We start from the raw sequence: 139,539 nt of genomic DNA on the forward strand, positions 1-139,539 counted from the left end.
AACCTGCAGGTCTCCGAGGATTTGTTCCACACAGAGCAAGATGTCACTGGAAAGCGCAAGAGTATTATCTCTTCTGTTTCCTGATGTTCTGGTTCTTTTCAGTACATCCAGGTGTGTGCAAAGATTTTTTGATCCCCTTTTATTTGCACACAATGATCTGCACCAGATCGATCACCTGATTGACTTGCTGGGCCTCCAGCAACCCCCGCTGGTCCAATCTTCTCCCGAAGTGACCAATAAAATTTTTTACTGTCCTCTTGATGGTCGTACGGCAAAGAAAATAGCATCTTTACGAGGAAAAAATGAGCCATCAAAGAGTAATTTATGGTTTCATTTCATCCCGCTATTTATGTAATTTATTTGGAAACATAAAAAGACATTGGAAGATCAACATGTGAGAACCAAAAATGGCCTTATTTCATTATATCAGGGGTGACTTTGCAGCTTAATGTGATGTACAGTCACACAAAGGCTGTGATTTAGGTAACAGAACACAAATTAGGGCCTGTTTTACTGTGGTCGTCCATCTGTTAAGATCAGACATAAGTTAGAGTGACGTTCAAAGCAGCCGTGACAGAAGGGTTTGGCCGTGATCCCGTCACTGTCGTGACCCCGAAGGTCAACAAGATGCACATATCAAATGGTTCCGTCTTTACAACTCTAACACGATTATGGAGGCCTCCCCCACAACTGTTGGTTAAAACAAACTCACATGTGCTCATTCTATCATTGTGAGGACTTTCATGGCTATAATCACATGACCGTCCATGCTAAGGCTGAGCCAACACCACCCTTATCCCTTCTATCCTCAACCAGACCCCAGCTTCCCAGCAAAATGTTCACTAGTAAACACACGCTCACTGCCCTCTGAACCTCAGCCGCTGACCCACCTACACCAGTGCAGCACAGACTGGTGCATGACAAACACCCGATTCTGGCGCTTAAATACCCAAGAGGGCGGGGCATGAGAAATGGGGCACAGGTGGGGGAGAATGAGGAACAGGTGACAGACATTCAAGCAATCAGGTGGACGGAAGGGACACAAACAAAGACAGGAACATACAATTATCTGGATTTTTAGTCAATGGAATCTGGTTTCTTCCATGTAATAACACCTGAAAAATTGCCCAACAGTAAATAACAGAAAAACAATGCAAAAAAGTGTGACGAGGCGTTCACAGACTTGCGAATCAAAGGAAACATACAGCAACAGGCTTACTTTTCACCTTATAAAACCTGGCCTTTCTAATCCAGCAGGAGTCGTCTCAGTTGTTTACGATCCAATATAAAACCATTTTGTTGTTTTTGCTTTTTACAGCCGTCTTCCCGGGCTAATAGCGCGGCAGGTCAGAGTGCAGGTTTTTATTGTGGCATCCCAGTGTTGGCGTGCCATAACCCTGTCAAATGTGCCGCACAGCAGCTCGTCACGGATATATTAGCCTGTCAGATATGACTGAACCGACGTCGTGTGTTTTAATCAAATCGATCTCGAGGAAATTTAAGTGGCGCTGCTCTCGGTTAGCCTGTGTCTCAACCTGCCGCCTTTTTACGCCTTGCACCGTGCGGCGGTTGCCGGGGCAACCGTGGAATATGACAACCACGATAAGAGAGGAGCAGGGAGCAGGGATCTGTCACTGCAATGGCCTCTTCCTGTCGCACAGGCGAATCAACACTGTGTTGACTGTTGATGCGTCAACGGTCAACAGCTTCTTTCCCACCAAAAACAGCAGGTCGTCGTGAGCTCGTCTAACTTCTAAAGTCCAGTTTTAGCTGGAGATATCAGCCATGGCCAACAAGCCATCTCGAAGGTGGATTACACAATAATCTCCCCTAATCTTCTGAGGCAATACCAAAGCCTCTAATTCCAAAGCAAACAACGACAAACGCCACAATGCAACACTGTCTTCTGTGCTGTTTTAGCAATCGGCTCTTCAGAGCGATGGATGGAGCGATCCAGTGGGCCTGTGGGGGTCCTCTTTGGTCAAAAAGGTCAAAAACTTTCATCTCAGGAGAGAGAGGCTTGTTTAACGGATCCAGGATGAAACAGAATACAGCGATTTCAAACGTTTGAATCGAATAATTGATTCATTCAATTTAAATGTAGACTAAGATGCAGCTAGATAAATAGATTAAATCCGAATATGTTCCCACCACCCTGCTGAGGGTGGGTCATTCAGTTTTTTTGCCCGATCTGAGAGGGCACGGTTGGGAATTTACCATCATTTCGACTCTCTTGGGGCTTCCAACAGTGTATTCAGGTGCTGCCCTGGCATCCAGGTGCTGCCCTGGCATCCAGGAGCGCTCAAAGCTTTTAAAGCCTGTTGCAATTAGACAGCAAAGTGTTCTCATACAAATCCAAGCTTTGATCTGGGATCTGTATCTTGCTATAATGGAATAAGCCTATTAGACGCATTTAACAGGGACATTTCAGATTCGGTCCTTTTATTTTCCCAGCTTTTCCTCTTTAAATCAGTACTTTTCTCCAAATAATTTCAGGATTTTGAAATCTAAGAGTTCCAGTTTTACCAGGGCATCTTGTCTGAGCGTTAATTAAAAGAAGAGCAATAAATTCGAATTTTGAATGTTTCATCACATTATAAAGCAGAAAATGCAGAGTTGTGAAGAGGTGGGAGAAGTAACAGCTGATCAGAATAGACGGGCTTGTCCTGGCCTCTGGCAGCATGAGCGATAGCAAATCCTGTTCATCTGTGGCCTTTCCATCTGCCCCTGTCATGCTCCCCTACTTCCAATGCATGAGAATCATCCTGATGCAGACGGAAGAATAAAAACAGTGAGGAGTTCACAGGGTCATGCTTCAGTAGATCAGAACTTCAGGAGTGTGTTGACCCCCCACATGTTTATTTATCCTCTGTAATATAAAAAAAAAAAAAACTCAGTGTTGCAGGAAACAATTTAATTCTACTATTGTGAGTATCTGAAGCCTTTCACAGGGCTCAAGTGTGAAGAAGTTCACGAATCGAATTTTCATTAAAAATATGAAGAAATTAGCACCAGACCTTGAACTTTAGTTAGTATACTATTATTACACAAAACTAATTATAATTATATATTGTAGCAATATGACATAGCAACATGCTAGCATCTATGGAGGGGGACATGTTCCCAAAGTCATGACTGATTAATAAATCCCCCCCACCATAGTTCCATTGATGAACTGCTACCTAAACTTTTTGTTTATTTCATCCTCAAACTAATTAGAAATCACAATTTTTCTTCATTAAATCATCATTGCCATCTGTAATATTCTTCTATTTACCAACAGCCAATCACAGGAGAGTTTATGTGTTCTGCAAACATGGTTTTTGGGCGTCTAAGCCCCGTCCTTATTAGTCCCACACAGATAGGAAGGGCAGGAAATGTGGCTCTTCTCTAATAAATAATGGTTTCTCCAATTAGCCCCCTCACAGCAGCTAATATGGATTTATGGTTGCAGTCACCAGGATCTGTGTCCTTTCACAGGTCATAAACTGGGAGTCACTTGGGGTCAGATGGAGGCTGAGGTCACCTCAAAACATCCCTTTAACCCCTGAAGTTTGACATCATCTTTGAGATTAATTCAATTGAGATTATAGAAACATTTTCTGATTATTATCACCTTAAAAATCATTTAAAAGTGAGTGCATCTCTCTCACACACACACAGTAAATACATGCTAGCATTAAATGCTAATTCTATTTAACAACTCAGTATTATGTTAAGGCTCTATTACAAGTATATTATTATGTTTTATTTGCTTTTATTATTATATGCAGCTACTTTACAGCTTTGTAGCTGCGGCAGTTCAAATGATCATATCATGCTTAGCTTAGCATCCTAATGAAAACCATCTCAAGCTATAAGTGAACAAAATTATCTTTAATTCATTAATAAGAAAAGGAAGGAAAGAGAGAAAGAAATCTTGTGTTGTTAATATTTGATTGCAGCTGCTGGCAGGTAGCTTTTTGGGAATTTTTTGGGGGATGTAAATTTCAGACTATTATTAAAGACTGCCACTTTTAGCATAAAATATTCCCATAATACAAAGGTAGAAATTAAAATTTGAAGGGCAGCACTTGAAAACTCAGAGATTAGGTTTGATTCCTGCACAAAAAACGTCTTTTTTATAACAACCAAACGTAGTAAATTATGTAGCCTGCTTCAAAAATCCCGCTCCTAAATGAATAAAGGGTAAAATAAAGGTGTTTTTTTCCCCCCATTCTAATTTATTCTTTTGAATATGTTTGCAGTTCTTTCCTCGGGATAATCATAAACGCTACGGCTTTTGCACTCTGAAGTTCACATTCTGCATAAAATTCGGTCATTAAGCACTTAATTACATATAAATGCACATCTCCCCTCGATGCATTTCGACTCTGTAAGTTTTATGTTAATGCGCCCGCGCTGCATTCAGGAGCAGGAGCGGCCCTGATGGCGTTCCTGCAGAGAAAGGATGGAGGGAGCGCAGATGTTCCGATCAACGGGTGCTTATCAGACAGCAGAACAGCTGGAGCCGGAGCGCAGGTGATCTATGCTGCAGGCCCGGCGTTGTTAGCGGGCGGCAGAGATGAAGGTAACCTTGCTCGACGGTCCAGCCGCGGAGGCCGATGGAGTTTGGTGTTGTTCTGCCATCTTAGCACGACGGGACCTGTTGACCCGTCTGTTCAGCCGCTGATTAGCCTTTCAGCGGCGGAGAGAAATATGTTTCTCATTACGAGCCGGGGAGATTGATTGCGACCGTCTTGCTCCGGTGCGGCGCGTCTGATTGGCCCGCGGTGGAGATAATTGCCGAGTCTTGTTGTCTGAGGAACTGTATCTCATACAGTCACGCTTGTCAGCCTGACGCCGGAGCCACGGAGTTTCATTAGTCTGAGGGTCTTTAGGTCACACCTTCACTTCCCACCGTGGATGCAGATTCCTCTCAGGTTGACTTCCTGTTTATACATTAGCCAGATTAGCTCTCTGCTCAATTCTTATCATGGCAGGACTGTTTTGCAGATATTTCCATGAGCATCTTCATGGTGGTAGACAGGAAGTAGATGTTTAGGCTGTCAAGGTGACTCAGTTGTCAGAGGATAATCAGAAATTGGAGCAATTCAGAAAAAAGAGCACTCTAGTCCACTTTAAATGGACCACTTTGTTTCCTCATTTGTTTCCTGAGCTTCATCTGGGCAAGGAGAGGAAGTGGCCAAAGACAGGAAGTGAACCAAAGACAGGAAGTAGACCAAAGAGAGGAAGTGACCGAAGACAGGAAGTAGACCACAGACAGGAAGTGAACAAAAGAGAGGAAATGAACCAAAGACAGGAAATGAACCAAAGACAGGAAATGAACCAAAGAGAAGAAGTAGACCAAAGAGAGGAAGTGAACCAAAGACAGGAAGTGAGCCAAAGACAGGAAGTGAACCAAAGACAGGAAGTGAACAAAAGAAAGGAAGTGACCCAAAGGCAGGAAGTAAACCAAAGACTGACCTTTGAGCTGCGAGTGTTCCTGATGGAACCGTAGCAGAAACCTTCAGGTTTGACTGGAGAATGTTTTAATACACCGAATGTCCTCATTTACATCAGGTCTTTCTTGATGACATCACTTCATGCGTAAATAAAATGAAAAAACTGACTTTATTTCCTGACACTTATATGGAAAAGCAACACAGTAACCTGATGCTCCATCTCCTTTCCTCTCACTCAAACCCAGATGCCAGCTGATTGAGAAAGGTGTGGAAAGCCCCCAGACGTCCCTCAGCAGCCAACCGTCTTCCAGCGCCAGCCGTGTCAGGCTGGCGGTGACGGGCTGTGTGTGCGCACAGCTTGGCAGGTTTCTCTATTGTCTGCAAACAGAAATGTACAAACGGTGTGTGGCAGCATGTTGGGCCTGAAAAGGAAGCTAATCGAGTCTGGAGTGAGTCAGATGGTGGGTAAGAGGCAGAAACCTGAGACTAGACTGCAACTTTGTTGTTTTATGACTGATTTTCCTGATGAATCTGACTCTGGTTCTGAAGGATTTTATGTCTCTTACTGACGTGGTTTAAAAAAAATTAAAGCTACTGTAATGCATCACTGTCTGACCTTATTAGGCCAAATCACCTGACCTTTGACCTTTCATCTCATCCCGACGCTCACGGGGTCAGGACCTTTGTCCAGATCCTTCACCTCTCAAACCTGCGTGATGAACCCAGGACGCCCAGTCGGTCCCCACCTGTTAGCGTCACACGGTCCAGCCCAGGTCCTCGCCCCGACGTCGTCGCTAACAGGTCCGAGACGCAGCGCAGGCGGAGATGAATCACGACGACGGGCGGAGCCACGTGAGCTCATGCTGTTCCTGATGTGCATGGGGGGCAGAAACTGATGGATGTGTCCTGGTTGACTGATGGATTCCACTCCAGCGTTCCCAGTTAACGACGTTTGATGAGAACCGACCGTCAAAATGGTCACAAAGGGACGCCAAAGTTGCACCCGGGTGGTCGTTTTAGGCTCCATTATCCTGGAAGACCCGGACTCCTAATGGGACGCGTTTTTAGATTCTGGGAAGGGGGGCAAACTGAAGCATCTGGGAAAGCGTCCCCTGTTTATTTCAAGGTTTCCTCCTCCAAACACGGGATCTTAGTGCCATCACTATGGTGACATCAGCTGGGAGCTGGGGGGAATTTACCTAATGTCCAGGAACAATGGAAGGAGAGCTGGTGTCATCCATCAATGACTAATCCAGTGCTGTGGAATCATCTCTACTGGGACTTGGTAGGACGGTCCTTTATTAAGTGCAAGTTGATGTCATGCTACGCGTCTTTCTTGCATCTCCTCAGTCGATGCTATAAACAACCCAGGCTACACGAACCCTTCCCCCAGACTCATGGTGGACAGCAGCAGGGTCTGTTTAGGTGTAAATGCCTTTTAAGAGGCTTGATATGCACGTATGACCATGCTGGGATGGATAAAGGAGCAGAACACATGGAATATTTAAAGAAATAAGTCACCGAGAATGTTTTTAAGGTTGATATTTGGGTGTCTTGTTGAATCTTTTGGAATGCAGGTGAAGCTTTTCAGGAATAAAGCAAATGTAGGTTAACGGATTCCACCGAGGAGGTTCCAAAACTGCCAAGTTTGCCTTTTGGCAAAAGCCCGGAACCATATCCATTAGTGTTTTTCTCTTACTTCGCATAATCCGATGCCTGTCTCCCCTTAAGCACAGGCAGGTCATTAAAAATGCATTTGTCTCAAGTAAGGTGATAACGCATTAACTTTCCACAACACAAAGCTCCCAGAACACTTATTCACATTTATGGGCTGTGTGCGGTCAAGGAGGAGAAGGAAGAATAAAATGCTATTAAAAGACAACACGGCTTTAGTGCTAATTTGTTTCTCTGTTTGGAAAGCCGATGACAACAGCAGCAGCCTCAGTGGAAATGTCGGCTATTTTAGTGCTAATTTGCATAGATAATGCTAGCATGCTAGACTCTGTTATCGAAACAGGCACGATAAATATCCCAATATTAAAGTTTTCCTGCTATGGCAGGATAATAATAACATGAGCTGACAATTATGGACTGTCATCAATAAAAGACGTGCATTGCTGTGATGATGGATGATGCTAATAGTCCAGAGTCGTCCAGGGTTTCTTGCTTAGGTTAAATCAGAAATATTACAGCCATCAAGCTCGGCACATACAAACACTCGGTGGTCTATACATACCCACCGGTAACCCCCCACCCCCCAAAGGCAACAGCAGCAACTTAGCATCATCACGCTAGCTCATTTGCCTTTGTGCTTGTGGCCCGATGAGCAGTAAATCGGCCCATTTGCCGCCTTCTTTGACCTGCTTATGCGATTTCCCCAACGCATCCCGGCGTGCCTCGCGTGCCTGTTTGCTCAATGAGATATCAATTTCTGTCCATTTATGGCCTGGAGTTTTATTTTCACCCAAACGCACGCTGCCATTGTCTGAATTTACAGTCAGATCTTTCCTGCTACCCCCCCCCCCCCCCCCCCCCTCTTTCCAGGGATGTAAACATTTACAAGGGCTGGCGTCTTTACCGCCTGGTTTTCTGCAGAAATAAAATTATATGACATTTCTCCTGGTGCTGGTGAAAACATCTGCAGCGTGCAGATGCATGTCACACAGGCAGGGTGGGGGGTGGGGGGGGAAGTGGGGGCAGGTGTCACCTTACAAAAATGAGCTATTGCGCCAAAAAAAGGGTCACGCTGGTTGCGGTCGAAGCTGAGCCCGTTTGGGGCGTCGCGGTGGCAATTGTTGCTACCAGTCGCTGAAAAGCAGCCGCGCGACCTTGCGAGCAAATGAAGAGTGTTCTTTATAAAAGGGCCCCCGTAGAGAACCCCCCCCCCCCCGCCCCAGATTGAGGGGGTGTTTGAGGTAACGTGAGCTCTGCCGCGCTTTCCTGTCATCTCCTCCCTGCTGCAGGGAACGTGGGATAAAATGCCATCTTTATCTTGAGGGGGGAGAAGAGATGGGTCCAATTTTGCCAGGCGGTGTTTTCAGACTCGACCCCCCCCCCCCACAGGTTTCACTTCCTGACATCCATCCTTTGCAGCGCGACTTCCAGTGTGACAGAGGCTGCACTAATGGCTACACAGCCCTTCTCTCCTGTCTGGAGCTGATCTCTAATAGCCTGCAAATCTACAGAAGGAGCAAAAAAAGCTCTTTTCCCCCACTGTTAAATCTTCATTTAGGAATATTCTTTGAAGATCCACCAAAACTGATAACTGAGATGGCTTTACTTGGAATGCATCATCAAAGATTGTCTGTTTCACTGAGATGTCTGTAATGTCACCGAAAAATGTTTCATTTAAGGACACAGGTTCAACTGTTAGACCAAAAGTCATCACCAAAAACATGCAAATCCACATGGAAGTGGTATAAAAGTTTCAGCCACCTTGTATTGAGGAGACTGTGGCTGCATTAGCATGTTGCCGAAGAAAAACATTGAATTTAAACCCCAGAATGATGTGATTGTAGGTTGACATCAGCATAATTGGCACCACTTGGTCAGATCTAAAATATAAAAGAGCTTTTCCCTTTTTAGATGTTGAAAACAGTTTCTTAGTAATTGGATGCACAGATGATCTCATTTAAACCACAGTAATTCAGTCAGATAGTGATTTAATTCACCCTCCAGAAAAAAATTTAACTTAGGTTTTCCGATAAATTAGGTTGGCTTTGTCTTGTGTGGACAAAGTAGTCAAACTGTTTGAACAAACAGGACAAATAGACACAGGACAACACAAGCGGTTAATATCGACAGAGAGGGACAAGACGATTGGACTCAGGTGAGGAAGGACGGGCCCACTGGACTCAGGTGAGGAGGACGAGACCACTGGACTCAGGTGAGGAAGGACGAGACGATTGGACTCAGGTGAGGAAGGACGAGACGATTGGACTCAGGTGAGGAAGGAAGAGACGATTGGACTCAGGTGAGGAAGGAAGAGACGATTGGACTCAGGTGAGGAAGGAAGAGACGATTGGACCCAGGTGAGGAAGGAAGAGACAATTGGACTCAGGTGAGGAGAACGAGACAATTGGACTCAGGTGAGGAGAACGAGACAATTGGACTCAGGTGAGGAAGGACGAGACACGGGTGGAAGAAATCAGCACAATCAGGAAAAATGGAAAAAAAGAGACCCAATAGGAAAACAATCAATAAAAAACTACAAAGATGGAAACAAAAGAAATATCAATAAATGCCCCTCAGTATATAAATGAACTATTTGCACGAATGACACTAGTTCTGCATTAATGATGTTCGCTAATGATGAACAGATTAGCAGTTCATGCTAACATTTAGCATCATCTCAAAACTCCTCTGCACCTTCTGCGCTGCCAATTTCAGGAGCAACAGAGCAAGTATGAAACAACAAGGTGCCTGGGAATCTGCAATTGGACTTGGGTTTTTTTTCCCCTGGCATCAGCGATCCCAGAAGAAAGAGGATTTGGTGTTGCTGCCAACGCAGACTGAGGAGTCTTGGTTGCAGCGTGAGCACAAATCTGGCAGGACCAGGATGAGCTGCACATAAACGGAACCTGTCTGCTGTTAATTCTGCATTTAGAGAGCAGAAAGAGCGGGACTATCCAAAGCTAGCTGCGTAGCATCAGCCTTTACCTCACTTTTAATGTAGGAAACATGTGGTTAAAGGGGCGGGACTGATCTGAGGAACGAAAGAGGGTTTGGATGAAGACACGAAGCGTCTGAGAGTTGGGGAACGGCGGCTTTGAGCACCGAGAGCTCCTCCTCTATTATTAAACCTATTTATGTGCTTCCACCATCTCTGGATGAACCTGTCAGCCGGGAGAGCATCTCCTGATCAAATGGGGAGCAGTAAAGGGAATATCTAATGGGTAAATAATCAGCTCCGTTCCAGAGCATCTCGGGACGCCACGCGGGCGGCGCCCTGACACCTGGGAAGGGATGATTGTCGGAGACAGCAGGAGCTAATTGGACAACAAAAAAGCTATAAAAGAACACCTGAGCTGCTAATTATTGTAATTATTATTGATGCAAAGAAGCTTTTTAATAGCGAGGTGAAGCTGAGGATAACTTGAATCAATGCTCAGGGCAAATTAATGTTTTGATCTATAATTCAAGCTAAAACTGCTGAAATATTACATGATTAGGCACGATTCTCCGCGTCTGTCTTGTAATTTGTGAATATTGATGCAATAAATTCCGCGTCCTCGCCCTTTACTATAAGAGTCCTCTCATTGTTGTGTGCATATCTCAAACTTTGACAGCTCTGCGCACATTAAGTCAAGTATTGCGTGAATAAATTGCGTTGAAGTGCCTTGCTCAGTGGCACTTCACTCAGAAGAGGGGGGGATCTTAACTGCGCTGTGTTGACTCAAATAAATCTTTGTGTGTCTTATTTAACTTTACTGCTACGTTAAAGTAAGAATGGAGTTAATTTGCTGCATTGGCTGCTGCGGTGCTGCGTTCACTGTCACCACAGTCTGTAAATAAAGACAAAAGAAAACACAAAGATCTTCAACAGCTTTCTGCACCGCTGTGGGAGACTCACCTTTGCGCGTCTGCTGTGATTGTTTGTAAATGATGGAAACATTGATTCCGGCCTCCTGCGGGATTTTCTGGCTCCAGGTAATTTGTTTCAGGTGGAAGGGAGCGAAATAGGAGAAACACTGGTAATAAAAGGTGGAAATTGGAGAGATAACAGCCCCATGTGCAATCAAAGCGCCGCCAAAGGCACAGGAATGTTTTTTTCTTCTTTTGCTATTAAACAAAAAGAACCCCATATATTTCTATATACAGTATATTTCACTCTTACAAAAGAAAAATTCACCGTAGTGTCGAACTAACATTTCTCTTGAGGCAAGAGATGCAAATGGAAGAATGTGTGCTTTAAATTTTGAAGCAGTTTGTTGTTTATTTTTGTTCTATGCTGCAATATATTTTTTAATTGGAAAGCTGATATTTACATCAGAAGGATGATTTTACAGTTGATTGTGATCACGTGTGAATGTGGCGCCCTCTGCTGACACAATGCAATTATTACACCAGGTGTTTGCTTTGCTCGGAAACAATTTGAATATTTTAGCACTGAAATACACGTACAATGTTGTTGTGTTTAACATTAAACTATAATTTTTAACGTTTTAAAATGTCTAATGAAACAAAATCATCAACTTTTATCACATTAACCGAAGAATTAAAGGAGCAGCATGGTGACTAAAGATTGCGTGTGATACATGGCTATGAACATCTAAACATACCATTGTCCAGAGTTTGAGTCTGACATGAGAGTTGAGCACGTTCTGAACTCATCACCACCTAAAAAGTGGAGCTCACAACGGTGCGGCGGTACGGCAGATGCATGACGTGAGCCTCAAACCCGTGATTATCTGTGACTACGAGCGTTTGAATCTTTAAGCGCGTCCCGATACTCCCCCAGAGTCCATCATGCACGTGTCGCTTTCAGCGCGCTTAGATCTGCAATCCCACAATGCACAGCGCCAGCAGCACCAGGGCCAGGAGGCTGAGGCTCGGCTCCATCGTAGCTGCTTTACCTGAGAAATAAATCAGGATAATGTTGAGACTAATGAGCCAGAGGAATTAAAAAAAAAAAAATGAACCCATGATTCTAATCTCACCCTGAATCCTGATCTTCCTAACTGGGCCGTCTCCGCCTTCGTAACGGCCGCGAACCATCAGCTCAAAATCTCCCACCTGAGGCATGGGGAAGTCCATGAAGTGCCAGCCGGTGATGTAAACCTTCCCGTAGATGTAGCCCGTTTTCCTGAACATGACCTGGACAACGAACGCACCGTTAAGTGTGACATTACGCACAAAAAAACAACCCATCAAAATCATTCCGCACTTACCTTGTAGTACAGTGGGAATGAGATATTCCCAAACCAGTCGTACTGGATGTGATCCCACCACACGTACAACCATTTTCCGGTCCAGGAGATATAGCGCCACATCCTGGGAGGTTCTGGTGGTGCTGGAAACAAACGCAAGCATGATATTATTCAAAGATCGCTGATTTAAACATGAGCAGCGTTCAGATTTCCCCTTACGTGCTCGCTTTGTGAACATCTCACAATGCTCTCCGGGTGGTCCCAGGCCCGCGCCGTTAAAAGCGCGGACCTCGATGAGGTAATGAGCGTCTGGCAGCATGTTCTCCAACCGAGTCTGGTTGACTGTGGCGGGGACAAATATGCGGTTTGCTCCCGGCTCTGGATCATCATACTTCCTCCAGTACTTAACCTGTGGGATCCAGGAGGTGAGATCTCAAAGGTACGAGATGCTGGAATGTGGTTAAAATGGTTCTAAATGCGGTACCTGGTACCCTTCGATGTACTGCTGGAGGCTCGTCCCAGTGTCCACCACTGGCAGCCACCAGACCAGAGCTTCTGTGGAGGACACCGGTCTGGCGTACACATCTGTTGGAGGCTCGGTTGGTACTGAACGGTCAAAATTGGGTGAAAGTTAGCCTAGCTGCTCCAGGAAGGTCCATCAACTTAAATCTTTCTCACCATCTCTTGGGTAGTAGATGACTTGGGTGAGGCTGTAGGGTCCGTCGCCCTTGACGTTAAATGACTTAATCTTCACCTGAAACTCTCGGACCTGGAAGTCTTCCTCAGTGGGGATGAAGTAAGAGTCCCTGTGGACGTAGCGCCTCGTCTCGGGGTCCGAAATGGTCTCAAACCACCAATCGTAAGCGTTGTGGGGTTTGAACGCCACGATGTAGCCGAACGACTTGCCATAGAAATGCCATGGCTCAACAGGCTAAGAGGGGAAGGAGAGAGAGGAAGAAATCAGTGTCTTTTTAATGCTAGCAAGTGTTTTTGGGTGCGCATGCTTACTGTCCACGTGATGACGATTTCGCCGTTTCTGCCTCCGTAACCAGCTACATTGGTGGGCGAAACCATGGGAGCTGAGAGGAACCGGAGGTCAGTAGGTCACTTTCCAGTCTCATTCCTCTTTGGGAACTGTGGGAATGTTCTTTCCTTACCAGCGTCCCAGGTTTTGATCTTGAGGGACGGGATGCTGGCCTCTCCGGAGCCGTGCTCATTGGTGGCTATGATTCTGAACTGGTACTCCAGCCAGGGGTATATATCTGTCACTTCTGCCCTCTCCACGTTGCCGTCGAGAAAAGCTGGAGCTGAATTGGGACAAAGCCAATGAATCTGTGGTTAAATCGCTGGTATTTACTGTCATGTTGGGACCAGCTAAACTGTGGGGAGATGTCGCCCCCTGCTGGTACAGAGCAGTCCTTACAGGTGCTGGCATTCCTCCAGTCATCCTCGTTCAGAGCCCAGTAGTGCCTGGTCTGGATGGTGTAGTAGAGGATGGGGCTATTGTGATCCGCCCCTTTGGTCCACCGCAGCTTCACCCATGTGTTCCCGATCTCCTCCACACGGATCACACCGGGAGGCCCGGGCATTCCTAAAGGAAGGAGATAATAGATCCGCTAGATTTGGCATAACCCGACGCTTCCTGGTGGTAAACCTACACATGAAAGCAGCAAAAAAAGCTCCTCATGAATCCAGAGGCTTCCAGAAGAAGAACGTGATCTGCATTTTCCCTAAAGGAACCCTTTCAAGAGATTTTACTCAGTCATCTAGATTTGTTTTCTATCAACTACAATTCTAGATGATTTTCGATGTCAGTACAGACCTACAACTTTTAGATCCGCGTATGCCACGTCGCTGTCCACCACCGTTTGAGCCGTGCATGTGTAGCGCCCTTCGTGCCAGATTTGGGCGTTCTTTATTCTCAGATCGCCACTGCCATCATCGCGCTAGGAGACAAGAGGCGAGTTTAGACCGAGTTAGGACCAGATTTTTAAAAATGGGAGAAGAGTGAAGAACCATCCCACCCAAAGACGCTCATAGTGCTGCCACTCTGTGTCAAAGTCGATGACCCGGAAGTCTATAGCCCAGATGAAGGTGATGTCCAGCATTGGGTCGAATGACGCCGCACACCTCAGAACCACCTCTTCGCCGACCTTCACCTGGGAGTCTTCGGGGGCTACAGTAATGCTGGTAGCCTCTGATAAAAAGAGATTTTAGCATTATGCTGATGACACTAATAGCAAAAATCTATATTTCAGGCGGCTCACGGGCCCTCGGACCTGTGATGGTGAGGTAGCCAGAACTGTTGGCCTTCCCTCTGCTGTTCTCAGCGAAGCACGTGTAGACGCCCTCATCGTTCTTGGTGGCGTCGCGGATTTCCAGGCTCCCATCAAACAGGATGGAGATGCTAAATGGAAGTAGCATCGGTTTAGCCGTGCTGACAGTAGCTACTGTTTAAGGAGGTGACTGTTGGACTGACCGGGAATTGTTGAAGAGCAATTCTTTGCCCTTCATCCACCTGAACTGTGGTCGAGGGGCAGCTCGGGGTTTGCACTCGATCACTACGCGACCATCTCTAGCTCCGAGGAGCTGCTTCTTCACAGGGTTGAACTCGAACGTCGGAGCGCACGCTAAAAAGACAAATAGTTGTTGCCATCAATTTCAAAAGAACACCACGGAATTCTGTTCAGCTAGGTGTTCCTACCTATGACTCGCAGCTCGGCGTTGGCATATTTGATGCCCCAGGAGTTTTCAGCGATACACTGGTACATTCCGGAGTCGGTAAAAGTCAGACTGGAAAACTTCAGCTCCCCTTTCCCATACTGGGAAACACAAACAACCAATGTAAGTTCCAGTTACTGCAGGATTTGGTCCTTAAATTGTGTGAAATTGTTACCATATATCCATCTTTGTACCACCGGATGAATGGGAAGGGCTTCCCCATCGCCACACAGCGCATGCTGTGAGCCGAACCGATGTCAATCTGAGTGTTGTTGATGGTTTCCGCCCACTCTGGGGCAGCTGCCGCAACAAAAGTTAGCGTGCTAACTGTCAGAAAGAGTCGAAAGTAGAAATGTACATGACAGAAGCGCTCTGGACTCACACTCCACGTAGACCCAAGCCTTGTGCCAGTCCTTTCCCTTTGTGTTGATGGCCTCGCACTCGTACCCGCCCACGTCGTCGTACTGCACGTTGTACAGATGGAGCATGGCGCCCGATTCGCTGATCTCGTGGTTTGGCGGGAGGTCTGTGGCGTCCACCTTCCTCCAAACAATGTGAGGTATGGGGCTGAACCGGGGAAAAACCCACAGATTAATCAAAATGAAAGGTAGCTTCATTTAGGATTCTTGGCAAATGGCTTCTTACTTCCCGAGCGCGAAGCATTCGAGGGTGATATTAGACGCCAGCATGGCGGTGGTGTCTTGAAACTTTACCCTTATGTCTGCCGGGTACTTTCTCTCACCTGAGGCCAGAAATGTTCCACTTAAGCTCCAGAAAAACCTTTTTTTCATTCACCTGCATGTTGTTTTTTATGTTAACCTTCTTCAGGTACTAGGGGGATGAGCGAGATGAACTTAGAGAAGACGCTCCTCCCGATCATGGGGCTGGAAACGAAGCAGGAGTAGTTTCCGGCGTCCTGAGCTTCCACTTTGGAGATGTAAAGGTTCCCCGTCTTCTGGGAGACGAAGCGCCTGCGATCGGTGTTCAGGAAGACGGGGAACTCATTGAAGATCCAGCGGTAGGTGACCTCCTCTGCAGAGCCAAAGACGAGCATGAACAGGATGGTCTCGTCGCTAAAGGGCCCGTGGAGCGTTTGTTTTACACACCTGGCCATGCATTAGGAGGAGCACACAGCAGGACCGCCCCCTGTCCCTCTTTGACATGCACCGGGTCTCTTTCCTCCTGAGGAAACTCCTCCAAATCTACATCCAGCGGAGACAGATGCAAAACATAAGCAGGTGTGGATGGCGATGAGATGATGGAGCCGTGTTCGGGCGCTCACAGCCGAACTTGAACTGGGCTTCCTTGCTGATGACGGTGCCGTAGATGTTCCTGGCCACGCAGATGTATACCCCAGCGTGTTTCTTCTTGGGGTTGTTGATCACCAGATTCCCCCCCACAAGGCTGTAGTGTTCATCAGGCTGCTCCATCAGCTTGATCTCCCAGTTCCCCCGGCGCCACCTGTCAATGAAAGGAATGGAACAGAGAGGTTCAGCTTTAATTTAGTCCTTTTTGGAACCACCATTTGCAAATTGAAGATATAATTGTTGCATGTGCAGTTGAAACGTGGCAGCACCTGTGGGTATCTAACTGGAGCTGCTGGTATGTTATTGGAGCTGCTGGTATCTTACTGGAGCTACTGGTATCTAACTGGAGCTGCTGGTATCTAACTGGAGCTGCTGGTATCTAATTGGAGCTGCTGGTATCTAACTGGAGCTGCTGGTATCTAACTGGAGCTGCTGGTATCTAATTGGAGCTACTGGTATCTAACTGGAGCTGCTGGTATCTAACTGGAGCTGCTGGTATCTAATTGGAGCTGCTGGTATCTAACTGGAGCTGCTGGTATCTAACTGGAGCTGCTGGTATCTAATTGGAGCTGCTGGTATCTAACTGGAGCTGCTGGTATCTAACTGGAGCTGCTGGTATCTAATTGGAGCTACTGGTATCTAACTGGAGCTGCTGGTATCTAACTGGAGCTGCTGGTATCTAACTGGAGCTGCTGGTATCTAACTGGAGCTGCTGGTATCTAATTGGAGCTGCTGGTATCTAACTGGAGCTGCTGGTATCTAACTGGAACTACTGGTATCTAACTGGAACTACTGGTATCTTATTGGAGCTGCTGGCATCTAATTGGAGCTGCTGGCAGCTAATTGGAGCTGCTGGTATCTAATTGGAGCTGCTGGCATCTAATTGGAGCTGCTGGTATCTAATTGGAGCTGCTGGTATCTTACTGGAGCTGCTGGTATCTTACTGGAGCTGCTGGTATCTTACTGGAGCTGCTGGTACCTGTATGAAGCAGGCGGGTTCGCTCTTGCTCTGCAGTTCATGGAGATTCTCCCATCAGGTGAGTCCTCGGTGTAGACCACATCCACCGGCTCCTCCTCAAATATGGGTCCATATCCAGTTGCATCATCTGGTGGTTTGGGATTTGAATCACTTCTGTTCCATCACAGTACATCTGAAACATCACCTTGACTGACAGAACAGGAACTCACCTCCATAAATCCTGGGCTCTCCGAACAGGATGGCATCTGCAAGGCAACGACGAGGTTTATGTGGTTGAAACATTTGGAACATCTGGAATCGATATCTTGGAGCCTCTTACCTGTAAGAGACGAGCAGGTGGAGAGACCCAGGAGCAGTAACGCAGCGGCGGCCATGACAGGAGAGCGTCAGTCAGATGGAGGAGGTGAAGGACGATGGGCAGGACATAAACCAGAGCAAGCTGAAGGAAACAGATATGAGGAATCACTCTTAATTTGATTTCATGGCAGCAGAAACATCAGGATGCTCCTCAGGTGCAACATCCAGAGGATGACTCTGCAGGAAACAGCCGGGGTGGAACGGACTGGAGTCATATCTATGATTTAGGAGGAGAGTGAGTCAGCAGAGCTCTGACAGCAGCCGTGCAAGTACGCTGAGGGGAGAGGCTCATGGTTCCCATTATTATGGGGGGGAGGGAGGGCGGGATGGACGGACGGACGGACTTAGGAGTGTCCAGTATTTCTCCTGGAAAGGTCAAAATAAAAGCTAAAGCATTGCAATAAACACAAGTTCTTTTATTATCAACCTTCACTCAACCAGGGAAACCAGCATTGGGTCGAATGACGCCGCACACCTCAGAACCACCTCTTCACCGACCTTCACCTCGGAGTATTACACAATGTTTACCACAATGTTTAAAAAAAACCCTGAAATGAGCCGAAGAGAAACCGGAATGGGAAGGGGGGGTTGGGGGAGGGTTGATCTGCTGCACGTCATCTCGTGGAATAAAAGATGAGCACTGAGACTTGACTGCACAATTTCCATTTTCTGGGGATTTTTTCCTCCAGTACATGATCTAAACTTTTGCATTCGACAGTCTGCTGAAGATAATAACCTCCCCGGCGAGGTCAAAGGTCAAGATGGGCAACGGGGTCAGAAACAGGGGGCATTTCAAACACAGCAAATTCTTAAAGGGTCAGCGTCTGTCAGAGATCGGGCTTCTGATGTCCCGCTGTGATTTGCTGACTCATGCGTGGAAGGGGAACTATGGAGGGGAAGAGCCTCAGCCAGCCACCTCCCATGATGCCTCAGGAGGGAGGTTCGTCACACAGAAGTAGCAGAAGAGTGCAGCGGTGCTGCGGGGGGGCTCGGCTCCTCCACACCCACAGACTGCAGCACCAGGGCCCAAGACTGATGACTCGGCACAAACAAATCATCTTCACTTCTGCATCTCCGGCTGTTTTTAGAGACGAACAGCGCTCCACCATTTTTAATCAATTTATCTGCTTTCATGGGTTTTTCCAGCCTGCGATAATCCCGCCACAGATCCTCTTTGGGACGAGCAACGAAATTTAGGTCAGCAGCCGTATTAAGCTGAGGCGGCGTTTGTCCGAGCGATTGTCGTGTTTCCTGCTCGATGCCTATAAAAGACGAATTTTTAAAAAAAGATTTGTTTATCATCCTGATTCTGCACTGCACAGGGTTCAGCATGTTTAAAGAAGCCATCACAGCCTATTAAATAATTGGGGGCTGGGGGCGGGGATCAATAGGGTAAAGACCTCGGGATGAGAAGAACAGTTCTGACATTTATACACAAACTTAGATGCAATTCAGGACGGGATCCATAATCCATCTACTCTGGGTGGGAGATGGAGGCGCCTTCACAAATAGCTGCCCTGGTGCCTCCTGCGCCCTTGAAGCCCGCAGCATCCGGCACTTTTCACCTTGCGTCCCCTCCCTGCATCCGCAGCACCGCGCCGTCCCATCCCATCATGGACTCCAAACGAACTCGAGTGCTGCACCCAAACTATTCTTTTGTCCGGCGCGCCTGGTCGCAGCCGCCCTCGATCCCAACCAGAACCTTCACTCATCTCGCTGCAGCCCGGCGGCGACCGAGCGGCACCAGGACTCGGCTGCTCTGCATTGCGGTACTCCCGGTCCGTTTCTGCAGCGCAGCGCCGCAGTGCCGGTTCGTCCTCCCTCAGCCCAAACCCAGAGGAGCCACGCAAACTCAATTGCGGTGCCGCTGTGCTTACCTTTGAAGCAGAAACGGGGGGGATGTATCAGTCAGGTCTCCGCATGGCACACCTGGACCCGAACCGCGTCATGCCTCCGGCCCACCAGCCGAAACGTCCCGTCGGAATGAACTTTTCTATTGGCGGAGAGGCGGCTGGCAGCCTGGATGCGCCTCTGATTGGTCCATGAGAGGAGGATGACGGATGACAGGGCTGCGAGTGGGAAATACTGGCTATAATAATAAAACCTATCTGGGGGGGTTGCAGGGTTGTTTTCTCTGTATAAACCACTGAATGAGATTTTTTTAAATTACTTTGCTGTTTTCACGCAGTATAAACGTGATAAAAGAATACTCGCCATATACTCGACCACATGCTGTGCATCAGAAATGACTTCACGTGCATCCGTGATTAATGAAAGATTCGAGGAAAAGGAACATACATTTATTTACTTTTGTGTATTTATCTTTATAAATACGTATGATTTGGTGCAGATGTGTTACAAAAGAGGGGGGGGGGGTGCTCCAGGACAAACTGCAGCTACTTTACCAACATCAAGCGGATAAACAAACACGAAAGATGTTTGTTTTTGTAGTTTTTATAAAGTAAAAACCTCAGTAAGATTTGCAGCATGGTCTTTATTGGTCCGATCGTGTGTTCTCATCAATTAAAGGGTAATAAATTACTGCGCATGCGTGCTCTACATTACTTATTACCAAGTCTGGCCACTAGGTGGTGGTGTTGTTCCCTTTACTAGTCGATCAAATAAAACCAAAGAAATTCTGAAACCAACATTTATTTCTGTTTTCATTAAATTTAAAATACAAAATATTTTCCATTATTATTATTATGTTGTAGAGTAAACCATTTCGACAGCCTTTCATGCTTCTCATGTAGCTTCAACATTAATCAGAAAGTCATATTTTATCATATCATAAACTGTATTACCTACTGTAAGTTCACCAGTCACTAGAACACGTTTCCAGGGTATTCACACTCAAATGTGCCAGTCTGCATATTAGTTCCACCCTGTTTAAATTACAGTGTTCTTTCGATTATGGATGACACTTTGTGGGAAAAAAATCTGTTATGAAGTAGATGTGATTGAAACGATACATGCTGATTGAATTAAACAGGTATGGGTGTCACGAGAGCTCAGTCACAAGTTAAATAATCTCCTTTAATACCTGGTGGGATCAAACACTTGAGCTAACAAATCCACCTGACAAAGTCCAAAGAAATAATTATGTAAAATAAAAGTTCATTTCACAGCAAAAAACGATAAATAATCCCAACTCGAGCGACGCTAATTCACGCTGCAGCGGGGCTGAGTCGACTCCACTGGCCTCTACGCTCCATTTATCCGAGTCCTTATTTACAAAATGCAACAAAAATATCTACACGTGGAAAGCTGACGCACGGCGAAACCTAAAAACTTGATGCAAGTTAAGATGTGGAAATGTTCTTGAAAAGAAAAAAAAAAGCAGTTCGGTTTGAGTCTACTTCTGCACAGGTGTGAGGATTCTAGACGTTCGTCGAAGGGGGAACAAAGCAAAAGCTATATAACGCACGCGCGTCGACACGGTAGCATGCATGTGCTACATACTTTAACGCGCTCATGCACCCCAACATTCAAGCCTCCTTCACTTCCAGGAGTGCAAAACTGACGACGTACATGAGTGTAAATGCCTAAACCACGGTCACCGGTGTGCTTTACCATGTGCAGTGAGGCGAGCAAAACGTATATCTTTAATTCACGTAGAGACTCCACATTCAGTATTCCGTCCAAACCCTTTCAAGTCTCACTCAGTTCGCGGCCTCTCCTGCCACGGTTTGACTTTCTCCTCCGTGGATGAAGAATGAAATTTGCGTCTTCTTTTCATATTTTAGCATCCGTCTCGTCTCCTCGGTCACGCTGCTGATAATCACCGAGCGTCTGATTGTCTGTAAGACCACATCATCCCGGCGCTCTTGAGGGTGCTGACGTAAAGGAGCTCAGATTGGACGCCACGCCACCATCCGTGGCCTCATCGTTCGCGATCCGAGAAGGATGTGGCAGCATTTACAGTTGCTTTACGTGAACACGCCTGGAGGACGGCGGCTGCTCTTCCCGCGAGCCGCTAGCATCCTCTGCAACTACAGGTCACGATCAACTCGTAGCAAGACCTGCGAGGTGATTACTTGCTGTCTTGACAATCAAATTTTCAAAAAATTAGGGCTGTTTCTTGTGAATGTGACGTTTTCCTGCACAATTCCGACAATCGGCGTGATGAAGATGGATGCTACGCGATGGATCCAAGTTCCCGTTTGCTAAAAAAGGCACTAGAAACCATGCAGCAAGTCTCTCACATGTCGACCCCAAATATGCTAACCCTCAGCAGCCTTTCCTGCCAGCATAACCTGCAACAAACAGAGGAAGTGGCTCTGACAATACTCGGAATAAATGCTCGGACAGTGGCGCACGATTCAAACTGGAAGCACTCGACAACGACGCTGGATCGGTCACGTCACCGCGTGTAACCGCTGTTAGGGGCAACGCAACGCGTGGAGAAAAGAAAGCAAGCGTGGCTGTTGTGAACGCAGTGTGGGAATTCAGGCTGGCTGGTACAGGTGATGTCGTGGTCCCAGACCTCCCAGTATAGCTTACCTTTAGTCTAATACATATATACAAACAGCATCCTTCAACGAAGCACGTCCTACCTAGCTTCTACTTTGAGTTGCATCCGCGGAGACGCTGCCGTCACGGTTTCCTATGTGCCGCCCATCTGACCTCTGTAAGGACCAGGATGACCAAATGCGTCCGCTTCGGTTCAGTCCATGCAGGTGCTCGTGAGTGCGGTTCGATGCATATTTACCTGCCTGTGAGCATGTGGTGGAATGGTAAAATATATATTTACGTTTAGTTTGTGGACAGAAATCCAATGGCACTAACACGCCTGGCCACGCCTGGGCTCAGGACGCCTCTCTGGTACATTCCTCCCGCTCAGCTACGTCTCTTCCTCCCTCCGCGTACGAGGGGTCGCGTCCCTCGTTTCGCGCCGCAACGCTCGTGAAGGAGGGTGGGGGGTTGGGGGGTAGGGGGGGGGCCGGTCAAGGCCACACTGACGTGGCGGTCAGAGGTCACAGTGTGACAGGGGCTGGTGAGTGTGGAGATGAGGGCGTTATCGGCGATGTCCGACGGGTCGCCGTGGTAAAGGTAAGGTGGCCGCTGTGACCGTCGCCTTGGCAACTGCCAAGACAGAGGCCAGGCCCCTGTCGTCACATTTGCCAAGGTGACGAGGCTCGACCGCAGCGAGGGTTACGGCCAGGCACCCGCGCCTGCGTTAGACGAATGAGTTCATGGCGTTGACGGGCGACGGCGCCTCCGAGCTTTCGTTGCCTTCGTGCGTGTCCCTCTCTTTCTTGCCGCTGTACTGGCCGATGAAGGAGCCGTCTTCGTTGAACTGTCCGTCCCCGCCCTCCCCGTAGTCCACCAGGCTGTCGTCGCTCTCGTCGCGGCGGACCGTCCCGTTTGACGGCGTCCGACTCCCCTTGAGCGGCTTGTGGTCCTCCATGTCACTATAGATGATAGAGAAAACACGGAGTTATTGGGGAAACGATTCTGGTGAAGTCGGTTAGCCACAGTGGTCATAAACCTTGAGAACAGGCTAATCATTAGCATATTATCAGCTTTGTGCCTTTTCCACTGCACAAATGCCACATGATTGGCGAGAGAACTCCCTAAAAGTGAGGCTAAGAGATCTCTACTACCCTCTAGTGGTAGGCTGCAGTCAAGGAATAAGCCCCACCTCCAATAGTGATGCCTCAGATGCCCCTTTTATGATCAGTAATAGTTATCATTGATTGTCAATGTCGATGGTTTCTTTGTGCGCCTCTATCCTGGGGTTCATTAGCCTCACTTTTACCGCGGTTGGTCGGCGGTTAAGCATCAACTGTCTTTAATTATGTCATTAAAACAGATTTCTGTGGTCTGCAAATGCAGATCAGGGCAGAATTCTTTTGTTTTTACACGCCGCAGCTCTTGTACAGTGGAACAGCTCAGCCACAGCTACAGCATGAAGGTGTTAGCGGTGCGTTTAGCCTGCTCAGGTTTGGGGTTGTGACCACCGTTTGGGGGAAGCTCTGTATATGCATGCTGTACAATTCACTTCCACATTTCCATACTTCATTTAAATTAGCCTTTATGGCAGAGGTGTCCATGCGATGGTCAAAAATGCACCTTTTAATCCTCAAGATAAAAGCTGTTACGTCCTCAGCAAGAGAAAAAACATCCTGTGCTAACAAGAACTTCCGCTTTCATACACCGCATCTCAAAGTTCAAGCTGAATGCATTATTTGAAAAAAATTACATATTGTGCACTACTGGCACTATCCTATAATAATAATAATATCATTTTGGAGTGTGCACGCATGGCAGAATCACTTCATTTCCATTGTGCATGCTTTTCATCAGAAAACTACATCTCATCTTACCTCTCCATAGACCTAATCCCACCAAATAACAATAATATGATAAATTAAAGAGAAAAAAAATGGAAGGACACATCAAAAGTAAGTCACAAACCACAACAACTGCCTTTAAAAAGTTCAGTGTTTCTAAAACCATCATTAGATGAGCAACTTTGCTATACTTTTGAGGACCGTTAACATAGAGATGACCTAGTTAGAGATTAGGCTACTGGTTATGATGGGGTTTTTTTGGTCTAAAGCTGGTTGATTAGACTCATGTGTTGATTAAAATGGTCGGGTTGGGACTAAACATAAGAAGACGCAGAGCTTTGCCTTGCCTCTGTGGAGCGTTTGGTAATGAAGTCTGACTCTGGAGGCTGCTGGAAGGTTCTATGTGCAAACAGTCATGTCAGAAAAGACCGAATCAGCTCCTTTAGATGTGTGGCGTGCCTACTCGAAATATCTCTCACCTGTACTCTCCAAATGTCCCATCGTCCTCCTTCATGGGCTGGATCTCGGGGTCCTGGTGAGCATCTTCTTTTTCTTTCACTGCGGAAGTCACAGAAGTTAGACTCCACCCACCCACGAGATGCTGTGGCGGTAACCTGTGCCTCACCTGGATATTTGCCACCTTTGTTCCTCTTGATGAAGCACACTATCAGGAGGACTAAGATGAGGAGAGCGATGGCGCACATCAGGCCGATAAACCACCCCTGAGTGGCGATGTCCACCTGACGGCTGGGCACAGCTGGAGACGGAGCAGACGGGGCAAAGTGTGAGCAAGGTGCTGAAAAACTAGGTGGAATGTGTTCGACCTCGCATGCAGCAACTCGGAGAAGGATGGCGGAAGGACTGAAATGTTAAAAATGGATTAAAAATGGACGACAACAGCAACAGAGATGGATCTCCCGGAAGTGCTCATTTTAATCAGCATGCGTTAATGCTAACAAGCTAACTGCTACATGTTCTGTGGTGTCAAAAAATAGGTGGGGACGGAGAAATTAAAGACCAGACAAAAAAAGGGGGGGCGAGAATGACCATCTATGCTGAGGCATGCCACCTCACCTGGCACTGCCACCAGAACTTCATCTGTGCTGTGGACAGTCGGGTCATTCGGGTCTCTAGCGACCACACGGACTTTATAGGAAGTCCCCGGCTTTAACCCTTTAATCATGTGCCAGTGTGAACCATTAACCAACTCCTTTTTCCAGTCCTCTTTACCTAGAGTTGGTGTAAGAGGTGGAGAAGAAAGATCTGGATTTTAATGATGGATTCAGGTGCGCTACGGGCAAATGTTCAGGTCATGTGAAGGCAGCGCTTACTGTTTTCTACAATATATTCCACATATACATTCTTATGGTGTCCAAAGTAATCCCAGCTGATCACTGCGCCCTCCTCGGACACAGACGTGTTAACTGTGCCAAAAGCGGGGCCTACAGGTGGCGCTGTTCATGCACAAGGAAGAGAAAGACAGAGAAAAGATGTGACGTCACACTCTGAAATACATACTGAGACAAACTCTCTGTGCCCAGCTTATGAATCCTTTATTTTAGGATTGGTTTGGATATGATTTTGATATTTAACATGAGCATAGAAGTAAGTAGGAATCAGTAAATCAAGGCTGTTAAATAAATCAATGCATCTAATCAGCCAGGAGGGGCACTGTTTTAAAAAAAATGTGCTGATTATCAGGGTGGTAGAGAAGGGACAGTGCAAGTACCCTTGTGAGACAGGGGAGGCGGAGATTGAGTGATGGGAGAGGTTGGAAGTAGGGGCTCTGTGGGGCCTGAAAGAAGACGAAGACGTGTGAGACAACAGAAAAGACAGATAAAAAAAAACAGCAGGTCTGGCTTCCCAGAGGAAGCTCCATCCGACATTAAGGCCCCGCTTACAAGAGAACGACCTGCAGGAAACGGTGTCGTTTTCCTGGTCTTGAGAGTATCACATACAGAGGAAAGCGTTTCCAAAACGTCTGCTGAACCCACAAACGTGGAAAGAAAACGCTGTAGTTTCCACAGCGGGCCACAAGGGGGCAGTGTGTTTTGCGTGATGCTAAAAACAGTGAATTTGCCGTTTTACCAAATTCCCGTTCTCCTGTAAACAAGGCCCAAAACTCTCAGCCCAGTCAGAGTCTAAGTAGCTTAAGGCAAATAATTGCCCTAAGGCAGATATGAAAACATTCCCAAGCATCATGCACTCGGTGATAAATGAAAGCGGGGGTTATTTGAAGCCTGATGGTTACGCTGCTGCTACCGTTCCTACAGAGCAGAAGCCTGTCCACGGGTAGTGATTCAGACATGCTAACTTGGCGACATGCAGGGGTCTTTAAACTAAAAGTACTGTGTTAACTTGGTTTTTACACTTTTTTTAAAAATTATTTCTAATGGGTATCATGCAGAAACCCGCGATTTCATGTGTTACCTTTGCCCGTCACTACGGGGGGCTGAGTTTGAACTTTATGAGGGGGGGGGAAGAGAGAGACAGGAGGCGTGAGCCGTTGCTAATATCTAAACTGGTCACTCCTTTATTGTTGGACTGGAATGTAAATGACATAAATAAGTGGCTTACTTGTTTCCATGACTGTGAAGGCCTCCTCCGTGGTGAAAGGGCCCGAGCCCTTGATTGTCTTGGCGCTTAAGTAAAACTTGTAGAGCGTGCTGGAGTTCAGATTGTGCAAGGTGAAGGTGGTCTCGTTGGCCAGGAAGGTCCTGATCTTGGGAGGCTCCAGCTCGTGGGTGCTGTTCACTGAAGAGAAAGAGCAGTGGTGGGAAAACTCTTCAGCGCAGAAGCATTGTCTGATACTGCAACAGATAGCAGGTTAGATAGCTAACCAGCCCACCTGGTTGGTATTTCAGTGTGTATCCAAGAAGGCGCCCGTTGCGCTGTAAAGGTGGGCCCAATTCCAGAGTGAGGGAGTCCAAACTGCGGTTTATGGTGTTCAGAAAAGGAGGCCCTGGAACTGGGAAGCAGCATCACAAATCCAGTCAAGAGAGCGCCACATTTTGGAGGTAATTGGTGGGTTCTTTGTTTGCTACTGTAGATGCTGAATTGCAATCGTTTTTGCTAATCTCTTCGAACCAAACCGCGGCGGCTCTTGTTAGTACCCACCTCCTTCAGGAGTCTCAAATCTGCTGCTTTGACTTGGAGGGCCTTCTCCTTTATTATTAAAGACCCTGATGGAGAGGTTGTAGACGCTGTAGGGCTGGAGGCCCGGGAGCCGTCCCTCGCTGCGGTTCCCACTGAACGTCAGGACCTGCTCCTGCGGCTCCTCCTCCGGTTCGGTTTCGTGGAGGCCGCGCTGGCGGCGGTAGTAAACCTAAACGAAGCAACACGCGGTTGGACACAGAGCGGAGACTCCAACATGCGGCTAGCGCTGCTATCGAAGCGGACCTTGTATCCCTGAAGTTTCCCACGGACAGAGGACCGGGGGACGGGCTCCCAGTGCACCTCTGCAAAGGTGCTGTTGGGAACCTTGACCTGGACGCCCTTGGGAGCAGACAGCGGCACTGCAACACAGCAGTCAGGAAAAAGGCTGCTTCAAGGATCCTTAACTGAGCTCGGGTTACTATGGGAACAGGCTTTAATGATAAGTTTGCTCACGGTCTTCTCCAGAATACCCAATCACCGTTTCAGGCTCCGGGCCACTGCCGTAATCGTTGATGGCCTGAACCCTGATCTCATAGGACACGTATGTGGGAGTTCCAGACACAACGAACTGGGAAACATTGGCCACGTTCTTTGTGGACCAGTCCCCACCCGCATTCAGCTGTCGCCACTGGACTCTGTACTCCAGACCGGGCCCGTTGGACTGAAAACCTGTCAGCGGCTGAGCAGAGGAACAGAAAAGACGGAAGCATTTGGGCTCAATGCTGTTAACAGCCTTTAGTTGATAATCAAATAAAACACTTGCAGGGGTCTTTAAACCCTAAACCTACTGTCCAGGAGATCACTAAGTTGCCCGGTCCTGTTCCAATTCCTTTAACATCTGCAGGATTTTCATCGGGAGCTAAGAAACAAAAGGATAAACCAGTCATATTTTTGCAGGTTTTGATAGGATTTCGCTTGATTTCTGGACGCTGACCGGCAGGGTTGGTCCTGTATTGGTTGGAGGGTTGGCTGGGCTTGCTGTATCCAAGGCGATTCATGGCCAGGACCCTGAAGGAGTAGTACACGTGGGGGGACAGGCTGAGCTGCACCGTGGTGGAGGTGCCGTCCACCTCTGTCAGGTTGGTCCAAACCCCCGGCTGGTGGAGCAGATCCTCATACTGGATCAGGAACTCTGGAGAAAAGTTTTTTGTAAAAGGAAGAAAATTCCAGGAGCCACATCTAATATTTTATGGAAAATTGAAGCTTTGGAATATTTTCATACTCTGCGTGGGGCTGTTGTGTTCATCTCCAGGGATCCAGGTGAGCCGCACTCCCCTCTCCGTCTGGTCGGTCATCTCCAGGTCAGTCGGTGGGTCAGGTCTCTCTGTCAACACAACAGTTAGGTCCAAGAATAAAGAGAAAGATACTTGCAGGTGTAAATCAATGTCGTGGTAGCCAAAAAAAAGCTGAATGAGACGAACACGTGAGCGAGAAATGTGGAAACGTAACAAAAACGTTGTCCATGCAAACCCCATAGCAAGGGTAAAAGGTGGGATGGGTGGTCAATCAGTATGAGATACACATCAGCTGCAAACAGCATTTTCTTTGTGAACAGACCACAGGAAGACTGTAAAATTCCATTTACGGACACTGTTTACCGTAGACAATAGCTGGAGTGGGCGTGGCCTCTGAGAGCGCAGGAAGTGCAAAAAGAGTGTTGAGGTTAGTGGCACTTATTTGAGGCAAGGAGGTGATAGAGCTCATTAAGGAAGCAGGAGAAGGTTCCTGACCCGTGAACCTACCTACGACAGTCAGCACGGCGCTGGCCGAGTCGTGGTCCAGGGTGGTGTTCATGACGCAGGTGTAGGTGCCCTTATCTCGATCCGTCACGTCCACGATGGTCAGAGTGTCGGCATCCACCACAAACCTGAAAGCACCGCAGCGTTAGAAGCGTGGCCCGCGTTTTCCGTTGGACGTCCGCCCGGTTCTCCCGCTACCTCTCGTCGTCGGGCAGCTCGCCGCTGTCCTTGAGCCAGGTCATGGTGGGGATGAGGGTCGGGTCGTGTTTGACCGTACACTCGAACGCGGCTCTCATTCCTCTCTGGACCACCTTGTACTCTGGCTGCTTTAGGATACGAGTGGGTTCTGAAACGCCCAGAAAGGCCCATGTTGTTACAAGCGTATCGTGGTCATGTGACTTTGCGATTACAGCCGCACCGACCTTTAACCTCCAGGAAGACGTGGTTCTCCTTGATGCCCAGGTTGTTGGTGGCGATGCAGGTGTACTTCCCGCTGTTGAGCGGCTGGGCCACGTGGATCTCCAGCGTGCCGTTTTCATGAATCACATAAGGGTCACCGTCCTTAATGCTGGTTTGAATGTCTTTGAACCTTTGTGGGCGTCAGAAAAATGTTATGCTAATCATGTTGTGCTAAAAATGCTAATCTCATTCTCGCCACGGCCAAAGCTTGTGTTTACCACGTGATGACTGGGATTGGAGAGCCAAAGGACGCACAGTGAAGCAGCGCGGGGTTGTTGGTGATGACCTGGTACACTCGGTTGGGTGGTGTGAGAATCCTCGGCGCTTCCGCTACCATGAAATAGCCCGACAACGCTTTAATACACAGGCATGCATCAGAGGATTCGAGCGGTTCTGGTTCAGCTCACCGAGCACGTTGACGAAAGCATTCGCCATCAGGTACCCAAACTCGTTAGAGGCGTTACACTGGTAGACGGCGCTGGACCCGGACTGCACGCTGCTGAGGGTCACGGTGTCGCCATCCACCTTCCGCCGGAGGTCTTCAGGCGCGTCTAGTGCAGAAAGACCACGGCGGCCAAGTTGTTTCGAAGGAAGCCAGGAGCAGGGTGCGAAACGGTCTCGGAGCCACTTTACTCACTTTCTATGGAGACGCCGTTGACAAACCAGGTAATCTTCGGTTTGGGCTCGCCGCCGACTCGGCACATCAGGACGCCGGTCTCATTGGGGGCGAGGATCAGGTTCCTCGGAGCGCTGATCCAGAATGGAGCCGCTGTGGGTGGAAGACCGTGCGAGAGGATGAAAGGTGGAATGTGCAGGGTTCTGCTGTCGCCCACAGCCGGGCGCCACTGTGGCTGCCTACCTTTGACGGTGACTTTAATGATGTGGTGTGTGGAGCCCAGCCTGTTTGTGGCCGTGCAGCGGTAGTCTCCAGCGTCGGCTTCCACCACATCGGATATCTTGAGTGTTTTCTGGAAGGTCTGGAAGGATACTCTCCCACTGGGTAGCTCTCCTCCGTCCTTCTGCCAGGAGATATCTGGAGTCGGCCTGAAATCCAAACGGAACTGTTGATTTTCGTGCCGTTTCAGCCGCTTTCCTCTTGTTTTGAAAGCTGGGCGCTGACTTACAAGCCCTCAGCAATGCACTCCAACTCCAGAGTTTCCCCTCTGAGGACCATTTTGGTGCTGGTGGATCCCATCGGATACATGAACCCGGGCTGATGGTCCCCCTCTGGGTTGTCTGAGGACAGAAGCACACGACGACATCAGAAACAAAAAAACCTGGGGAAGGAGTGAAGTGTCATGAAGTGATGAAGCAAATGGAGGGAAAAAAAGGGAAGAGAATTCCAACACAGATGAGTGATGCCTCGGAATCAGTGAGAAATGCCCCTGAGAGATGTGGCCGCTGGTCTGTTTCTATGGCAACACGGAGGTTCCTGGTCAGAAGCAACCCCCTCCAGGCTCACAAGCGAAAGATCCTAATGACATTCAGTATTTCCTTGTGGTTCCATCATTGAAAATACACTCAGATGATTGTTTGGACTTGAAAGCATCATATTGACGCTCCAAAGGAAGTTTGCTTGTTTTCCATAAATGACTTAAAATGACAGAGAGCCGCGGGCGACAATGCAACGAATGACTGGGGCCAGGTGAAAGGTGCACGTTGGATAAGGGTAGGCCGGGGAGTCAAAAGAAAGAAGGGCTGGGTTCACACTGACGGAGCGGAGCAGGGATCAACCAGCAGCACTCACCACGAGAGAAATCAGTGATATTGTACAAAGCAGCCACAGTCTCATTCACTGTTTCCACTGGAACACAACAGAAAGTCAGAAGCATGCACAACTGGGGGGGCAAGCAGACCACGCTTTATTCCCTAACCCCCTCAAAGGCATCATCCATCACAAAACCACCTTTGAAAGGAGGAAAGTGTCCGCCGGCGCCACGCGCCAGCGCCTTGACTTACTGTCCAGCACGTTGAGCGAGATGGGCTGCTTCTGCTGGATGGTTTGTGTGTGAGGGAAGCGAGCGTAGCAGATGTAGTCGGGCCTGCTGTCTTCAGGAAGGACATTGGAGAAGTACAGGTCTCCGTTCAGAGCCTGGGACACCCGTTTGTCCAGCGGGAGCCTATGGAAGTCTGACGAAGGCAGAGGATTCTGGGGTTATTCTGGCACCTGAGTGTGCAAATATCTGCTAATAACTCACTGTTATCCATCCAGAAGATGACAGGAGGGGGGAGACCTGCAGGAGGTCGGCACTGCAACACCAGCGAGACCCCCTTCTGCACCACAACGGCTTCATTTCTCTCCTTTGACCACAAGGGGGACCCTGTGAGTCACAGAATTGACAAAGAAAGGCGCAGCATGAGTCCACTCGTGCATCGTGTCTGCATTTTAGATCCATTTTTTGAGTTCCAGGTGGTCCTACTTGACTGCCTGATGACAATTTTGTTGGAGAGGGCGGTGCCGTGGTCGTTGTGGGCTGTGCACTGGTACGTCCCCTCGTAAGCCTCGGCCTTTTCTCCGCTGATGTCAATGACCAGAGTTCCTGAACCGGGCTTCATCAGGACTTTGGAGTCCTTCTCAACGTCAAAGTGGGTCCCATTTCTTGTCCAAGAAAAGCTAGGGTGAGACAGCAAAATTAAAAACCCCGCAGTCATCCTCCTTATGTGTAACAACTGGAACTCGCTCGCAAGAGAATCTTTGAATTTGACCCGTGCGATGCTGGTGGCCTGTCTGATCCGTGTCTAAATCACTTGGCAGGTCTTGGCAGGTCTCCAAGACAACAGTTGCTATGGTGATTTATACTTTCACCATGCTCCTGATTAATTACGCCAGCAGAACCACGCCTATTTTCACACAAAACCTGTAACCAAAGTGTACTTAATTAAAAACTAGCGTGTGATTAGCCTAATAGCACCATTATAATCACAATCTCAAGAAAAGCTAATTGTATAATAGCTTTATTGAACAACTTTAATGTCTGGAGTTCTTGCAGGTGCATCCTAATGATGCACATCCAGGCCAGGTAAGCAGTGTTGGCGCAGCAGCCTCAGCAGAACCAGGGTCTCACCTTGGATGAGGTTTCCCTTTGGCGTCACAGTGGATGACGATGTTCTCACGTGGATCAAAGATGTAATCCTTCGGGGACTGCAGCGTTATAGTCGGCGGCTGCGGCACTGGAGACACAGGAACAGGCGCAGAGTTCAGAGAACCGCGGAGGGATTTCAGCCTTAGAGAACGAAGGGGATGTGAGCGGCATGCAGCAAGCACTGACGATCGAGTGGAGCAACATCCACAGCTGCGAGGGAAAACCCACAACTGTGACTTTGCAGAAGCGGACGACAACTTACCGCCGCCCTGTTTTAAAAAGGCACGACAACATTTGGCACAACAAAAGCATGCACTGCTAGCTTGGCTACAACACACAGTTCCAAACTCAAAACTGAGATTTCAGAGGGAAAACTGCAAATCACAGAGTCGTGGCAACTTACATCCTTCCAGTACTTTAGCTTTTTGTCCAGGGTGAGAGGCCGTACCATAGCGATAGAATAGTGAGGAAAGGTGTTAGCGTTTGTGAGGAGTAAGGCTCATGTTCAGGTTAAACTCTTACAGTACTGCCTGTGCTTTTTTGAGAATTTCATCTAAAGAGGCAGGCGAAATCAATGCGAGAAAGGCAGTTGATGAACAGAATCAGAAAGTAGAAGAGAAAATCATGCTGAACCATACAAAGTCTAAAATCAGAGCTCCGTCATCCGGAGCAGGAAGGTCTGAAATGTTCCGTTACAGTAGGAAAATGTCAAATTTCTACAGAATATGAAGCGCTCTGATCCGCATTTTAATTTAGTGGAATGTAAAAGAGATTGCTCACGATCAAGCGGAACCTCCAGCGCTGAGGCCAGATGACTCAAGAGCGTCAGTAGCACAACGCTGAAGCCTGGCGCCCACTTCCTGCCCCCGTCCATGCTTCGCTGCAGCAAGATGGCCTTTGCTAATCCAAGTTCCTCGACGCGTTGGGGGTGGTCGGTGGCGCGAAAGAGTCTGGATCCACTCTAAGAAGAGGCAGAGTGAGGACAGATGACATCATAGGTGCCTTTTTTTATCATTTGGTCAAAGCACACATGACAATCCTCAGACAGTGTTTATCTATAAAGATGACCAATATGTGCACAGACTATTTAGGCTGAACCTCAATGGAAAGTTTACGTTGCTCTCACAGTTCAACACCGAAAGAGCGAGTGAGTCAATGAGGACTGGAGCTGGCGGCAGGAGGAGGCGCAAACGTCCAAACAAACTTGATTTCAGCCTCAACCTCAAACAACGAGAGCGTAATCACACCAGGGCACTTTTGTTTTCCACAACCGGTCGCCAAGGCTCCATCAAGATCTGGATTCTACGTGTGCGCTCACCCCGCACGAGTGTAGTCAGCTGGAAAAGCCGCGGCCTGTTGCAGCTCCACGCCGCTGGAGAGGAAGCCCGTTCGGGAATAACCGTACGCAGAAAGTGGCGCGTCAGATTTTATCCAGCTGAGTTGGGCAGCGTGTGAGAGCTAATTCGGCCCAGGGACACGGATAATTCCGCGGACACGTCCTGTTGGATATCACTCTCGCTAGTTAATCTTGAGGAAGAGGCAGCAGAGTGGGAGAAAAGTGGGGGAGCCCAACAAAACGCCGTTAAATACAGGCCGGCCTTCTAATCCTGTTACGAATTAGGCCTTTCTGAATTATGCTCATCGAGTAATCCAGATTAATTGTAATTATTCTGCCATCCTCGCAACCAAAAACCCACAGGCACGCACGACCTAAACTGCTTAGAATATTAAATCCGCTAGCTTGCGCGATCATGCTGCATGAACTTGACCTTTGGCCTTTTCCGTGTGGAGGCAGCGCTGGTGCTCAGTGCGGGGATGCGGCACGTGGCAAAGGACATTCCTCCTGGGGCGGGATTATTACTCACCGGCGCACAATTACACACGATGAATCATTTACAGGCGCTTGCCTGCTCACAGGCCACAGATGAAAAAGGGATGACGAAGAGGACGCTGCGAGGGGTTTGGTCAGCAAGACAGGACATCTCTTATCATGCTCTTCCCGCTCTTCCCTGACTCAGGGGTCATTCCCACCCACAGGCCAAACCAGATTTTTCCATCTCAAGCACTCCATCACTGTCTCTTCCTTTCACTTCCTGTCCTCCGTCCTGTACCTTTCTGAGCAGTCCCATGGGGTTCTTTTGAAGAGACTTGTCTTCTACCAGGTTACAAGAAGAGGCCAAATAGGCTTACCCAGCCTACTCGAGTCATTAGGTTGTGGGAAGGGAAAAGAACAAGCTTTCAACATTTTGCATTGGTAAATAAGGCCAAGTTAAACAACTCAGAATGGTGTTCGGGCGGCTGACAGGAGCCCCACAGGCCTTCCTGCCTCTCAGTTTTCACGCCCTGAAGCAAAAATCAATGTTGGTCACTCCACAGCCTTCAGTCACACACAAACAGCCACGACAGCCTGACTGGGCAGATGAGGGCGGAAGCAAACTGGAATGGGGGGTGAGAGCGCTGTCATCCGCAGTCACATCAGACCCCAGTCATGGAGGTATTTATAAGACTCTGGAGCCTGAATGGACTCCAGCCGTCCTGAAACCTGCACATAAACCCACAGATGGATGTTTTCGGAAGTTAAGCCGAGCGTTTGTCCCGCTGGGTCGAGCAAACCCCGAACTGGGGCTTCTTTCCCGTAACCAGGTCAGTAGAATATGAGCTCTGAGCTGCGAGAGGTCCCACAAACGTGCAGCGAAGAGCTGCAGCATAAATCTGAAGCCGCTGTCTCCCTGTCACTTCAGCGCTGTTATTTGAGACAGCGGACGGAAACGCATTCAAAACTTCCCCGACACTGAAGCCTGGAGAGAGGTCAAGCCCGCAGATAGACTTTCAATGTCTGGAAAAAGAGCTTAGAACCTAAGGGAGTCGTGTAGAAATCAAACGCTAGCAAATTTGGCAAGCTAGCTGTTAGCTCAACTTCAAACTCAAACCCAGGCGGCATTAGCTTGTTCAAACAGCTAACCGCTAACCGCTAAATCGAGTGAATTGAATGAAATGCTACAATACAGTTGATTTCAAAAGAAAAATGAGATGCTATTCCAGGGTTTGAATGTGAACAATGCCAATAGTTGAGCCTACTTGGACCATCTAGAAACCATTCCTACTCTCACTCAGGCTCTTCTGCGCACAACTGATCCTTTGTGTTGGAGATAATAGCAAGATACTGTTACTGTTTGCCTCGAGGGTAAGAAGAAACAGAGGTGAGGTGTTGAGTGACAGTGTTCCCGAGTGAGAGAATGTGAGGTGATTATACCGGTTGTATTTGAACATTCAAACCGTTTCTGGATTCCTTTCAACACCGCGAAAAGTCACCGACACGCCTGAAACATGACTTGCGAGTCCCCGCGGCGTGTGTGAGCGTAAACCACCGCAAGAGAGCTTCCAGGTGGCCGTGCCAGCGCTGGAAGCTGAAGCGGGAGAACCTATGACTGTTTGACTTTAAAGAGATTTAACTGCTGACATAGACGGCCGCTGGCTCGTGCACACACTCGTGCACGAGGATCTTTGGCTCAGCGAACACCACTTCCTGTTCCGTGCATTAGACAAAAAGGCAGAATTAGCGGCCTCTTTGTGTCCGGTAAACCCAGAACAGGATCAGGCACAGCCGCCTAATCAGTGCACGTTGACACAGACGCAGTGCATGGATCAGTTCTCAGAGGCTTTGTGATGTGCTGATGGTCAGCATGCCCCCCCCCCGGGGCCCACTCGCATCCCAGACTAGACGCTATCACATCCGCACCTCTCCGGCACCCCACTGGAGCCATTTTACTTTACGTGCTGTTTACCAAGGGGATACTGCTGAAATGGCAGAGGGCTGGGGTGTGTGCGTGTGTGTGTGTGTGTGGGGGGGGGGGGGGCACAAGGTGACACCTCTCGCAGCCTGAAGAGAGGAGCTACACAGGAAACAGGAAGTATGATCATCAAGCATGTAAAATTCCAAAACCCGTCGAGTTCAGCGTCAACCATTTATATTTGGTTAATTCGGCAGCGTTTGCCAGGTAAACAGCTGTTTTTGTTTCCTGGGGGAGGGGCAAGGTGAAGTGTGGGTTCTGTGGGATGTGCTCCCACGTGTTCGTGCACACGTGCGCGGCCTGACTGGGGACATCTCATCACAGGATGTGGCGATTCGGCCTGAGCAGAAGGTCGCGCCTGCCTGCACGTGTAGGTGGTTTCCGCAGATGACGTTATGTTTAATTAACAGCTGAGATATGGCCATTTATTTATTGCACCCCCCCAATAAATAAATAAATAAACAAAGCAGCTGGGGAGATTAACCGAATCTACTCTGCGAGTGTTTATTTCACCAGCAGGGCGAGACTCAATGAAGCAGCTGTGGCGCCATTCCAGGAGGTATTGATGAGCTGATAGACGCACGTGGCCTTGGTGGGTGACACTGTGCACGAGGCGTCTTTATAGATCCGGTAAATGTCTGGGTTATTCCACAGTTCACAGCCGAGCTTCTCCCGCTGTCGCCGGGCTTTTCACCGCCGAGGGTATTTAGACGACGGACTGTCTGACATCAAGGGGAACCGAGGCTGGCCCAGAACATGTCGTGAGCGGCAGGACGGGGGGGGAGAGGTGGGGGATGGGAGATGCTGACAGCGCCACAGCAGCGCAACAAGCCGGCGTTTTCTCCTCCACCCATCTGTTCGTCGGGATTATTCATTTAAAGAGGGACGGAGGAGGCGGAGGAGAGGGGAACCTGCGGGCCGTTATCACACACGACAACTGATCCCGTCCCCATAAACTGCTGCGATGGTGGCGACTCGCGGCGGAAGTTAGCGACGAGGGGCGAAGCCGATAGCGACGGTGGTGCTGTTACACAATACGCTGGGAATTTGCTCCCTATTGCGAAGAGGCTTTAGGACGAATTCTACTGGCACATTATCTGATTATTAAGGCCAGAGGCGACTGTGTTTTATTCAAATAATGCAGATTCTGCATTTGCTTTTTTATTCAAACTGAAAAATCAAGTCCAAGACCTTCAGTGTCTTAAAAAATCGGAATATTTTCACAGTTCTGTCAGAACCTTTGACCATTTGATTGTTGGCCCAAGGCCTCTGCGAAACAGGAAATTGTTTTTTCCTAAACACAAGCCTCCAACTTTACAATCAATCCCGCTCCATGCTAGTCACAGCTAGCCAGAGATGCTAAAAGCTGCCAGCAAAGAGCTCAGAGTCGGAGGTCGAGGAAAGACGCTGGTTAACACGAGCCGGCAACATGAACTCCAGTGCACAAGTTCACAGACTCACCTGAGAAATTCAATCTCAGCCACTGGTCGTCATCAGAAGGGGATTCGAACCTGCGACAAAAAGGACAATGTTTAAAATCCTTCCTCGGATATCAGATTTTAGGTTGTTAACGACTGTATGGTGTATTTAATCCCCAATGTCAACACTCAGGTTGATGAACCACTGCCATCCAGTCTCATGTGCACCATGATTACACGCTTGCTTCCTCCCAGGGGGCGGGGGGCGGGGTGGGGGGGACCCAGTAATTGAGTGTCTTGTTGAACACAAAGCCTCCAATCAATAACCAAAACAACGTGGGTGACTTTTATGACTCCGGCCCCAAGCAAGAAAAGACAATAGTACCCATAAACCCCCCACGCCACCTCCTTCGCTCCATGACCATGAATGAATTATCTTAATCTCCAGAGACCCCCCTCCATTCATCTCATATTAGAAAAATAAATGGAGCCACCTCAGAAGGTGGGATGATGTGAGTGTCCATTAATGAGCCCAGGTCCATTAATGAGCCCAGGTCAAGGTGTTTGAATGCATCACACATGGAAAAACACGAGGAAGAGGAGGTCTTTGAAGGCAGCAGGGTTCGGAAGAGCGCCACCTAGCTGACGACGAACCCCAGGCTGGGACCAATTACATAAGAGACAGAAAAGAATGAAGGCTAAACAGAGTTTGACGGAAGATTTAAACCACAACGGAGAAAATGTCCAGGCTGAACAGGAAGAAAACGAGGCGCTCGCCCCCGACAAGACTACTGTGAGGAAGATGAGATGAGAGCGGCGTGCACATGGAAAAAATAAAAACTGGGAATCATGGCAATGCATTATTAATGGAGAACTCTAAAAGAGCTTCAACATCAGAGTGCTGGAGAAAGAGGGAAGCAGAATCAGAGTGGAGGAAGAGAGGAAGAAAGGAGAGGCAGCAGGAGGGGGGTGGGGGGCTAACCATTAGCACATTAGCACGGTGAGAAAGAAGATCATGTGACAACAAAGAATCCTGTCAGGAGTCAATCTTCATTTTTGGGTTTCTTCGCTGTGAACGCCTACGGTGGCCGACTCCCACGACTCCAGAGGAGGAAAAAAATAGATTCGGTGTCAGCAGAGCACAAGAGTGTGTTTGTTTGTTTGTTTGTCTGTTTGTCACGACTGGAAGCGGCTGAAGGGCATTTGATGAGACTTCAAACAGAAACAACGTGACCGCGAACGTCAAAATCAGGCTGATCTCCTCTTCAATTAGCCAGACCACTTTATGGATCCGCCGGGAGGTCTGGCTAAATGATGTGTGTGTGTGTGTGGGGGGGGGGGGGGGGGGGGGGTCTGCAGACTGTGATACAATAACTGACCCTCAGGCGTGAATATAAATGTGTGCCAGACACACACAAGCTGGCCATTTTTCGAGGATGTATTGAAACGTCGATGCATTATTTTGAATGGAAATATGTCATTCTATCTTGCTTTACATGCACATTTGTTTAAGGTGCTGTAAACTCATCACGGAATGTTCAACGGTGACGGGTTCTCGACCGCTTTTGCAGACGTCTGTTCGCGATTGAGCAACATTGAAACAGTCAGCGGGTGTTTGCCGAAGCTAAAGTGGCGCCGGAGATTCCCTGAACGAGGTCCGACTCGCCGCTCTTTTGGAAAAGCCTTGAATTGCGGTGTCCTTGGAGATGGCCTGCGCAAACAGCCGAGGAACCCGAGAGGAACGCTGCTTTAGAGAGGTCTGGGATGTCAGGAGCAGCAGCTGAACGCATTTTCAATGGTGCTTTTTTAGCTTAAACAAGGTGACGACGTTCAGCCTTCTGAAGACCACCCATGGAAGCAGCAGCACCTGGATCAGCGAATAGCTGAGGAGCGCTTAATTGTTGTGTGTTGATGGAGAGACACCATCTGTGTGTGACAAGATTTTGATGTTGGCCTTCAGGGTTATTTATTACTCCCCCCCGGCTGGAGAAATGAATGGAAGTCAATGTAAAGGCCCCACAAAGGTGGTGTGTGTGCACTCGTGTGTGTGTGTGTGTGTGTGTTCCATGTTTATGCACACGCAGCCGCATAAAAATGACTAATGACCTCATTATGAAGGTGGTCACCATTTGTTGTCCATTTTAATAATATACATTTAATCTATGGATGCAATAGATTCCGAATACATTAAAATGTCAGCAAATCTATAAAAAATAAAACAATAAGTTAAATGTAGAGCATATAACCAATGAGGTGTGCATGGTTACACTGTAAAAGCTGAGCAGAGCGTATTATTAACGGTTTATATTCGATGCTAGTGAGCCAGGAAAACGGCTGCTTGTTCCCTTTCCTGGTCATGGTTCTGGCCCAGTACAACCAGTAAGGATCAAAATAGCGCGGTAGTTTATGAGGTGAGACGAGACTGAAAAATGCCACAAGCCCACGTCAGGATGACATTTACAGCCGCTTTTGAAGTTTCTCCTGAAGAGTTCAAACATTTTCTGTTTAATACCTGCGTGTGTTTGCTAACGTTTGGTAACCATGGCTTTAGCAAGATGTTTGAATTCGAGCATCGTCCCAGACTGAGCACATTCCAGCCCATCCAGGGGGGGGGGGGGTTAATCACAAAGATTTACTGCCTCTGGGCGATGTGACCATCGCCGTGGTTCCGTTTTAATTGAGTCACCAAAAACAAGTCACACATGCCCAGAGGTTTCCAGAGGAAACAGAGGATCAAGCTGAAGGGCCAGTGCCGCTGTGCCGATGCTGTGCTGAGCTTTGTGCGGCTGCAGAGCAGCATGTTGTAAAATGGGCCCAGGGATGAGAGCTCTCGGGGGCTTGGAACCAATCATCAAGCTCGTTTTGTAGCACCAACAGAGGGAGGAAGGGGAGAATTATGGGTGAGATCCTGAAAACGGCTACTTTAGCGACATGATCGGCCCCCGGATCTGTCCTGGGTGGAGTGGAAAACCACACTTGGCACAAAGACGGACTAAAACATCACCACGGAAGGAGACCGAGAGGAGAGCGATGGGAAAGTGGAAATGAGAGGCTGGCGAACAAAGGGAACGCAAACAGACCAACGGGACGCCTGAGATGTCCAATATTGACCCCACATCTTCAGGCTGACACAAGGAACGTCAACTAATGAGGCCTCCAGGGGGGGGGGGGGGGGGGGGGGGGGGGGGGGGGGGGTTCCTTGGTGTTCTCATGCAGTTTAGACCTCTGATTTGGGGGGATTCTCTGACAGATTAGCGCCAAGCTAACGGCAGCGAGTGAAGACAGCTCTGATATTGGGTTTATTCTGAGCCAGAGTCCAGGTCGCTGAGGTCTCACTGCATCGGCACCACCAGTAAAAAAAACCAGGAGTGATGTTTAAGGCTTCTGATGTTGTTCCTGCCTCTCTCCTGGTGATTGCTGGGATAGACTCCAGCTCCCCTCCCGGGTCCCTGAGAGGGGATAAACAGGAAACAGCAGCACACGTGCGCTCGATCTGTATTAGTCTGCTTCTGTGCACATTTGGGAACGAGACAATGTGACTAATTACGCCGCGCTCAGCAGTTCCACTGGAGCCAAGTCTCAATTTGACTGGTGTGACTTGACATCAGTCATCCACTCCTGCACAAGGACTCCAGGCTGCAAGCGGAGCTCTAAACAGCAGCATTACACACAAGCCAGAGCTCTCATGCACGCTCATGTGTTGTGGTTTTTAGCATTTTTAAGGGGAATATTTGTTTCCTTTTCTCTGAGTCAAATAACACTTGCTTGGCTCATTGCAGCCCTCCTGGCTTTGCCAATGCTAACAAAAGAAGCCCTAAAACACAAAAGCCACGTGCAAATTTCCCGGACGCCATCAGGAATCACGTGACATCCCGGTGGCAAAAGTCTAAGAGCTCGGTTTGAATTATTTGGATGGTGTCACGGTTCAGTAATGCGGCGATGTTGTTGCTTCCTTTCTGCGGCGAGCGGGAGCACCGTAGCATGAGTGTGACGCACAAGAAGCTCTATGTTGCAATTGGTAAAAGGGATTCGCACGTGGCCGCGGACTTGCAAATTTGGTTCCAACCTTAGCTCAGATTTTAATTAACAAATGGCAGATTGAGCTGCAGTCAGACAAACCCGAGGAGTCCCATGCTAATATCATTAGCGTGTTGGAAGTTAAAAAACGCCCGGGTTGCTAATGGACGACACCATAAACCACAATCCAGCGAGTAAAGCGGGTCAGATGACGTCTTCCCCGTCCAGAAACCGTCTGTCTGAGCAGGTGAAGACCAGTTCTCACACCTGAAACTCTCCGCGTTCCACAAATGACTCTGCCGACACCTCGTCTGTTCTTCAGATTCCTGTGAGAGACGTTGATTGACAGGAAGTCCGCCAAATGATCTTGACTGTTCTGCTTCGGTGTCAGTGTTGCTTTAAGCATCGAGCAACCAAACCTAACAGGACCTGCCCAAAACCAAATAAAAAACAACATTGTATCTGTTTAATTTGCTTAGTTAGATACACACACCGCAAACATTGAAGCTTGGGTCAATTAGCAGTGGTACACACTTTGATGCATCTATTCCGCAAGATTATTAGCTAATAGAGGCGAACAAGACAACAATCTCCAACAAAATCATAGAAATGAGTTTGCTGCTTAAGTCGCCCTGGCTAAAAGCCTCTAGACTTTATTTTGGCATTAATTAGCGTGTGATGAGTGGCTCGATGACACCGTGATTGTCATAATCAGGACAGAGGCTCGCCATTCAAATATTCCCCACAAACAGCCTCTCCGTCTCCGTCAAGGCTTCCAACCGCTCTGCACAGATGACGGACGATTCCATCAGAAACAATCACAAATGCCATATTCAGAAATGATCGTTGATGTTTTGAAACAGACGCAGATGATGAATGAACCCCTTCCTGATGAAAAGTGCCCACCGGCTCCGTGCTGCACCGAACAAAACAGCCGACATTGGCACTTTGCTATCGCTCCATCTGTTGTCGCCTTTCACTGCTGGCCCCGTTGGCCGGTGGCGCGGACCTCATTGAAGGCCAGACAGCATGAATCCGGCTATAGAGGAGAGGCTCCAGCTCTCTATTCAGAGGCCCCAGTCAGCAGTTTGAGGCTCTAAAAACAGATGCTATCTGCGCTAATGAGAATAGCCTGCAGCAGGGTTTACACTGGGACAAGCTACTTCTGCTAAAGGTTAATTAGCTATTATCTGGCCATTTATGTGTGATGTTTACACTTTAAAACATATGCATATTATTGAGCTGTGCCCAGGAAACCCAGGAAGAACTCTGAACAAAATGATCCTCTGACAATAGGGATTTGGGCTCAACAAGATCAAGTGAAGGAACCCGCTCCGCTCCGTCCAGCCTGTTCTGCTAGGCTAATGACGGAAGGATGCCAATAACGAAAGAGGGGCTCCTGTTTTCAGCAACACTGATGGCCTCTGGGTCCCCAGGCCTAATCTCTGGATCAATAATGTGGGTGTCAATGCAAGCCCTTATAGATCCGTGACACTAGATTGGCCTTACCAATCACGGGTCCAATGTGGGAAAAGAGATTTACTTCAAGAATACAGAACAGTGAAAGCAGAGGGAAATCAACAAGGGAGGGATCTGAGTCCAAGGCCGCTTCCTCCTCCCGTTTCCCTGACAGAACAAGGACGACGCGTCCCCAGTCAGCTCAAATTTGACCGTGATGAATGACGACTGCGAGCGCAAGTGACACAAGAGAAGAACCAGTCAATAATTCATCCTGCTTATAGTATTTTGTGGCCCGGCTTCGGAATACCGCCGCAGTGGTGCGCCCTTCAGAATCCCAAAAATGCTGCTTAGAGAGAATTCTTGAGTCAATAATCCGGAAAACTTTGCTCTCAGTGTCCTGGTTCTGTCTGCACACCCGGTTCAAAACACTCCGAAAAGAAATGGCAGGCCACAGGCTAGTGAACCACCGTGGGAAGCACATGTGATCCCTGATTTAGCAGAGTAGCTCTTTTTATGAGTAATGGGCCTTTGTGGTATGAGTAACTGGCAGGTAAGGTATATCACATATCTCTGACGGATGACTGGCTTGAACGCAATACAAAGGATACAATGATGCGTCTCACACATGCCGGCGTTCAGGTCTTTGCAGGTGTTTAGAAAAGAGAAGGGTTTCAAATGGTGAACGCCGTTAGCTGGTAGCATTTGCACCAGCGCGACCGGCTCTAGAGAGCACGCAGGAAAAGGGTTGAGCAAACAGTCCGGCACCACATGTAACCTCAATTTTAATAAAAATGCAGATGAGCAAAAATACAGCGAGCACGTAGCCGTCCCGCTCGACGAAAACAACCAGCTCAGCTGTTTTTCACCAGAGCCAGAGAGCAGAGAGCAGAAAGAGGGTGGGGTGCTATCAGCCAGGCGGAACGCCATTGACTTTGGGATCCAAAATCATCAGATGACACTGAGCAAGAACAAACAGAAACCAAGTTATTGTTTTGGTGAGTGAATCCTGGTTAAAGGTGATAAACATGACCAAAAACAAACAAAAAGAAAGCATGACTTAAAGCTGACTTCCAACAGCACCTTTCACCCCAGGTGCCAACCCAAGTGCCGTTGGCGTTGGCACAACTTTCCAGTTTCCTAATTCGCCTTTGGGGGAGTAATTACCAACATCCTGCAAAAGCTGCCCGAACCTGTGGAGAAGCAAAGCGGATGTGGTTTCACCTCTTTGGGAATGGCTCCAACCAGCATGGAGTGATCCAAGGTTGGGTGGAAAAGGGTGGCAACAGTCAACATCCCCGAGCTGTTGTGTCTACTGCAGTCCCCCCCCCCCCCCCAGGGGTGTAAATTCCCCACACGTATAACCTGGAACACTGCACCTTAGGTCCAGCTTCTCTCCTCAAATCCATTTTGGGATCCACGCCCAGCAGATTTGTTTTACTGCATTTAAAACATGATTAGACAATGTGTCACGGATGGTGTAGGTGTGGTTACTAGTAGGAGCTGCTGTGTTTGGTGTGGCATAATCACACGTACACACACACACACACACAGACAAAGATGCTGAACCATGGCTGACACATTCCCTCATACCTGAATAAACATGTCTAAAGCTTGTGGGTTCACCTCTGTCAGGTCACGCCGGAGCTTTAGGACCAGCTGGATCGTTTGGCATGATAAGAGGCGCTCCTTAATGGCGTCCTCCGCCTAAATCCCTGCTAATTATTTTAATGTGGGGACAAAGATTCACGGGTAATATTATTTTTAAGCCTACTGTACTCCAAATTAATCTCCTGCCACTGGGATTTCAAGCATTAAAGGGGCTCTATTGAGACTCCAGAGGTTTACAATGTGTATTTTCCTGGCAAATTCCTCAGATTTCCCATCAAATCCAGATTATAATGACTTGCTCGTGCTGTTTAAGCATGACTTAATGACATGATTAGATCTGACGCCCCGCATGACACAGCAACAGCACTGAATCAAAGATAATTACCAGCATTAGGGTGAAAAATAGTCAGTCTAACCTACATGCTGCCACGTTTAAGTCAGCGAGCGATAACTACTACCAGTCTGGCAAGTCCTTCGCTCTCGCCCACTCGCCCATCTGTTGCTGCCCCGATCCACGCAGACACCTCTTCTGTGGCCTCCGGGCAGACTTTACTCATCATGGCGCTCATGATGGAAATGAAAGCGGAATGATTGACCTTTCTCCTTCGACATGCAAGTGTTTCGGTGCATGCGCGAGGGCGCTCGTGTGTGGAGCGCAGCCACGTCTTCCCTCATTAAGCTCCGGTCTCTTGACTTGCAAGAGGAACAGCTGGAGATCACAGCAGCACATCGTTGCCCCTCCCTTTGTCTTCAAAGCTATTTTTACAGGTTTTAATCCTAAATCCTCCTTTCTGTGTGTCTTTCTGACGATACTAACGAGAGCACCTACTCAGAACACGCCCATTTTTGGGCTTGTCCACACTTGAGTAATTAGTAATTACTGTTATCAGGAATGTGATTTTCTGGACTGATTCATTTTTCACACCTCAAAAACTTAACAGATCACTGATGTCATAATAAAGACCTGGTACTTCAAAACAGCTCTGAAATCACTGTTTACACTTGGATTAGTGACAAAATGAGCAATGCTGGAGACACTTCTAAACCATGGAGCACGTCCAGCATATTTTTAGCAACATTCTACATTTCTAGTACTATTCTGGCAGTTAGCGTTCCTCCATATGGCCGAGCAGCGTCGGGCTACAATACCTTTCTAGTCTCCTCCACCTCCTCCCAGAGGTGCTGCTACAACCTCAAAAACACCCCTTGACAACATGATGGCTAGCGCTATTGTAGCTTTATGCTACATGGCTCTTTGCAGCCTAGTAGGACAAAAAAAGCCTCCTCCTCCCAGAAAGGAAGCAGCTACCTAAACATGCTGAACCTGAGCCAAGAGAGCAGGGCGATTCCAGGTTAGGCCTCACAACCACCACTGCCATGGGTAAAAATACCGTGCAACGATGACCATTGTTTTACAATGTTATTTAAAGCTTTATCTTGGTATTGTGGCGCAGCCTGAAGAGCTGCAGCCCATCGCTCTGAAGAGACACGGTTGGAAAATGCACTCATAAAGATGTTTTCCCACACTCTTTCACTATCACCAGAGGTGAAGCAAACCTATACAGTCACTTCTAAACCCAAATGATATGCTAAATGTCAATATATGCGCATTGATAACTTGGTCATATCAAAGCAATGGTGGCGTGTTTGTTGTTCCAGGTTTGAACAAATGAAAATAAATTATTTTCTTTTTTGGAGATTGTCCAAAGGAACGTCTATTCTTTTGGTCAATAGAGCCATTGCATATGGTTTAGACTGCAGGTCTGTTATTGCAGCCACGGTTTTCATCATCTATATCATCCACCCATTTAAAAACAACATTTATGGCACCATCACTCCAGGCGACAGGACGCGGGATGAGCCGGCGTTCACGTCCCGCTATGGGCCGCCTGCGTCTAATGGGCCGTCGACAAATGTGAGAGCGGCCGTCCGAGCGTGCGTGTGTCGGCCGTGCGCTGTGCGCCGTCACGTCCGGTGATGGATCTCGGGATGGAGGACACACGCACGCCCTCAGTATGACGTGCAAAGTAATAGGTCGGATAAATGAAATGGAGAAACGGCGAGCCACCTTGCTGGGGAGGCTGCGAACACGCGCACCGGTCACATCAATCAATCAATCAATCTTTATTTATATAGCGTCTTTTACAATCAAAATTGTTTCAAGGCGCTTTCCAGAATCCCAGGGCCTAACCCCAGACAAGCAACAGTGGCAAGGAAAAACTCCCCTTTAACAGGAAGAAACCTTGTGCAGGACCAGGCTCATGTAGGGGACCCTCCTGCTGATGGGGGGGCTGGAGGAGGAGAGGAGAGGAGAGGAGAGGAGAGGAGAGGAGAGGAGAGGAGAGGCACATCGGGGTTTGATTGCCAGGAGGAGGGGACATAAAAAAAAAGTTCTTGGAAGATTAAAAATAGACATCAGAAGGAGCTTCTGGTCTCTGCGTGGCTGCATGAAGGGATGCAGGAGGAGATGCTGCTGATATGTTTCAGTTGCTGCAGCCTCGGTGGGTCCGTCCGGTCTAATGTGTTACAGAAGGCTGGACTTCTGAGCCCCGCACGCGGAGGAATGCATGAAAGATGGTGAACTGTCTGCAGTAATTACCCAGCAGCAGATTCTGCCTCTACCCACAGTTCAATGCCTGGGAGCTGCACAGCATCTGGGAACGAACACAATGGCATGCAGCAGGAGCGGGAGCGAAACCAGCAGCCTGTTTCTCTGTGATCCACCCTGAGCAACAGGGCAACGCTTCCTTTACACGCCGGAAACGGAGGCTTTTAATCAAATCGATGGTTTAAATTAAGGACCTCAATTCACTGAAAATAGACCCGATTCATCCCATCCCCGAGCATTGAATCGATGCTCGGGGATGGGGGGGAGTCAGTTAAAGAGTGTTATCATGGTGCTCCAGTTTGAATAGAAAGCCTCGCAGTGTATTTTGCATTGGGGGCCTCATCTGTCAGCATCTCTGCCAGACATCAAATAATCCTGTCGGCGCTCTGCGGCCTGCGTGTGCGCACCGGCCGGCAGCAACAATGACGCGCGCACACCGCGAATCTGCTGCTGCTGCTGCATCCAACGCTGAGGCAGCCATTCAAACGGCCGATCCACACACTGCTTTTACCCTCCCTCCCTTCCTCCCTCCCTCCCCAGGATGCGGTCGGCTGCAGAGGTCCGTGTCTGATGATCCGCAGAATCCAGATATAAATTCAAAAAACAACGAGCGGACGACGCAGCGCGTCCGATGCGGCTCCGCGTTCGAGGTTCACACCTTGGCCATCTGAAAAACCCCAGCGACCTCTCACACGCACTGCACCATCGTGTCGGCGGGGAGGACAACAGGGTGGGAAAAGCGAGCTTCAAAGGAAAGAAAGGAGAGGAACGCTCCAACTCACCGTCTGCTGCGATTGTGGCTCCTGCTTGTTCCAGCGCGCCGCCAATGAGATGTGATGCTGGAGGAGAAACGATGCGTGTGCGTGCGGTGTGTGTGTGTGTGTGAGAGAGAGAGAGAGAGAGCAAGAAGGAGAGTGGCCAGCCTGTGTCTGTGCGCCCTCCCCTCCTCTCCACTGCTGCAGTCGCAAAGATGTGGTCCACACGGATCCTCGGATCTCCTCCACCAGCAGATCCCCGTTGCTGTCAAAACCCAGCGGCTGCGAAGATCGTCTACGTATAATGACGATGAGCTACTCCGCAGCGAAACCAGAGTGACTCCACAACGCGTTGTGGGTGTTTTATAGTTGAACCTCACGGTCTCTTCACCGAGGGAAAATAAATCTAGCTCAGCATTTCGGATGATAGTTCTAAGAACAATAAGTGTTGTGGAGCTAGATTCAAATATGAAGAAAGGATTTCGTGTGTCTTAATATGGAAGTATGCTGTTGCCCATGTAAGACTGCTCGTTTTAAAGCACAAAACGTGGTAGTTGCTTAAAATAGACTTTGATTTTCGGGATTTAGCGATGGACAGTGGAAGGGAAAATGCAGCAGAGTGAGCGGTCTGCGTTTTTCACACCTATCTGTGAATTGCCGCCAATCCCGGGCAGAAAAGAAAATTGCAGCGACCCCGTTTTAATGAGGCATCTGAGAGACCTGCAAAAAGACAGGTGTGAAATCAGCCACGCAGGGTACGTGCAGCAATTAACCCACTTTGCATTTTAAAGTAATCCTTTTATTTATATATATATATATATATATATACACATATATCTGTGCTGTGTAATTTCTTAACTCTCAAAAATAAGAATCCCGTCTCTTAACAATCGTCATGACACCATTGGAAATATAGTTTATTTTCCCTTCACAGGCAGTAGCTCAAACTGATGTAGATTGAAGAAGGATTTAGCACAGTGTGATACGTGGGAACGCATGAAGATGAGCAGCATTAAAGATGATCATACAGATTGACCAGATTTTTGCAGCAAAAGCTCTCTCGTTTTTGTCATCACCAGTAAATTATGCTGGAAAACCTCAGTGGGTTTTTGGCAGCTGGGGGTGAAGTCCATGTCAGACGAGGTTGGTCTGCCGTCATGGCAGAACAGGTGTCCTGTGGTGTCAAATGCGCCGCTGCACAATGCATTAACATTAATGATCCAACCACCACCGTCGCATTTGGGGCTGCAGGACTCAAAACACCAGCTGCTGGAGAGAATACTCCCCCCCCCACATCCATACACACACACCTAATTGCAACATGGGACAAGCATGTCTGAGATCCCGCTGGCTCGTACACATCATCGGCTCTGCAGGGCAGTTTCCTCGCATGATAATTGCATGCAACACTCACCCAGGCCGGGGGGCCTAAACGTGTGCACGCATCTGCTGCGCAAATCTGCCGCCACTATAGGTGAGAAGACCCCGGGGCCACGGCTGACCTCAGAAACTGTTTGATTCGGCTGCCCTCACAAAGCCATCAACAACCCTCTCTGTTGACAACGGCTGCATTTGGTAGGCGTTCCTCAGCAAAAAAAGAGAGAAAAGCTTTCAACACACGCAAATGTTGACCCAGGAGACTGGATTTACACACTGCAGCCTTGTTTGATATTCACGCGCGGCTGCTGGATAAATAGGATGTGTGTGCGCAGGTGTGTCCGTGCTACAACCGTGCAGCAGAGGTTTGTGTAAACCGCTCTGGCAGCAACGCGACGCAACAAGTTGTGGCGTGCACCAGGGCGCCGTGCGAAAGCCTCCTCTAGGGTCAAGGTCATCAACATTCACACGCATCACCTAACTTTCCTCCAGAGACCATGTGTACTTTAAAACCAGTTTAAAGGCCAGGACGTACAAGAGAATATCATCTTTGTTGGGAACACCAGCGTCCTTCAGGATCAGCTTGACGTGACCCCACAGACGCCTCCGAGTTGGTTCTCCTCCGCCGCAATTCAGCCATTGAGCTGTGGAAAAGGTCGCCGACGACCCCGTGCAAACATCTTTGGAGATGAAGCACTGCTGTTTGCAGAAGTTGATACTTTCCTGGCAGAGATTAGGCAAATACAGACGTGTTGGCTCACTGACGGGAGACAAAACCTGAAGTTTCTATTCTGGTGCTTTCTGTCAAGAACCCACTTTCGGCCGCAAAATAAAGGAGGAGGGTTGCGTAAGCAGTTTCTGCAGGGATCCAGTGCAATTTTAGGCACAACGTGGGCACACATACATTGAGAAGACTGTAATATGACAGTTGCTAGGGAACAACATAAGACCAGACAATCCAGCTCGATATAAGGGGGAGGCAAGGAGACAGACTGCTGCTGCTAGGAGCAAGATGGCAGCAACTGCAAGTTTTCTCCACACCACCCATGGAAACACTTCCTGGCAGACTTCCACTTTACCTCGGCACTCTTGTCCTCTCAAGGATACTTATTTACTTTGAACCAGTCTGAACATCTCTGCAGCACACTCATTTGAGGTTAACGTCATTTGTCACAGGGCTGAAGAGTGAGCACATCTCTCTTTAATATCTTAACCTATTCAAGAAACTGGTTTCATTTCTCCAGATTTCCCCTGTCAAAGATATTTTCATCACCCTCCAGGACGCCTGCGAGCTTGAGTCACGGCAGCACCTGGAGCTTGCACTGATGCCCACATGTCGAGCAGCACTTGACATGTTTTTCTATACGTGTGTGACATCTGTCATTGTTGTGGAGCTCCGAAGCTGCGCCTCCTCCTGCCATATTGTTCCTGTTGTTTGGGGTGACAGCGGAGTGACTGGGAGGAATGATGCCAGGGAATGTCGAGAGACCTTTAAACAGGTCCGGGAACAATGACAGTCGGGCACAGGCGGAAAAGCAATTCATCATAGGCTGATGTGTGCCATTCCTCTGTTTACTGATGATGATGGTGATGATGATGATTATGATGATCCATATTGTTCTGAGCACTGTTCCACAGAATTATGTCAGAAAAGATCAGGCTTTTAAAAGACATTTTATTTTCTTAACAGCAGAGGAACGAGGAACATTAGGAGTGACGCTATTATAAGGGCGTTAATTTAATTTTCAAATCCTATCAGGAGCGTCTGCTGTCCTGGATTTAAAAAGGTTGTTTTACAAAGTGGTAATTGTTGGGTGCACTGCAAGAATTAAGTGTTCTTTTTAGTAAATTACAGCTCTCATTAATAGTGCCTTCGTATTGTCTCTGTGCTTTCAGTCTACACTTCAGATCATACTTTGGGTTTCTGACCATAGGCCGTCCTCCCTGATTAAATCAGCCTTATCTTCCATCATATACTTATTCTAAATTACCTTTAATCAATATTTCTCCAGAAAGGGAGAAAAAAATAGTGTTATTTCCTCTCCAACCTCCTCCTTTCCTTTAAAAATGTGTCCATTTTGGGTCCTTTCAACATGAATCCACCATCTTTGTCATCTTACCTTAAAAACTCCCCCTCCCCCGTTTCTAGGGTATAAGGGCTACAGTTTGGAGATGAGGGGTAACCCTTTGTACATGTCGGCCTTCAGCTTGGCCCACTCTGCCACCCTCTGGACTTTGCTCTTCTCCCGGCCCAGAACGCTCGCCGCCTTCCTCAGCTTGTACTCGTTGCGCTCCAGGTAGCGCTCGCCCTCGGCCTTCAGGAAGTTCAGCTTCTCGGCTCGGCTCTCGTGCAGCGGTATGTCCTCGCTCATGTAGGGGTTGAAGCGGAAGTATGTGTCAGGGGGCAGGAGGGCGTCCAGCATGGTGTGCACCTCTGGGTTAAGGACGGGAGACGGAGTTTAACGGTGGTCACAGAAGGCTCCTGCAGAACAAACAGCGTTTTCTAACCTACCCTCTGTGTCTGTGGCGCTGCTGATGATGTTGGTGAGTTTAGCCTTGAGGCTCGTGGAGGTCGTGCCGTTCTTGCCCGCCGTCTCGTATCGTCCTGTACCCAGAGACAGCACACACTGCAGCGGCGTGTTGGGCCACAGACACTTGCACTCGTGGATGGCCAGTGCTGTGGGGTTGTTGATAAGAAGCCCCCCATCCTGGAGGACAAGGAATAAAGGAGTGGAAGCTAACATGCTAATGACAATGCTGTGAGGTTTGTGCATCAATATTGCAACATTGGAAGTTTTTCCTTCATTTAATCTGTCAAATTAACACAAATGTGGTGAAAAGAGGGTGGCCGAGAGTTCAGCAGCTTATTTTGCTGTTTTAGTGTCTTTCTTAATGTTGAAAATGCTGTAGAGAAAAAGAAGAGCAGACTTTCATTAAATGAGGACTAACGGCTCTCAGATCCCCCCCATCTAGTTTTTGGATTTCACCCAACTCCTTAAGTAAATCTGGCTTAAATGGATAAAGATGGAGAGTGTGACACACAGGCGATCTGATCATTCCAGCAGAAGCAGGAAAAGGTCATTTCCATGACGATAAAGATGGTGAGAAGAAGAAAAAACAGAGCCCAAACAGCCGAAGCTCAAATAGACAAACACGCATCACCCCCGGCCTCATGATAGAGCCGTTTGCCCTCGGGTGATAATGTGTGAAGCATTGGAACACAGTTTACACTCATGAGACGGAAGGTGAATTACACAGCTGCTCCTGGGCGCTGACCTTTAACCTCTCACCCAGACAGCTCCCTGAACTGACCGACATGTTTTCTGCAGCATCCCTCTGCGAGTAGATGTCCGAGTTATGACTGAGAACGCCCAGAATTATGCAAAATCTTTTCAACACTGAGGCGTTGGCTCCTTTTCCTGAGAAATATCACCGCTGCTGCTGAAAACTAGAGTAGGACTGAGACCGGTGGGTGGAAACGGCAGCTCCAACTGTCGATGAATCACTGCGCAGCCCCAAGAGGAATGTGAAGACACACACCAGATTTAATACATCAGAAGCGTTAACAAAAAAAATCACAGCGCTTTCATCACCAGAGCTCTTGTTTAAACACAGATGTGCTCGAAGAGGGAAAGCAGTTTATTTTAGATGAGAGGAATGGCAGATTGTCATGAGAGAAGGCTGGCCATACCTTCTATGACAGATTCACCAACATTCCAGGAGGAAAGTGAGACAGAAGACTTGTCAGAAGTAGAAACAAGGGCAAATTTTCCTAATTAGGGTGTCAAAATGAATCTAAACTAGGCCTTGAGCGTAATTTCAGTCAATAAGGACCATCTAAAGATATCTGACCTGATAATTAGGCGTCAGAATTTGGCACATTGAAGGCCTTTGGATAATAACATTTAACAGACTCACACTAGATGTTCTTTTAATGGGGGAAAAGTGGCTTCGCCTTCCCACAGTTCTGTTTTTATCTCCTGGTTTTCTCAGCACTGTCATACCTGATGGAGGTCTTTTCCAAGGACAAACTCTTGGAAGTATCCGGGGGCGGCAGACGAGGCCCTGATGGCCTGCCACATTTTATATTTGCAGTCTCCGAGGTAGTGGGATCGCACTCCGGGCGTGAGTCTGTAGTTCCTAAACACGTAGGCCTTCAGGGGTAAACCCCGGTTCACTATGGCGCTCACGGCTGACACCTGGTGGACAAACAGTTACAGCACCCAGGCAGGAGCAGAAAGAAATCCAAAAAATGGCAGAGGGAATGCGGTCCTACTTTTGGGGAGTTCGGATCCCTCGCACTCTCGATCATGTGACCCTCGCCCATCCGTTCCCTTCAACCAGAACAAAAACGGAACCGAGAGTCAAATCAGGCCCCGGTGAAGCAAAGAATTAAAGAATGAAAGAGTTCTGTCAACCAACCTGAGGATGTTCTCCCATATTTCACTGTCATAGAACGCGTGGCTCCATCCCATCTTAACGGTTCCGACAATGACGTTCTGTTTGAAGACGTCCGCGCCGAGCTTCCTGTACATCTGCTCGCACTCTTCCAGCGGGATCTGGAAAATCCCCAGCATGAAGGCCAGAATGGCACCTGGATTAAACAGAGGCAGGTGTGGACATGGCGACACATCTGGGGAGATTACACACCGACGGGAAAAAGATAATAGCATACCGGTGCTCACGCCACAGATGTAGTCAAATAGCTGGTGGATCCTTTTGCCTGTTAAATTCTGAAGCCTGTGCAGAGTCTGAAGGGCCAAAAGCCCCCTGAAAAACATTAACAAGGTGTCAAAGTGGCAGAGGTAAAGATCATTTTCAGGATTGTTGCCTCCGTGGATCATCTCTACCGTGTTCCTCCTCCGTCAATGGCCAGGATCCGAATCCCTCGGCCTTTGACCGGGTCGGTATAACCAACCAGAGCGAGCGCTTCTCTCACTGCGGCCCGAAGAGGAAGATCTCTGGCCTGACGCAAACGCAACAAGCGTGGCAGCACGCGTTCCTGAAAAAGCTCGAGGTTATTTCATCACATTTAAGAAACAACAGAACAAGACTGGTGCATGAAGACAGATGTGACGACGCTAACCTTGATGGCGACGCCTCCCGTCTCAGGGAACTCGAGGAGATGACGGCTGAGCTCCTCCACCCGGCTGGTGAGGAGCTTGACATCGTTGACTCTCTCCAGGCCTTTGACCAGGACTCTGGTCCTGTTGTCTATGCTCACCCTGGCTATTATCTGCATGGGGAAGCCAAGGCAATGAACTTTGTGAAACTCTGAAAGCACTTTTTAAATTCACAAACCTTTTCTCTCTGCAACAGCAGCTTGCGCTTGGCTTTTTCCTCTTCGCTCTCCTGCTTTTCCGCCGTTTTTTCCGACGCTGGCTCTCCCGTGGGAACCGCCGCAGCCTTGTCCCTTTCAGACGCGACACTTTTGGCCTCGCCTCGGAATTTGGGGACCAGGGGAGTGATATAGCTGCCGACAAATGCTTGAACGCTGGGCCGAGGGTAGGAGAGATAATGGGTGAAACCTTTTTTGGTGGCGGGAGGGGGCTCTGGGATGGACTGAGCAGCCACTTCAGACGCCTGGATCTGTGAAGCCTCAGACGGAGGAGAACTGGAATTTTCTGAGAGAGGCGGCGACAGAGCAGAGGTAGACGCTTTGATGCTTTGATCCTTGGTTACTGGGGACAAAACAGGAATAGGCTCTCCACTTGTCTGAGAGACAGTTTGGTCAACAGGCTCAGCAGCTGGATCATCTCGTCTCCTGTGAGGCGTCGTCGGTGCATCGCCCTCCTCCTCCCCCCCGTGTGCACTGGTACCGAAGTAACTGTTGATGTGCTGAGCCAAAGTTCTGGAAGTCTCATCCATGTTGGTGGACAGAGCCACCGGATGGAAAAGCTGCATTGTTTGTTTAGCCACACCTGAAGACCCGTCTGCAACCTGCTGACGTTGCCCATCTGGGTCTTTCCCCTCACCGTCTTCTTTCATGGTGATTTGAGCCGTTGATGCTGCCGAGTTACTGGAGGCTGAAGTCTCTTTTTGGGCTTTTTCCGCATGGTTGCCTGCAACGGTGACACTGGCGGGTTTAAAGCGGGAGAACTTAGAAATGAGGTCTGTGCTGCTCACGGCCTTGGTGACGCTGTCCAGTGTGGTCCTGATCCACGACATGCGTTTGAAGTGTCACACAGATGTCAATCTGCCAAAGGCGTGACGCTGAGAATGGGCAGCATCATGGAAGTTTCATTAGGTCCTGAAGATTCCATGTCTCCTGGAAGGAAGAAAATACAACACAATAGTATTTTAGGGAATAGACATTAACACATCATCCATGCACGTTCATGGACACATGGAGGCAAGAACACACACATAAACACACACACAGGGAGTGTGTGTTGGGGAGAAAGAAAGATGGGGAGAAGATTATGTGAAAGACTACGGTGCACCCAATATCTCAAACAATATTAAGATCAAAGAAGTCTAAATATCAAAGGCTTACAGAAACTTTGATATTCATGTCTCAAAGTCAGCGTTTTATTACTGTCCAACACTTTGTTATGCTGTATTACAGCTACCTGCGATACACTGAAACAAAAGGTAAGATATTTAAACAAGACGTGATTCTCTGTGCATCAGTACGCAGCACAAGGAACAAATAACATGTTCATCAAGATATTTCCTCCTGCGAGTTGTAGGACGTGAATATAACATTAAAACACATTTATCATGTGCAAAAATGCAGGGAGGGATGTTCTGTGCACACGGACGTCTTTTTAAATCTAATGTTCCAACGTTTGACTATATAGGCCAAAATTGAATTTCAAACCATACCAAGTGGTTTTGGCTCACCTTTTTGGGTTTTATTCCTCTCAACATTACAAGAGCTTGCCAAGGGGGCGATGACGTCACCTAGCGACTTGTTGGGCAGCCAATAGCGACACTCCTTATTGAGCGCTTGGCAACGCAGGCGTCGCTAACAACGCCTGCATGTGCGGACAGGTAGGATGGAAGAGGACAGGACATCGTTTAATCTGACAGTGGAGTCGGCGAGGCTGGAGACAGCCCTGAAGGACAGGCGCCGCTATTCGAAGACGGAAGAAGGGGACAAGGACAGGAGGAATTTTGACTGGATCGCGTGCAAAGACTTCACGGTGGAGGGAGGCAAACGACAGCTACGCGAGTACATCAGCACCTGGGATATCCAGCCATGTTGGCTTTATAGTTTAGACTTTCTCTGCTCCACCGAAGAGGAGGAACATTCCATCTTCTGCCACTACCGGGCCCGCTTCAGCACCCCGACCCCGCAGAGGCCGATCCAGGGGACAGTGAGCGTCTACTTCGTCGTGGCCGTGTCGAAAGTCATGCCGGACACTCTGCCTGTGGAGGTGGTCTTCATAATCGAGTCCAACCGCCTTGTCCACACGCCAGGACGGACGACATTCAGAGAGAAGTGGCTGGCGGACGTGATCGAGAGCAAGGCTCTGCTCCGGAGAGAGGTGGACCTTTGAACCGCCATCGAAGCGCCCAGGACCGCGGAAGGATCTGGATCCTTCCCGGAATACTGACTTTATCATCCAGTTTACTCAAGTGATTAGATTAAAGGCTTACACCACAAGCTCTGACTCGTTTGTAACTCAATATCGGAATATGTAGACAGACATTAACAGTTATACACACTACTAGCTAACTGTCACACGGTGCGGAGAGAATACGAATATTATTTATCGTTTATTGGACAGTGAAGGAAAAGGGACAACACGCTTCCCCCTCATTTCCATGTTGGATTCGCAAAATAATAGCTTGTTTAAACCCAGTGTTTTAAATAATACGTGCAGCTACTGGACAGAACAATCCGTTACCTTGACGTTCCAATGCTAATTTGCTAATGCATGTACCAAACAAATAACCGCCAACCATTCGCCGCTCAAAGGAAGGAGAATGGACTGGACGTTACTCTAATACGTCTGAGGGGTACGGGACATGATATTTTTCCTTACCATGGGTAAGAGATGGGTTGCTTCCCAAACAGTCCATTCGTTGAGAGCCAGTCATTTATCAGGAATTGCTTGGGAAAATAAACAGGAAGAGAAGAGGAGGTGACGTCAGCTCACATTGTGTTTGGTGCAGTTCTCCTCTTCTGCCACTTGGTGTCGCCAGATGCGCAAACGTTTGAGACCGCTTCAACACAGCGGTGAGAAAACTGACGGCAAAAAAAAAAAATCACCGTTTCAGCAACAATTATATCACCGTAGTTGTCCTTTTGGGGACTTTGTGATTATATCATCACCTTAAGATGTTGCAAAGAGCAACTATGCAGTGCTGAAGATGAAACAAGAGTCTGTATTCTTTAAAATGGAAATTACGAAAGTCTTGAATGTTGCCTGGGAACAACCCCAACCCTGACTAACCCTTCACCCTAACTCTGTGAATATGGGCTGCTAAATTGGGCACAACTACACCAGGAGGCCGAAGCGACCAAAGTAACAGCCTCCCCCAGCTGGCCATTTCCTATCATTTTAGATATATTTTTTACATAAATCTTAACTTTAACCCCCCCCCCCCCCCCCCCTTTTTTTATTTATTTATTTATTTATTTAAACACTTAATTTTCTAGTAACAACTCACTTCCATAAACAACCGAACCCTCCAAATTCTCAAAAATCTCATCTATTCCTTACAGTATCGTGAGAGGCTCCGAGTATATCATCACTCACCTCACCCTAACCGTCACCATGATAGGGTCATGACAAATGTCAGCTGGTGTAGAGGAACTGCTTTTTCATGGTGGCGTTGAAAATCAAAATTACAGTAAATGATGGCATTATAACTGATGGATCTTACATTAAACACTTAAGAAGCATTAAATCCATTAAGAAAAAAATCAAACACATTGTTGTCATTTATTTTCAACATTTCACATCACATTTCTTCAAACTGAAACACTGAATCGATAAAGTGATTAATATTCAAACTTCGTGCCATCAGACTGGGGTTTGAGAAGTTCTCTGCCACTTTAGGTGTGGCAGCTTTAAACCTGATCATGTCTACAAACTTTAGCTTCAGTCACCATCTTTAAACTGCTTAAGCAAGATGAAGATTCTTGACTTCAGGAGATTTCACACCCAGCGTGCTCCTCTGTAGACGGTGCTGCAGTGCAGAGGGGGAACAGCACCAGGATCCTGGGTGTGCACATCCCCAAAGACCTATCCTGGAGCAACAACATTGCATCACCAGCCAACCCCCTCCCCACCTGTCCTTCCTCTGACCAGCTGCATCACCGTGGGGTACGGCGCCTGCACCGTGTCCCACCGCAAGCAGCTGGGAGGATGATTGGTGCCTCTCTCCTTTCCTGCCTCCCCCCAAAGCCATCCGGATTGCCGGTGACCCCCAGCCATCTTCAGCCTGCTGCTGTTGGGAAGGAGCAAACTAAGACACTTAACTGGAGCTCCAAAACAGAGAAGCAGCTGTAATGTTAGCACAAGCCTCTAGCTTACAATTCCTCCAAATCAGACCAACTTAGATGACATAATGCCTTCTAAAATCTTCTGCTTCTCCTTGCAAACTGCGCTGTCTCTCTTCAAGTGGGATATTTCAGTCTCTAGAGCGTTTATTTTTGCCACAGTGCTCTCCTCCTTGCGATCTAAGTCTAAAATCTTTGCATGCAAACTGAAGATTTTCCTCCAAAGCTGGTGTGTGTCTGTGTCAGGCCTGCTATATGAATGTTCACACACTGAAACGTGCTCTCCGCTGCCATATCCGCTCCCTTCAGTGTCAGTTGGGTCATCCACGACCATTACCACTGAGTTCATGCTTAATGCTTGACTCAGTGCTGCTTCGAGGGCAGATGAGTTCACGTCTGCCTCTTTCTCAGAGAGAGGACGCAATTTGTCCCGGTGCATCCCAGTCACTGCTGAATCAGTGTGTTCTTTGTGAAGAGGCTCATTGCAGGGAGATGCTGTTGGTTTCCTACTGTCATCGGTGACCTCAACAGCAGAATGACACAAGATAGCAGTGTGAGACCGCAGGGGTGGCTCGAATGTCCCGTCCCTACATCCGTCTCTTCTCTCAGAAACAAATTCATCGGGGTCAGTGTTCTTGTCGAAACTCTGCGGCTTGGTTTCAATGGCAGCAATATCCTTAGGATTAAAGACAAACAAAGCATGATTATAGAAGCCCCAAAAGCGACCAATGAATAGCAACATAAGAGATTCAGACGAACGAGTTTCTTGTTTTGATAAGAGTTTCAATGGAATTGGAGAGATTTGCAGAATAAATGCAGACAGATACGTACATCCTCGATGGGGAAAATGTCTGGGATGGCAGTATTCTTCAGGTAGCGGATCCCCCATCGAATATCAAAGCAGTCGTCGGTGAAGTGTTCGCTGCAGAGGTACTGATGCCGACTGGGGGTCCATCCCCACCGCTTCATATTGATCACCCATTGCTGAAGCCTGGTCTTATCATGAAGGGGAAACCTTTCATGAAAGGAAATGGTTGATGACATTGACACCTGACCAAATCTTTGGCGTCTATAAGACGTATCAGACATCACAAAATGTTCAATATCAGAAAATGAACAGGAACATACGGGTAGAAGCTGATTCTCTTGTTTTCTTGTTTAAATGCCGTTCCCCTGCGGTTTCTGCAGACTTTAACAGCACAATACCGTGGCATGTCCAGTGCGAATCCTCAGATCAGCAGGCTTCGCATGTTACTATTTTTTCTATTATTGTTATTAATGACAAAGCGCAGCGTAATTACTGAAAGTTGAGGCACTGTCATTTCCTGGTTCCGGCCTCATGGCGGAAGTAACGCGATCCGGCTCAAGATAGTTATAAAACTAATGCACAAACACGCACAATAAAATGTACACACTGAGATAATTTCAAGCAATTAAAAAAAACTAGGATCCATACATGAACTCCAATCCCAAATACCAGAAAATAAACAGCCGTGTTGCGTTTCCGTTGTTAATACCAAAATCGGAAATCTAACGCGGAAGTAAAAGACCGTCACCATCTTGCTGTATGCCTTTTATGTATTCATTCCACGTGCGCACCCTTTCCACCAATCACAGTGGCCCGAGTCATTGTGTTGGTAAACGGACCAATCACGTTGCGAGTCGTGTTGTTCCGCCTCAGGAATGCGCCTCGTCGACGCAGCTTTCTATCGCATTCGCTTCGCATCAGCTGGAGCTGTTGGCAGCAGATTGAGGTAACCTTAGGCGATGTAATCATTCTTGTTACATAGATGTTTCTTATCGATGGTTTGTCAGCTACTTATTAAGGGACACAACTCCACAACTGGTCTTTTAAACAGAGAAGAGCTAATCTTTGTTCGTTGATTTCTGTAAGCTAACGCCTATCGGCAACCAGAGCTAGCTAAAACATCGGCAGTGGCTAACGACTGTATTTATACGCGGAAAGTGTTCTGCGGTGCATCAGGCGTGGTTGTCAAACTACTTCTCTTCACAGCCTTAAGGTGCCAAAGCAGCAGTATGGCCACGGTTCAGTCGGTGTTGCTGTTGGCGGTTCATGTGCTGCTGATCTCGGAGTTCATCCTGGCGAAGAGGGACTATTATGAGATTCTGGGGGTGCCCAAAGATGCCACCGAGCGCCAGATCAAGAAAGCCTTCCATAAGCTGGCCCTGAAGTACCATCCTGACAGAAACAAGGGCCCAGATGCCGAAGCCAAGTTTAGAGAAATAGCAGAAGGTATGCGACTTTGAGCCGTCTCATAATAATCACGACTATTTGCAAGTCATTGGCAAGTGATGGAAACTTGCCTGTAGCAGTCGAAAGGTCAAAAGACTTTTTTTAAAGTCTGTCATTACTTCTTCTCCTGTGGGATGTTAAATATTTATCTTATACAATGTGTTACCTAAAAGGGGGAAAAATGAATATATTAAATTAAATAAATTAAAAATATGTCTTCTTCCAGCCTATGAGACGTTATCGGATGACAAGAGGCGACAGGAGTATGACCAGTTTGGCCACGGCCCATCGCCAGGGGACGGTCACCGAGGAGGAGGTGGTGCTGACGGAGGCAACTATAACTTCAGACAGCACTTCCAATCCTTTAACTTTGATGACATTTTCAAAGACTTCAGCCACCAGCACCACCAACACCACTTTCACTCCCAGAATCAAGCCAACCACAAGAGACACTTTGACAGCCACTTCCAGGCCCACCAGGAGGCCATGAACAGGCACAGGAGACAGGTCCATCGGGAGGGCTTCGGTGGTGGACTCTTTGACAACATGTTCGAGGACCTGGAAAAGATGTTCTCTTTCAACACGCACAGATCCGAGAGCAGGTTCCAGGGCTCGGCGAAGCAGCACTGCAGGACAGTGACTCAGCGCAGAGGCAACATGGTGACCACCTTCACCGACTGCTCCTGAGAACGACACAAAGCCATCCGGGACGCTGCTGCATTTTCAGTTGTGCGAATGTGGGATTTGAAGCTAATTTATCCCCTGGTGGAATGGAGAATGTCATTGTTTTGCTTTCCTGTATGTGAATTCCTCTGAAAACGAGCATCCACGCTGGCTTGAATGAGCTGCCTCCAAGCAATAACTCATGACAAGGCATAAATGTCATCAGGATTCATCATTTTAGCTTTTTAGGTTCATTACTTTGTCGTTGCCTGTGGATTTACCACGGGCCAATGTATAACACTCAGGTATGGTCCGAGGTCAAAAGATAATTTAAATTGGAAAAAAAAAAAACATACTCATTTTTGAGAGTAATGAGGAACCAGGATTCAATTTGGTCGGAGGTTATTTGGGGATTTTTTGCCAATAACTTCTTCAGAACATCAGTTTTTCTAATCAGGAAAACCAGACTTTGCTTATCTGAACTGTATTTGGCACTTTTTGTCTCATGGCTTATTAGTGATTATCTTAAGCTACAGAATAATAAGAACCCAGATCAGACCTAGATATGCTGATTTGCTCCCATTACCAACTGTTATCTTGTTTTTAGTTTGAGTTTTTTTTTTTTCAGTGTTAGAAAGACAAATGCTGGTAAACGTCGCCACAAGCAAACAGGGTGTGTATCCAGTCTCGGCTGTTTCGTAAGCAGGTGTTTTCATGGTGTGGAATCCCTTCTTGAGTGGATCATAATGTGCAATATTTAGCGACATTGCTCTTCTGGACCCCTGTCCTTTATTGACATGGAGATGTTCATGTCATTGTCTAATGTCTGCACTTTCTGTGTGTGTGTGAGCTGACTTGCCTGAATGTTGACAGGTTTCAGAATATAAGTAAAAATAAAGAGTTACATGATAATATCTTATGTTGTTACTTAATTAAAATTATGATTCCATTCTGGACAAATGCGGTTGTTCCCGGAAATGTCCACTAGGGGGAGTACCCGATAAATTGAAAATGGTACCTTAAAACCTTATTCTTAATTGTTTATAAGATATTAATTTTCAATACTAATATTGCAAACAAAACAGATAAAAGGGAATTAAAATATTAAGTTACAGTTATGATTTATGGGGTCTGAGATTATTAAAGTTACAAAGCTGCTCTTCTTGAGGCAATTGAACATACAGTATATCCATCATTAGAAAATATTATTTAGCATCTGATCGTTTCCTGTTTGTAAAAGCTTGTTCTAGTTTAAGATGTGAGCGATGCATGAGAGAGCGATAGCTTATTTTAGGCTGAAACTCGTGACGAGTCTAATCGATGAATTAAAGAGGCCTTTCACAGATTAAAAATCATATTCCAACCACCCCGAGGGGAAAAGGGAGGGATGGTGAAGCCAAGTTTGGGGGGAGAATATCTTGATGCTGGGATAAATTCACAAGGAAGTGACGGTCCATGTATTATAAAGTTAATTATAAGTCATCGTAAATTGCTGCGTCACACATGTAAATATATTTCCTTTATTATGAGGCTTCTAAACCATCAGCTGAGTTCAGCAGCACAGGTCTTCTTGAATTTTATTGGTTTTATAATCTTTGGAGAATGATTTATTATTTTATTGGGATTACTTAATTAGAATCCTTTTTAGAGGCAGTTTGGTGTATAGCCACTAGATGGCAGGCTTTGTGAAAGGCAACTTAAATAAAGTATGAAAAATGAATCAGTTTACAGTGAAACATTAAGGATTTTTTTAGTAAAGCTTTTGTAGAATCACGTGAAAATCATCTTCTCGTTCATTACAAATTAACATTAGTTTTATAAACCAATAATGTTTATCAACTGGTTGAATAAATGGGGAGATGGAAACCACGTTTTGTGATATTTGGGCTTAATTGAATGACACGGCTGACAGCGTCAACAGTAAAAGGATTTGTTATAAATGGGTTTGTTCAGTGGAAAGAGATGAAGGGACAGAGCCAGATGGAGCTCTTGCTGATTGTTGCGTAACCACACTTCAAAATCAAACGCGAGGGTCCAGACAATCGCGCCCGTTGATCACTTCCAACCACTAAATATCAATTAGAAAAACCTCAGAGTGAGACGTTTAGACTCTTTCAGATGAAGTTTGTGGGGAACGAAAGCAATTCTTTTTCCGTCTCGGTAGATTTTGCGGCCTCCCCCCTCGTGATTTCCTCCAGGCTCCCCCCGAAAAAGGCGTGGCTTCTTCTATTTTACACAAAGCATCCACACAAATACGGAGAGCCTCCCTGCGGACCGGCGACGGCTGCTTCAGCTGCAGCGGACGAGCAGACATGATTCCCTCAGTCACCCTCAACACCGGAGCGCTGATGCCAGTCCTGGGACTGGGAACCTGGAAGGTCAGACTCACCTTTTCACACTCTCAAACTTCACTCAGTGATGGGCAAATGTGATACGTGCTTGAATGATCCAGCAGACCTGCACCTGCTACTATAGTTTCCTGCAGTGGTTTTTGCCACTGTTACCACGGTTACCATTACCCACAATAATCTAGCTGTAATGGACCACTGGGGAAGACGTTTGGGGACTAGATTGTGGGGAAAAAGTGGCAAATTTATCGCATGAATAATGAAAACAAAAGCATGTGTGGACTTCACGCATGCAGTCGGGGAAAGGCGTCACCACTGAGGCCGTGAAGGTGGCCATCGGTGCCGGCTACAGGCACATCGACACCGCCTACGTGTACGAGAACGAAACAGAAGTCGGGGCTGGGGTCCAGGCCATGATTGACCAAGGAGTGGTGAAGAGGGAGGAGCTCTTCATCGTCAGTAAGGTCAGAAAAGTTGAAGAATCAGAATGGAATCGCTCCATAATGAAACAATATGTGGACACCAGGGACTTCCTGTTTTGTTTTTCTAGTTATGGTGCACGTTCCACACTCCCTCGCTAGTGCGAGGAGCCTGTGAGAAGACGCTCAGCAGTCTAAATCTGGATTATGTGGACCTGTACCTCATGCATTTCCCTATGGGGGCCAAGGTTTGAGCGCGACTTTAGATTTAACATCATTGACAGATGTTATTTCCAACAGTTTTCAGAGATTTTTCTCCACTGCAGCCGGGGGAAGATCCTTTTCCTCTCGATGAGCACAACCAGCTGATTTGTGATGGGACCAGCTTCTTGGATACCTGGGAGGTAAAGTGGACGATGAATAGAGTCTGAAGGCAGGTGGACTAATGTGTCGCCGTTGCCGTAGGAACAAAGGACGCTTTCCTAATTTGTTTAGGAAAGACCACTGTGAGAGACACGGTCCCAACACCAGTCTACCATGTCTCTCAGGCTATGGAGGAGCTGGTGGATGATGGGCTGGCCAAGGCCATCGGCATCTCCAACTTCAACAAAGACCAGATCGAGGCCGTCCTCAACAAGCCGGGTCTCAAACACAAGCCTGCCACCAACCAGGTACATGAAAAGCAAATGAACCCACCCAAGGGGGGACACTGAAGCCAAAGCTCCTCAACGTTCCTCCAGATCGAGTGCCACCCGCACCTGAACCAGGAGAAGCTGATCCACTTCTGCCGCTCCAGAGGCATCTCGGTGACGGCTTTCGCCTGCCTGGGCTCCGCCGACAGAAGCTGGTGAGAACATTTGGGCTGAACCTGTGGAGCTCCGCTGCATCTCGGCGCTAAATTCACCTTTCTCTGTTGGCGAAGGGCTTCAGCCGACGAGCCGTCTTTCCTGGACGACCCCCAGATCAACGCAATCGCTCGAAAGAACCAGATGACTCCGGCCCAGGTAACCATTTATCAGGTAGTTCCAGTTTAAATGAGGAATACTGGAGCCAATTAAAAACAAATGACATCACGCTACAGAAGACACCAAATAGTTGCGTGATTACTGATAACACATCCATGCTGATGCATTGTGGGTAAAAAAAAGAAGTGCTACAAAGCTCATCCATCAGGTTCACCCATCAGGTTCTCATCAAATTCCAAATTCAGAGGAATATAACTGCTGTTGTCAAGTCAGTGTCGCCCCATCGGATCAAGGAAAACATCAAGGTGATCTCTGCTCATTTCAGAATTTTATATTCCGTCTCCATGACAACGTTAACGTGTGTGTACCTGTGCGTTTTCCCCATTGGACGCTCTTCTCTGTCAGGCGTTTGACTACGAGCTGAGCGACGACGACATGAAGACGCTGATGAGCTTCAACAGCAACTGGAGAGGATACACATTGCCATGGCGAGTCGACAAAATAAGCACATTTTATATCTTAAGGGTCATCGAGCAAACTCTCATCATCTGCTCATTTCTGCTCGGCTTCTTTTCCCTCCCCAGGGCTTCACAGCACAAAGATTTTCCCTTCAACACGGAATACTGACGATGGACTGGAGCCACAATACCTTCAACAAAAAACACCCTTTAGGTAACGAAACGGGTGGCTCAAGTGCAAATGGACATCTATTTAGGTTAGGGGGCGCTAGAGAGAGGCAAAGAAAAGCCGGGTTGTGTTTTCTGCTCTCCCACACACCTTTATTTAAGTGCTCGACAACAAAAAGCTCACATAGGAAGTGAATTAGTGCACATGTAAAGCTTTATGTAACAGGTTATTTTTTAGCTAAACCTACCTCCTGCCAGAAGCAACGCTGCTCAGAAATAAACTGGCTTACAATGGAGAGCCTAAGCTGACCCCTAACTAAAGGGTTTGGAGTGCGTCTGGTTAGCAGCGGAGTCACGTTTCAGCCGGTCCCGGCTCAGTACTCAGCCTTGAATGGGAAGTCTTTATGATCGACAGCCCTGGGGGGAGAAAGTTGATGAAAAAGATGTGAATAATTCTGAAAAATCAAGTTTTTGAGGGCAAAATAAAGGCTGCACACTATAAATACAACTGTGGAGATGACAAAAGCCAGCAGGGGGCAGCAAAATAACACAATTAATAGTAAAGAATGCAGAGTTAAAAAGGAGCTCACAGACTTCATCTTTACACACCCTGAATTCAGACATTTAGGAGCCCAATTTAAATAATAAATCTCCAAGAATTTAGTTTAAAGTGAGAAAAACAGCATAAGAGCCTCCTGGGGACCATTTCACCGTGAGTTCTGATTTGCAGTTCAAGTGTTGCGTAACTTTCTGGACTCTTTCTTAATGCAGCTTTATTTCTGACTGGTTACAAAAACAAAAATGTCCTTTGGTGTAACAGAGACTAGCCTGTTTGCACTGTCCTTGTTTCCTGACGTATTTTGTACCTATTTCAGAGACTATTGAAGCATCATAACTGTCGCTTTTTTCAGAACACGGATATTTAGCAAAACAGTCATTTCTTCTGTCCATTCTGCCCAAGAATGGCTTTGTCGTAATCTGTATTGAATAAATGCAAATCAACTGAACAGGAGTGTTCCTCTATAATTTATCCAGCAGCTGTGGGGGGGGGGGGCTTTACTGCCACCTACTGGACAGTTTAGCTGAGGGTGAGTGGACAAAAGGAACTCATACCAGTGCATGGGACAGGCCCTCCAGTTCCTGTTGAACGCCAGTATGGTCTTCATTTCTTCGTCAGTGAGTTCAAAGTCAAACACCTGCAGAAACAGTAGCAGTCACCATCGTGGAGGAAACAACCAGACGGAGGGTCAAGCAGATCTGAAGCCATTCCCAGGAAGTGGAACTACCTGGAAATTCTCCTGGATGCGCAGAGGAGTGACTGACTTGGGGATGGCGATCACGTTCCTCTGGATGTGGAAGCGGATCAGGACCTGGTGCACAATTAACATGGAAATTAAATAAAGCGACTGACATAAAAATGGGTCCAACAGCAAGGAATCGCATCAATGCTGCCATTGAACAAAGACTTTACAGGGAGAAAAAGAAGCATGATTTGGTAATAGCTGCTACAGTCTGGGTGGGGGTGACACCTGAGCCGCCGTCTTCTTGTGTTTCTCAGCGATGCTTTTGATCGCTGCGTTCTCCAGCAGTGGGGGGTCGTCAGGTGAAGCCCTGCATTAAAAAATATATCTATAGGGTTTAATGTTATTCATCCATTGCATTTTGGAAAGCAGAACAAGGCAGGATAGCACCTTTGCACAAAAATGACCCATTTTATGGAGTGACATGACAAAATGCCACACTCCCAAAGAGGAACGAGAGTCACGAGTGGCCTCTCATCTCGAGCGTGTGACAAGACATCAAAAAGAGGAAAAAATGCAACTCTTGCATGAATCAAAAACAGCACATTTAGCATCTGCGTGGCAATCGTGTCCTTAACTGACCACTGTCTGTCAGGGGAGCCCAGGGGGCTGTAGGCCGTCACGCTGATGCCCTGAGACTGGCAGTAGTTGATCAGCTTCTCCTGGGTCAGGTAAGGGTGGCATTCAATCTGGGAGGATGCACAGAGAGAGAGAGATGGACACCAAGCCTGCTTTGTTTAGCTAGCATGACTATTGGCTCAAATACAAAAGATTCTGCCTTTTCTGGGGGTGTGCGGTGGCAGAAAACAGGGAAAATGGCGCTGTAATCAAATTGGAGAGGCCAGACAGGGGAAAATGGCTCTGAGAGAATATAAGGTCACCACAGCTAAGTGGTTTGGCCTAAGGCAGAACTGCTGCAGCATAACAGGAGATAAACAAGTTTCTCTGCTTTAATAAGGTGAGCTTGATGGTGCCATGAGGCCCTCTTGGCATTTAGAAACATGTGATCCTGGAGAATGGAGTCAAAAAGAACAAATACTTTAAAGATGCCGAGATTTACAGGATTGTGATTATATTCACGTTTCCCCTGTAATGATTTGGTGGACAGTGGTGATCAATCCCCCCCCAGGCTTTAGGAAGTGACGGCTTTTCATACCTGCAGGTTGGCAGGCTTGTATTTGAGGCCCGGCTTATTGAGGATGGCTTCAATCTGCTGCCTGTTGAAGTTGGAGATCCCGATAGCTTTGACCAAACCGGCATCGACAAGCTCCTCCATTGCCTGACAAAACAGGAAAGAAAACATCAAGATGCCTCATTGGAATCTACAGCCAGGATTCACTCACTCTTCCCATTTTGTGCAACGGCCATTTGGCTTTCACTCACCTCCCACGTGTCCACAAAGTCAGTGTCATCACCGATCAGCTTTCCATCGGCGTCCAGAGGAAACTCATCTGAACCTGGCTAACATTGAATCAAAGGTGTTACATTGGCGTCGTGTTAGGATGCTGGCAATTTTATAGAAAGAAGCATTTTCAGTGTTACCTTCAAGCCCATGGGCCAGTGGGTGAGATAGAGGTCCAGGTAGTCCAGTTTAAGATCACAGAGAGTCTTCTCACAGCTCTCCTTGACCATGGACTTTTTGTGGAAAGTGGACCACAGCTACAAAATGAAGCAAAGAAGACGTCAACGTCTCGATTCATGAATCAAGGATTGCATTTATTCAATTCAATTCAATTCAATCTTTATTTATATGGCACTTTTCATACACTGGGTAGCACAAAGTGCCTCACAGAGGATAAAAACAACAAAGAGAAACAGGAGAATCAAGAAAAAGGACACACACACATGACATGCATACACAAACTCCAACACACACACCCACACACACAAACAAGCTGAGACATGGCTGGGCACCGAGACCTGAGGCGAAGGAGACGCCACCTTATGAATGAAACGTGACAATGTTTCACCCTCTCGCCGCACCTTACTGACGATGAAAAGATCCTCCCTTTTCACCACGCCATCCGTGATCATGGCTTGAACACCTTCTCCCACCTCTGCCTCATTCTGGTAGATAAACGCTCCGTCGATGTGCCGGTAACCGGCTGAAATGGCCGCTTTCACTGCTTCTGTCACTTTGCCTGGGGGAGACTGAGCAGATGTTTCGATGATTCGATTCCCAAAAGGTCAACAATTAAATTAAAACAAAACAGAAGACAAGATGCAGTAACTCATTTATCCAGACCTCCAGCTTTCACTTATTTCTATACGATTTATGCAGAAATACATATATATATATATATATATATATATATATATATACACACACACACACACACATATATATACTTCTATAAAATGGGCTGCAATCACGAGAGGATTAACTGTTTTAGAATTTCTCCACTCAGTGGTGAGGCTCTCTATTTCAGATTCAGATTCAGGTCCTTTATTGTCCCACACGGGGAAATTTACAGTGCAACAACAGCAGAGCACGCAGAGAAAAATAAGATAAAATCGAATAGAATAGAATTTGGAATATACAAAGAGGATGTATATTTACAATAATCCAGGTAAATGGATACTCGAGGAGGTTTTATGCTTCAACAACCCTTAAATCCTCCACAAACCTGCGTTTCCTCTATTCTGATTGTTCATGGATCATTCTGGCTGACTGAGCTTTGCTGTGCACCCACATAAGGTACATTTGCATGGTGGGGGGGTCCAATCCAAAGTTTCACTGCTGTAAAATCTGGGCGCCTCGATGGCCATCGTGCATTAAAAAGGCTTTTAAAAAGTTACCTAATAACATTCACACGGTGGCAAATTGTGGAATCTAATTGAACAACACGGCCAAGTTTGAGCTCGGTCAGCAAAAACATATGATCCAAAACTGCAGAACTGATTTCACAAATAAACTCTTAAAGTCAATGTCATGGCTGTAAGATAATAACAGACGCCTAGCTATATCTATCGGGTTTAATGTTATAACTATAACTATAACTCGTTAAAAACAAAACGCACCTTCCATGTTCCCAGCCCCACAATAGGCATCTGTGCACCAGTGTTGAGTGTCACGTTCGTCGCCATGTCTCCGAGGGCCGAGAGCGACTGCTGACCGGGGGAGGCTCAGCGCGGTCGGGCGACACCTTCCACAAATACTCGCCGAGTTCGCTGCGCTCTGGCATCGATTAGTCGCGCCTCTAACGGACGGGCGCAGCGGCCGCGTGGCGCTGTCGATCCATTACTCGGCAATCACAATATTTGCCTGGATACAGATTTTTTTCCCCTCTGCATCACCATTTACCCCCCCCCCCCCCCAATATTTCTCTTAATTACCCTCCACATTTTGAACATAATTTTTTTGTTATATCAGTAATAGTTTGCATAGACTGACATGCTTTTCTTTTTGTGTAATAATAATGAAAAAATATGTTCATAACATAAAAATCCTGAAAGTATATAAATATATCCCATCACAATAACAAAAATTACAATAGATTAGATCACAATACTAAAGATTATAATCCAAATGCTGCTCAAACAGTTTAAAAATGCCTTGATTATCGCATTTAATTTAATTTAAAAGACAATTTGGCCTTTTCGCCACTAGAGGGCATTGTTACAGCGCTTTCCAAATATGTTGGAAAGTCTCTCTCACTCACACTCACACACACACACACACACACACACACTAGCCCTCACTCCCAAGACAGCTTAAAGAGGGAACAAATACGGTGTCTCTTTGTCAGCATCAGATAAAACCTCGCAGACCTTTAACTGAGCTCTTCAACACTGAGCAGAAGATGAGAGCGAGAGAGGAGATCAATATAAAAAACACACTCACAAAAGTTATGAGAGCCAGCAGCCACTGTGTAACCCCACAATGGCTCTCACTAAAGTTTGTGTCTCTTCTGATCTTCTCCCAGCTGGACACCCGCTTTCAGGCCCCGTTTGCTCTGATCTGCCTTCAGACAGCCTTTTGCCAGCCTGCAAACTGTCAAAGTAGCCCAGAAATCAAACGCCACGGCATGCTGTCATGATCAAAGATCTGCAGGTAAACCAGACAAAGGCACAGGCACATACAATTGTCATCTAAAGGAGGGGAAGTTTTCATTACGGAGGCTCATATTTGGCTGGTATCTGCAGGCAGACGCCTTTGTGTCGATGAGGATTAAGGAAACAGGAGATGATAAAGTGCACAAAGAGGCAACATAGAGCGCCGAAGTTCCTCTCAAGGAAACTTTTGAACAAAGTGCTGAAGAGGGTGGGCTTGTATTGGACCTGAGAAGGATTCACACGTTCCAGCAGGTGGATGCCGGGGTGACACATGAACACGGGTCCATTTTGTGCTGGCGGCGTCCGTTCTCTCACCGGCTATGAGATCAGACACAACGCCAGACAGACCTGAACTGTCCTGGGGAGATCAAAAAAAGTCTCTCTTGCCGGCCTGGGCCCAGCTCTGTCTTGTTCTCTGCTGCTGCCAGAATGCCCCGGGTCAAATCCTCCACCCGTAATGTCGAGCGTCAGCTCCTGCCGCGTTCACTTGTCCGCTCGCATTCTGCACATTCCGTCTGCTGGACAACAAAGATCAGGGAGCGAAATCCCGACGTCATGAGTGAATTATGGGCATTTGTCAAATTCATTACGCGCTCTGATAGATCGGAGACGACAGTGGATGATCTCAGGCCGCCTTCTGCTGGAACATGATTCAGAATTTACAACAATCTCATTAGAGTCAGGACTCAGCACACCAAACGTGCAACATATGGACAGAGAAAGGTTTCACAGACCACAGAATTGACTAATCGAGAGAAGTTGATTAATCTGCCTGCCAGTCTACGACATGACACTAGTTCTGAGCTAAGGGCCATTTTGCTGTGGCTTTGTGATTTGCATTTCGCCCGAGATACACGGTCCAACCAGATCATCAACATCAGAATTCATGTGCAAGATGTGACCTCTGACAACAATTTTACTGTAAAATAACTGAGTCAATTGGAGTTATGAACCCCGAAAAGAGGAGGGGCTTATTTCCTGACCACAACCCAATTGAGATGCTTTAGTTCCGCTATATTTAACGTCAAACGTCAGGCGTGCAACGTGTGCGAAGGCTGATAAATCTCAAATCCTCATAAAACCATCAAGTGAATAAGTGCCTCGCCATTAACGTCGGCACGCTGTAACGTAAAACGCGGTAAATATAAATGCTCTCCAAGATTTAAAGTCACATTAAGGCCATCTGATGTGCACAGAAGCTCCTTTCCCCCAGAACAGCCGCAGCAAATGTCTCTATTTATGTTGGAATGTCTTTGAAGGAGCGCGTACGCAGAGTTTAATGAGTTGCTCTTTACGCTTCAATCAGGCACGTCTGGGAGGAAGCAAAATTGAAAATGAACTTTCACCACTCACATAACATTCCAGCCCCTTTATAAGGAACATGAAGGCCGTTTGCCTCCACATCCAGTGTCCTTGTTTATACTTGTGAGTGAGAAGCTCTCCACACTGGCTGGTTAATGGCGCCGCGACCCTAAACCCACCACCTCTGCCAATGTATCAAATGTAAACACGCACGCCAAAAACCCCTCGGCCTCTTCGGGGAGCGGCGGCGTGTCTTCTCTGTCCACTCAGACGCAGTTTCGTTTTTTTTTTTCCTTTTCTTTTGGGCTTGATTAACCACTTAGTTCCGTCTCTCAGACGCAAGATTGCAGGGGGGGGCAAGTAATGAAGTGCTTTTCAATTTGCATTCCTGAGAGCCTCCATTCGAGACTGCCCTCGCTGTTTGTTCTTCGTCAAGAGATGGCCGCCGTTTTAACGACGTCCATCCAAACCTCCTCCATATCTCTCCCTCATCAACCTAACTGCCAAGAACAAACACCATCAGTATGCATCCAAAGGTGGAACTTGGAGGCTTTTTGGCTCTCGAAGAGACGGCTGATGGCTCGTTCATCACTGTCATTATGCAGATTACAGTGTGGCCGGGAACGCCGCACTGGAGCCCTCTTCCTGTGCAGCGAGATGTCACCGTTCCATAAACTTGCCCGAAAACACTCGTGTGCTTTGCTCTTGTGAGCTGAGCGGCGTCGACGCCTTTATAGACAAACTGTCTCAAGCATCTGAAATTAGCAGTATTCAGAAAACACTTGAAAGTCAAGCTCATTTTTTCTTTTGTTATCAAAACGGTTCTAAGTTACCAGGTAAGTACATTAAAGCTCTATAAAGGAAGTATTAGGAGCATATTGCTGAAGCTCCTTCCCTTTTTTTTAAGCGCTGACTCGCGATTATATAATCTCATGATTATGAAAACACGATGACTTGCGAGAAAAATCTCAGATTTGGGGCAAATTGATGGAAAAGCTCCTGTCTGCACCCAGCTGCTCTGAAAAAAAAGAGGAAACATGGTGTGGTTTAAATCCAGGGCCCTTTCACTCGTCCGCGCCTCCACTGATGATCAAACAACAATTGGAAATCGCTCTGCACGCTAAATATCTGCAAGCTGTGGACTCGCTGAGGTCGGACCTGCAGCTGGACGAGCCTGTGCAAGAGGACGCGTCCCCCACAACCTCCAAAATACAGGTAATTACCTAATCGCTGTGGTGGCTGTTGTCATGACTACATGTATCGTTTACTGAGGCAAAACTAGAACTGCATCTCAGAGAAAATCCTGTTTCACAGGAAGCTTCCGGAGGGTGAGGTCGGAATTTTATTGAAGATTAACAACTGATTAATGAGATAATAAAACTGAGGAATACAAACAATCTGTAAATGAGGATTAAGCAGCTGTTGAGCGGAAAACAGCAGTTCTGAGTTGCAACAGCTGTAAATCTGCAAAGAGCCAATGTTACTAATATGGTTTATTCCAGTTTGGATGTATGCACAGGAATATTCCTTTCAGCATATCAACACGAGCCACCATATTGGCGTGCAGCAATATCAACTTTGTGTGATCAGAATGACACAGCGGGAATCTTTTTAAGTTCCTCATGGGCCTCTTCCCTAATTTGTCACCTGATAATGGTCACAATATATGAAAAAGAAGAGATGGGGAACTTCTGTAATCTTGCATCATGGGAATGTTGTTCTCAGACACGTGTGTGCGTAGCTTAGCGGGTGGGGGAGAGGAGAAACCGTGCACACCACATGCACGGATGAACATGTGGAAAGGCCTCATGGCATAATGTGTCACAATCAAGATGACTAAGAACTATTGTTTAAGGGGAAAAAAACCCTCAGGACCATAAATCCTAGACAACAAATTATATTACAAGACATAAATGAGGATGAGAGACGATAAAAAGGATAAAAGATTATTAAGTTTAGGCGTCAGACTGTTTTGTAGAAGTTGTCAAAGGCAAGATGGAAGAAGAGGGGCCTGCAGGGGTGGTGGCAGGTTCAGAGTGTAGTCTGCAGAAAATCAGAGCTGAAATCAGAAATGTAAATAGGAGAGAGTAAGGCCGAACAGCACCATCTAGTGGTTCCTGTGGGAACGACAGGTGACAGTTGAGTGTCTAATGAAAATGCAGTTTCGGGTGAACAAAAATTTCATGTAAGCTTTTGGTGGTCATAGTAGTCGTGGTACAGTTTAGATTGAGGGATCATCTTGTATATGTGAGCACCGGACGATGGCAGCTGGAGGGAGTGATGCGCAGGAAGAATGTAAACCCTCTGCTCAGGCGGCTGACTTCAAAGCGAGTCCGCGGCAAACCTCCTCTCACCCTCAACCGATGAAAAGTGAAAGTCAATGCTCATCCACGGTCTGCAGCCCTTTCTCGGAGCCCCTCTTTGAAGTCACATAATGGATCTGATTGACTTGTGCGGCAGACACACGTATAGAGTTGTGCTTGAAAACACACGCAGTCAGTAAATGTTTTCCTGTAGAAGTACTGACAAGGCTCAGCCGAGGCCCACCGCACCGTTTTGGACTTCCCTGGAAGCATCAATTCAAGTCATTCTTGCCATTTTAGAACTGCTGTGCAGGCATTTACTTTTAAATGCTATTCAATTTGAACCAACCATGATCTACGGTTCCAATGAGCGGCAAAATAAAAGCACTGCTCTTATTGTAGAGACTAAACTGAAGCCTAATCGTCCTCGGCGTGATCAGTGTTAGAGGCTGAAGCCCCTGCACGTCTGAGCTCTTCCTCATTATCTTGGCTCGCTCACTCATGTCCTGAACTCAAGGAACAAAACTCTCGCTGCGGCCTTGTTCCCCTAACGCCAGGAGACGGAATAAGAGAGAATTAGCAGCGAGAAAAAAAAAGAAGCAAATAAATAGGTGTCTTCAACAGATGAGAGCACGGCAACAAAGGCCACCGTGGACGGCGGGGAGAGCGAGGGAGAGAGAGTTAAAAAGGAAGGGGGAGAGGAGGGAGACGCCTTGATGAACATAAAGCTCAAAAGGAAGTGAGAGTTGAGTGGCTCGGACGTGATGATGAGAGGAGAGCAGGACAAAGTGGTGGGTTTTAATGAAATGAGGCAGACAAGCGTGTGTGCCCTTGGATCGGCTACAGGTTGGGTACCAAACGACTCATTCTAAGAGCAAAGTTTTGCAAAGTGGGTCCGTTTTGGCTGGTCCCCACAACTCCAAAAGACTGCCTGACGGTTCAGATTTGTTTTAAGGTTGAGCTTAGGGAGCTGGGCAATGTATGATGCCTATTGCAGTCCCCACAAATATAGAATAATGGTGATGTGTGTGTGTGAGTGTTTTTATCTGACACACTTAGCATGTCCTCAGAAAGTGATCCTCTCCACTTCCTGTCTTCATACGGGTGGAAGAGGATTATTTCAGGTTGTGTAACATCACCAGACAGACAGACAGACAGACAGGCAGACAAACAGACAGACAGACAGACAGACAGACAAGTTGTAAAATCCAAACCCTATTACCACTCAGCTGTCCGACTTGCTCGAGCACATACTGTATTTAGAAGAAAATCAAATGAATTAAACTTTGACAAAAAGGATTCACAAAGGGACAAAGTCCAAAACAGGACACATGGAAAATCAGGAAATTGGTGAAAATGAACAATGGAAATGATGAGGACAGGACTGATTTGTGTGCTGAAGAGAGAACAGAGGCGGGCTTTGCATGCGTGAGTGGATGACGCATTTAACTTGTGGTTTTAATTGTGTGTGACTAACCGAGAGCATCGACCTGCATCAAATGCATCCTGCTTCCATATTTACACCCAGTATTGACGTTTTGCTGCCGTAAACATGCTAATCCACATTAACGGCATTGACGTAATGGGACATGCGGTTATGAACAACCTGTTTGTGCCTGAGGTTCCTTCTACACGTGTAAAGCTGTCTGATCACGTAGATCCTGACTATAATTAGCTGATATTGTGTCGCCTGAAGACGTCACGCTTGCCCAAAACGAGCAATCCCGAGTCAGATCACAGAACCTGCGAATCAGGCCTGAAGCGGAACAGCTAGCTTACCCTTACCTGTCCTGGTTGGGCCGGCTGCAGGGCATCACGTGTCTGTGGGCCGTCAGCGGGAGGCTTTTGATTCTACAGCCAGACTCATCTGACCTGAACGACTAAAGACAAACCAACGACAATAAAAACAACACTGGTAGAACAAGCGCGGCAGTCATATGGGGGTGTCATGAGTTCAGGACATCGCCGTCACACTGCTGGAAGCATTACACGCTCATTTAATACACGGTCGATGATGTAGTAGCCGTCAGCTAATTATGGTGGAGGAGAGGACACGCTGAGTCACAATTAAAGGACAAAATGAAGGACAAGAGCCTTAAATTGTCACAACGATACGCTCACAGATTCAAGTGACTACTGGACGCTGGTCCTCTGGAAAGCCTTCCACTGTTGACTTCTTCTCAACAACGGTGGCGACGGAAAAAACGTTTAAATTCAGCGTAAATATATTTACCTCATTGAACAAGGAAATTGGCTACCAGGCTCGTCCCCGTCCAAACCTGCACGCCGTGAAACATTCCATCTCTGTAAACTGCTATTTATTCTGAATCAGAGTCACAAACAGACTCATCGTCCGCACACACACACACACACATCAATTTGGCATTGATTGCTACTTCACCTGTTGGTCTGTGTAATGCATCTCTCTGATCCTTTGAGCTCGCCGCCATGATCCCTGTGATCCGTTGTGTTCCCATCACGGTCCGTCAGGACTTCGGAGCAGATGTCTGCTGTCAGAAAGCATCTGTGTCAAAAGGGTTCAAATAAGTTTCCTAAAAAACACATCAAACCGATTGTCATGATCAGACTGACTTTGGCCTTAAATCTCGTTTTATTGTTCATTTCCAGGATTTGGCGGCAGCTTTTAAATATACACATTTACCACAAAGGGTTGACTCTTTGGTTTCTGACTTGGTGACAATGCTTCCACAGTGGATTAACATTCCTCAAGGACTCGCTCACACAATCAAGTTATATTTCCTTAAATATCACAAGAATGCTTTCATCATCATTCAATATTTAATATAAACCTCTAATATAACAACTATATAATACAGCAACAAAAAAAACTAGCGTGAAGCTAGTTGACAGCTATTTTGAGAGGCACCTTGAAGACAAAGACCCCAGCTGAAGACGCACAAAAACGCTAATTGTTACAAATGACCATTCCGTGAGGAATGCACGGAGCTGGAAAATACCGTCCCTCCACACGTGCACACATAAAAACATTTCAACAACATGCAAAGGAATGGTGCAGTGAAGGTTTGGAAAAGGCAGCAGAAGGTGGTTGAATCTCTTTGGTAACAGCTGCTTTTTACTCAAATATTGTTCATTTACGTAAAAAAAGTGAATTAATTAAAACAAAATCCATGTGAGGAAATGACATCCTGATTTAGCTGACGAACGGGCTGACCCGCATCTTTCCTTTATTTATGATTCCGATATCGTCCAAATCGACAGACATTCCCGGGGCGTGCTGCTCGTTGTTACTTCAGTCACGCCATCCATTCACAAAAATACTGATCGAATTAAACTTGCATGCAACGAGGAGCCCTTCATCACGGACCAGGCACAGTTGGGATCGTCGATATGTGCAGCACGGTAGGTTCTGGAGCTCACGTTATGAAGTGATCTTGACTGAAACAGCGCACGTCTGTATATGCTCACGCGACAGGCGGCTAGTTCAAGTCGAAGCTATCTGGGTGGAAAGAGATGAATGTTACGGCTAATTTTTGACCTCCTTCCAGCATACTGCACAGGTGTCTGGGGTTTGCCATTAGTTCTGTCTGACTGGAAGTGCTGATGTCATCGTAAAGAGTCCTAATAAATGTCGAGGGTCGGCCTCGGGTCACGTGTGCTCAGTGTTGTCCTCTATAAACAAGGACGCGACTGACAAATTCAATCTGAGCATGCTTAATATGACAATTTCATTAAATAACAGGATAATCCGCTGTCTTATCCTTATTTCCCCTTTCTCCTCAGATCCAGTTTGGCCCCGTCAGAGATGTTCCAGTCGTGCTTTGGCCCAGACAAGCAGTGGGCGGTCAGACAGGAAGATGACGGACGGGGTTTATTTCATGCACAACCACATCCTCACAGCTGGCCTCAGTTCTACAGCCCCCGGCCACGGAATGTCATTCATCATTTCCAACACCGGTGTCCCTACGGCCGTCAAGCCCAAAACCCCGGCTGGGTCCGATCCCGAAACCCGTGGAAGGTAGGTTACAACAGAGCAAACAAGTCACCCCTTACACTTTAATAAGAAGGAATCCCTCCATCAATGGGGCTGATTCTTCCCTTGATAACCCAAATCAGTGCTTCTTTCCTAATTACAGAGCTCTGACGTGAGTACGTAGTAAAAGCAGCAGGCTCCTCCTGCCCCGGGCATGTAAACAAACAGTCCCACTTCATTATCCAGTTGTGGCTAAAGGTGGAGCGGACAGCCGTGACAGTGGCAGCACAACCCACCCGTGTGACCACGTTCACATAAGGACCTCCGTGTCCAAGGGATCATTCCTTCGGAATTTTGTCTGTAGGGATTGTAGGGCCATTGTCCGGGCTGAGAACCCCCAACAATGTGCTGACAGATCACCGAGCCATGGCAGCCTGTTCCGTCCGAGCCTTCCGTGCGTACTGACGTGCTGCTGCATAAATCTGCATCTTCAGATTGCAGCAGGATTGCGCGCGTCTTGTTGGGAATTCAGATATCTGATTTATTTCCTTCCTGCTTTGCTTTGATGCAAAAGTGAGGCTGAATTTTGGATGGCCGGGATGTGTCAGAGCGATCCTGGAAGAAGCCAACGACTCCCAGGTGGAAGTCTGGGGCTGAATCTGGAGCTTTGGGGAGGGAATTTCTGGAAGGGAGGCGGAATAAAAAAGCATCCCTGCAGTATATTGGATGGATGACTGGATTTCAAAGCGTGGTTGCAGTATGTTTCACTGGAAACCTTTCATGTGATAAAGTCGGGTGGGTGTCCGTGCGTCTGCAGGAGAGCAAAAACACACCAGAGAAAATCCGCTTTGGCGGGTGGTTGCTGGAACACTGCACTTTTTTATTTTCTCAAAAATCAACACGCGATCTGAAAATAATTTAACGGTAGAGACATTATAACCTGTTGGAAAGGCTACTTATCATCTAGTAGTTCACTTCTGTGCTTCACTCTTGAATACAGCTGAGATTTACATCAAAAATATCACCCAAGGAGTCGGAATCTAGAGGATAAAGTCAGAAAAGCCAAAACAAAAAGGCTCACAGCACAATTGTGCTAAACCTTTTCACTTTTATTATTTATTTATCCCTCTAAAATATTGAAGGACATGTCAAGTCTTATGTTTAAAGGAGAGGTGAAAAGTATTTGAACTAATTGGAATGAGGTGCAATCACATAAATTTGAGCTTTGTTTAAACCTTCAATCCCAAAAAACACTGCAAAGAAAATACAAAAAAAAAAAAAAAGAACAAAATTTAAGTGGAATGTCTGAGACGAGGTGAGAACAGAGGCAGAGGAGGGTTGTCAGGCTGGTGGGGACCTCAGAGAGCAGTGGTGATGGGTCCGGACCACCCATCAGGACTGGCTGAGAGCCCGCTCAGGCCCGGTTGGCATGCTGGAATGGATGCACGGATGAATAACTGGAAGGACAGACGGAGACAGAAGTCCAGTGTAATGATTCCTGCAGCGGGAACGATGTGCTGGAAACACCTGGATGGAAAAGGCTATCATCGGCAACACCAGCAATTAGGGCTGGCTCTGTTTGTGGTGGAGCTCTTCAATGGAGCTTCATGTAGCCAAGTCCACCAAAAACCTCCGTGTTGATGCTCGTCCAGGGCCTCAGACGAGCCGGGTGGTCACGGCTCTTACACTGAACACAACCAAGCAGTTGTACCAGAGATTCTTAAAAACATGCTCCGTTCTTATGGAAAGCACATTTCTGACCTTTTTTTTGACCCGGGGCTGATGGTGTGTTTATCCACTGTGATACCTGGCCAAAATAAGCAGTCAGAGTAAAGGATTAGGACTGTTCTTTGGTTTCTGGGGCAACGAGAGGTTAGAAAAAATGAGGGAGGCGACCTGATGTAATTAGGAAGGAGGAACCGATCCCAGGAACTTTTAAGGTGTTTGGATGTGAGTGTGTGATGAGCATCGGGGCCCAAATGGGACTCAAAATCCACAGCTACGGCTATTTCAAAACAAAACTTTGCCTCATCAGAAAGGAGATCACGCTTTACCCGCAGGTGATAGGCACTTTTATTCCTCCTCAAAGGTCACGTGGACCGTCATTCCATCACTTTCAAAGCAGGGCGAGGACAATGATAGAAATATAAGAAGGAGCAGCGCACAGGTCTGTTGTCTTATCGATCCAGCGCCGCTGCCACGCCAGTAACATCACGGGGGTTGCTGATGAAATTGCTCTGTTTTGGATGTTTTCCACAAAAATCTTTCTTTTAGCTCCTGCTGATACGGTGTTATCTGGTGCTAATAGGATTACACATTATGGGCCTCCAAATACTTCATGTTCAGTTGTTTTGCATCTTAAACTGGACATAACCCCATCCTAATCACACACACACACACACACACACACACACACACACACACACACGTCACTGCCCCTTAAGCTCACCTTTGATCTCCTACTATACAAAAGGCGGAGAACAATTGAATGGACTGTCTGGATAATTGACGTGAAGAACAAAAACACGGGCCACTCCTGGACAGAATATATCATAATCCTTCAAGGTAGGGCAGCGGGAGGGGGGTGTCAAGGCCACCAAGATAGCTATTCATAGTGTCCAGAGACGTGGGGAGACCTCCGGGAAGGATATTGTGAAGTGTTGGTATGAGGCTTGGTATGACAACGCTGGGAAGAGGGCGGAGGATTGACTCGGCTTCACAGCTGAGGTTAATACCATGAGAACTGTCTGGGTCTGGACCCAGAACCCATCCTTTCCTCACCAGTGGCTGTGGCCCAAGCCCAGCGTGGTAAAATAAGGCAGTCGAGTGATGAGTGATGTCCCGTCTCTTTACCTTGTGGCTTTACAACAGCTGGAACGTTAAAACACATCTGAGGAAAGTTCCAGTGTGTGTGTCTGTGTGTTTGCATTCAAACCTGGGTCTGAAAGTGCAAATTCAAGGCTAAAACCTGTTTAAAAGCTGAGTATAAAAGCATAAGCCCCGCCCCCTACCTGCTTTATTCCAGGTAGGATGCCCTCGGTGATGCAAACTAAACCTAATTAAATGAAGGACCTCCTGTGTAATAATAATAATAATAATTATTATTATTATTATTATTATTATCATAATTATAATTATTATAATAGTGCTAATTGGATGACACTTCCAGCCCTGATCCATGCTTCGCTCCGGCCCTGACTGTCCCCGGGACCCCTGCATACTCCACAGCCTTTATAAGATTAATGCAGTAGATGGAGCAGGTGTCTGCCAAAATTCCATTCCTATTTAAACCTCCAAGTCCATACCGGCAACTTAATCCTATTAGGCCTAATTGAGTGAAGTCGACAGTCTTTTTCAGTTAAACTAAGTTCACGCACTAATGAGATTCAAAAGGTCCTATGTGCTGGAGAGTATGCTAGCGTGTGATTAGGGAGGTGGGCAGCGTGCACCAGGGAGTGTAAGCAGGGACTGAGGTATTTGCACTTGTAGAGGTTTCCAGCTGTGCCTGTCTTTAAAGGAAGGGGGGTGGCCTGGAGGTGTCTCTGCAGGACAGATTAGCTCTAGGGGGGAGAACAAGAACAACATTACTGATATTCAGGGACCCCCGGCGTGTTTGTTTATGTTTGCGAAGCCCAGTCACAATTTTGGGGCTGTAAAATATGCACGCAGGTGTGCAGCTGCTGAGGTCCCCACTCGGGGTGGAGGAGCAGCAGCCCCTTCACCACTGACTCCAAATTCCAGTGGACAGTTCTCCAGGGTAAAAGACACCTATACACTTCCTTCACCCCCCCCCCTAATGAAGACAACAAATGATGGGAAACAGAAAATCAGGATCCGTGCACTTAAATCTTGGCCTCCTGCTTCTAAAAAAGCCCCTCTTCCCTCTATGTCGCCAATTTTCTCACATGGAGGTCAAAAACTTCCTGTGAACAAAGGGATGGGGAGATATGATCTCAGGGACAAAGCTGGGCTTGTAGAGCAGCGTGTCGCTCTGGGATCAACAACCTTTTCAATTTATAGGCTTCATTCTCTAACACGCCGCATTAGGGAGGTCAGAGAGGGACACGGCGTGTAGCCAGTGGCAACGCAGGCCCGAGGGCCCGACCTTTAGACGTCAGTCACCATTGGAGATGCAACGTCCTTTTGAAGGGGACGACGACAACAGGACTCCAGAAGGAAAACTTTAGCATAAAATTGGTCTTGCATGGCCTTTGGGGGCGAGGGGACAATTAAACACGGGCAGAAATGGAGCTGTTGGAGACGTAACCAGGTTGGTCGGGTTTAAAGGTGAATAATGTAGTTCACGATGGCAAACTGCCATGTTTTTAGCCTCAGACAGGTGAAGCGAAGCTCCGGCAGCTGTTGCTGGATAAATGTGTTAGCGTCAGCTCTTAAAACAGGAGACGGAACACAACTGTGGAGCTGGCCTTAAGAGACCTTAAGAGACCTCAAGATGGGAAGAAAAAGTCCCAAAACAAATCTCAAGATTTGTAGTTTGAATGGAGCAAATAAAAACAGAATCACTGTGGATTAATCCATTAAACTCTGTCTGTTCCGCTAATTATGTTCAAGATGGATTGAATTCATGGACGTCTGTAATCTGATTTTTCTTTTTTCTTCCGTTGACCTTATTATACGCAGGATGAACCCTGGCAACGCAGAACAAGTCAGACAGTTTAATATAATAATAAAAACAGGATAATTTGATAATGTAAACGTTTGAATGTAAATGTCATTTCTAGTGTGGAGGAGCCTCTGAAAAAAAAAAAAGGTTCAAAGGTGAAATTTCCCTTCAAACCTTCCTCGCAGTGGCGCGAGGTCACTGAGCTGGAGTCAACCCTGAACGCAGACGCATCCAGTCTGATGGCCCTTTTATCATCAAAGCAGAGCCCAGGTTGACCCCATAACTGTCTGACAAACATTTGTTTGTGTGTGTTAGTTTAACAGCGGGAGGGGGGGGGGGGGCAATGAAGTGAGAGGAGAAAAGAATTGTAATAATTGGCATAATTCAAGGTGGCTGGGCACAGCCGGGGGAGGGGGCGTCAGCATTGGGCGAATCTCTGCCATCCTCAAAGAGAGACGCTCTGCGCAATTAGCCGCGCGAACCCTGACCCCGCTCAGAATAATTAATGAATAACAGAGGGGATAAAGACAAAAAGGAGCGGAGCGGTCTGCTTGAGTGGTGAGGGAGGGTAATACATCAAAGAATGCTGTTAATTGGCCCTGTGGCTTTCATTCTTTGCCCTATTTCTTTCAATTCATTGACTCAAAATAATGGGTTCAGGTTCATTATCAACAGGTCGTAAGCCCTGGCAGCACCGAAATTCAAGTCAAGGGCGTGCGCGGGGGGAGCGCCTATAAGCTGAACTGCATACAAAAAAAGGGCGCGTGCGCACGACAGCGTATGTTTTGAGGGCCTCCCCCAAATCCCCGACCAGGTCGATTCCTCACGGGGGGAAACTACGAGTTGAAAAGTTACTGGGAAGAGCGCAACAGTCGGTCAGCGTTCCGGCTTTTTTCCAACGTCACACAAGTGCCTTTTTTTTTTTTTTTTTTTACATGTTGGCGAACGCCCCGAGTGTCTTCATGATGCTGGAGTATAACTGGTACGGGCAGGTGAGTGAATCCGACGCACCTGCGGGCGCAGAGATGAGGGTGGTGAAATTACTGTTTGGTGGATGATTTCATCGCGGACAATTTTCAAACACTCCTCTCATGTCACACGTTGGCCTTGAATTTCTTCGATTCAGCTGCAAAATCAGCTAATTTAGAGTAGCATCACGGAAATTTAGCAGCAACCACAGTCAGAACAGAAATAGCAAGCTAGGAGGATCAAAGCGCTGTTGGCTTTCGGGGTGATTATGTAAGGAGAAAAGACTCCCTTCACAGCTCCAGACACATACCGAACACTTAAAACTGCGCTGGATAGCAAAATATTGTGCGGATTTTGGTGGCAGAAATGTAAAAATGCTTTTGAGTTTGGAAATTCAGGCAGTTTCATCGTTTGTCTTCAAAAAGAGTTCTGAAAAGAACCGATGCTTTCAAGAATCCTTTAATCGAAACCCGAAATCCGCAACGCTGACTGTTGTTTTTGACGACGTTTAACCTCCACGTCAAATTTGAAACGCACAACAAACCAACTGAGCAAGAGCGAGCCTAAAGGTCACGTGAAGTCCGCTCATGCACATGAACAGTAATCCATACAAAACGGCAGGCGGGGCCGCTAACTCAATCGCACTAACTTCATCTGTGCGCTGCACATGACCAGGTGAGCGGCGTTCCACCGCGTAACAGATCACAAATAGCTGCGTTCTTTTATTTTTACTTTTATTTTTTCATTCCAAGCGACTGCAGCGCGGTTGCGACTTCACACCGGAGCTTTCAGGCCTTCGAATCCCCGAGTGAGACATCAAACAATTAAGCTTAAAATACGCCTTTCAACTGAGGCCTTTGGTCTTGGCGGCGCCCCACCGTGATAAAACGACCGGTGTCGTCTCACGTTAGCGTTGCGCAGGTGCCTCCTTCGCCTGCACATAAGATCTCCTCTCCACTGCCTTCGTGGCTCCTGCTCTGTCTGCAGGCGAAGGATGTATTGATGATTTCATCTGTTACGTAAAAGCAGCTTTTAAAAGAAGAGAAAAAAGGGCTTTAATCCCGAAAGGATTCGCTCTGTGCACAAGTATTGATCTCACGCTGATGTGATGCGATTACTTGCGAAATTGAGTTTCACAGTGGTATTCGGATCCGCTGATGAGATACGTCACCGTGACAACTTCATAGATGGGAGGAAAGATACACTAAAACAACATCGGTTTCAGTTCATGAGTGCGTTTTAAATGCTTTGAAGGCCAGGAGGCATGGACGCAGAGGGCCAGCCGGATTCGTGAACAGTTCTATGAGATTATCTGGAGGGAAGGTTCCAGTATATGCTGCCCAATGCTTACATGTGCAGAATCGCCACGAAATAGCTAATTCGTTTTCAGCCCTTTAAAAATTGGAGCATTCTGACACGCGATTTAAATACTGTACGTCAGAAGGGACGCACAGAATGGGCCTTCATTATTGAATGGAGGTGTTTTTAAATGCCAAATGCTCCTCACTAAAGGTGCTTCATCAAATTTGGATGCAAAGAAATAAAAGATAAACCTGATTACCTTCATTTGACTTCAATTTAATTAGATGTAATTGCATTATCCAAGGTACCAGGCTGACATTAAAGGGTCCGGTACACATTCCAGGACGCGAGCTGAAGACATAATGTGGGAGTTTGGTGAGCCTTGTTGCCTTTCTGCTCCTTACTTATTAAAGCCAAGCGTGCTAGCGTGCTAGCGTGCTAGAGGCCTCAGCAGGGTGTCTTTATAGTCGCTACAACAGTGTCTGTGCAGCTCAGATGGGTTGTTGTGCCGTGGCCTTACAGTCCAGCCTGCGATGGTCCGGTAGCAGAGGCTGGAGCGGGTGTCGGTGCTCAGGAGCTGCTCCGTTAGCTCTGCTCATTAACGCCGCGGGTGTGACGCCAGATCAGCACTGTACATTTTTATGCATGTAAAAATATAATTTTATTGATGAATAAGTTGCCCTTATTAAGAATTCCTTCATATGCATCTGGGAAACTTGATGATATCCAGATTTATTAGTAACTACTATGGAATATTACCATTTTAAAGCCATCCTAAACTGATATTATATACAGTACACATACATGCAAGACGTCCTGCACTGCTTTACCAAATATTAGATAATATTAGAGGACAGAATAGACTGGATTATTGTGGTTTTACGTCGGGAAGGAAACTGGGACTAAATGAAGAATAAACTAAATTGGTCTCAGGCGCAGCTAATTACTCAATTATGATGACAGCAGACAGTAGGCGGAACAGTATGATCCAATAAACATGAGGAAAATACATTTTTTTGAAAAAAAGAATCATGTTAAAATGAGATAAAAAGCCTGGGGTTCAAGAGGCTTTTCAAGAGATCCAAACTGACGTGGATCATATGATATAGAACAATATGCTCATAAAGACACAAGCCTGAGCTTCTCCGACCCCCCCGTAGGATGAGGAGCCCTGGCCTCCCCTCCTCGCAGACCGCCTCAACCATTCAAACGACAGGGGTGCACAGATGAAGCTGCAAGGACAAAACAAACAGCTCTTTGTCCGCGGTAAAATCTACACGATCATCTCTGGCAGGGTCAGCTTTGATTTGATTTTCTGCTTAGTTCTCATTAAAGAGCTATTGCATTATTTAATTTCCCCAAATTGAGTTACGAGGTGGGACGGAGATCAGTGTAACTCTGCCAAAAAAGCTTTTGAACACAGCCTGGCAAATTTAGCACACAGATGCATTTTCTGTTGCTCTGGGGGCAGAGGAGCATCTGTTTGATGCCACTGCTGAGCTCCAGAATGGGAACTATTTCACATTTGGATGTCCAGTGTTGGAATAGTGCTCTTTGCAGGGTCACAAACGACTTTCTAAAATGCTCGATATGCTGCACATTCCTCAATTGATCAGTGGCGGGAACAGGTTTCGGACTATTATTAGGATTAAAGCCTGTTGCAATTTCCAACCAATTTAGCAAAAACTAAATTTTATATCCAAACATTAGTTGTAACTAAGGGAGAACAAATTTAATTTGCCAGCTTGCCAACTGCAGCAGTCTCTCTCTGTCTCACACACACACTCTTGTACTTATATCTTTGTGAGGACTTTCATAGGCAGGATACATTACACAACCTTTACCCCGACCCTCCCACCTCACCCTGATTCTGACCTAAACCGATTCTAACCTAACCTTGAAACCAAGGCTTAACCCTCAAACTGTCCTTTGAGGTTGGGAGGACCAGTCAAAATGTCCTCACTTTGGAATGAAGATTTTGGTACTCAGTATGTAGCAAGTACAACACACACACACACACACACACACACACACACACACACACACACACACACACACACACAGAGGGTGCTGGGCAAGAGCAAAAACGGCTGTAACCTTACAAAAGTGATGGTTGTCGTACGGAGGGCTGATCACAAGCACACTGACATCGGCTGCTTTAATGACACCCACATTACACATGGTTCTCTCCCGGGACCCAAACAGACACCCTTCAGTCATGGCCTACTAATGTGAGATCCGGGAGTGTTCCCACAGCGCTTCACATCTCTATTCACATTTGTGACAAATCTTGTTACTATTATCTGTCCACAAATCTGGGATAAAATGGCAGCACAGGAAGCCCTCTCCGAGATTTCCATCCATCTGTGCACATACGGTTTATCTCACCGGGCTAGCTACTCCCAAATTGTTACATTTGGGGATATTTCTGGCTGGGATAATTGAATAATGTGTGTCATCACTGTCTCAGAAGTGGGACCTTTGTTCAGCCAAGGATACATGCAGAGATGGTGCCAACAACAGAGGAGCCTAGTTAAGATGGGTCAGTTGGTGGAGGTCACCGGAGGTCAGTCGCGGATAAGACTGATTTAGATTTAGGGTACGCGGGCACGGGACCGGAAATATGACCACGCAATTCAAAAATCCATCTTAAGTGACAACATGTCCTCAACTGCAGTCTTAAAATCCCAGAATTCTGTCAAGTTTGATGGTAATCTCCCAGCCTTGAGGTGTATTTCAGACATGCGTTATTATTCTAAACTGAAACATAAACACTCATCACAGGTTCTTGCTTTTCAACGCCACACACAACACTGTCGTTAAGTCTGGATAAAGAACAGGATCATGCTGCTTTTCAAAGTAAAACAGTCAAATATGAAGTTATTTTAATATGGCGTCAGTAAAAGTCAGTTCTACCGGTGGAATTACTCCATTCTGTGACTTTCTGGTTCCCAGGTTCTCTTAATTACGACATTACCTGCATTTAAACGGCGATCCCTCTTCGGAATATGACATTGTTTGATTTTTTTGGGCCGCTTTATTCTCTTTTTATTCCAATGCACTGACCAGAGTTCTTAGCACAGTCTCTGCCCTCTGAAAGGAAAAATGTCTCCACGCTCTCTTGAAATTCTCAGTGTGTGACATCAGAGCCGGTTTAAACGGCGCGCATGTTCCAGTGTCGGAATAAACCAAGTGTGACATGGAAGCTTAAATCCTCCCGTTTTCCGAGCAGACAAGTGGCTCTTTGTGTGCAGCGCAAACCTTATGTGATCAGTTTGAGTAAGGTCAGGGCTGATTTAATTTTCTGCTTAGTTCTCATTAAACAGCTCTTTCGTTATTTAATTTCCCACAATCAGGTAGGAAAAAATAAAAATGGTAGAATAATCAGTGTATCTTCAATTAATTTCTTCAATCAAGTCTGGGTTATTTCTGCCATGTTTGATGCTCCTGCTGCTCAGATTTACTATCAGCTTCTATCCACGAACTTGTCCAATAACTATTTAATTGGCTTTTATATATATTGTGTAGTTGTTTGCTATAGCTCTGAAATTTATCGCGTGGCCATAAAATGCAATTACAAATGATTTAGGAGATATTTTACAATATCAGCTAAATCACAACTGCTAAATCACATATCATCGCCGGCCGAGCTGTACGAGTCCACCTCGGGATTTGAGTGTAGCGAACATTTGATGCCTCCCAAAGTTGCCCAGGTGTTACGCGTGCCCCCCCCCGAACGTGCGGTAAAGCCCAGGCTCTTCCTGTTATGGCTGCCTTCCCTTCGGTTTGTTGTCATTATCCGCCAGGTCAGGGAAGGCCTTCGCCTTGCGGAGCCGAAACCGTCTCACAATCAATCATGTGCAGAATTTTAATAAGACTTCATCTTCATTGTTTCTGTCGGAGCCCTCCGGGCCCTCTTTTCACCGTCTGCCAACGGCAGAGATTAAAGCGCTCTGACATCATTCACGGAGGCAACGCCAACAGACGGCGGAGCCTGTTCGAGCTCACTGGACGGTGAGGCTAAAGGCTGAGGTGTCCTCTTTCGGAACCATGACCACTGCAAAGCAGTTTACCCACAATGCTGAGCGTCATTTGTGGCATCCACCTGCAGGATAGCGACGGCTTTTCTTGGATCATTTTGGACCTTTCAAACAGAACAATTCTGAACGCACAAGACTCGTGAGCTGGTGCTGGAAGTAGCAAACTTCACCTATGAATAAAAGCTCATGTTATTAACAGATTCTGACCAAATTGTACCCAAATTCATTATAGCTGCAAATGAAAACGCAGGTGAAAATTTACTCTGTGATGATGAACGGTGCAGATCAGAACTGGCAACTTCTCTACAGCCTCTCCTACAAGGTTAAAAAGCTAAAAAAAAGAAAGAATTGCCCCTTTTTGGAGGCTTTTAAAAATGGGAAGTGAGCCTGTCTGATGAATAGAGGGAGCTGAGTCGACAATTATGCTGCAGCAGCCAAGAAGCCGGCGCCCCCTCTCAGCTTCCTCCTAGATTTGGGGACAACCATCAAAGACTGATCTTTGTGCCCAACAGGGGGCGCAAGACTGGAGCTGGTCCTGAAGATTGTGGGCAAGGACGTGAAGACGCTTAAAAACAAATACAATCCAACGCAGGCACCAGATTCCGTAGCTTTTGAAACACCTCAAGAACATTGTACTAATCCAAAAATGTCTCAATCATCGTCTCTAGGACATAGAGAGCAAAGGGAGCCTGCAGGTTGGCCTTAAAATTTGAAAAGATGGAACCATCTAATCAGAGTTGTGACTACATGTTTAAAAGTTGTCGGTACCAGAAGAATTAATCAAGCAAACCAATGAATCTGAATCAGCACATTCATTTCGACCACCCTATTTTGGGTCTCATCTCAACAGAAAATGTTCATTGTGTACATGACAGAGTTCTTCCTGAAAAAAATGTGACCGTGTAACAGTGCAAAGGTACGGTGCCACGTAATCTGCTCGGAATCACACCATAATTTCAGGATCTTGGGTTCAAATGAAAGAACAGAACAATATTTTCCAGATTGTCCAGGATGGGACACATGGGCCTAGCTGGTGTCCAGTTGTGTGGTTACAACGTAGATAGAAGAACTGATTGATCGTGAAAGACAGAAAAAAAAAAGACACAGTGTTTACTGTGCAGCCTCGAGGACTTAAAGAAGGTATGTGAGCTTTATTTTTGGAATGCAGGGGCCGTGTTGCATGTGCTCATGGTGCACACATGCATGTGAGCAGAGGAAAATCTTTCTCAGGTGTTCCTGTAAACAGGCTCCTTTTCACTGCTGAGCGAAAAACGTGTCCTAATTGATTTAGCTGCAAAAATCGTATTATTCCATTTCATCTAATTAAATGTCCTCTACACCGGGTACAGGCTCCATTGCATTTTTCACCTCAGCTCTCTTTGCCTCAGCATGTGATGTCTTTCGGATTAGAATATTCAAAAAAACAGAAAAAAAAAAAACCCCACGCCTGCTGGGAGCAACGTGTTCGGCACTTGTAAATTCATCCGAAAATCGCTCGTTTCCAAAAGAGACGTCCAACCGCGTCAACACAAATATATGCAGATGCTAATTATTATTATTGATTTGTGTTCTGAGGGCGACGCGGGACTGACGGTCCCAACGGCGAGGGTGGATTACAGCCTGGTCAACTGGTCAGAGCAATTGTTCATTAGAAATATTTGAAATTGAAGGAAGGCTGGGCTAATTAAGATGGTATGATTGTCAAAGGTTTACCATCGGCAGACGTACATTGTTGACTTGCGCGTGACCTTCTGCAGTGTATCAAAAATGCAAGCTAACGAGCGCCTTCACCTCTATAAAATTGTGCCGCATCCGATTAGAAATCAATTGGGGATTTTCTGTCTTCAGGTGGGAGTTTTAATTTTCTTTACATCACTCTGGAAGAGCATTTTTTTTTTTGTATAAATTCAATATTTCACCAAGGTAGCAAACACACAGTTTCACGTGTAATCCACTTAAAATGACTGCAATATTTAATTCATGTTAGAATCATTAAAAGTGCACTGCTGCCGTGTCCATTATAAATTCCTTTTCTAGCAGGATAAAACAGTCTTCAGATCTGGGAGCTGCACTTTGATGTGTTGTCTCAGAAGCGGGCAGGCTCTTACAGGAAGTCCCTGATGTTTAAAACATGCCAGGCAGGGGGACTAACAAAGGTGAGCACTTGTGGCTCCACCCACAGACCAGCCCCCCCCTCAAAAAACCAGCCAGTGAGGACACACTTGGGTGGTGGTGAGGGCGCGCATCAGCACACCACAGCATGAATGACGCTCTTCTGACCCCAGCTTCTATCTGGAGGCTTCAGCTGTAGTGACGTCATACAGAACCAAACGTAGCAGCACGCGGCTAACGCGAAGGTGGAAGTCAAGCATCTGGATTCTCAAACATCTGGCCACTTTACAGCAAACTGTAGGTTTACGTGGAGGGTAGATTTGTTTTGAAAGGTCTTCCCAACGCAGCGGCTCTGACCTCTTTCACTTTTGCTGCCTCTCGGAATTCTGTGAGCAGTAATCTGCGGAGGTCCGCAGTGTTCCGTGCAGATTACGCCGCCTGTGTGTCACGGCCGCAGCTGAAGCTCTGACTGTAGTCTGACGGCTGAGGCGCCTTCCGAGGGAAGCGGGTGTCGCCGAGATAACCTGGGAAAATGTGCTGAGCTCGGTTGGATCCTCTGAAGGAAGGGAAGTGGGAAGCAGGGACCCCTAGTCTGTCTACTTATTGCAGTCACACACTCTCTCAACCACACACCAACCCCGCTGAACTCCTTTTCTGCTTCTGTCAGGCCTTTCTCTAACCAAACACACACACGCAGAGCCAGGAAATGGCCCACGCGGCGTCCAAATAAGCTGATGCGCCTTCTCTTCTGACATTTCTGCAAAAGCTCAGGAAGGAGCACAGAAGCTCTTCTTCCTCTCCCCCAACATTTGTGTGACACACGCTCACAGTTGTCACCGTGCCGCTCCGCTGCTCCTGTGGCAGGAGGCGCCGCCGCGCTGGGAGCCAGGGGTCGTTCCTGTGTGGTCGGAATGGGCGCCCTGACAGACACCCAGCCTCTACAGGTAGGGAGAGGAGCGCCCAACCAGAACAACCGACACGCCACTGTGGAATCCAATCCTTCTTGATCACTTTGTTATCATTTTCTTATCTTCCTCGGATTTCACAACTGTGGGCGTGTGGTTCAAGCTATTTGCTGGATAGCAGGCTCAGCAGAAACTACAGTGAGCTCGTCTGGGAAGGCTTTTTGTTCCTCTTATCTTTGTCGCTCAGAGATGGGAAAAGCGGCGGTAAAATAAACGGGCGTCGTGGCTCCACATTCCCTAATTCTGTTGCAGAATAAAGGGCATTTTAAAGAAACGAAGCCAAAACGCCTTCTAGGTTTTGTCCGTCATTTGTACAGTGATTTGAAGTCGCAGTGTTACAAAAGTAGCTGGGGTTTTTTTTTTGAAGTGAAAGGAGAACTTGGGTAAGAGTGAAACTTACTTAGGCAAGAGCTGTCCCTTTACAACAAAAAAAACACCTGCAAATGCGTCTGTTTAGGACACAATGAGAGCCGTATGGCAGTGGGACTACAGAGTTGCACCTGTAAACTAAAAGGTAAAACGCTATTAAAATGCTTTTTAACCTTTAGCATGCAGGCAGGAGCCACTTGGGGTTGTTGAGGCTTCCTGAGGGCTTTGCAGCGAGATGTTGGCAGGGACGGGAAAAACTGGCATGCAAAATGTTGATGTTTTAATTGCAAGTGCATGAACTTGTTTAAACTGATTCTATAAGACAGCTTGGACATACGATGATTGGATTTGGCACGTGGCCAATTTCTGTGACTGAAAAAACTGAAACGTGTGTTTGACGAGGGGACGTCGAAGGTCCCTGTCTTTTCTAGCTTGTGTGTCTCGAGCTGATGTGTGAGTAGCTAATAAAATACAGGAGGAGTGGATAAATGCCTCCGTATCCGATGAGTAACAAGGCTCAGAAGTGGAGCGCCAACCTTCTGGACGCCACTGACGTCTGTGCAGGTGCTGCCTGACGTCTTGAGCAGGGAAAAGGGCGTCGGACATCAGAAAGGTCCATACGATCCCAAACCGGCCCTGATTTATTAGATTCTGATCTGAGTCCTGCACTATGTGTCTGCCGAGCATCGATAATTTTCCAGCGTGCCACACATGCACAGGCCGGCCCTTGTTGGAGTTGGCCTCGGTGGCTAAAGCGCCAATACCTCTCAAATCTAATCAGATCCCCTTAAGTGAATAACAAGCGTGTCTCCGGCATTTACAGTAGTGAGAATGCTGAAGTGAAACCAGGACAAACGGTTGTCACACAGAGCAGACGTGGTGTGAAGCGGCCCTGGCATCTGGCCCTCTATCTGTAGTGGGAAAGAAAATGGTGATTGGCTAACAAACACTATCTTGTTCAGCTGGGACGAGTCAGATAAGAGCTCTCAGTCACCTACTGTTGCGGACTGTGATGATCTTAGCTGAACAGCGGCAGCTAGTCTAGCTGTCCGGGACAACTTAATGCCGATTTTGTGCCCAAGTCATTGCATTTTAGCTCTATCGTGCTAGTTGTCAATTAGCCCTTATACACGTTACTGAGCAGGCAATAAGCAGTTATAAACTAACTAATCAAATCTCCAAAAATTCATTGTGGGTTTTTTCCATAGCTAAACTAAGTGCCAGTGTCTATGCTCGTTTGTCTCCAGAACTCTTACATGGATTATTGGAGAAGTCAGATGAAAGAATTTGTAAAAATGTAATTCTTTACTATAATGCTGACAATCAGTTCCAAAAGAAAACTGTCACTAAATGTTTCAAACATCATGTCAGGGCTTATCAGAGTTTACTTCCAATTGATTTGCTAAAGTAAGAACAAAACAGTGAACACAAATGTGAAGAAAAATACAAAGAAAATTAGCTGTGATAATAATATTAATAATCATTTCTACATAGTTTCATTCATTTTTAAACAGCCCAGATCACTTAATTAACTACATTATTAATTTTCTCACCTCAAAAACAACCCTCAGTATAGGCGTAAAGTCATCAGAACGCGCCTATTAACATTTAGTTGGGAGGAAATCCAAATACTAAACCATTAAAACTCAAAAGAATAAATTAATGAGGAGACTTTGTTAAAAATGGCAATGATGAGGTTATTTAAAACCCCCTTTGGGGAACAAGGGTCAATTGTGTGGCCACTACCCCTGGAGCAAGGAGCAGAGGACTCTGGACAGTGGCTGCTGATTGGTCAGTGAGACAGAAAAGGGCGGTCCACATAAATTAGTGATAGTCACTAAAGGCAGACATCCTGCAGTGATCAAACCACGGTGATCTGACAGTCTGGTGTTTGAAGTGATTATCATGCTGGACAACATAAAGGCTTACCCCCAGCTTTGGCCCTAATTAGCTCACTTAGGGCCCTTTATAAGGCACTGGTAGGGGGACTGGGAAGTACAGGCGCTCGCTGGGAAGTCAGCAGCTCAACAAGACAGTAGCAGCAGCAGCAGATCTGGATTCCTAACGTTGACCTGCTGCCAGCCCAAACCACCCCGAAGAGATTCTCTATTCCTGAGAATGCCACACTTAACTGACTGCAGCTACTACACCATGCGGGACGCGACCAGAGCTTCAAATGTAAGATCGGAACTTACGCCATTCAGTTTTATAGTGTTTTGATTCACTTAATGGACAAAGTTTTGTTTCCCAGACTTTTCATGTCGCTCTCGTAGGTGTGAATTTTTTTTTTTTTTTTAAAATAACCTCATGATTATCACCAGGATCTGGTATTAAGTATAATATTTTGCTCAACAGGAGCCTCAAGAATGGTTACGAATTCTCACACAGAAACAAATGTTAGCAGTGGCTCGTCTCATCAGGGCAACTCTGCGTTTACTCGTAAACCCAACAGAGGATCCGGACGCCTCTGGTGGGAGTCAAACGTACACAAAGCTTCTCTTCCAAACTTACTGAATGGGCGTCTGCTTCCTGCCACAGGTACAAAGCCACCTGGAGAACTCCAAATTCCACCTCCACCAGAGCCAGAACCAGCAGGTCAAGCAGTACTTCACGCTCGGCTCCAAGTTGGCCTCTTCGGCCGGGCAGGGCCACGCCGTCCCGCACCCTCACCCTCCTGGCCAGGCGCTGGCCACCGTGCCAATCATGAGGAACGGCCACGTGGCCCCGGTCAGCGATGGCAGCAACCCCAACAGCCCCGTTACTCTGCTCACCATGACCAACCACGACAGCGAGGTGAGTTGAGCAAAGCAAAGCTTGTGGAGGGGGGCTGAGGAATGAGAAACTGAAACTGAAAGGAGCGAAAATGCGTCACGCTGACGGGAAAAGGCCAACGATCTGAACTAGACGAGTCACGAACCATAAACCGCAGGCTGCAATTTCTTCTTTTTTATTGTTGATTTTGTAATATTTGTAGCACTGTAAACTGTCAGAAATCCTCCACTAAGGAGTGCATTATTCATCTATCACTGGGTCTGAAGCTCAAAACCCCCCCAAAACATCATCTAAACAACGTCAGGCCGTTATTGATCTCTCTGTCTCTCTGATGTGCTCATCAATAACTTCAAACATGCAGTCTCTGATGAGAGAACTATTTCAAAGGAGGAAACTAATAATCGTTGCATGTCCATGCTGCTAACTAACCCGAACGACATGGCGATGGAGAGCTAATCCGTTATTGGATTAAACTCTGCACAGCCCCTCCCCTTTGTTGTGTCTATTTTGGTTTTGAATGTTGAGACTTCAAAAGAATCAAACTCTGACAGTATTGCAAATCTGGTAAAAAGCTCATCACAAGCGTGTCCATGACTACACTGTCATTACTGTTTTCTTTTAGTTTCCAATGGATGAAGTTATTGATGACCTCATTAGTCTTGAATCCGGTTTCAATGATGGAGGCTTGGATTGCATGGAGCCTAACATCATAATGCAAAACAATGTAAGTATGAATTACAATAACCTCTCGCCAACGCCGATTAAACATGCTAACACGCTACCGCAGTCAGGTTTCCAGGACCCTCCACCCAAAGCCTTCAGGCCCAGTCTGGCTTGGAAAAAGTGTGTGTGGGGGAAACCTGTGTTCACTTGAGGTCAGCCTAAGTTGAGAGCTGAGTCAAAGTTCATTGTGGCTTAGCAACATTTTCCCACATTGCTCAAGAAGGTCAACAATGCAGATTAAGTCAAGCAGGCATCTTGCTAGCGCGATAAGCTACGCGTGCAGAAAACGTCTTACAGAGACGCATTCTTGGGAAGACAAGAACTATGTGTAGGAAAAGCTGTGAGACAAGGGCTGCATTTGGCTAAAGAATGTAGCAACACCTGAGCTAAACACTGAGCTGGTTTGTGGGATGGGAGCACCGGGAATCTGCTCCGACGCCTTAAATAAAATGGGGCACAGACTGGCGCATACAAAGGAGCATACACAAGGATAATGGAGCAAAACACTACAGATAGTGTGGCGGGGGAGGTGGGGGAGGCGAGGAGGGTGAGGGATGAGAGCGGAGACGAGGAGGAATAAGGGAGGCAGGATGTTTGAGACGAGGACAGAATTACTGAGCCATCGAATCAGGCCTAATGCACACGGTCCACTCCCTGCGGGCTTGTTCTGAAATGATATCATGCTTAAACGGATCAATTCTTCCTAATTAGTCATACAGCCCGATGCGTCACATCGCTCCACCGTGTCAACACATCCAGGAACACGGACGGTGGCGGGATTGAAGTGATTACAACGGGAGTAACGGGGAATTGTTGCAATCTTTCATTTTGATAAGCACTTCAGTCTCCTCCTCCTCCTCCACTTCACTGGCTTTCTTGAGATAATGAAGAAAAACACACACACACACACATTCAAGCTCACTGCATGTATCTGAGCTGTCTGCAGTTTCCTCTGTTTTGTTTCACCACTGTTTGGGATCCTCTTGCATTCCGCTCCTTTTCATCTCCACTTGACGTGCGGCCTTATCGCGGCGTTCGATTCGCCACGCGTGTTGGAGCCCAAATTGACTGAGCGCATCTTGGAATGCATGATGACTTCTGCAACATTTTCCCATCCATGCAAAAAAAAAAAATGAATTAGATACACATGTGTATCAGCACGCCATGCCCCTCTGGAGTCCATGAAAAGACATCTTATCGGACATCAGAAGCATGCTTGTCCCAGTCATGAAGCCAGCCGTAGGAAAACAGTTTTGCCTCTGTTCCCCAGCTGACCCAGCTAGCCTTTTCATCTCCTGGGGTGCTATTTTCAACACAGAGTACGGCTCTGTGGTGAGGACCCTTTCAAGTGGAGGGGGTTTGAAAACGGTGGCATTAGCGGAGCGAGGCGCCGCGTTCCTGCCAATCAGATCTCAGAGGCTGTCAGCTGGAGGCCAGGGTCAGATGCAGGAAGGGTTAAACATTAGTTATTTATCTTTACATTCTGTGACGATCATCTCAATATCGCAATGTCTGACCCTTTCTCTGTTCTCCGCTCTGTTTTTGTTCCTAGGTGTCCCTCAGTGGCAGCATGTTGGACGTCTATGGGGGTGAACAAGGTATGAATGCCGCTAAGGGTGGAATGAGCCCCACATCTAACCCCTCAAAGCTCACTGTAAAAAGGGAATACACAGGTATGACCTTATAACCTAGCACTGATCCAACAACTAACTTCTCAACAAACAATATTATATATTCACGCTGCTGAAAAAAGCTATCCAGGTAGTCCAAGAAATTGATACTTTATTCAAAATGAGAGACGTTGTCTCTGCGCCGCAGCGCTAGCTAAAAAAAGCAGCACCTTTTCTGTGTCTCCTGCCAAAATGAAGCCCGGTTCGACGCATCAGGCACGTTGCAGACAAGTGAGTGAGCTCATTTATGTGTGAGGTGTGACGAACAGCGGCCCCGCTTGTCAGCCAACGGGCCCCCGTAGAAACGTGTAGACTTTTAGTTACGTAGCTAAAAACACAAAGCGCCCTTCAAAAATGTTTCTTATTAATGTCACGCATGGAGCAAAGGGGCCTAATTGATTTAGGAAACAGAAAGCATGCCTGAAGAAGCCTTCACTCTCCACAGGCAAATAAGTAAATTGCCATCTGTTTCATTCAAGTGAGGTCTGAGGGGACAATAGCCCGTTCCACAGAGTTGAAATTGTCCCGAGTGAATCAACAGGGACAAATTAGGAAATCCAATCTCGGCCTCCCAATTACGTAATTTGAAAGAATGTGAACACAAATAGGGGTGCCCTGGAATTTTTGCCTCTCACTCTCTCAAGCAGATTAGAATTGCTTAACTGTCCTGATTATGGAGTAAGTGGTTTAAAGGCGACCATTTTTTTGGGGGGGGGACACAATGAGCTCCAGACTGGCTGAAGGGGGGTAGAGTAGACTCTTTCAGTGCAGACGAGTGTGTGTAAGGAGGTTAAACTGGTGTCTGGGAGCTGATGAACTGAACACATTCCCCCTGACCCCGCCGCTCAACCTCCTCAAACCAAACGACTGTCTTGTCCCCTCACTGGAGCCTTTGTGCCGTCTCGTCTTCGTTGTCTTTTTGCTCCAAAATTAGTGTGCCTTGCTAATCAATTTGTTCCCCCCTACAGAACACGACACAAGAGTGATCGCCAAAGAGAGGCAGAAAAAGGACAACCATAATTTGAGTGAGTATTCCCAGCTGCTACTCAGACAAGGCTGTTTGGATATGGACACAAGAGGTCCTTATCAGTGTCCCAGAAGGAGGAGTATTGTCCCTACTAACTTATGCTTGCCTTTGTAACCCGACAGATAAAAAGAGACGTCTTTGTATAGATCGCTGTGCGTTCATGGTCTTGTTCTGACGCTCAGTCGAAGCACCGATGATGTCGCACGACTAGACACGACTAGAGGACAGATTTTAAGATCGTTTCAGATTTTGCCAGCTCCGTGTCTGCATTTGATCACGAGCCAATCCACTTTTATCCATTTTGTCCTCTTCAAAAGTTGCTTAATATTAAGCTGTAACTCCAGGAGATGTGAGTTAATGTGGAAGCTTAGTTGAAACCTTAGAAACACTTCCTCTTCTCGCCCTGCAAATATCAGGAGTTGGCTTCATTTTCATGAAGATAAGACAGTTCTCCTTGCTGTCAGAGGGCCATCTGTTGACAGCAGCCCTGACATCTCCCACTTTCTTTCATTCCTAGTTGAAAGAAGAAGAAGATACAACATCAACTACAGGATTAAAGAGCTGGGGACACTCATACCAAAGTCAAACGACCCGTAAGTCGCTCGGGCGAGCCGTAACATTCCACTCTGTTGCACAAGGACGGAGAGACATCGCAGTTTAACCAACAACAGATTCTTCCCATTGTATTTAAATAAGTAGAGCAGTTTAGCCAGACTTCAAGTGCTCACTCCAACTTCTAATTTCATCAAGAGCTGTGTCCTCTTCCTGGGCTCACATGAATGAGGGGGTGGGTCAAACGCGAGCTAGCGGGCCGCGCCGCGTGAATCAAAGCCTGATGTACACGGAGCGCGGAGCTGAACGGAAATCCACCGGCCATCGTTCACAATTGAACTTTGCGTCAAATTTAAATGGGGGGGTTAGCGCTGGCGTCACCCCATTAACACGGCATCAAGGAGATTATTAGCGCTGATCAGACCGACGTCTCACTCACGTGGGAATGGACAATTTTACTAGGATCCCCTTTACCTTTAAAAAAAGCAATATCATCTGCAAAAGAACGAGTTGCACTCTTCAACCTCAAGTTAAGTGCGGCCCCCCCACCCCACATCCGTCTTGCTACTTAGCTCATTTTCTCGTGCGTATTTTTACTCCGGGTTTAATTTTACCAGACAAGGAGGTATGAGAATGGACTTTCCACATACCTACTTTACTATTCTATTAAAATTCCCATTCAGTGTCCTCATGTAATGTCAAAGGATGAATCATTCCTCGGTGTAGATCACCATTTCCTATTCAGATCATAAAAAGGGGGGAACCTTAAAACTTGTCTAGGTTTTTTTTTTTTCTAGGTTTTTTTTTGGTGGAGGATATCTCATATCGGGGGGAGCTAACAGGTTATCTCTCTTCCCCTCCCCGCAGTGACATGCGCTGGAACAAAGGTACCATCTTGAAGGCTTCGGTGGAGTACATAAGGTGGCTGCAGAAGGAGCAGCAGCACGCTCGGGAGCTGGAGAGCCGTCAGAAGAAGCTGGAGCAGGCAAACAGGAGGCTGCTGCTGAGGATCCAGGTACTAGAACCTGACACGGTGGGTGTTGTGCTCAGTGGCCCCCCCCCGCTTGACCTTACCAGATATGAGCTGATTGCTGCTCAACTGTACATAGAAGCCCTTCAGCACAGCTGGTTGTTATGGCAACTCTGCACACAGTGACTGGACGTGACATGAACGCGCAGGCGGAAATACCGGCAGATAACAAGAGTCAGATCTTCAGATCCGATACTGTTCAGGCCACCGGATTCAATCAGCCCCAACGTTCCACCTCAAAAGCTTTCCAACCCCAAACCTGAGCTACCCCCCCCCCCCCCCTTCCCGAATGAACACAAAGACAACTGTTTCTTGAGTGATTGGTCATAAAACTCCAAATGCCACCAAAAATACATCATTTCATCGTCGCCCGATGATGGGAAAAACAAAAAATTCCGCAATCCCAGAAAAGGGTCGGAATGATCCCAGAACTGCCGCCTCAGACTGGCAGTAACGGCTCCCATAACGACCTCCCTGACCGTGGCCCGGGACGCTCTGTGAGAGAAAGTTGTGGTTTGATTTCTTCTACTCCAACCACATTTCCTTTTCTTTCCCAGGAGCTGGAGATTCAGGCACGAGCACACGGCCTCCCGAACATGGCAACCGCCCTGGGTACGATGGAGCTGTCCTCCCATCTCCTCAAACAGCAGCAGCAGCAGCAGCAGCTGTCGCCCCAGGCCCAGCAACCCCAGCAGCCCCCCCTCTACCAGGAGGATCCAAACAGCGAGTACCTCCAGCGGATAGTGGCGGCCGGGGTCTCGAACCTCCCGGCTGCCAGCGGCGCGCAGGATCACGTCACAGGGGCAGATTCCTGCACCACCTTTTCCGACCCGCTGTCCCACTTCACAGACTTTTTCAGCTCCACGCTCAAAGAGGAGCATCGCCTGGACGAGATCCTGATGGACGACCCGCTCTCGCCGTTCGGCGCCGACCCGCTCCTCTCCGCGGGCTCCCCTGGAGCCGCCTCCAAGGACAGCAGCCGCAGGACCAGCTTTAGCTCCGCCGAGGGCGACGACCTATAAGGGGCGTGACGTTCATCTCACTGTGACAACCCCGCCACAGAGGACAAAGCCAGAGCTTTTTACGCACTGACCGCTCGCTCTGGTGACCCCGAGGGCTGCACGCACCTGAAAGGACAGCTCGCACACCTGAGGACGCCCCTCCGAGCGCTACGTTGAGGGAACAGCAACAGGATCCAGGACCTCCTGTTCCTTCTAACTTCCAGCCAAAGTGTTCCTCTGCCTCCCAGAGAGCAGAAACAGACCCGTCAGAAAAAGGGAGACATTTGCAAATACAACGTAAAATAAGTGCCGACTGTTGTTTTTATATATACAGCACATCTATATTTTTGTAAACGATGCCGTAGACGCTCAGTACGTTTACATGCACAGATTAATCCAGCTGTGTCTTGTTTATACATGCGGAGCAGGTTGATTTCCAATCGCCTCGGTTGGATGCGGAGAACTTCAGTATTAGTCGGATTAACCAGTTTCCCTGCGCTTCCGTTGTCCAGTTAAGGTCAGTTCAAGTGTCACGTAAACGTACTGAGTGTGAGGATAAATCCACTGTGCCAACACCGAAACCAACAACCATGACTTCAGAAGAACAGTTGTAAAATAGGATCTGGTAGCGTGCCTTACTGTAAATGTTCTAATGTCTTGTCTAAACACTGTAAATGTACTGACCACAATGTCTAACATGTCCTTGGATGTAAGTCTGTTACATGTCTTGGTATATTTATGTATGTTTTAATCCATTAATTTGTTAAAAAAGATATATATTATTATCTAACATTGTAACTTTTTTATTCTATTCGTAGGGGGTGGGGAAAAACATAATAAACCCCTTTTTTCAATATACTCAAATCTGGCTTTTTATGTTCAACAATACAAATCAATTTTAACCCCAAATACTATTTATTGTTTTTTAAAACGCTCAGCTTGGACAGCGACGGGCTCCAACGATGAACAAAAGGCCAGAAAGTTTCACAGAGGAAGATGAAGGATCTACTTCCAAGGTGGCTGATTGGCAACGAGTGGGGGGAAACGAGCAGAGAGGAGGAAAATTGGATAATAAAGATGAGTAGAAAAGGAGTAATAATTCTGATGAGCCTATATGATGTGAGCTGATGAGCCCTCGAGGATGAATAATGACAGGGGATAAAGAGCTGTTAGCTCAGTCTAAGAAAATTTACTTTGAGGTAAGCACGGTGGAGCTCTGCTTCCCTTCCCACTGTGGGAAAAATGATCATAAGCTCAAATGAATGAAGTTTGCAGGAAACTTATTGACACAGTTGTGCAAAACTTCATCAGGGGCTGATTTGTGTTGCCGCATCATTCAAAAATCGTTCATATTTTAGTTTCTAATCTCACAGTGCAGCATTATTGATACAGCAGACCGGGTTTAGACTTCCCGAGCATCAAAGGCAGATAGTGAAATCGAAATCCTTGCAAACAAGAGTGAACTGATCAATCCTTTTGGAGTGCAGCCATTCTGCTACAAAGTGATGAGCGATATTTCTTATTCGTGGGTAATTAACTAATGCAGTTACGGGATGAGAATATAACTTAACGACGGCTCAAAACAAAAAACACAAAAAAATAACAACTATTGAGATATTTCCTAAATCCTTTTATATCCGTCTCGAGGGACAAAGCATTTTCCCCTCAAAAAGAATAAAACTCGTTAATCAATTCATTCCCCCACATATCAAAGGCAATCACGGGCAAAGTTGAGGGCCGGTCGTGCACAGGCTTCAAAAGGAGCTGTGGTCGGATGAGGCAACGGTGACATCAGAACAGCTGACGTTTTTATTTGGAATATCACAGCTCATCAGCCCACGCGTTTGGAAACATGCGGGAAATAAAAGTCTGTAGCGGCCTGAGCGGAGGCTCTCTGTCAGGACGGGAGCTGTACAGGTGGAGCACAAATCCCAGCATTTAAAAACCAATTTGTACAATTTTGCGAGCCCGTGTACGATTCCTCTCGCTTCTGTCTGCTACCTTTGCATGTTTTTTCCACATTGTGTTTATGGTTTTAATTCTGTGTGCTCTGCAAAATGGTCTCCATCAAAAAGGATGACCTCATTCCCACAAGGGCGGGTGTTGTGTCGTGTTTACACCAGCAGGTGGCAGCAGCGGATTGTGTTTCACAGCCGAGGCAGGAGAGCGACACAAAACAGCGGGCAGTTCGGAATTAAGAGATTCAAATTAAATCATAATCTTGCTCAAAAGCATCTTTAACTAAGGAGCCGCTGTGTTTTGTGGTACAACCTACAAGTTTTCCTGTAAACCGGCAAATCTACAGAAGCAAAGTGACAACTCCGACCTCCCAGCAGCCGTCCCGTCACCACCACCATCTACCGGCTCTGACAGCAACACTGAGCAGGAGAAGCTGTCACCTGTGCAGATGCTGCAGCGGCAGACGTGCAGCGACGCGCTCACCTGTCGAGCCCGCCGGCGGCTCTTAATCACCTCCAGCCGAGTTTACCTGGGAGCACGCGAGAGCTCGCGGGCCACGCTCTCGCGCTGACAAACAAGCCTAAAGAAAAGTGTCAGCGTGCAAACACAAACAGGCTCGTCCAACGGGCGCAGTGCCAGGCGTGCGTCTCAGCAAGATGCAGCTTGGGAAGCAACCAGCTCGGAACCATCCTCCGCATCTGGACTACGACAAGTGCACAAATGAGGTGAAATTTGAGTGAGAATAACAATCTGACAGCCTGCAGAGTGGCATCGGGGAAAAAAAAACACCTGAGATTGGATCTATTTTCAGCTGCAGCTCAGAGATGGGTGACAAACAACACCAAACCTCTTCTCTGTCTTCTCAAACCCACCCCAGACGAAAAAGAAAAGAAGATCGGAGTTTCAGAAGAAAACTCCATGCATGTTGTTTCCAGGGGAACTGCTGCAATCCATCCCAACGTTGGGACGTTGGCCCTCATGCTGCTTTTATTAAAGACCACACCCTGACCGCTGCTCAACAAACTTCCACGTCAGCCGAGCGGCGTGGCCCCACATGCATTAAGGTTGGAGCACAAAAGAGGCCGAAAGGAAAAAAAAAAGGGCCCGGAGTTTCTGGGGATGCTGTAAAATTAAATGCGATTTCCAGGGATTTTATGAATCGAGCCAGATGCCAAATACATAACTTCAAACAAATTGACTTCCAATTACTGCTGCGGCGCACCACTTCCAGATGTGCAACAGATGGGGGCCGGGGTGACCGAAGGTGTCCCGGCCCACGCTTTGTGTTATTCCCCAGTAAAACGGCAGGGCAGTTGTGTGTTTTAAATCACGGCGGGCCCGGGGGCTGGAGGTGAAGGGAAGGACAGGCGGATAGCGGAGGAGAAACCAGAGCACATCATTAGGAAAATGTAAATGGAGGCAGCAGCAGACACTGGAGTTCCATATGCAGCATTAATACAGCCTGATAGAATGTAAAGGCAGACGAGATGCCGGAACTGAGAGCTGCAGCTGAACCGAAGAGGGGGGGGGGGGGTTCAGAAATGTAAATGTTAATGTGATCTCTGCTGTATCTTCCAGTACTCGGATTAAACGGTAAAAAGGGACAATTATGGGGCTCGCTTTTTTGTGCATATGTTAATAGCTTACAATATCCTTGCATGCAGAAAGTATATTCCATGCGATTAGAAGATAACACAATACGTGGGCTTATATAGGAGGAAGGCTCCACAACGGTCACACTTAGAGCTGCACTCTGTTCAATTGTTAATGAAGTCTCTTTCTGGAAACTTTGAACAATTTGATTAGCCGCTATTAACGCAGCGTAAAAGTAAAACAAAAGCCAGGAGGAGTTCTTTTCTCTGTGGAGAAAAAAGAGAAAATCCAACAGCGGCGCGGCGTCCTGGAAGGCTCCACTCTGTCAGGCAGCGCCACATTGTTGGCCGTGTGTTTGGCTTTGCCAGGCGAGTGTGTTTTTATCTCCAATTCGGTGGTTTTGGGCGCAGCGCCGGCGTGAGCTGCTGCTGACTTTCTGCACAATATCCCAAAAAAATATTGGTCTTTATCAGTAAGAATTTCGCCCCACGTCTGGCTCTGCTAATGAAGCAGCCCGGCGAGGGCCCCGAGCAGCAGCCCCGCTCTTCCTGGGCTCCAAAGATCGTCTCATGGCCGCCCATTCATGCAGCACAGATGCAAACCCATTCCACCTGGCCACGGCGGCTCTCTGCTAGCTTTAATTACCTCGCTCTGTCAGAGTTGTATGCTAATCCAAGTGACACCCCCTCAACACACTTTAACCTTCTGTAATCTGGTTGACCTTGGTTAAAGGACCGCTGCTGAGGAGGGGGTCCTCCCCGTTCTTCTGTGACTCTGGAGAAAACCTCGCCGTGCCAAAAAAAAAACCAATTCCTGTTTTGGCAAACGGGAGCTGGGTAAATGTCAGATTTAGGCACGGGGGTGAGATGTTGGGGGGTGGTGGGGGAGAGCATCGGGATGATGGTCATTAGCCAAGACGGATAATTGGCGCTGCATGGGCCCCTGCTTTTGAGTACTCTGATGGGCATCTCGCCTGCATTATTCATTCATCTTCCGTCTTTCGGTGTCTTATTCTGCCGAACCCAGGCCGAGCGGTGGGCCCGAGGATCAGGACTCATCTATTATAGATGGGTAATTGTTTATTAAATGCAGGCATGACCCTATTATGCCTATTACCTGTGAGCTGCGCACCAGAGCGCCTGTGGTTTTTCCTTCCACATTCTAAAAGATCTGACAGTTCCCTGTTGAGGATGTGAGTCTATCACCAGCGAGGTGATGGAGCTAAGGAAGGAAAAGAGATCCGGCAGGGAGGATGATGGGAAATAAAGCCAGGTGGCCGGAGAAGCGTTTCTTTACCCCCCCTTTCCTCCACGACTGGGTGGATGGAGGCAAAGACAAAGGGTGGGTTAAAGAGATGCTTTTGCTCTCATTACACGGGCTCCTAATCTACCTCTGCCCTATCCTGGGCAATCCCTGCTCCAGGCATCTGGAGGCTAAAGCTTGGGACCAGGCGGTTTGTCCAAAGCGGATTCATTACTTTAGATAGGATTGCCAATGAGCCTGCTAAAATGTCACATTTAAATCTCAGAGCCCAGAGACCGACGGACACTAGAGGTCAGTATTGCAACAGAGTTTGGAAGCTCCTGGAACAAGAGCGAGGCAGAGTCGAGAGAGACTGGGAAAATAATTCAGGTAATGGAAATGAATTGAAATGAAATGATTAAGTTCAGTTAATTACTCGGTAGCTTAGGCAAATCAGCTTAACTTATATCAAAATCATTATTTCAGCCCGAACGGCAGATTCACCGGGAAGATATTTCGCCAACATGTACTTAAACCAGTGTATGTAAAGTAGGATCAGGCTAATGGATTAGATCTAATACGTGCGCACGGTGTGGGGACAAAAATAAATGTGCTGCGAGAAATTATAGACACAGGTTCTAATCGAAGCTGTGGATGATTTGGAGCGATGGTGCTGTGCAACGCCGACATCTCAATCACAAAAACAGTCCCGGCTGCTCTCCGACTGTTCCAGGTGTCAAAGTACACACAGAGGTTTGACTAAAACACAACGGCGAGGAGAAACACCGAGGCCTGGCTGCGTGGCGGCGCCATCCACTTGACGGCACGCCGCTTGTTATTGGCCCGACTGTGGGCGATTAACATGGGGCGTTAATTAGAGGGTCGCCGGGCGCGAGCGTGTGGCTCCACCACACACAAACCCTGGCCTTTTCTAATTAACATTGCATTTTACAACAAGCAGAAAGCAAAACGACACAAAGCTCAGAGAAGATCAGAAAGACGTCTCAAGGGTTACTGTTCGGGACCTGTAAGGGGCAATTTTAGCTCCTCTTATATTCAAAAACACGCTTAAAAAAGGAGCCCCGAAGAATTCTTTTTTTGTTTATAATTTTGAGGTTTTAGTGGCAATATTGACATGTGAAGAGTGAAAATGAAATAACCCCCCCCAGATAATATGACAGGCGAATGACTCGGAGGAGGGAGGGAGTGCGAGCGTGCATCAGAGGCCCCTCCTCTCAAAGCTTATTTATTCCAGCATCCTCTGATTAGGCAGCTTCAGACACCCTTAATGCCTCCCCACAATGAAACGAGCGGCTGCAATTTCAATGGGCTTATCTGTTGTGCTAGCGCCGGGTAAATAATGCCGCAGCTGTCGGCGGCCTCCGACTCATCATCCACGTAGCCCACGCCGTGGTTGGATTAACCGCCTTGAATGAAGCCTTGTCACACAACACGAGGAAGCTGCGCAAAGCTCTAAACAGTTTACAGGACCCTCCGCCCCGAGTGGAACAAACAGAATGTAATTAAAGGCAGACTGGAGCAGGGAGGAGGTGTAGTTCGACAGGGATACACACATAAATACATAAATACACACCCTCAGGTTTACTCCTGCCAACGCAAAAGCCTCTTTGTTAGTCTCTTTGCCTTTTAATGCCCTCAGAGAGCAAAATACCTTTTTCCCCCCTACATTATAGAATTTGTCATGTTCAGTTGCAGCTGTCATCGCTAGAACAGTGTGCGCTAATGTGTGTAATCTGCTTTGCAACACATCAATTATGATGGATATTGCTCCGCCGCCATGCTTCCAGGGTTTTTATACAAGCCTGCAGGGGAATCAGTCTTTTCTTGTTAGCCAACCTGTTTAGTAAATAATGATCCACTTTGAGCCTGTGCTGATGCTTTATAATGTGGTGTGTGGTGCTGGTGTGCATGTGTGTGTGTGTGTGGGGGGCTTTAGTGTGCAAGGATCAAGTCCAGTAGATCAAAAAACACTTACGTGCAAGTCTGGAATTCAATCATGCCGGTGCTGTGTGAAAAGGCCCGTCACAGAGACGGCGCTTCTGGTTGTCCATCTGTATGAACTCAAAATATTATCAGCAACTTTTACTATTTTCAGAGCAATCGGCACTAAATCTCCCACACACATCAAAATAAGCTATAAAAGAATATTTACAACTCTTTAAGCTCAGACTGACGTCAGTATTTTTCTCCTCATGGAGGTTCTGCTCCTTCTACCTCCTCTGTCTCCAACTTTCCTGGCTCTTTTGTTCCCAGGAAGGAATTCACAGATCACTCTGAAGTGTCAGGAAACGTCAAGACCCACTTGGAAACTGTAAAAATAAGCTATAAATAGATTTGAAATCTCCAAAACTTACTGTAAACCTACCGGCGGGGTGTTAAAATTCCAGAATCAAACAATAAAATGCTGTTAAGGCTGTGGGCTTGAAGGATACCAGGCCTCTCCTGCAAACCCGTTTGCTTTCAATAAATCACCTCCTGGTTTGAAGGAGCAGGAAAGTACGAGCAACGGCTGACTTCCTTCCAACAAAGTGTTTTTGTCAGAACACACACGCTTCGGACTCGTAGGTAATGGGAAAAAGCTCTTTGAACTGGCGCTGGACTTCAGCTCTGGGCCGCCTGGGAGCTGCAGCAGATCACTCTGGGATCCTCTTGGATCTCCATTACATGATACGTCTGGAAGTCCCTGGCGAAGGCGATCTGAGGCCGAAGCTGCTGCAGAATCACGCCCTTTCCTGTCAACGTAAAAACCCCGAGCGGTGCTGGGCCCCCTCGCTGGGACCCTCTCACACTGGCGTGTATCGTGCGCGTCTATGCCTCAGCGCGTTGGTGCGGAAAAACGGGATTTGGGCAGCCTAATCCGAGATTGGGACAGACATCGTTGGAGATTCTATTTACTCCATACGAGCTGCTCCCCGACGCCCCATAAAGCCCCCTTGCCTCTGAACTAAGCTGGTCGGGGTTAAAACTCCCCAGCGACAAGCAACTGAGTACCTGCCCCGTGTGTGTGTGCGTGTGTTCACGCGTGTGTGTTTGTGTGCACCCCGCCGCCTCGGTGCCCCTCCCCTCTCCAGTGTAATGGCTTTATTTATGAAGTGGCACCAGCAGTAACAGGCAGGCGATAAAGGAGGAGATAGGGCGGCGAAGCCTGCGTGCGGCGCCGTGGCCTGCAGCCACGCTACGTCTTCCTGGCTTTAAAAGATTGATACTATTTGACATGTGTGTGCTCGCTGTGTGAGGGAGGAGCAGGAGGGATGAAGTAAACACTGCTGCACCAGAGGAGAGGAGGCAATAACTCACTCACTACCCCACTGACTGCTTTGGATTTTCAAGACGACACATAAAAATTAGCTTTTACTAATTCTATTACTGGTGCTGCTTATGTAATTTCTAAAAAGAAAAGATCTGTGAGGAGTTCTTCTAGGGTAAAATATGGTTGTTTCTAGTCATTATGCAGCAATACCCACTTATTACTTAGAATTGCTGCTCTTATTTCTCGCCCATCTGAGAAAATGATGTAAAATTGGTTTTTTGAGGCCTCTGTAAAGACGTCCATGGATAATCCTTCCCCAGCCCCTGAACCGAACCAGAACCTAAACTGAAGTCCAACCTTAACCTTAAACCAAGTCCAAACCCCCAGGCAAACGATGGATGCCAATATGTCTTCCATATGCAGGTGAAATGTGCACTTTGGTCCTCCCACGTTTGCTCATTTCTCCCTCAGGTGATGCGACGTTAGCGGGATTTCTGAAAACCTGTTTGAACCTTTTCCTTCCGCTTTTGCCTGACCTCTTCCCCTTTCAGAAGCCCCTCGGCCACGATGCACCTGTGCGCGTGGGAAAACCAAATGAACAGGGTAAAAAAAACCCTGCTGATATTAACAGTTCTGGGTCGTTTCGTTCGCTCGGGCAATTTTTAGGTTTCAAGTAGAATCAACCAATGGTTTGATGTGAATTGACCTTAATGTCTCTCTGGAAACTGATGCCAAAAACAGTCGTGAAAACAGAAGAGGACACTTTCTCACAGCTCAGGACTAAATATAACATCTGGCTTTCGTATCCTACGTTCCAACCCAGACTTGATTTCATCCCTCCTCTGTCACTGGGACGAACACAGCAGAGCCTTTCAGATGCCCCGTCTCTGTAAACAGCTCATTTGTTCGCAGAGATGTTCCACTCCCTGTCACGCCGAGGGCCCATCTTGTTTTGCCAGGTGGACAGGGGCCCTTCTTCCCGCCCCCCCCACAGCTCCTTCCAGCCGTCCGGTTTGATCCAGCCCAGCTGGTAGGACGCGATACCCGTTTAGTCTGAGAAATCAGTCTGTGCAAACAAACACGTAGCCTCCCTCTGCAGCCAAGCACACGTCCCTGCATCTGCCAGCCATTAGAAGCAAAATAGCTGCCGTGCATCCGTCATCTTTGAAAAACAGAGAATCCTGTTTCCACGCCAGGACATAAACAAAACGGACCTCAGACGTCATCAGTCATTAAAGATGATACAGCAGACGTACGTTTACCAAGCACACCTGGGATATCAGCGGTCACCCCACCCCAAACACCTCATTTATCCAGAGGTTCGTGTTTTATTACTTTATCCAGAATCCCCCCCCAAAAAAATGGGTTACTTCTGGTAGACTCCCTGAACTGGAGATACAAACACGGAGGCCATGTTCCCGCATGTTGTCAGTCATTTCTCTACAAAACTGTCGGCTTGATGAGGCAGAAAAGGAGAAGTGCTGCGTTAAGCAAGTCTGGAGTGAAGTGAACTCGTAGGCCCGTTGAGCACATCTCCCCAAAGGACAAACTTGTTAAAAAAGTATGGAAGCGCTTACACCAGCTCAGTTGGTTGCGAGGAGTCAAAGCCGCGAGAGTCCCTGCTGCACGGAGCAGGAGACGAGGACCGGAATAAAAGGAGAGATCGAGCGCAAACTGGAAGGTAAAGGAGGCGGCAAACGCGGGAGAAAGAGGCGCGACGTTGGAGACGGGGAAGGGAATAGAGAGGAGCGCGTGTGTGTGTGCAAATTAATGGTGATGTGCTTGAAAGGGTGAAATGGAGGGCTGGTAGTTCTGGAGTGTTTTCCCTGGCACAGACGATCGGAGAAGCAGCCACGAACAGGAAGGTCTAAAAGTTAATTGCATCAGCCGTCAAGGCCAAAATAAATGTCAGCGCCTGGTGGCGTCCCGGCACCTCCTTGCTGCTTGTTTACTCCGGTTTCTAGTGAAATATCTGCCCGGGACCTGTAAACCACGGTGCCGTGGCGTTCTTGTGTGTTTAAACTGTCCACAAAGGTGTTGCTTTTGGATCTGAGTGATTTCTGCAGAGACGTCATTTGAACTTTTGCAACTGTCCCAGCACTTTTCACACCTCACCGTGCGTCCTGCAGCTGTATTCACGGGGAAACGCTTGAGCCAAAGCTCTGCCCTTGGCCTTCTTAATTTCACACAGCCACCTACGGGTCCTCCAGTCCTCGCCCATCATTTATCAATCTGGCCCCTCTGGCCTCCCCTAAAACATCAGCGGAGCTCAGCCACTGGCCTGTTGTTAAATCGAGCCTCCCCACCGATTCCACCTGGAAGCCATGTGGACTTTAAGACACGTTATCTCCAAGAACACTCTGATGATCCCTGCAACATTATCAGAGCCTAACATGGCACCTCTGGTCAGCTTTAAGACTGAAAATGAAGCAACTTCTGCAGTATAAATTATTACTTCCGCAACTTGAATGCCTTAATCCAACGTTTTATTTTGAAAAGTGATCCTTTCATTCCTGGCGCATGCCGCGGCTAACCACAATTAAGTGTCAGTCGTCCATTTGATGCATTAGCTAGCGTGCTAATCAGAGGCGCTCGCAACAAGACAGAGGATGAATTATTACGGCTGGAACCCCTTTGAAAGTTTAGGAGTATAGATTTTCTTCCATATGATGAATTATATTCCTGTCTGTGCTTCCGTCTGTGGCCAAGGAAGAGTGGGTGGGCACCTCTCGCCTCGTCCTCCTCGCGCTGTCACTTCTAGCACCCTCCTCTCCTATCCCGTCCTCTCCTCTCTCGTCTCCTCTCCACTCAGGGCAGGAGCGACGCGTGGGAGTTACTCAGGAGACATCATCATGAGCCACTTCACTCAAGTACTGCCTTCAATCAGCCCTTGAATTAATATTAATCACCCCTCCGCTCACCCCACAACACACGCGCGCGCGTGCGCACACACACACAACAACCCTTTCATCTTCACACTGCAGCTGATAACATGAAAAAGCAGTAGAAAAAAAAGAAAAGGAAGATCATTTATAGATGGATCACACCTTACAAGCAGCCAACACAACATTTCTGTCCGTCCCTCTAAATCTTCCTGTCCCGGTGGCTTTGCCGTCCAAACCACCTTTCAAGACATAATTGTCCCTAATAACCGCTGAAGGTCACGGCCACTCAGCAATACATCTCCCGTTCTGCGCCCTGTCCTTTTCCTGCCCCTGCTTCTCTGCAGCAGGAAAGCCCAGCTCTGCTTGTGGACTCTGGAATTAAAATTAATCGAAAAGCCAAAAAAAGGAAATAAAAAAAAATGTCCAAAATACACTGGCTTCAGAGGGTCAGGTGCGAGCCAATCAAAACAGAAATGGTACTTTATAAATGATTGATGTGATTATTTCCTGCCGGCCTCCTGCATGATAATGTAAAACACATCTCTGTGGTCCACAAACCGAAGGGCTCCTCTGAAATGTTTGTTTTAATTCAGTAACCAGACGGTCAGAAACGAACGGCCCTCAACAAAATCCAGGCTTATGAAGCAAATTAAAAACTGATTGAGAATATAAACATATGGGGTGACACTTTCCCATCGGAATGGGGAAAAAATGTCAATGCAAGTGCAACCACTAATCCACATGTGCATGAGAAATATGGATTCAGAGAACTGGGACTGAGAGAAAATGTGTCCCCACAAAAATCATCAATCACAGAGTTATCACAGTAGTCCATTATTTAAAGCTGCAAGAGAGGGGGGAAAGCCTGATAAGACTGGTGGAGGAAATATGAGGCCAAAAATCAAAAGTGATCATCCACAGGAGTGTTTAGTGTGTGTGTGTGTGTGTGTGTGTATGTGTGTGAGAGAGAGAGATAGAGGGGGGACATGAAGATGGCTGAAGGTCAGGGGGACACTGGGGCAATCACACTAATGAAAACAAACGAGGGATCCAGTTGAAAGGAGACAACGAACGAAGCACGGGAAAAGAGACAAAAAACATTGTGTGTGTCTGTGTGTGTGTGTAGATTGTCTCTCAGTTCAGACTAATCGAACACAACGTGGTGCCACGAAAGTCAGGCGAGGACGTACAAACATGCGGCCACGTTCCTCCACGTTTCTCCACTCGGTCTCCTAACCGCTGGTGCAACCTGAGCATGCTCGCTCACACACACACACACACACACACACACACACACACACACACACACACACACACACACACACACATCAGCAGATGAGGGTGTTTATTAATGGCAGGCCGGCAGACTCCCTGACATTCAGCTTGGTGAAAGTGATTAATGTCACAATATATCGGCAACAGGAAAGAGAGGAAGAAGAAAAAAGCCCCTGCGCAGAGAACAGAAACCTTTGTAGTTGCAACCAGGTTCCTCAGTTTCCTTCGCTGCACGCACACGGCTGCGGGAAGCAGCTGGAGTCACCGCGGTTTCGGGTCTCCTATTTGATCAAACCGCCCTAATTCGATCTAACATGTTGTAATGCAAAGGAGGGAGGTGTAGAGAAGGGAGGGAATAAATGTCAAAAGATGACTGAGGGTGGCCCGAAAGCAGATGTACAGTGAGGGCATAAATCAATAGGCTGAATGTAAAGGATGCACTCTTTTAATTAAGATCGCTGCTAATTACCAAGCAGCTATAAATCAAAGAGAGATAGAGGGGCATGCGTTGTATTAGCACGCGTGCTCCAATCATCTTTCTGCTCGACCTCATCAAGCGCTCTCTGACCAATCATCACATGTGGCTGCGAACTAAAAGAACATCGGGACTTTCTGAACGATCAATAGGGTACAAACACGGTCCAAGTCACCTCAGAAGATTAAGGATAGCCGAGCTACTTGATTTATCTCATTATGGGTGCAGATACAGTTCTGCAATTTAACGGGTGATTCTGAATTTAAATAACCTGAGATTAACCACCCACTGTTTTGCCTGTAGCATGTTGGATTTATGCATAACTTACACAGCACATCCCATTCAGGGAGTAATGTGTTAGACTTGGAATATTACATCTACTAAATCTTTAAAAATGCAGCCTGTGTGCAGGAGTTGCTCCGTGTCCCTTCCAAGCCAGTCATTTGGACCCAACGCGGGTCGGCCAGTCAGAAAACTGTTGAATCACCCGACCACGTGTTTACCTGGGCAGCCAAACGACCCGACTCAGCAGCTGCTGAGCTGCTCTGCGCTGGCCTGTTGCACTTCAGAGGAGGCCCTCTGCTTTATTTTTCATTGGAAGGGGGATTTGGCTGCTATCAAGTGGGAGCAGACCAGTATCAAACGCGTGTCTGCCTTGTAAACAGGCAGCTGGCAGCGCTCCAAGCTCCTCACTGCGCGCCCAGGCCGGGCTGAGCACAGCCGAGTTGTGACACTGATCCCACCCCCACTGCTCCCTGACAGCCCGCGCTAATAGACCCTTCAAACACTCTCACCTCTATCTATATTTTATTTGTGATGCGCCGAGGCTGTTGTGCGCGCATGCAACGTCTCGAGATGCATTGTGTTGCGTGTGTACGAGTGCGCGCGCGCGAGTGTGTGTCTGGTTGAGGCATCTTTATTGCATGGCGTCTCTGTTGACACGGATCCGCTTTAGCCCTTCACAGGAGTCAGCAGGAGGAGGGCTAAGCTGCTAACCAGTCAGCCGCACACACCAACCGCACTGCTCAACCAGTCAAAAACCATTATTCAGCGGGTCAACAGCCACTCTGACTGCCTGGGAACGTGTGGATGTGTGTTTGTCTGCCTGTGTATACTGTACACACCCGCATGCTTGATGTGTATGCGTGTTTGCCGGCACTCAGCGCTTCAGGCTAAGGCACTCAAAGTGAAATTATGTTCTCAGACTGACTCCGTGTTGCTCTCTTTATCCTGACAGGCGAGGAAACAGCCACAAATAAATAAGCGGCGCTCTCTCTCTCTCTCTCGCTCTCTCTCTCTCCCCCAGACGTGACCGCCGTGGCATACAAGCACTCCAGAAGACAGCGTGGAGAAAAACAGAGCAGCATTTTGTTGTAGCGGCGGCAGGGGACTGTGACTCGATAAGCGCGGCATATTCCTGCCACTTAAAGGGATGTAGCGTCTGTGGGAATGGATGTTAAAAGGGCGTGCGAGGACACGACAAGCATAAAGGGATTTATTTCTCAGACATGGGTCATTTGCGGTTCCAGGCAGGAGTTTTTTTCCACAACAAAATGTTGCAGGTTTTTTTTTGCAGCTTTAATTTTCCACCCGCTGCGGCTTTTGTGGTCCTTCGGCATCCGATGTTCATCTATAGGTTCTTTAATGAGAGGCCTGGACGTGGCGGCTTCATAATGAGCAGACATTTTGTTTGGGCTTTCTAGCCAGAGGGCATCTAATCAATATGTTGCTTTGACAGCGGCCGAACAGCAGAGACACAAAACGCAAAAGTGGGTGTTCAAATGGTGGCTGGTGATAATGAAAAGACCCCCTCCTACCCCCACACTCCTCCCCAGCTGGCCTACAAAAGACTTACAGGGAGACATCTTTGAAGGTTCTCCTTCAAAGCCCCGGCTTGCCTCCGTGGCCGCGTCATGGGATTCCTGTTATTAATTGAAGTTAATTTTCTGGGATATCAGTTTGCCGGGCACGTGGGAAAGATTGATAGCCCCCATGTGTCTCCCGAGTGTTGGGACGTGGAGGGGGACGGGCGAGAGGACAGAGAAATGACACTGTTCCCTCAGTACCCCACAAGCCGGGCTTTCACTTTTATCATGCCCAAATCAAATTACAAACATCGGAGGCCAACCTTGGCTGGAGGAGATTTCCATAAGATTAATTAGGCCAGCCAAAGACAGAGTGGGCAGGGAAAATATAAAATAATAAATATGGGCGGGGGTGATGGGGGGGGGGTAGTGATGAGGATGGGGGTTGGTACGGGGATGAAATGTGAGTGTCTGCATGTGAAAATGGGCAAGTCACATGGACAATGGGTAATTAGTGCAAGCAGCAGATTCTCAAAGGCACAGGGAGGACAGCCAGGCGGGGGCTCTCCGATGGCCCCGTGATGTGGAGGGCCGTACGGCGGGGCCCACATTTAATTAGCGCCACTTTGATACCCACAGGAGTGCCAGGGGCCCCGGGGCAACCTGAACAGTGACTGACAACCCCGCACCTCCGGATGCTCCCTGCACTCCAATTATCGATGCACCAAGCTGAGAAGGCCCGGCGTAAACCCTCGTCGACGTGGGATCTTACGTGCGCACACACGCACGTGCGCCTTTGTACCGCACGGACGCAAAATGCCCAAACAAACCCGCCGACCGGGCGGCCGGCTCCAGCCACTTCCTGTCTGCGTGTTCCAAATTGGCATTTGGATTAAATGGAGCTGCAGATGCCCCGGAGGTGGGAAGAGAAGACAATCTGGTACGCGGCCTGATCGGCTGCCAGAGCACACGTTTAAAGTGGGGATTAATTTTGGGGCAGGAGGAGGAGCAGCGGCGAAATCCTCCGCTGCCGCCTTCACAGAACAGGCACGTTATCAAACGGCGGAGGGGAAAAAACAGGCGTCGTGCTCACACAAACACACGAGCGCGCCAACCCTCGGCACGCCGCGCACGCCCGTGCACAACCTGCAATATTAATGCGTGGAAGCGAGCGTGAATAGGTGCCTGGAAAGCACAGGCTCTTTTAACTTGGCTGCACGAGTCTATTTTTAATGCGCGGGGACGCGGCCCGAACCAACATTTTACTGCGCTTGAGTTGCACGAACAAACAACGCCCGCACGATGAATTATGCAAGTCAAGCGATTTCATCCAACACAAAACACATATTTAGTAAACAAATTGCTTACTCCGTCGGTAACAAAGCATTGGTGTAAATAATAGATATTCAAATGGGTCCTCCCGGCGCCGAGGCAGGAGGCTGCCGTGTAATTTGCTGTATTATTTAGCGTGTTGTCTTTTCCGGATCCCCCGCCACATGAATGAAAACATCAACAGCGGCATGAATGAAAACATCAACAGCGACATGGTTGTTGTTCTTTCTTGAACACCTTTTTTTTCACCCCCCCCCCAACAACCAGCGCCTGTCATAAATGAATTACCAGACTCTGAAATATTAATCCCTGCGACACACATCCCTCACAACAGAGAGGAGGCTTTTCTCGGTGACAAGCCGGCGACGCCAGCTTAGATTTTTAATCAAAAGGAATCGATGGGATGACGACTGTGTGTAAAAGATGGCAGCACAAACAATATGGCATCTAATCGCTGCCCTCGCGCGTGCTTGTCAGGGATAATTCCTCTTCAAAGTCTCTTATAGGGAAGCACAGCGGCGCTTTGAGTCCTGATAAAATGTGGAGGCTTTTCTCCAACGATTGCTGTCAGGCCCCCCCGACATTGTACACAACGAGCTGTGTTGTGTTTATTAAAGGGCCGGCGAGGCTGTTGTTTCATCAATAAAGCTTGTTTGGACGGGGATTTCCCTTATTCAATAGCGGAAATCAAACAAACAGAGAGCGCTAATGGCTGGATAATCTGTGACAAAGATCTGAAATCCACTAAAAGCCCCGGGGTGTGATCCCCTAAGCCTCCCTGGGTAACGAGGGTGGAGTAAACTGCATTAAACTGGTGTGTGTTGCAGGGCCATGTCACCCGGTACACACCAGTAATGGCTGACCTTGGCTGTAGCAGCACTGTGACCTGTCGTGGCTGGAACATGGCACAACAATAATCATGCAGTTCCATTGTGTGTGCCAGAAAACAGGGGTGGGGGGGCCCTTTTTGAATCACTACTGTCGTTTATAACACATGAACCCTCTCTTTGTGCCACTCCAAAGGCGTACACTAGAGTAACTCCCGCCAGCCATCCCACAGAGCTAGCGCTACTCCCACCCATGGCCACCACCAGCACATTAACCCATTTGTCACGGCCCCAGGTTGTCCGCAGCGTCGACCCCGTTGACCCAGACACTCTCTCACCCGACAGCATCCTGCGGGAACCCCTTCAGTCACTGCCAACACCCCCCCATCAGCCCTCCAACTTCACATGCTAGCCCCAGCCTCCTCTCGGTCCACACATGCAGCCTGGGGAAGCTAAAGCAGTGCCAGATGGGGTCTCCTCATGCGTTTGTTGTCAAGCAGCCTGTCCTGCTCTGCTTCTCCTTTGGCCTTTCGGCCTCCATTCGCCTTATACATATTGATGCACAGAAACTTGGCATGACGCACAGAAGTTGACTCAATTCGAGAACACCCCCGACAGCTGCCACACATTACACCCAATCAGTCGGGCCCTGACCAGCTATTGGGCAATGAGCCCGGACTGCTGAGCACCAATCACCTTTATTGGGGATGACAAATTGGACCCTCTCAAAAACGACACCATTTGCTACGAATTGCAATTTGTCACTGCTTCTCCTGTGAATTCTGGAGGGCTTCAGCAACCTATCATGAGGTGATCTTCACCATACAGAGGCAGGCTTTGCTCCTCTTGAAGGCCTCTTTCACTCTTCCGGTTTTCTCTAAGCCAGCGACAGAGGAAACTGACAACCTGCTCTGAACCTCGCACCCCGGCGTTGACTCTGTGAGTTCAGCCGAGCCTGCCGGTCAGCAGCTTGGTGCTCCTTCACATCATGACACTGCCCTCGTATTTGCATTTACAAAGAGTGACATCAGCGGCGGGCGTGCGGCTCATGTTGAAGCCATCAGGGGATCGACCCAACGCCGTGCCTCCTTCGTGCCCCAGCTGTGAACCATTACCATTTGTGAGGGATTCTGTATATCAACAAGGAAAACATTACATAAAGAGTTCCATATGTTTCAGAAATGCCATTTTGTGATCTGGACACTAAACGGTTTCGAGTAATTTAACCTGATCCCGTCGGAGAGGGAGTCTCGGGCCCTTCCAGCGGAATGTCTCGCAAAAGTCACAGACAACATGTGGTGTTGATGCGTGTGAGTGCAATAACATTTACTCTGCAAATGGCTACCACATTGGCCTGTACTGGATCAGCTAAGCTGCCTTTACAATGAGCGTTTATACAGAGGACTGCACCTCGTAGCGCTATTAATGACAAAATGGCTGGAAAATTATCCTCAATCCGCCAGGCAATTAATTAGCAGGGGCACATTTCACAGTCAAAAGCTAAATTTGGACAGCACTTTAACATTTAAAGAGTTAAATATCCTCTTATGGATAATATGCATGGAAACACTGGTGAAAATATTTGGATGTGTTGAGTGAATTTGCCCGCCAGCAAGTGTCTCCGAGCAGTCGTATCTTGGCTGCGGCTCTTGGCGGAGACCCAAGGTTTTCAATTAAGCCTAAATACCAACAACACGCTGCCGGCTGCTGCGCCGTCACGTTGTGCCAGACAACACAGTCGGAGCGTTTCTTTTTTTTCCCTGTTGGTCTGTGGCACCGCGCTGCAATAAGGTTTTTAATGGCTGCCGATTCGTCACTTAACTGTTCTACACGCCCCCACCATGTGAACTGTGAGCAGTTTGCAACAATCTGTTGGTAATTTAACATGGATGGGGGGGGGGGGGGGGGTTCCCCTGCCTTGAGCTGGCACCGTGCCAGTGCCAAGCAAGGAGGTAACAGGCTGGTACGAACGAAGGAGGCGACCCGGAGCCCGTTTACACGACCGTAAAAATCACATCATTATCTGATATCTGGAGTAATCAGATTACACAAGCCATCGTGTAAAACTGCACCTTTATTAGATAACAGCAGTTATCTGACGATGGGAGGGCCGATTAACACCCCACTACTCCCCAGTGCACACCAGGTAATCTGATTTATTTAGTTCCTTCTCATGGGTGCATGTGGGAAACACACGTGGCGATAAGTAAAGACAGCACAGCAGCGGCGTGGAGCCTACGCCGCTCCGTCAGATCGCTCATTGGCGCGGCGATACTGTAGGTGGCGCAAGATTCAAACAGATGCTTAGAAAAGTACGAGTTTGAGTTTCAGGTCAAGCGTATTGGACGTTTCCAATACGCTTGATGTGCTGATGATCGTTCACTTCTGTCTGACATCGCCCGTGTGTGACATTAAATGAATAATTATTGAGCTGCAAACCAGCTCAATAGACGTCCACCTTGGACAGGGGGGCTGTGCCCAGACTGACACTGCGCAGGGTTCCAGATTCACCAGTCTGGCCCCACTCCACCCTTTTTCCCTCACTTCAAAGTAACTTTACCAGGGGCCAGATTAGGCTGCACTTAACCCCTAACGATGCCATATGAGAGGCTGAGGAAAGGAGTTCTTGCACAATGCTGTTTTCTGTGAAGGTTCCTACATGAAGGAGAGCAGGAGCAGGAGTCAGGTCTGACAGCTCCATATGTGAAGGAACCATTCAGGAGCAGGCAGCGCTCGGCCGCTGCCGCCCTCTGATGATGTACAGCTGTTCTCCCCTCCCTCCTCGCTTCTTATTTGCCCTTTTTCTCTCCATCTTACCTTCTGCAATCCCTCCTTTCGTCGACCCCCTCCACCCTGAAAAGGGGAGGAAAAAAAAAATAGGCCAAGGGAACTTGCCGGCACCTCCCCCTCGCCACCTCTCCCCGGAGGTTTGTGTGATATTTAACTACGGCTACAGTGGCATTTACTAATTTTATATGTGCTGAATTTATGTCAGATTCTTATTCAGTGAGAACAGGGGAGAGGAGCAAAGGTGGCTGGCTCCGTGTCCGCTGTGTATACACTGGTATTATGTGAACTATTCACAACACGTCCACTGACAAGAGCATCACTATTTTGTCTATAATGCTGCTGCTTTCCAGCCCAGGTGCCACAATTAAAGCCTAACCTTAGCATTTGGAAAAGGGGACGTGAAAAGAGCCAATTTGTTGTCCACTATGCACCTCAACTTTAATACCGGGTGGCCGCACACAAGCCTTTTTCATTTGTTCCCAGGGGGAAGTCGTCGCTCGGTGGCTGCAGCTTGTTGACAGGGGTGCGAGGGCAATCTGATAACGGCGGTGGCGGCAAAAGACATGCAGGCGCACGCACGGCTGTGCGTCCGGAGCGCCTAAAAATCTGCACGGCCTGCGTCTTACAGACCGAATCATGAATGATTAAATGCCCCCGCGTGTTGTGGTGTAAAAGACCTGATGAGAGGCGCGACCTGTGGAGACCCGAGAAGGTCGCTTTAAAGAGGCTTCTTCGTGTATTTAGGAGTATTGGAAACGAGCGCCAATATGCATCTGAGTGTTTCAGACCAATGGCATCCAACTGGTAGTGGCAGGGTAAGAAAAGAAACGCCGCAAAGACGCCGGCGTGAAGCGCTGACGACAAATAAAAATATGGAATGAGAGGAAGCCAGAGTCAGGTAAAGGCAAAGGAGAGAGTTGAAGGGGGGGGGGGCGATGAAAAGAAGCGCATGAATAGGAGGTTCAGCAGATTGACCTGCGAGGCTTAAAACCAAATTGCAACGGTATTGTATTCCCTCCCATTTCCAGTACGGCGAGTAAGCTCCTTATTGATAGAGGAGAGATGAGACCACCCATACCTGGGGCTCATCCTGCTGTCACCGTGCAGGACGGGTGCGGGGAGGAGGGAGGAATCACGCATGTGGGGCCCTTTTCTGTTTTGCAGCCAAAGCCAAATCCCTGGGGTGGGATCCTGCGTCGTCCCGACTCAATAAAATAATTAGCTTTTGGACAGCCTGGCCGTTAATCAAGCTGCTCTAACATATGCAAAGGCGAAAAGAGGACGGGGAAGAAGAAGATATATCAAGGAAATAAGATATATTCATTTTTTTTATCCGTCTTTTCACTTTGGTGAACCAAAGCACTTTTATCTGTAAAAGTCGCTGATGTGACTCCTTTTCTTTATCCAGATTTCTATAACACATACGGCACAGCCTGATTGCTTTTTAATTTTATGTTTAGTCTACAGGAAGCCAGATTATTGCTCCCCAGACCAGGTGGGGGGGGGGGTATATATGAGAGAATCAGCACAAAATGTTTCATTTCAAATAAATCTGCCTTAGCTGGAGAGAGGATGCGTCATGTGAAGTTCACCATTTAAATAAACTCAAGCTTTTTTTCTAACCTCTCTTTTAAATTGCCCCGAGCTGTAAATGAAACATCTGTTCAAGTCCGAGAACCTTCAAAAAAAAAGAGAAAGAATTTGATAGTGCCTTACAGTAAATCCCCCCCAAAACAGCAAAGATAATCAAGAAAAGATGCGTTCTTATTCGGAACTCAGGCAGGCGCTCCACTGATAAATGCATGAGGAGTGTTGCAGAGGTGACGGGGAGGGTGTCTGACAACAAGTAAAATACCTCGTGCCTGTGGAGGCCAACGCGCCACTGTTGGAAAGGGTACTAAAATATGGGCCGCTAATTCAAGGCTTCGCACGTTCCACTGTCTAATTTTGCTATTGCTACGCATTACAATCAGAAGGGTTGCAGATATACATTTTACTCTCACCCCTTTGGGGCATTAATCAGTATTATCACACCTCCCGTATATGAAGGGCAATCGGGCCCAACCCTTGATATGCAAATCCGCCGGTGCTACATGCTAAACGCAAGATTGTATTGTAATTTAGAGGTGAAGCCACACAGGTTCAGAGGCATAATACCAGCAGTCAGGTAAGGTTGTGACATGATAATATCAGTTTGTAGAACTGTCGGGAGAAAACATATCAAAGTGCAACAGTCATTAAGAGCTCCGATACTTGTGAGGGAAGCGTGGAGTTTTTCCTTTGCAGCAAGTCGGAGCCAAGCATGAAATGCAAAATAATAACTCCTGCGCAGTCCTTCAAAACAGAGAGAAACATGCGCCGGCCTCCCTCATCTTTTTCTGTTTTCTTTCCATCCTCCTCGGCCCTCGTGTGCCAAAGCTCACATCTCTAATGCATGATCTCATCGCCCGGCGTTGTGGAGGATTCTGGCCTCAACCAACAACGCCTTCAATAAAATATGGCACCGTGGCGTTCAAAGCCATGCTAAATGTACCTGACACATGGGGGGAGAGAGAGGGAGAGAGCGGGACGTGCAGTTTGGGCAGGTGAGGAGAGGGGAGAGAGACTCTGTGGAATTGTTGGGGCGAATGTTTTAAATTTCAGATCATAACACTCGGACTGGGAGTAATAATGGCAGACTTGTGCCTCACAGATGTGCGTGTCTGCGCCTCAGTGTTCAAGCTCATTTTGGAAAAAAAATACTGGATGTTATGCGCTATGCTAGCAACATCCCATCTTTACGTTTTACCATGGGATTGATCAGAAATGTCAAATCACTGTGGAATCCAGATGTAGCCAGGGACAAAAGAGGGTTCCGACGCCAGTCTGTGACGATTATGCTACGCTAATTAGCTTGCTGCTGAAGCTGCACCACAGAGCCCAGAAGAAAATTAAACCTTCTGCATTTTTACTCATTCACCCAAGTGATGGAACAACTCGGGAAAACTAGCTCCCTGCGAAAAAACAAAGAAATCCGACGCCACGTTCCTTTTTGACGCGGCTAGTTTGTGTGGTAAACGTATGAAAGAGCAAAGCAGTGAATAAGAGTGACAGCTCCAGTAGGAGAGATTGAGCACGGCGGGCTGTGTGACCAATGATGTCTGCAGATCATCATGTATCATAATTACCCACTGCAGAAATTAGAGTTGGGATGTTGAAATTTCCATCATGTCTGTTTTCTTTGGGCCTCGCGCACCTAATCACCTCCGACGGAATGCGGCTGTCAATCATCCCGCGACTCCTGTCCTCGATCCATAATTCCAGATCCCCCGAGCGGTGCTGCCTGCCGGACCGAGCCGCCTGGCGCGCACGGACGAGCACGCGGAGTCTGCTATGCCGCAAACACACAATGCACATACCGAGAGAGATTAGCTAAGAATAAGAGGCTGAACACAAGCGCCTCAATCAAATAAATAAATAAAGAGATAAATAAATAAAATACAAGCTGGTGTTCTCATAAATTTTAGATGACAAGCTCATATTGATTGGGGTGTGTTTGAAACTAAACAAGTTATATCCATGGCCCAGAGCACTGAACATGCACTCTGTAATAATTATTTATGATATATTTGGAGAAGGGCCCAGTGATGTTTTGGCATAATAAGCGAGAGGAGACTCCAGACTGGAATCGCCAGGGTTGTGCTCCGCCAAGGCTGGACGGAGAGCTCTCCTTAAAGGGCGATAATCAAAATCTGGGTGGGTGAAATTGAAGAACTTTACCTGGGAGTGAGTTCAATCATTTTTCTTAATGGCTTGATATGAACTTTCAGTTAGAGAACAGCCGTGTTTTTAACTGGTTGGAGCAGGGCCGTAACAATCAGACACCACCCATACATAACCATGCTCCATTAGCGGCAGGTGCCTGACCCCCCCGCTGTTTGGTCGGCCCAGTGTCACCGCGTCAAACACTGGATTATAATATAGCGTGAGGATGCTGGAGCACATCTGGTCTGATTGGTGAAAAGGCTGGATCACATGTAAAAGCCAACCCTCCGCTGTGGGCGCACAGACAAGCAGGGGTAGAAGCAATGACACACACACACACACACACTCTTCTATCCTGAGAATAAATGTTGTGGTATCAAAGATTTGAGGCCTGTGAGAAGAAGGTGGAGGAGGCACAAACACAGCACCCTCAGGTTTCCAATTTGGAGCAAATAAAAAATTGAACAGTAATGTGACACTAATCAAGAGCGGTTGTTTACATGGCTTTGACCTCCGACTCTGTGTGTGATGATGTTTTCCCACGAGGCTTCGCTGTGTGTGTGTGTGTGTGTGTGTGTGTGTGTGTGTGTGATTACACCCATCCTGTTTGTTGGCCTGTGTCTTCCATCTAAACACAACCTCAGGTGCTAGAGGCATCGCTTTCACCCTTTTGTGGTCAAAAGCCTTCAAATACAGATTACACCAAGATTTTTAATGGATGTCAAGTCTTTATGAGCAGCCGTTGGTCGTAGTTTAGTCTGTAAATAAAGTATATGGATATAAAAGCAATGTATATCATGAAAAATCAAATATGGGCTAACGTGTATCTTAAAACAGTTGTATTCTGGAGCCCACCATTATGGTGGTTTGTACCAGTGCATGGTGACATGAACATCGTGACACCGCGGTCCACTTGATGTTCTTTAATCTCTTATACTCCTTTTATTACATTTTGTAACTATGGTGCTCCTATTGTACCAACTGGAACAGTAGTAAATGACTTAGACAATAGAGGCTATTTTAGTCTATTAACCAACAGACCACAATCAAAGCCACAGGCGAGCCGAAGGATCCTGCAGAGGTCAGTATAACAACATCAAACAACTCTTTGCACTTCCAACTCTGTGCATGCATGCGTGCACGAGCGTTGGCAACTCTTGCGCGGTGCCAACCAGCTCCATCTAAAGGGACAGTTTCTGGAAAGGCGAGCTGGCTGGTGGAAGTCGCTCTTAGCACTTTCAAAAGTTTTTTTTTTAAAAATTATTAGTGCCACATCCACCTGCACCTGCTGTCATACGCGCTGGAAATAAAAGCCCAAATTATTATCCACCCCGGTTGAAAGCCACAGTGAGATTTCCTTTGTTAATTAATTCTATGCTGCCATTCTCGTAAACTCTGGAATTCTAACATGTCCTGCTGTACATGTGTGTTTGGGGGGGCTTGAAAGGTTATTTTGCAGATAGCTGAGGGGTGGTGGTTGGGTGGTGGCGGTGAGGGGGGGGTGTAAGGGTATTCTTCCCCTCCGCCTCTGCTCTGGTTTTAATTGCGAGGTGCAAAAGTTGAAATGGCTGCGCGACATGATAGTGTTAGAGGAAACAGGGGTGTCAGGGAGGTGGAGGAGGGATGATGGGCAGGGAGCAGAGGGGTAGAGGGGTGGTGAGGTGTCGGGGGTGAGGGGGGGTGGACCCCCGGTTGCCTTTGTGAGCGTGTGTGCGGGTGACAGACAGGAGAGTCCCCGAGGTACACTCCATGTAGCAATAGATAAAGATTCTCTGGGGAAATTTCTCTCATTAGTCCTCAGACACAGTTCAGTAATCCAGCCGTGTCAGGTTTGTCATGAGACAAAAAAAGGAGGTAAATGAATAAATAAGTCAGCACGGGAAATTATTTGAAAAGTGTTGGTCTCCCTTCCTTCGAGGGAGTCTTGAAGCTCCCGCTCTGGGGCCATCGGGCGGAGGCGTCCGCCTCCCCCGATAAGTCAATCTCTAATGATTAAATGAGGTTACCCTCTCAGAGTGGAGGAGTTTAAACCTGGTGGCAGCACTATCATTTGGTACCGAGGTGGGATAAAGCAAGATAAATGCGCTATCTGTCGACACCCTGTAATGTTTACCAGCACTGCAGAATGAGCACAATCGGGAGCTGAATCCACGTGGCGGGGGGAGAGGGGGGGGACACAAAGGAAGAGCTATGATGTTGACACCAGAGATACAGCCGGAGTAAGAAAACACCCCGGCCTGACTGGTTAACATATTAATCTTGGCACCGACGCAGCCTGGAGTTATCTGCTCGGAACAAGAGATTCTCCAGGAACAAAAGAAGCCCTTCTTCAAACCGCGTGGCAAGTTTTGGACGTTTTTATTACACAGTTAGCGGCATCAATTCCGAGCTACAAAAGGGGAGCCCACATTTGTGCGTCGGGAGACAAAGCCAAACCAAGACGGATGAATCCTAAAACGTGTTGGTGGCGCTGCTGGGGCCTATTCTTCCCACTCCTTGACGCGGCAGCGGGAACAACGAATGTGCCCTCTGGGAAGACAGTGACATCGGATGAGTTGTGACAGGTTTTTTTTTTTTTTTTGGAGAGTGGGGGGGGGGGGGGGTCCATTTTTACTTGATTACATTCATCAGTTGCTCTTTTCTCTCCAGGAAAGATTAGATCATTTTTAAAGCTTAATGATTACATAAAGATACGACGCCTCTGACGTCACTGAGCGCAACTTGAGGTTGACTGTATCTACCCCCTCCACCCCCTCCACCCGCTCTTCTGTCTTCCACAGCAGCTCCTCGGCGATGCATCATCCATCTTTATGCATGTACATCCTAAACGCATATCCTTAACGTCAAAGGTCGTCACTGCCTCGAAATAGATGCCGCTTGCTGTTGGCCTTTGTCACCCTCCCCAGCTTCCTGGAACTCTCTGACCATCTGCATGCCGGAGCGAGGAGGCCACGGCCCTTTACTCCTCTGTCGGATGGAACTGGAAGCCGGTTTCTAACCGTAATTGCTCCTCCGTGTCCGCATGGTCTTCACTAAACGGGATGGAAAGCAACAACGGGAGAGGGGGCGGGCCCGGCTGCCCTACTCGCCTTGGTTACCCTCAGGGGTGAAAGGTCAGGCCGCAGCCCTCCCATGTGGTCATTTAGCTCTTCTATACCACAACAAAAAATGCAGATGACATGGCTGTTGCATAAAAAGGCAATTGTTGCACAAAGTCTCTGACACTGTGTATTAAAAAGGAAAGAATAACCACTGTTGGGGCGAGCGCTGGTTTGCTTCTCGCTGGTTTGCTTCTCGTGTGCACACGGGAGGATAACAGCTCAGCCTTGTGGCGACCTTGGATATATCCGGGACCTGAACTGTTTAAATACAAGCACAGCTCATCACTTTATGGATGGCCTGTATTATTAATATTATGAGGAATGAGAGGCGAGAGGTGAGAGACTTCGGGCCGGTTTATGGATACGGTAGTGCCCAGCAGCACTGTTTATCCATGGGAGGAGAAGAAGACTGGCTAGTGAAATAATTCCAAAAACCAACTCCTTTACTATTACTGAATACCAAATAACTGAGGGCCTCTTCTGCACCGAGGGCCAGACACCAATGATATTGGAATTAACAAGGAGTTTTAATGCATTTTATCACACTTTTGGGATTAAAATGCTAATTTACGACATCCTTCCTTTCCTTTTCCTGTGCCAACATCAAGTGCAATGAAACTGGAGTCGCCTGTAAATGTAATTCATTGAGTAGGCAAAAATACGGATCTTCTTCAAGCATTGTGCCTGACCTCTGGGCTCCAAAAACCCACAAAATAGAATTATTACACCCCGAGTGTTCTGGCTGGAGTCACTCATGCGCCGCCTCCAGTCCCGCCTCCATCTGAGATGGCACATTGATCAACTGCGTGTCCTGAGGCGCCACCGTGCCAGCCAAGCAGAAGCAGCGAGAGCTTATAAAACACTTTTAACCAAACTTTAGGGCAAATCAGAGGGGGGGGAGGCGGGGGGGGGGGGGGGGGGCTCTGTGTGCCATTTTGTCCGTGTTTGCTCGACGGCGTGTGGATGTGTGCTTGAGCTGGAGGGAAGGCGCCTCGAGGCCAACCTCGGAAAGAAGTGCAAGCGCGGAAAAGTGGGACAACCGGGGCGGCGAAGGCGCTGCACAACAACTTCAATTAGAAAGTCGGCAGAAAGTCACAGTAAAATGGGTTTGGCCACAACAATTTAGCCTTGCAATGGTGCTCGCCGCGGAACAAACCCAGTACAGAGTGGACATTGTCTAGAAACGCACAAGGGAAGCAGGAGGGAGAGACAAAGAGACAACACTGTAACGACTTCTGCCTTCATTTAAATCAGCGTCTCCAGCTGAATAAAGCTATTTATAGAAGTGGATTTGGAGCTGCTCTGAAAATTATGTAAATTCACATAACATATTCTTTATATCACAGCGAAAATAATCAAGGCCCTATAATGCCTTCCTTGTAATAATGAATGAGTTGGAGGGAATTTTCTCCAGGCCCTGATCTTGCAGAACAATGCCTTGTTCATGGACAATTAAAACAAGGAGCAATGGAGTTCTGCTGGGACGCAGCCATGAGCATAAATGTCCTTTATGACGCGTGCAAATTGTCCCCTTTTAACGACCGCCGCGCAGACTCGACCTTAAAGGAGAAAAATCACGCCAGCGTCCCTCTTCATCACTCTTATGTGCGGTCCTTTCAGTGTCCCCCTCAGTCAGGATCTGCTTTCACTCGCGCCTCTTTTGGAATCTGGACTCACCAAACACTGGATCACCTCTGCGTCTAATCATTCCGTCTCCTTTCCTTCGCTCACTCTCCCAACATCTAGTGAGTCAAAAACAAAACCCTCAGAAGCGGCTAAATCCTGCTTTTCTTATCAAAATGTCCAACTGAGATTGGGAAGCCAACACAGGTGACTGGAGCAAACGGCACCATGAGTAAATATTCTGTATCTAGGCCACATGTAAGATGCAGATGTGACTTCAAATCTTCACCCTCTGGTTAGAATAGAAATTTTGACAGCAGCTAATTTAGATGAGGAGATGAAAGGGGAAACTAGGGAGGCGAGATGCTGTTTGCTGAGATCAACCGCCAGGTAACAAGCAGAGGAAACAGTTATTTTCAGATTACTCTGCTGTTACACTTGTAACACGTCCCGCTAGATGACAAAATGCTGCCGCACATCACACCTTCCCCGAGCGTCAAATATCACCTCACTTTCTGAAAGAAGAACCACTGTGGGTTCGTTTCGGAGTAAAACAGCGAATTTTCACAATCCAGCGAGACAAACCACGCAGAATTCTGAACAGAGAATGGCTATTTTTATCTGCCACAGGGCAAAAAATTAAATAACTGTCGACAGGGTCGAATATCAGGCTGAGAATGACTAAACAAACCCGGGTAAGAGCCGTCTGAAGCTTTAGTGATCGTTTCCAAACAGGTGGAGAAAACCTTTTTCACACAAATCACCTGAACAACAGCGTCCCACATGTTTTTCCAGCTGCTGGAGCACGTTGCGCTGCCCACTCTGCTGCATCCGAGTTTGATCAGGAAACTTGGCTTTGACAGAGGGAAAAGGAGCCGCTGAGAGACGGCCGTGTCATGCTGAGTCATCAGAAGGAACAGGAATTAGATAAATAAAGTACGTAGAAAATAACTTATAGAGAGATATCTGAAATAGATACAGGTCAGGTCAAAGGTTATTTATGTCCATGAGATGTTAGTCGGCCTCCCTCTCTAACCACCACTGACTCTGTGTGTGTGTGTGTGTGTGTGTGTGTGTTTGTGTGTAGGTGTGCTGAAGTCACAGCAGCTGCTTGTCATCTCTGTAATCAAACCTCTGCCCCCAACGCTACCCCTCACTTCGCTACCCGTTAGCATGTTGCTACAACGTGGTCGTTCAATTCATTGACATCTTTTTAATTGTCTTATTTTATGATCTGCATATTGAGCGTACTTCTGGTCAGCCTTCGTGTCCCCCCTCTCTGGTATAGAAATGCTTTTGTCCTATTACATAATTACATAAAATACAGGAAGAAAATGGATGTTCAGGCCTGATGATACAATAAAAACAGACACCACAACCATCCTAAGCGAATATGTAGCTTGACCTTTGACCTTTAAGTCAATTTTTTTTTGTGCAAATCATAAAACTTTCACAACTGAGTACGGCCGCATTTGGGAATGACCCAACGAGAGCATGGAGATAATCCAATTTAACAGGCCTGGAATGTTTTTACAAACACTATGTTGCGGAGTCAAGCTGATTTCCAGTTTCTGATCCAAAATGATTGATTAGCGCGGTGCGACGTTGAAGCATCTGAAACGCATCTGACAAGGTTTCTGTTGGTTTTACCAGTGATTTACAGCGCCTCTGGATAAAAGTAGACTTTTAGCGTCACTTTATTGGTGTTGCTTTACCAAAGAAATGCCACTGCGAAAGCCATCAAAGAGCCCCCCCTGTTGAACTTGGCTAATAGGTGCTTCATTTATGACGCCAGCAGGGAATTAAAACTAGCTTAACTATATTTTCCGAGCCTCCATCTGCATGTTTGATTGATTTTTGTTATGCGTTCAGCGCTCGGGTCCAGATGCTTGCAACAGCGTGGTTCAAATGTGGGGATCATCACGCCAGATTTGCATTTATGGCGCATTTAGACGGGGCTGGAACCCAGCTTGATTTTTGACAGCCAAGCCAGCAGACTTCATTAAAAGTAACTATTTGCATTGGTCATAGAAAAGCAGCTTCATTATACACATACAATAGACAGTAATTACAAATGGTCTAATGAGAACACCTTTTGACATTTTAGATTAAGGCGCAGTGGAGGTGAAATATATGCCCCTTTTTAATGAGTGTTTACAGTGTGCCTGCTGAATGTATATTCACGCATCTGCGCATGCATACGTGTATTTAAAGAATAGATGAAAAGGTTAAAACGGATTTACAAGCAGGAATGACAACAGAGGGGGCTCAACGGAATGTTTTCGCAGCACATTGAACCCCAGTGCCTCTTTGCCGAGCTCTGCGAAGGAAATTGCGTGACCTTTTACAGCCTTCGCAGTCATCCACCCCCTTCGAATGCTGGTTAATTAACGACAGCGCAGTTAGCTTCCGCCAAATAGCCAGACACTGTAATCAAAGTGTAGCATCTGACAGGCCGGTGATAAAAGCTGCTAAAAAGCAAAGCACTTGCTCGCGCAGATCTGCAGAGAGGAAGGAAATAATAATTGCGCCCAGCCTGGCCGGACCGACGTGCGTCGACTCGCTGCTTCCGAGGTTGGGAAGCGAAACTGACCAACGGCTGACGAGAGGAGCGCGGACAGCAGACGGCCTTTCCGTCTGACCCCTCCATATACGTCATCAAATTGTTCCAATTCTTATTTCAATACGCTTCAGAGCTTTTCTTTGCTCCTCTTTTATCACTCACCAGGAAGAGTGAAAAAAGCAAAGGAAGTGGAAAAATATAATACGGCAATTTAGCTAAGTAATTACAGCATTTTACTCTCAACTACCAACCACCAACCCGCGGCTCTGTTGGCAGAGAAAGCTAATAATTCAATTTCCCGGTGACAGTAATTGTAAGCCGGTGTACCTAAAGGTCATATCAGTCACCCAAGAGAAAGGGAAGGGAGAAGCCAATGACACAATCACACAAGAGCAATTTAACATCAGAGCTAATGGGAGGAGCTGTGACAGACAGACAACGCTGGACGCTTGGGCTCCTGACAGGAGGCTCACGTGATGCTTGATGGTCAGGAGTCAACAGAAAAGTCCAGGAACTTTTCTTTTCCTAAATGTTGGCTTTTTTTCCCCCTTCCCTCTTTGCGATAATCTGCCAAATCTAAAAGATAAAGGGGATCTTGTGTTCTCCGCAGCAGCGAACATGTCTATTGACGTGGGTGCAGGGTCAAACGGAGATGACTCCCAATAGATTTTTAACTTTTCCCAATTTCCCCAGACAGCCTTCCACTTTAATTGCCACAGGCTTTTGTGGAATTCAAAGGCACAGGAAGGGAACAAGATGTGTTCACGGGTTCTCGCCTCAGCAGAAGCAGACGAGTGAACCTGCATCCTTCGGCCACAGGAGAGTTTCTATTTCTGCATGGAAATACGAAAGCAAGCAGACTATTTGTGACCGCATGCTGCTTATCTGGACACCGCACCACTGTCAACAGTAAAATCACCACTTAATTCATTTAAAAGCTCCAAAAAAGCACTAATACAGTAGCAGGTATTAAAGTCATTGAGTTCCAAAAGGGAGCAAGCAGCCGCTTGACCCTGAGCCACTTTGGACTAATCTAGCATTCAATCCAGCGTGTAATGACTGCTGGAGCTGTCAATCCTCTGGGCTCCCTCTCTCTCTCTCACACACACACACACACACACACACACACACAGGCGCGTGCATTTATAAAAGCAAACACCTCAGATCTCGGCTCATCCAGGGGTCACGCGCCACCGACGCCATGGCGAACACGCCGGAGTTTCTTTCTGCCGTCCAGGCAGCGCTCCTGATGTATTTCGCTCACGTCGCCTGGAAGCAGCGGGATCTGAAGGGAAGTTTCCTCATTACGGAGCAGCCCGGGATCAGCAATTTGCTTAACCTCTCCACTCGGCGAGGTGATCAATATGTTTAATCCACACTGGGAGGCGTCGGCGCTGTCTGGGATGCAGGTCTGATGGGAGAGGAGAGGGCTTCAAAATTAAAGTCATCAATTACGTCTCCGCCGATTGTGGCGCGTCGGCCGTGCACCGGCTGTGTCACTGAGAGTTTTAATTTTCCTAATAACGGCAGTCTATTACGCGGCGCGGAGAATTGTTTTCACTGGAGCATTTATCACATTCCGGCTGGTTTTCCCAATTTAAAAGATGACTTTTATGAGGAAAGCAACGCATGAGACTGCAAATTCATTGTTCTGTGTGCACCGTCATGCACTCAAATCCTCCTGTAACTCCTATTCGATGCATCTTCATCATCTTAGCTGCTCCTGCCTGATCAGTTAATATTAAACGTGGTTCTACTCTCTCGTCCAACAAATATGTCAATTTAATGGACAGTCCTGCTCCTTTGACCAGTGGTGAGTATCTTGGACGGGACAGGTCCACCTGCAGCATAAACAAATCATCCCGCATCTCTTAATGAACACCCTTACGGGCTCCCATAAGCGGGCCAGCAGCCGTCCACCAGCTCGCCGTGGCGTCTGCCGGCCTACCGCCACACAAAACGACACCTGTCACGCTGCCTGAGCAGCGGCTGAAAAAAGAGAGGGAAAGAAAGCGAAAGAAACAGAAGCACTTCACAACACTGTCATTGCCATTCATAATACGCATTGGCGTATAAAGAGGGCCATTAGGGGCCCCAACCTGGGAGCCATTAAATCATTTTAAATCGTTGTAACATCCCATTAGTGTCAGTGGTGGGACCACATAATAGTCTGTATTAGAGGGATAACCACAAGATGCTCCATTTGGATGGAGTCACATGGGTCCTCTGCCTGTCTCTCCTCTGCTCCCTCATCCTTGTCCCCCAGATCCTCACCTTGGTCCTGGGGAAGCGAAGGGCCCCTCCTGTGGCGGCTGAGACGCAGAGGAGCCAGACTCCCTTGTTGACGGCTGCTGCTTTGAATCACATGAATAAGGAGCGCGGCAGAATGAGGAACACAATGAATTAGGCATGATGCAGGTAGCTTGTAATGGGCTATTATGCTGCCTTTGGCCAAAAGGAGACGGGAGCGGGACACCTCACCGGGGTCAAACCAGGGCACGTGCGCGGCTGGCTTTGTCCACGGAGGAAACTCACCCAACAACAGATCATTATATCTGCGTTGTTCCACCTGTATCACAAATGTGACCCAATGGGTCGGCTCGGAGGGCTGGGACTTGGCTTGGGAAGGGGGGTGTCGCCGGTTCAAGTTGGTAGGGAGTGTGGACTGAGAGTGCCACATGACGGGGACCCCCTGCTGGTTGCTTCTAATGCATTGTGGATAACCCAAACCCCCACACCAGAAGGACAAATTCCATGGGTCGAATAAAGGCCTCCTTCTTCTAAAAGCTGCTGCTACTTTTGGACAGAACCAGACGAGCTGCTTCCCTCCCCGGGACAATGAGGCTTCCTGAAGTGTTCCAGCACTCGCCAGAGAAACCAACCTGTGCTTACTCCAAATGAAGGCTGATAAATGATCAGTCCAAAGTTGCTAAAGCGCAAAGCTAAATCTAGTTTTTGGGGTGAGGGACGGTCCACTTTATACAAACTGGGGTTTTTATTGCCGTTATAACCCCAAAAATGTCCTTTAGGTTTTGGCCATTGCAGTCAGAAATAACGCGGCTGTCTGGATAAATCACACAGGTGACACGGATCCCGGCCAAAGCTGAAAATATGTCAGGTGATTGGGAGCTTTGAGGAAAACTCGAAAACTCTAAAATATGGATCCCGCCGGTTCTTTTCTTTTCTCTTTTTCTCAGCGGGATGATAAATGGCCCGTTCTGCAGACCCTCGGCGTGCCCTCGGAGTTTTTAAAGGAACAAAGCCATGATGAATGGATCAATGCCAGCAGTCCAAGAAAACAGCTCTTCCGGCTGATAAAAAAGATTTGCCAATGACAATTGGGGGACAGCGGTGACCTGGAGAGTGGGTCTTTGGGGTACACCCCCCCCAGAGGGGCCCTAGCAATGTAGCTAGGATCACCATTAGGGGGAAGATTAAGTGGCCCTGGCTTCCTCTCTCACTTAATTATACATGCAAGCCCCCTCTGTACCGCCCCGCTGCAGCACCTCAGAAAAAGCCAGAGTGCTCCTTTGTCTTAGCCACTGGCCGCTGCTTTGATTGCTTATTGGCTGTCTCTCCTGACAACCACCGGGCACAGAAACAAATCCCATTGGCCTAGGTGTCAGGAAGGCAGAGAGGGAACGATAAAAAAGGAGACAGAGTAAAGAGAGAGGGCTGGATAAGAGACAGACAGCGAGGGGAGATGTGCGTATTTAGTTTTCATTACACTGGGAGCTTGAAGAGCATGGGGGAGGAAAAAAATGTCCTTGTCAGACGGGAGTCTCTGGAGGTGCAGGGGAGGCGTGCGGGTGCCAGCCGCTGACACTCAGCTGACAAATATGGAAGCCCTCAAAATAGAGCAGTTCATGCTTGAAAACAATGGCTTATGAATAAACAACAGCTTCTGGGTTCCCGCTAATAAACAAAATGATAACACCGGGGGCCGCGTGTGACAGGGAAGAATGGATCAAGGAGAGAAAAGCCTCGGCTATATGCTAACAACCCGGAGCAACATGTGACAAATCATGGTGTCACCTCCGAGTCCAGCTCCACTGCTGCTCTGCTTAAATTTAATGGCCAAATCACAGCTTGTGCCACAAACTAGGGCCTAATTGCTGGAAGCACTTTCAGCAACAAGGTGAGGGTGCAGCACAGATGCTAAATCACTCACCGTAAATGAATCTAAACAGAAATTACTACTACCTAGAGCTTTGTGTGTGCCGCGCACAGTCAGGGCCTCGTGGTTGACGGGGGGAAAAAGCCGCTCTTCAAAGAAACAGAAAAACATAAAAAGGACATTTTTAACATAAGTGCATGTTTAAAAAGGAGACACACTTTTAAGAGCGGGTTGCGCAAAGGACAGTGTCAATAATTAATGTTGCAGGCAACTCTGCTTCAGTATACTCATCATGTTTTAAGAACGTAACTGGAGATGCTGTTAATATGTAATAGGGCTGCAGAGACGCTTCTCGCCCCCGAGTTTTCATGGCAAAAACTGAGAAATCAAAGTTTATATCCTGAGGCAACCTTGAACCAGGCGCGGGCCTGCTGCTACCAGGGTATTATTAGCTGTTAGCAGGTTAACAGCTGATCAATAGATGGTCCAATACAGTCCCAGTGGTCTAATCCCCCTAATCACATCTGGAGCGAGACAGTTTTAGGAAGTGGGATTTCAATCTCTCAGAACAGATATGGTACACAAACGATTAGAAATGAAAGTTGGAACGTCGGAAACGGCCCTTCTCCTGAAATTGACTGATTATCTTAGATGAAATTGCTTTTAGAGGTGAAAATAATCAACCCAGCAGTTGTCTACCCCGGCAGACGCCGTCAAAGTTCAAACTAAGAGGAAAGTTTGCAGAGAGAGTCGGGAGCCCCTCCTTATTTATCGGGATTTTTCGGCATCCGCGTGTTAAGTGGACTTGCTCTCTCTAAATATTAAGAGGTTAACTACGGCGTGCCATTTTCAGGACATTAAATTCTATGCAATTCTGCATTAACATTTATGCCCAAAAGCTATCTATTATTAAATATAATTTGAGAATGATGAGCTGAAAGTGACATTAATGGCAGCAGAAAGATTGATATACTTGGACTCAAATTTAGTCACCGGCAGGCAGTCACGTGTACGCACGCATGCACGCAATTTCCAACATTTCAAAAGAAGCAGGATGAACATTCACAAATACCTTTTTATAGTATGAGACTTGTGATTTATGAGCGTAATTGCTTACATAATTCATGAGATGATTATCACATTACAGCGCATAAATTATCGGACTTTTGTGATAATTCAAAGCTAGCACGCGACCGAGGTTTATCTAATATTCATTATAATCATAAATCAAAGTAAGCAACGCTAATTTTGATGCGCCGGAAGACTAATCAGTGTCTGGATTCCATCATCAAATACAAACACATGTTCCTATCTTAACCAGAGCTGCAAAGGAATGGCAGAAATCAATAGGAGAAAATCAATTAGAATGTGTTTGCATGTATGGATCGACACCTTGAATCATCAGTCCTATTGATCCTCGCCGCTGTGATCTTCATAAAACCCATTTGTTCGATCAAAGTTTGCTCATGCGGCCAATACATTGTCCACCCCCCCCTTCTGGTTTGTATCAGAAAAAAAAAAAAAAAACAGCAGGAGAATTATTAGGAATGCATTACGAGACTTTGTGGTTCATGTTTGGGTCTCTCCAGAATTCACTTTCTGGGGTGCAAAACAAGGAAATGAGGATTTGAACCTGACGTCCCAACAAACAGGAGCCCCTTTCTGCCCGCCTGCTGCAGCCTGTGATCCCATCCAGCCTAAAACAAAAACCCTGATGAACATTCTGGAGACTGAGCTGATTGCAGTTAATTATAAATTATGCAGTCATTGTGGGCCCACAAAAGAAGACATCCCCGCTCCGCAGTCAGATGTAATTACCAAAGTCAGACACACTCCGCCGTGTGTGATCCATCCCTGACAGCCAGCACTGACTGGTGACCTTCCCCTGGTTAAAAAAAAAGAAAAAACCCTCCCCCTGTCGTGCCCGGGAACGCGGGACACGCCCACCCGACCCCCGCCTCGTAAACTTTCCCCATAACCAACTCCGTGCACGCTCGTCCGCTACGCTATCGGCCCTTCGGGCTGTGAGGCGGCCTCGGTCTTGCTTATCGTTCACAATCACTGTGTAGGACAAAAAAAAAAAAAAGGAAATATGACTCCCCACCAGTGGTGGCAGGAAGGGTTGGGCTTGGGAGGCGGGAAGGAGAAGGCTAATTTGACACAGCTCGCTTGGCTTGCCATAATTGCTCCGTCACTGTCAGTCCTTGAGAGGCCTTCTCCTCGTCCAATTTGGACACAATTACCAGCCGTTTACCGGTGGCCATCGAGCCCGGCGTCCCGTCACCCCCCCCCCCATGAAAAACCTCGCCCGTTCTTCCCCGTTTGGCTGGTGGCTAAGATCTGCCATGCCTCATCAAACGCGGATGCGGCCCATTAATGAACACTGTTAGCATTTCTCTTAAACTTCTCCAGCCTCTAATAAACATGCAGTGTTCCATGAAGGAGCATCGCCATCCTCGTGACATGATATTTATTGTCTGTGCTGGCGGGAGGGAGGGAGGGAGCCGGGGACAGAGGTGAGGGGAGGGGCGGTCAGACAGAAAGAGCGATATATCAGCAATGAGTAGGGGATGGGAGGTGAACAAAGACAGATGAAGAGGGGGAGAAGCAGAGTGGAACATCTCTTTCTGCAATAACACCACGAGAAGCTACAGCTGCATATATGTGTGAACTCTCCACGGGCTCAGAAT

At 47.4% G+C, this 139,539-nt stretch overlaps 9 protein-coding genes and 2 long non-coding RNA genes across 30 annotated transcripts; 5 read left to right on the forward strand and 6 right to left on the reverse strand.

Annotated features, from left to right (window-relative positions):
- Positions 1 to 2,723: 2,723 nt before the first annotated feature.
- Positions 2,724 to 7,816, reverse strand: LOC115246702 (uncharacterized). Its single transcript, XR_003885799.1, has 3 exons — positions 6,191 to 7,816; positions 5,467 to 5,822; positions 2,724 to 2,765 (listed from the first exon to the last, which is right to left on the reverse strand). It is a non-coding gene; the product is annotated as an uncharacterized lncRNA (long non-coding RNA).
- Positions 7,817 to 11,347: 3,531 nt separating this feature from the next.
- Positions 11,348 to 19,712, reverse strand: cntn1b (contactin 1b). Its single transcript, XM_029825575.1, has 24 exons — positions 19,555 to 19,712; positions 17,640 to 17,759; positions 17,530 to 17,565; positions 17,321 to 17,447; positions 16,317 to 16,495; positions 16,141 to 16,236; positions 15,854 to 16,066; positions 15,680 to 15,776; positions 15,417 to 15,601; positions 15,210 to 15,334; positions 15,018 to 15,135; positions 14,793 to 14,943; positions 14,593 to 14,720; positions 14,338 to 14,510; positions 14,136 to 14,259; positions 13,737 to 13,904; positions 13,471 to 13,620; positions 13,322 to 13,392; positions 12,992 to 13,244; positions 12,798 to 12,919; positions 12,533 to 12,722; positions 12,335 to 12,456; positions 12,104 to 12,260; positions 11,348 to 12,019 (listed from the first exon to the last, which is right to left on the reverse strand). Exons 2-24 carry the CDS (start codon positions 17,692 to 17,694, stop codon positions 11,937 to 11,939), a joined length of 3,123 nt encoding a protein of 1,040 aa, XP_029681435.1. The 5' UTR covers positions 17,695 to 17,759; positions 19,555 to 19,712; the 3' UTR covers positions 11,348 to 11,936.
- A 1,290-nt stretch (positions 19,713 to 21,002) lies between these two features.
- Positions 21,003 to 48,345, reverse strand: nrcama (neuronal cell adhesion molecule a). 11 transcript variants are annotated; one of them, XM_029825565.1, is made up of 32 exons: positions 48,096 to 48,343; positions 37,663 to 37,712; positions 33,191 to 33,371; positions 32,814 to 32,831; positions 32,393 to 32,498; positions 31,748 to 31,941; positions 31,526 to 31,648; positions 31,287 to 31,457; positions 30,452 to 30,563; positions 30,187 to 30,371; positions 29,965 to 30,096; positions 29,735 to 29,878; positions 29,546 to 29,657; positions 29,291 to 29,457; positions 29,067 to 29,214; positions 28,872 to 28,996; positions 28,728 to 28,757; positions 28,352 to 28,453; positions 28,064 to 28,261; positions 27,918 to 27,988; positions 27,583 to 27,808; positions 27,373 to 27,488; positions 27,091 to 27,298; positions 26,822 to 26,941; positions 26,551 to 26,727; positions 26,404 to 26,436; positions 25,703 to 25,768; positions 25,305 to 25,427; positions 25,048 to 25,203; positions 24,599 to 24,730; positions 24,453 to 24,531; positions 21,003 to 23,091 (listed from the first exon to the last, which is right to left on the reverse strand). In XM_029825565.1, exons 3-32 carry the CDS (start codon positions 33,282 to 33,284, stop codon positions 22,857 to 22,859), a joined length of 3,903 nt encoding a protein of 1,300 aa, XP_029681425.1. In that variant the 5' UTR covers positions 33,285 to 33,371; positions 37,663 to 37,712; positions 48,096 to 48,343; the 3' UTR covers positions 21,003 to 22,856. The 11 variants fall into 11 exon arrangements, with proteins under 11 accessions (XP_029681425.1, XP_029681427.1, XP_029681428.1 ...); XM_029825572.1 differs by lacking the exon at positions 21,003 to 23,091 and adding an exon at positions 23,988 to 24,018 and having other exon boundaries at positions 48,096 to 48,345; XM_029825567.1 differs by lacking the exon at positions 32,814 to 32,831 and having other exon boundaries at positions 48,096 to 48,344.
- A 2,757-nt stretch (positions 48,346 to 51,102) lies between these two features.
- Positions 51,103 to 57,564, reverse strand: pnpla8 (patatin-like phospholipase domain containing 8). Its single transcript, XM_003972914.3, has 10 exons — positions 57,440 to 57,564; positions 54,747 to 55,713; positions 54,532 to 54,681; positions 54,296 to 54,447; positions 54,121 to 54,215; positions 53,868 to 54,039; positions 53,722 to 53,779; positions 53,450 to 53,644; positions 51,958 to 52,153; positions 51,103 to 51,879 (listed from the first exon to the last, which is right to left on the reverse strand). The coding sequence occupies exons 2-10, from the start codon at positions 55,611 to 55,613 to the stop codon at positions 51,605 to 51,607; spliced, it is 2,160 nt and encodes a 719-aa protein (XP_003972963.2). The 5' UTR covers positions 55,614 to 55,713; positions 57,440 to 57,564; the 3' UTR covers positions 51,103 to 51,604.
- Positions 55,991 to 57,057, forward strand: akap14 (A-kinase anchoring protein 14). The gene is made up of 2 exons (XM_029825467.1): positions 55,991 to 56,039; positions 56,325 to 57,057. The coding sequence occupies exon 2, from the start codon at positions 56,447 to 56,449 to the stop codon at positions 56,948 to 56,950; it is 504 nt and encodes a 167-aa protein (XP_029681327.1). The 5' UTR covers positions 55,991 to 56,039; positions 56,325 to 56,446; the 3' UTR covers positions 56,951 to 57,057.
- A 766-nt stretch (positions 57,565 to 58,330) lies between the features above and the next one.
- On the reverse strand, positions 58,331 to 60,458 carry LOC101072947 (THAP domain-containing protein 5-like). The gene is made up of 3 exons (XM_011613433.2): positions 60,031 to 60,458; positions 59,734 to 59,917; positions 58,331 to 59,578 (listed from the first exon to the last, which is right to left on the reverse strand). Exons 1-3 carry the CDS (start codon positions 60,114 to 60,116, stop codon positions 58,949 to 58,951), a joined length of 900 nt encoding a protein of 299 aa, XP_011611735.1. The 5' UTR covers positions 60,117 to 60,458; the 3' UTR covers positions 58,331 to 58,948.
- Positions 60,459 to 60,561: 103 nt separating this feature from the next.
- On the forward strand, positions 60,562 to 62,733 carry LOC101070770 (dnaJ homolog subfamily B member 9). The gene is made up of 3 exons (XM_003972823.3): positions 60,562 to 60,656; positions 60,917 to 61,156; positions 61,383 to 62,733. The coding sequence occupies exons 2-3, from the start codon at positions 60,940 to 60,942 to the stop codon at positions 61,841 to 61,843; spliced, it is 678 nt and encodes a 225-aa protein (XP_003972872.1). The 5' UTR covers positions 60,562 to 60,656; positions 60,917 to 60,939; the 3' UTR covers positions 61,844 to 62,733.
- Positions 62,734 to 64,063: 1,330 nt separating this feature from the next.
- Positions 64,064 to 66,268, forward strand: LOC101070541 (aldo-keto reductase family 1 member B1-like). Of its 2 annotated transcripts, none has more exons than XM_029825466.1 (10): positions 64,064 to 64,197; positions 64,464 to 64,631; positions 64,718 to 64,834; positions 64,913 to 64,990; positions 65,135 to 65,257; positions 65,327 to 65,433; positions 65,509 to 65,605; positions 65,773 to 65,856; positions 65,957 to 66,039; positions 66,136 to 66,268. In XM_029825466.1, the coding sequence occupies exons 1-10, from the start codon at positions 64,132 to 64,134 to the stop codon at positions 66,176 to 66,178; spliced, it is 966 nt and encodes a 321-aa protein (XP_029681326.1). In that variant the 5' UTR covers positions 64,064 to 64,131; the 3' UTR covers positions 66,179 to 66,268. The 2 variants fall into 2 exon arrangements, with proteins under 2 accessions (XP_029681326.1, XP_003972871.1); XM_003972822.3 differs by having other exon boundaries at positions 65,509 to 65,590.
- A 35-nt stretch (positions 66,269 to 66,303) lies between these two features.
- LOC101070998 (aldo-keto reductase family 1 member B1-like) lies at positions 66,304 to 70,706 on the reverse strand. Its single transcript, XM_003972824.3, has 10 exons — positions 70,500 to 70,706; positions 69,462 to 69,629; positions 69,021 to 69,137; positions 68,862 to 68,939; positions 68,635 to 68,757; positions 68,061 to 68,167; positions 67,707 to 67,788; positions 67,464 to 67,547; positions 67,291 to 67,373; positions 66,304 to 66,594 (listed from the first exon to the last, which is right to left on the reverse strand). The coding sequence occupies exons 1-10, from the start codon at positions 70,563 to 70,565 to the stop codon at positions 66,552 to 66,554; spliced, it is 951 nt and encodes a 316-aa protein (XP_003972873.2). The 5' UTR covers positions 70,566 to 70,706; the 3' UTR covers positions 66,304 to 66,551.
- Positions 70,707 to 84,088: 13,382 nt separating this feature from the next.
- LOC115246578 (uncharacterized) lies at positions 84,089 to 86,658 on the forward strand. 2 transcript variants are annotated; one of them, XR_003885700.1, is made up of 3 exons: positions 84,089 to 84,707; positions 86,291 to 86,361; positions 86,477 to 86,658. It is a non-coding gene; the product is annotated as an uncharacterized lncRNA (long non-coding RNA). The 2 variants fall into 2 exon arrangements; XR_003885701.1 differs by lacking the exon at positions 84,089 to 84,707 and adding an exon at positions 85,281 to 85,359 and having other exon boundaries at positions 85,437 to 86,361.
- A 6,269-nt stretch (positions 86,659 to 92,927) lies between these two features.
- tfec (transcription factor EC) lies at positions 92,928 to 103,111 on the forward strand. 8 transcript variants are annotated; one of them, XM_029825460.1, is made up of 8 exons: positions 92,928 to 93,082; positions 96,011 to 96,265; positions 96,867 to 96,968; positions 98,520 to 98,640; positions 99,606 to 99,662; positions 100,182 to 100,257; positions 101,084 to 101,249; positions 101,804 to 103,111. In XM_029825460.1, the coding sequence occupies exons 1-8, from the start codon at positions 93,050 to 93,052 to the stop codon at positions 102,266 to 102,268; spliced, it is 1,275 nt and encodes a 424-aa protein (XP_029681320.1). In that variant the 5' UTR covers positions 92,928 to 93,049; the 3' UTR covers positions 102,269 to 103,111. The 8 variants fall into 8 exon arrangements, with proteins under 8 accessions (XP_029681320.1, XP_029681325.1, XP_029681323.1 ...); XM_029825465.1 differs by lacking the exon at positions 92,928 to 93,082 and adding an exon at positions 93,176 to 93,617; XM_029825458.1 differs by lacking the exon at positions 92,928 to 93,082 and adding an exon at positions 93,631 to 95,650.
- Positions 103,112 to 139,539: the final 36,428 nt, after the last annotated feature.

The sequence above is a fragment of the Takifugu rubripes genome, chromosome 18 (genome assembly GCF_901000725.2).
Source record: "Takifugu rubripes chromosome 18, fTakRub1.2, whole genome shotgun sequence".
Lineage (NCBI taxonomy): Eukaryota > Metazoa > Chordata > Actinopteri > Tetraodontiformes > Tetraodontidae > Takifugu > Takifugu rubripes.

Coding starts and splice junctions, on each gene's coding strand:
- LOC101070770 (XM_003972823.3), top strand. CDS start 60,940: ATGGCCACGGTTCAGTCGGTGTTGCTGTTGGCGGTTCATGTGCTGCTG. Junction 61,157..61,382: donor GTTTAGAGAAATAGCAGAAG/GTATGCGACTTT, acceptor GTCTTCTTCCAG/CCTATGAGACGTTATCGGAT.
- pnpla8 (XM_003972914.3), bottom strand. CDS start 55,613: ATGTCGTGGATCAGGACCACACTGGACAGCGTCACCAAGGCCGTGAGC. Junction 53,780..53,867: donor ATATGGGAGAACATCCTCAG/GTTGGTTGACAG, acceptor TTCTGGTTGAAG/GGAACGGATGGGCGAGGGTC. Junction 52,154..53,449: donor TTGGAAAAGACCTCCATCAG/GTATGACAGTGC, acceptor CTTGTCCTCCAG/GATGGGGGGCTTCTTATCAA.
- LOC101072947 (XM_011613433.2), bottom strand. CDS start 60,116: ATGCCACGGTATTGTGCTGTTAAAGTCTGCAGAAACCGCAGGGGAACG. Junction 59,918..60,030: donor AAGAGAATCAGCTTCTACCC/GTATGTTCCTGT, acceptor CTTTCATGAAAG/GTTTCCCCTTCATGATAAGA. Junction 59,579..59,733: donor ACATTTTCCCCATCGAGGAT/GTACGTATCTGT, acceptor TTTAATCCTAAG/GATATTGCTGCCATTGAAAC.
- tfec (XM_029825458.1), top strand. CDS start 95,591: ATGCCACACTTAACTGACTGCAGCTACTACACCATGCGGGACGCGACC. Junction 100,258..101,083: donor ATACCAAAGTCAAACGACCC/GTAAGTCGCTCG, acceptor CCCTCCCCGCAG/TGACATGCGCTGGAACAAAG. Junction 101,250..101,803: donor AGGTACTAGAACCTGACACG/GTGGGTGTTGTG, acceptor TTTCTTTCCCAG/GAGCTGGAGATTCAGGCACG.
- nrcama (XM_029825566.1), bottom strand. CDS start 33,284: ATGGACGGGGGCAGGAAGTGGGCGCCAGGCTTCAGCGTTGTGCTACTG. Junction 30,097..30,186: donor CATTAAAGTCACCGTCAAAG/GTAGGCAGCCAC, acceptor TTCCACCCACAG/CGGCTCCATTCTGGATCAGC. Junction 28,454..28,727: donor CACTCCAGCTATTGTCTACG/GTAAACAGTGTC, acceptor TTGTGTTGACAG/AGAGACCTGACCCACCGACT.
- LOC101070541 (XM_029825466.1), top strand. CDS start 64,132: ATGATTCCCTCAGTCACCCTCAACACCGGAGCGCTGATGCCAGTCCTG. Junction 64,198..64,463: donor TGGGACTGGGAACCTGGAAG/GTCAGACTCACC, acceptor TCACGCATGCAG/TCGGGGAAAGGCGTCACCAC. Junction 65,606..65,772: donor CCCAGGTAACCATTTATCAG/GTAGTTCCAGTT, acceptor TTCACCCATCAG/GTTCTCATCAAATTCCAAAT.
- cntn1b (XM_029825575.1), bottom strand. CDS start 17,694: ATGGCCGCCGCTGCGTTACTGCTCCTGGGTCTCTCCACCTGCTCGTCT. Junction 14,944..15,017: donor CGCCGAGCTGCGAGTCATAG/GTAGGAACACCT, acceptor TTGTCTTTTTAG/CGTGCGCTCCGACGTTCGAG. Junction 12,920..12,991: donor CATCTACTACCCAAGAGATG/GTGAGAAAGATT, acceptor TTGACCGTTCAG/TACCAACCGAGCCTCCAACA.
- LOC101070998 (XM_003972824.3), bottom strand. CDS start 70,565: ATGGCGACGAACGTGACACTCAACACTGGTGCACAGATGCCTATTGTG. Junction 69,138..69,461: donor ATCTTTTCATCGTCAGTAAG/GTGCGGCGAGAG, acceptor TTCATTTTGTAG/CTGTGGTCCACTTTCCACAA. Junction 67,548..67,706: donor ACAAGAAGACGGCGGCTCAG/GTGTCACCCCCA, acceptor ATTGTGCACCAG/GTCCTGATCCGCTTCCACAT.
- akap14 (XM_029825467.1), top strand. CDS start 56,447: ATGGAAGAGGACAGGACATCGTTTAATCTGACAGTGGAGTCGGCGAGG.